The 121,896-nt window shown below is 41.8% G+C and overlaps 2 protein-coding genes and 1 long non-coding RNA gene across 4 annotated transcripts; 2 read left to right on the top strand and 1 right to left on the bottom strand.

The window, feature by feature from the left end:
* The first annotated feature begins 1,039 nt into the window (after positions 1–1,039).
* Positions 1,040–22,871, top strand: RNF20 (ring finger protein 20). 2 transcript variants are annotated; one of them, XM_056324313.1, is made up of 21 exons: positions 1,040–1,164; positions 3,505–3,563; positions 3,802–3,972; positions 4,090–4,257; positions 4,380–4,527; positions 4,688–4,870; positions 6,135–6,253; positions 7,029–7,175; positions 7,359–7,436; positions 7,742–7,861; positions 9,767–9,946; positions 10,144–10,279; positions 10,942–11,063; positions 11,396–11,793; positions 12,368–12,485; positions 14,465–14,614; positions 16,621–16,833; positions 17,937–18,062; positions 19,115–19,255; positions 19,613–19,714; positions 19,950–22,871. In XM_056324313.1, exons 3-21 carry the CDS (start codon positions 3,844–3,846, stop codon positions 20,124–20,126), a joined length of 2,955 nt encoding a protein of 984 aa, XP_056180288.1. In that variant the 5' UTR covers positions 1,040–1,164; positions 3,505–3,563; positions 3,802–3,843; the 3' UTR covers positions 20,127–22,871. The 2 variants fall into 2 exon arrangements, with proteins under 2 accessions (XP_056180288.1, XP_056180289.1); XM_056324314.1 differs by lacking the exon at positions 3,505–3,563 and having other exon boundaries at positions 1,046–1,164.
* A 1,542-nt stretch (positions 22,872–24,413) lies between these two features.
* On the bottom strand, positions 24,414–95,101 carry GRIN3A (glutamate ionotropic receptor NMDA type subunit 3A). Its single transcript, XM_056324312.1, has 9 exons — positions 94,391–95,101; positions 65,522–66,126; positions 59,119–60,166; positions 43,833–43,978; positions 42,261–42,376; positions 39,782–39,933; positions 30,106–30,270; positions 29,271–29,344; positions 24,414–25,080 (listed from the first exon to the last, which is right to left on the bottom strand). Exons 1-9 carry the CDS (start codon positions 95,099–95,101, stop codon positions 24,744–24,746), a joined length of 3,354 nt encoding a protein of 1,117 aa, XP_056180287.1. The 3' UTR covers positions 24,414–24,743.
* Positions 39,838–51,227, top strand: LOC130142417 (uncharacterized). Its single transcript, XR_008819388.1, has 3 exons — positions 39,838–39,896; positions 46,734–46,797; positions 51,087–51,227. It is a non-coding gene; the product is annotated as an uncharacterized LOC130142417 (long non-coding RNA).
* Positions 95,102–121,896: the final 26,795 nt, after the last annotated feature.

Here is a 121,896-nt window from a genome sequence, read left to right as displayed (position 1 = left end):
ACCGTCTGAAGGTCAAAGCGCCGAGAACACATTCAATTCCATCAACCACCCGAGATCATCAGTGCTATGTGGATACAGACATCAACCAAGCTGATCAGCTTCCCCCACCTTGCTCACAAACCTGCAGCGCGGTTTGCCTAGCTCGTCCCAGCAGCTGCGGGGCGGTGGGGGGAGGCGGGGTGGGACGGCGCCGCGGAAGCTTTGCTTTTCCCTTCAGGAACTCAGGTGTTAAATCACCCGGAAGCCTTTGGAGCTGTATTACCGGGCTGGTCTGTTGCTCCTAGGCATGGCAGGCCGTTATATTGTGATTTGCAACGTGGGGATTGTAGCTTTTTTGGCATTTCCCAGCAGAGGCAGCTCTGCCGGGGGGGGGGAGGGGTGGAAGCCCAGCACCCGCGCAGGTCTCGCAGCTGCCTCGGGGGGTACAAACCGACTGTAAAGCGATGGGTAAAGCGGGAACCCTGCCAGTCCGGTGGCGTTTGAAAATGTTTTGACGTTTTTCTATAAAGATGGGCTGAGATGAAGGTATTAAACGTAAAATATTAAACTATTAAACTGTTCCTTTAAACGTGCATTATCTAAAATATTACCTCAGTCTCAGGTGGAGCAGGGTCTGCACGGTTTATGTGTTTCTGCACATTTTACGGATGTGTTACGTACGTTACAGAAGTTTGCACAGGCCGTGTTTATACCCACAGAGCACGCCGCGGGATCACGGGCCGGCGGCTGCCGGTGTGGTCCCCCCTTGCGAGGGACAGGACGGCCGCCGCGGCCATTAGCTGAGACCCCTCGCCCGCCGGCAAGCCCCGGCGGGACACCCAACCCGCGGCCCTGTGCGGCCCGTGGCGAGGCGGCATCTTCCCCCGCGGCCGCCGGTAGCCCCCCCTCCGTGCGGCTGAAGGCGCTGGGACAAACCCTCCAGGGCACCATGGCAACGGCGGCCGGGCGGCTGGGGAGCGCCCGTACAGGCTGAGGGCGAAATGGCCGCCGGAAAAGGCGGTGCCGCCTCGGCCGCTGGCGGTTGCAGTTTCCGGTGTCCCGGAGCGCGGCGGCGGCGGCGGCGGCGGCGGCCCCGGCCAAGGCGAAAGCTGGTTGTGGGGCGCCGGTGAGGGTCTGTGGGGCCGCCGCGCAGGGACCGGTGCTTGGGGAAGGCCGCGCCGCGAGGTGAGGGTGCGGGGCGATCGCGGGGGGATCGCGGGGGCGGGGGCGGAGACACTGTACGGCTGTGGAGGAAGGGATGGGTCAGGGGTGCCGCGGGGAGCGGCGACAGCTGCGGGGCTGCCCCGAGCTGGGCGCGAGGCGGCGGCGCGCGCAGGGCTGTCGGTGCCGGGCGCTGGGCTGTCGGTGCCGGCGGGGCAGTGCTGGCGTGCCCGGGGGTGCTGAGGAGGGGTGCCCGCCTGTGGGGACAGGAGGTGTGCAGCGGTGTGGGAGGGCCCCGGCTGTGCGTGGGGTCAGTGCCAGGAACGTGCGGATCCCCGCTGGGCGCGGGAGGCGGGGGCGGGCGTTACGGCACGTCAGTGAGTGTGTGTGGGCAGAGGCGAAGCGGGTCCCTGAGGCGTGCTTGGGGGGGGGGTTTCGCGCTCTGCATGGAGAGGAGTCTCTGGTGGGCGATGTGGAGCTTGATGCAGTGCCGCTGGGGGAGGCCTCTGGGTTCTGAATGAATAGCCACAACAGGTTTTTGCAGAGCCGCAAGGGTCTGTGGATTACACGAACAAAAAATGGAGGTGTGGAGAGTGGCTTTTATGTGTGGGAAGCTGAATGGTGGGCTTTGAAAGCTTCCTGGGCTAGAGGTGCCACGAGTGTGTGAAAGAGCTGGAACGCGGTCAGTAGGCGTGGGCTATACATGAATGGCTAAATACTGGGCTTGGGGGAGTTTGCTTTCCTTATTTAGGTGGTTGAAGGTGATCAGAGTAGATGACTCGTGGGCAGTGCCAGGTGAAGGTGTATTTTGGTCTCGGTGTAAGAGGATTTTAACCATGAGAGAGGGATTAAGATGAAGCTGGGTCGGCGGTAAGGGAGGACAGGTCAGTCTTTGTTAGTGTGATCTGTTTGGGGAATGAAGAACGTGAATAGAATAGCCTAGGACTGAGGGTTAGGCAGAGTTCCTAAAGGAAGGAGAAGGTCTGTGATCATGAAAACTTTGTAGGTCAGGTGCTGGAGTACGGTATGTGAGGAAGCGAGTAATGGGGAGAGGGGAGCTAGAGCAGTGAGGGATGGTGTTGGGAGGCAATGAAAGAAATAGCTGTGGACAAAAAAATGCAAAAGGCAGTAGTCGGTGTTGTCCTGCTGGACTGCCAGGGAGCAGATGTTTTTAGTGACAGCCACCGTGTGTCCATCCCATCCCCCCCGCCAACAGCCTAGTCATTCTAGCTAAAATCAGTGCCTACTGAATTCCATTGCTAAAAGGAGGAAAATGGCTAAGTGGAAGTTGTTTTTATTTAGTTTAGAGATGTATTTAATATTTACATTAAAAGACAGTTTACAGGAACGCTGTATGTGCTGTTGCAGTAACTCATTTAGAAGCACTAAATGTTTCTATTATTTTTGTATTATTTTACATATGGTGAAGGGCAATGCCAAGCTAAAATGCTTGTTAAATTGGAAGATTTGGCAAAGCAGTGTACCAGTTTAATCTGGTCAATTAAAGCAAATACCTAAGAACTGGCAGGTTCAGTTTGTAACCCTTACTTTAACTGTAAATGCTATTGTAGATTTAAACGGAACAATACAAATCTAACTGGTATCATCCATGTTTCATTTACTTGTGGGTATCGTTTAGTTTAGAAGTAGAAAGAGATCTGTATATTGAGTTGGCACAGCATCAGTGAATATGTGAGAAGAATGGTGCTTACACCTAATGAAGATCTAATTGGTTTCATTTTCCATTAATTGCTTGCTGTATTTGTTTTGGAAACCCTTTAAGAAGATACTTGTTATTTTGCTAAATAATAATTTAGGAAACAGCAAGAAATACTGTTTAAACACAAAAATCTGTTTTAATGCTGAAGGTCATCAAGTACTGGGATATGTTGCCCAGGGATACTGGTGTGTTTCTATCTCTGGAGAGACTCAAAAGCTGACTGGGCAAGGTGGTTGACCCTGCTTTAATCAGGGGCACTGAGCAGATGATCTCCAGACATTTTTTCTAGCCTCAACTGTTCTGTGATTCTGTAACTGGTAGTTCAGAGCTTCTCAGATTGAAGATTATTTATCCCCAAGTCAATGCAAACATGTCTGTGGCTCTCCTGATACACAGGAAAACTCTTCAAATGGGTCTTCACAAACTTTGGCTTGGAATTGCTGCTCAGTTCTGTAGCATTTGTAAGATCTCTATGTAAGCTCTTAACAGGGCACATCTTCAGGGTGTTGCTGCCCTTGGCTTTAAGTCACTCTGAATGTTGATATAAAAAGAACGGTTTGGTTGGTATGAAGTGAACTGCTGCTGCATATACCCAGTCTCAGTTGCCCATTAAAGTCTAACATAGGTAATTTTTGTTAATACAGAGAGATGAAAAAAGCAGACTGAACCTTCCTGAAGATTTTTTTCCAAAGAGCCTAATAAGTTACAGTTCTTCCATTTCAGCATCCCATGAATGTGTTGTTTGCAGTGCTAATCCTAGTGGTGTCTTTTTAAAACTTCGTGTTTGACCAGTATTTTCCAAACCCTTTTGAGGTATATGGTCTCTACTGTGTTTGACCTATTGTTACCATGATGGATCAGTATGTTAAAAACTCTAAATTGAGTTGATTGTGTAGGTGTGTGTTTGCTGGTTTTTTTTAATGGTGTTCTTTAATGTTCAGGAAGAACTTAGAAAAGGTGAGAGTCTATATGCTTCAGCCACCATGTCTGGAATTGGCAATAAACGGACTGCTGGAGAGCCTGGCCCTTCTGCACCTCCAGAAAAGAAGGCAGGGGTTGAAGATTCAGGGACCACAGTGGAGACTATTAAGCTTGGTGGTGTTTCTTCAACGGTATGTCTTTCTTGCACACCCCCGCTCAACCTCTTGCTTTTTTTTTTGTCTGGCCTTCTGTGTGAGCCCAGTGATCTGGCTTGTGTGCAATGTGCCCTGACTTGTGCCCCTGCACAGGAGGAGATGGACATCCGGACCCTACAGACCAAGAACCGTAAACTAGCAGAGATGCTGGACCAGCGGCAAGCTATTGAAGATGAGCTACGGGAGCACATTGAGAAGCTGGAGCGTCGGCAGGCCACTGATGATGCCTCTCTGCTGATTATCAATCGATACTGGAATCAGGTTAGTAACACACTTTGTTGTTTTATAGACACTTAGCTCTTTTATCTTCTTCTGTTCCACTGCTCTCCTATTATTTACATCCATTCTTTGCCTTGTCTGGTCTTGCCCGATGCATGATTCAGTTTGATGAAAATATCCGCATCATCCTGAAACGCTTTGACCTGGACCAAGGTCTTGGAGATCTTTTATCGGAAAGAAAAGCGCTTGTGGTACCAGAACCTGAACCAGACTCGGACAGTAATCAGGAGCGCAAAGATGAGAGGGAACGAGGTGAGACACCTGGCTGGGGATGGTGGAGAAGATGCATTTCAGCTGTGGACAATGTTGATGTCCCTTTCTAAAGGGTGACAAAGGCTCTCTGATTGTGAAGAATGGTGATATGTTGTCTGCCAGAGAAAATTCACTTTTTTGCACCTCTTGCTGTTCCCAGGTGAAGGACTGGAGCCAGCATTCTCCTTCCTAGCCACTCTAGCCAGCAGCACTAGTGAGGAGATAGAATCTCAGCTGCAGGAGCGTGTAGAGTCCTCCCGCCGTGCTGTTGCCCAGATTGTGACAATGTATGACAAACTGCAGGAGAAAGTGGATGTGCTATCCCATAAGCTGAATAGCGGAGGTATGACCACGGTGGTTGATCGCTGTCTGATACTCAAGATTCCTCATCTGTCCCCAGCTCAGACAAGATTCTGCATTGGAAGCATTAAGGTGTAGTCTTCCTTGTGCCCATTTATTTTCCAAAATAAATGGGTTTAGCTTTCCAAACTCTTGATAACCAAAACCTCTAATAAAGACTAGTACTGTACACTTAAAGTATATTATAACTGCCTCTAAATTTGAATGCTGAGAACTTGGTCCAATGTGTTGGGCTGAAGAAAGGCTTGTTTCTACAAGGGGTGTGTTCATGCATTTGGGAAGTTACAGATTATAATTGAACCTTATCACCCAGCTGTCCTCAGCCATTGTGTAAAAGGCTTCATGCCTACATGTGGAGAAGTGAAATCAGTATTGCAAACTGATGTTGGGCTCTTTCTCACTTGCAGTCTAGTAAAAGGTGTAGGAATAACCAGCCTCTCAGTTGCCACTGAGTTTCGAGCAAAATAGTAGCCATCTACTGGCTTGGTGTGCCCAATGTAGCTTTCAGTTCTGAACACAAAGCATGGTTCTGCAGAAGAAAGCCAAATGACTAGCTTCTGAAATTTAATGAAGATTCAATTTACAATCAGACGACTTTCTGAAAAACTTTTGTTAGTTTAAGGTTAGAATTTTAATCTTTTCGATGAAAATTTAGATAGAATATCAACTTATGCTTGGTTTGTCTTCTGTTAAGTGTTCTGTGTGCCCTGATCAAGGAGCTCTGACAAGTCTAGCATTAGTGTAGCAAAGAATTACTGTCTTTAGTTGGCTGTAGTTTAAGTTTAAACTTGGCATTGTGTGGCAAGCATTGGCACTGTGCATCATGAGCCGGTATTCAGTTGCTGTAATTGCCATTTGGTATGTTAGCTCAAGCCACCTTTTGTAGCAGGTTTGCGCATGAGTTTGATCTGCATTAGGGTGTCACTGGGTTACAAGGGCATGTTCTGTGTTGCTGATACTGACACAATTGGAATGATTTCTGACATTAGGGGATGGTAACTGACAATCAGAAATGCGTAATATGTTAAACTACAGAGCCTTTTGCTTAGTGAATGCAAGTCAAAGCTCTGTATGGCTGGAGATGAGACCCTTGGGAACCACCTGCTGGAGAAATACAGTAAGCAGAAGTGAAAACCAGAAATTCCCTTTGCTGTGTTCTTTTTTCTTCCTTTGCTGAATTAAACTTGAAGAATTAAAGGCAGTCTTCCTTGATTTCCATTCATTTCCTTTTCTTATGCACTTTTCAGATATTTCATTGATGGAAGAAGCAGTTCTGGAGCTTAATACTTACCTCTCACATGAAAATGGACGGCTGCAGGAGCTGGCTGATGTTCTTCAGGAGAAGCACCGAATCATGTCTCAGGAGGTATAAAGAGGAGAGAGAAAGAAATCTGCTTTGGGGTCCTGCTTAGAATGATTTGCAGTTGCTGTAGTTTGGAAAGCAAGTTATTGCCTTGCAGAGGGACAGGAACAATGTGGATTGAATGTTATGGAAAGGGTTGTTGTAGAGAACTATGTAGATTTTTTGTGTGATTCAGATGGATTTGCTTGTTATATCACTGAATGAAAAGGTATAACTAAACGAGTGATTCAAATGTAATTTTAAGAGGAAACAGAGCAGAGGAAGTGGTAAGGTGATGCTAAGGTGGCTTTGTAAACATTTGAGACACTTGATGTGACTTCCCTGACATTTCAGATTCTTTACTTTTTTGCATCATGTATGAAAGTGTAATGACACTAATTACAAATTGATTCCTCTTATTAAGGGATTCATCTAATTTGCAGTATTTGTTTCAGGGGTTTCAGTTCCTCTGAAAACTCTGTTAATGCTGGCCTTGCCTAGTGTTAGGTCGCCAAGCATTTCAGTGGTCTGTAAAGTAGATAAGGAGTGAAAAGCCTTTGAAGAAGCTGAAGTGGCTGCCTCTGTACTCAGCCAGATTTCAGTTTTGTCTTATTTTCATTACTGAGCTGGGATTTAGACTGTAAAATTCAGGACAGTTCAATGAGTGGTCTGTTGACACAGCAAAAGATGGGAGTAAAGCACATGAATCCAGGGTATTAATCAAATAAGATTTATACTGAGCAGTCTCAGAAAATGTTGATTCTGTTCAATATGCTGGCTGAAACACTCTTGATTGCAGTTCTCCAAGCTGCAAGAGAGAGTGGAGACAGCAGAATCTCGGGTGTCTGTTCTGGAGACTATGATTGATGACCTTCAGTGGGATATTGACAAGATACGCAAGAGGGAGCAGAGGCTCAACCGGCACTTAGCAGATATTCTGGAACGAGTAAGCACCATCTTTTTTGCTGGGAAACCAGAGGAATTGATGTAGTTTTGAGATATGTGACATCATCTAATGGTACTTTGCTGTGAGATCTGAGAATCTGTAGTGTACCTTCTTTGGTCTTGAACATGCAGCAGTCTTGGCGTATAATTAAGTATTGATGAAATCTGTTACCTTTTTTTACAGGTAAATTCCAAAGGGTACAAGGTGTATGGAGCTGGGAGCAGCCTCTATGGTGGCACTATCACCATTAATGCCCGCAAGGTAATGACACTGGAATGGTTGTAGCCACAGGGAAGAATAAGGTCAAGGAGACCTTTATGCATAGGGCCATAGATTGGAACAAAATTTAGATACCTCCTCTGCCACAAATCTGTGTGACTCTGGGCAAACCATTTTGTCTGTGTATAGGTTTCCTACTTATGAAATGGACATGATAGAAGTAGACTGTCTCACTTGGTAATGCTAGTTGAAGTATGTAATTTCTCTTACTGTATAAACAGTGACTTAATGTATCTACTGAGGGTGCTAATTAACAATAGGATTTACAAGCAGTTTATCCCCAACAGTTTGAGGAGATGAATGCAGAGCTGGAAGAGAATAAAGAGCTTGCCGGGAATCGCCTCAGTGAGTTGGAGGAACTACGCCAGGATCTTGAGGAAGTAACAACACAGAATGAAAAACTCAAGGTGAGACATCTGTCCCTATTTGAGGATGAAGGTGTTCTGTGTGGTTGATTACCCTCAGTCTTGCTGTACTGTTCTCTCTGGAAAACTGCATTAATGCTATTCTGTTCTACACTTGCTCTTTAGCTGGGTTCCATTTTGTACAAGGTACTGTAAGTGATGTGACTCACACTTGCAGTTCAGTGCATTGGTGACACCACGTGGTCATCAATGGAAATTGTAACGGTTTATTTCGTGTTTTCCATTCTGATCTATTAAGTACATTTTAATGATGTCTAGTAAAAACTAATTTCACCTCTTTGGAAATATTGACTGTTCTCCACTTTCCCCCCGTCCTGTGCAAGTGGAACTAGAGAACTGAAAAATTTGTGGAACTTGTGTAGGAGAGCTAGACTTAAATCTTTCCCAGTGTGGTAGAATTGATAGATAGGAAACAGCATATGAGTTTCTTATGACTTAAAAGTGGTAACACAAAAAGTTGTGACTCTATAGTAGATAAGTATATGATCTAGAGAATAATCTAAATTTTATCTTAGTGATCAATAGATCTGTTAGCCTGTTATAAGAAATGTCTGAGCTGATAACCTAAGTTACAGAGGTGAGGTTCCAGAAACAGTCTTGAGGTACCTCTAAATTATCTTTATCCATATAAGTTTGTTTAGAGAGAAACACCATGTGGCTTACAACTTTCTTTATCTCTTACAGTTAAGCTGTATGTGCGTTTATATGTGTCTGTTTCACTGCTAGTAGTCACAATCATTTGCTAACTTTTTCTTGTTGGGAAAATTCAGATTCTGTACTTCCACTTTCTCTTATTTATCTTCCTTTCAGTTGTTATGTCTCTTACTGGTAGAAAGCTAACATAATGCCTACTTACATATGTATGTGAGGAAGTGAGTAATGGGGAGAGGGGAGCTAGAGCGGTGAGGGATGGTGTTGGGAGGCAATGAAAGAAATAGCTGTGGACAAAAAAATGCAAAAGGCAGTAGTCGGTGTTGTCCTGCTGGACTGCCAGGGAGCAGATGTTTTTAGTGACAGCCACCGTGTGTCCATCCCATCCCCCCCCGCCAACAGCCTAGTCATTCTAGCTAAAATCAGTGCCTACTGAATTCCATTGCTAAAAGGAGGAAAATGGCTAAGTGGAAGTTGTTTTTATTTAGTTTAGAGATGTATTTAATATTTACAGCGTTCCTGTAAACTGTCTTTTAATGTATGTGCTGTTGCAGTAACTCATTTAGAAGCACTAAATGTTTCTATTATTTTTGTATTATTTTACATATGGTGAAGGGCAATGCCAAGCTAAAATGCTTGTTAAATTGGAAGATTTGGCAAAGCAGTGTACCAGTTTAATCTTAAAAATAAGTAGCCTTATTACTTTCAGCAGAACTGACAAGTAAAGCAAATACCTAAGGGTTACAAACTGAACCTGCCAGTTCTTATTTTCTTCTTTCTATTATTTATCTTCCTTTTGATTGTTATGTCTGTTTCTGATAGAAAGCTAACATAATGCCTACTTGCACATGCATTTTCTCTAGCTTTCGTCATACTTCTCTGTATGTCCATCTATCGATTTAAGTGATCATGGTTTTACAGTAAATCAATTTAAAAGGTATGTCATGTTTTCCAAGCTCATACCTTTGAGAGAAGATATTGCTGAGCCTGAGAATCAAAACCTTTCGTTATGTGACTATGGAAGAGAAACAGCCTAGTGCATGTAGAGAAAGCACAGGCTTTTAAAATTGGATACTGAAGCATATCACTTGCGTCTACTTCACAGCAGTGCTATTAAAGTTCTGCTTTCGCTTTGATTGTGACAGCTTGATTCACTGTGCTTCTACCTTGGAAAACAGATCCTGAAAACAAGGAGCTGATTTTTCTTTCTGTGGCATTTTCTTGTGTCCTGCCTAGGTTGAGCTGCGACGAGCAGTAGAAGAGGCTGTGAAGGAGACCCCAGAATATCGCTGCATGCAGTCCCAATTTTCTGTTTTGTATAATGAGAGTCTCCAGCTGAAAGCACATCTTGATGAGGCCCGCACTCTGCTTCATGGCACCCGCACCACACACCAGCGCCAGGTGGAACTAATTGAGGTAGCACCTCTGCTTCATCAGACTAGAGAACATTGTCATCCCATTGGGTATCACTGCTGGGTCTGGGTAGCTCTGGGATTGGTCAGGAAATCTATCTTCCTGGCAATAATTCATCTGTTCTGGTACCTCATGTTGATGAGGTGAGAGAGATACTCCAGGGTCACAGCACCAAGTTCTGTCTCCTTCTTACTCCGCAGAGAGATGAGGTCAGTCTTCACAAGAAGCTACGCACAGAGGTGATACAGCTAGAGGACACCCTGGCACAAGTCCGCAAAGAATATGAGATGCTGAGGATAGAGTTTGAACAGACGCTTGCTGCAAATGAACAAGCAGGTACAGAGTTTTTCTGCTGTGCTTAAAAACGAACACCCCTGACCCCCCACACCCCACCATTGCCTGGTAGAGGCTGCATTGCAGTAAAACACCTAGTTTGATTCTTTGATATTGTTAAATACTTGTTCTGGCAGGTGTCTGTCTCAAAACCCAAAGCTTTTCAAGTGTTTTATGGTAGGGCAGTTCCTTGTGATCTGACTTCATTTTAGACACTGCAAAATACATACATTTTGCTAATAATTTGGTTTATGACAGACTGTTTTGCATTGCTAAAAATTACTTTTGGGTGGATTAATTTACATGTCTGGAATGACAGCCTGGATAGGAAACCAATAATTTTCAAATTTAATCAGAGGAAATAAAGAAGTTATTTTTAAAGTAGCATTCAGATCATAGAGATTTTTTGTAGCATGACATGCTTCCCTTGGGAATATGGGAAAAAAAGTCATGTTAAGGGGAAATAAGGAATGGGAATTTGCAATAACTGAATGGTTGCATGTAAAACTGGCATGTGTTTTATTTCTCTGTTGTGTGGCAGAATGATAACAGTCTTATTTTGGTTCTTTGTCAATGTCACTTACCTTGTTCTCCATCTCCGTGAAAGTCCTCACAGATGGTTGGCAGAAGTATGGTTTGTTACAGTTGTGTTTCTGGTTTTGTAGGCCCAATTAATCGGGAGATGCGTCATCTCATCAGCAGCCTCCAAAATCACAACCACCAGCTGAAGGGAGAGGTGTTAAGATACAAGCGCAAACTGAGAGAGGCCCAATCTGACTTGAGCAAGGTACCAGAGCAGGAAATGCTGGAAAATAGCAGAAAGTGCTTAAGAGAAGGAGGAATGCTGTCATCTGTGCCTACAATATCAGCCTTTCTGATATGGCAGGCAGGATGCAATGTAATTTTCAATGGAGCTCTACAGTCAACAGCTTCCACTTACCAAATGAATGGTCTTCCTTTGTAGCTGTATAGTGCTGCATGAAAAGCAACAGCAATTATGGAAGGGGCATGCAAGCATATTACTGGAAGGTGAGGGAAGCAGGGGATAAGGTAGATTTCTGGCTAAGAACTTAATGGTTTGTTTTCTTCTGTGTCGTCTTCCTCTGTATTCCACAACAGATCCGCTCTCGCAGTGGTAGTGCTCTCTTACAGTCCCAGTCCAGCACTGAAGACACAAAGGAGGAACCTCCAGAGATCAAGCAAGAACCTGATGATCCTTCTGCCCAAATCTCTGTCCCAAAGGCTGCTTCTGAAGATGTTAATGAAATTAAGGCCAGGCGAGATGAAGAGGAACGGGAGCGAGAGAGGCGCGAGAGGGAGAGGGAACGAGAGAAGGAAAAAGAGAAGGAGAGAGAGCGAGAGAAAGAGAAGGAAAAGGAAAAGGAACGAGAGCGGGAGAAGCAGAAACAGAAGGAATCTGAGAAGGAGAGAGAGTCCAAAGAGAAGGAGAAAGGGAAGCATGAAGATGGAAGAAAGAAGGAGGCTGAAGTGATCAAGCAGCTGAAGGCTGAGCTCAAGTAAGAGTTACTGTGCCTCCCTTTCCTGCTTAAGTAGTGCCCAGACCGGTGTGTTTGCGTGAGATGACTTAGAGCTCAGTCTTAGCAGATTACCTTTGCTGAAGTGAAGCGAGAGATTTCTGGCACCCTGTGTATCTTAATTGTGGTTTGGACAGTGTAGTAACATTTCTCCTACAACAGCCTAAAGCATGAATTACCGAACCAGATACTCCATGGTGTGGGTCAAGCAATCTTTATTTCTTGCTGTTGTAACAATTGGGTAAAGCGTTACAGCAGCAGGGCATGGTAGTCTTCCCTGTCCTGGATCAGTACCAAAGCAATAGCGGATAGTTTGTTGCTTACTATTAGAGTAAGTTTCCTCCCCACCCCAGTTCTGTTAGCTTTTCAACCCATGTCAACTTGTTTCTCTTCAGCCTCCAGCTTGTACTCCTTGGCTATTTTATACTACTGGAGTAAGATGAGCCAAGGATGACTCCATATGCATATCACGTCGGAGACATGGCTCTCGTGCTAGGTATGTGACAGCATAGCTTTCCTGTTGTGTTCTCACAGTTGTCTACCTCCCTGTCTTCAGGAAGGCCCAGGAGAGCCAGAAGGAGATGAAGCTGTTGCTAGATATGTACCGCTCTGCCCCCAAAGAGCAGAGAGACAAAGTGCAGCTGATGGCAGCTGAGAAGAAGGCAAAAGCTGAGGTAAATCCTATTTCTCTTCCCTTTTTCTCTTTAGCCTGTTACTTAAAACTTCTTTTTGGATACACTGCACCTGAACCGTGTTGTTTTTGTCTTTTGAACTCAAGATTGTCCCTTTTCTCATCTTTGTCACTTAGAAGAGAGATTGGAACGGTCTGGAGATGAACAGGGAGGTTTTGGGATGCCCTGGTTTGAGAAGGGATGATCCCTTTGCCCAGGCTGAGGGACATGGCTCCAGCTTTCTCAGCTGCAGGTTTAACCCGTAGTGAAGCTGAGCACATGTCATGGAGACATACACACAGAGAGGACACTGACATGGCCAGCCAGGCTGCCACAGGCAAGGTGCTGCCTTCAACAGCATGTGCATATAGGACTCATAAAATGCAAGCATAGACAGACAAGTCCTCTTCCTCTTATTCATCTGGCAGAGATAGAATGTCAGTAGCACAGGCACAACAGTCTAGGTGCACAAGTACACACACATTTGCAGATCCCTCCAGTACCAGCACGGCCCCTCTGCCTGGTACCCCTGTGATCGCGGGTCTCTTACCTTCTTTTCATATACGTCTCATCTGTAGCTAGCACTTAATGCACCACACATACACATGGTGTAGAGAGTTGGATTACACAGAAATAGTTAAAATACTTGATAAGAAGATACCAGAAGATGGAACAGGCTGTGGTGATCATGCTCAGGGCTGAGTCAGACAAGTGTGTAGTGACAGCATACGTTTCACACATGACTGGCTCCTTTTATACCCTCCTCTGTGTAGCCTGAATTTGTTCATCCTTGCTCTCCCCCTGCATGTCCCTCCCTGGTTTGTACAGCTCTGTCAATCAGCCCTTCTAGTCCAGGGTCCACCCCTGGTTTACAGTCTTATCAGTTGCAAAGTCCAGACTGATCTTGCTGGAAGTGGTGCCTGTAGTTTTTTGATAGCCTGTCAGCTGTTGTGACTGGGAAGGTTTGTTTCTTGTCTTTGCTCCCTGTTTGTTTTGTCAGGTCTGTGTCTCTCTATCCTTCCCCACATCGCCCCGTTTGCGGTTGATAGGGCCCACTGATTTGAAGAATCAGCCACCAATATTTGAGTGAGCGGAGGTTATCTTTATTCGGCAGCACTGGCTGCATGGGGGATTGCTCCATCAAAGTCATGCACCCCAAGGGAACCTTTCAGCCCCCTCTTTATACAAGTCACTCATGTCTTTTCATTAACTTTCCGGGAAATCATTTACATACTCATTACAATTCTGGGAACTCATTTACATATCTCGTTAAACTAGTGACAGTGATTTAAGTCCTTGTCTTTGCCACATTATATAAACAACAGGAACTTAGGAGCAGATAGCCTTTTTAAAGATGACAAATCCAAGGACTTAGCAATTAGTACATCCGTCGTGTTAGCAATAAGGGTCCTTGGATGTTTCCCAACTTTTAGATAAACATAAGTACATCATCCTATAGATAATTGGTACATCATTCATCATTCACCACAGTCAGATAAGTGTGCTGGAATAAACATTCTAACACCCTCCCATGCTCTCATCAATTAGTGTTACTTGACCAGGCTTGGTTCTCATTACTGCCTTCCGTATCATTTGTCTGTCAGGTTTGTGTCTCTGTATTTTGTTTATGGCTTCCTCCTTTTCTTGTTATCCCTTTTTGTATTGAAAAAGGTCCTTGAGCAAATGCTCTTAAAGGAGCACATAATCTCTCTGTCCGCATACACATACAACTGCAAGAGACTGCTCTTGATAAAAGATGCTATAGAATTTTCAAAGGGTCTGAAATCAAGATCTTGGGCTTACAACGCATTGTAGTGGTCCGTCTCCATTAATACACTGTTCTGTCAAAATGAGGTGCGTTTTTTTTTCCCATGGTTTGAAGGTGGTTTCTGCAGATTTTAGAGATTGTGGGGAAAACAGGTTCTTAACAATGTTCAGGCCACATCAGGTTTAGTGTCATTTTTGTTTTGTCCTTGCTGTAGCTGGAAGAACTGAGGCAGAGGGTGAAAGAACTGGAAGACAAGGAGAAAAAGGAGAGTAAAAAGATGGCTGATGAGGATGCCCTCCGCAAGATCCGAGCAGTGGAAGAACAAATCGAGTATTTACAGAAGAAACTAGCCATGGCTAAGCAGGTGAGAAGTTTCTGACAAGTTCTGTCTTGGTTGGAGCACCTGAGAAGGAGCTGCCTTTAGGTTACAGCCAGGAAGATAACCTGAGAGGGGGAATTTCTGTCTCTCTGTGTGCTGGAGATGCAAGTTTTGTCCCTTTTTATCAAAGGGGGAAAAAACCTAACCAGCAAAAAACCTAGCAACAATCAAAAGAATGCCACAACATCAGGGTGTCAAACCTTATGGTGCGGGGTGGTGAGGAATGTTTAATCATTTGTGGCCCAGGTGAAGAGTGCAGAGGAGAGATGGCTGGATCAGTTGTCATGGTTTAACCCTGGCTGAATGCCAAATGCACACCAAAGCCAGTTTATCACTCTCCTCCTCAACTGGACAGGGGAGGGAAAATATAACAAAGGGCTTGTGGGTTGAGATAAGGATAGGGAAATCATTTAGCAGTTACTGTCATAGGCAAAACAGACACAGCCTGGGAAAAATTAGTTTAATTTATTACCATTCAAATCAGAAAAATGCCTTCCCCCCACTCCTCCCTTCTTCCACCTGTGCTTATTTTAATTCCCGATTTCTCTACCTCCTCCCCCTGAGTGGCACAGGAGAACGGGGAGTGGGAGTTATGGTCAGTGCATCACATATCGTTTCTGCTGGTCCTTCTTCCTCACACTCTTCCCCTGCTCCAGCATAGTGTACCTCCCATGGGATACAGTTCTCCACGAACTTCTCCAACCTGAGTCCTTCTCATGGGCTGCAGTTCTTCGCAAACTGCTCGAGCGTGGGTCCCTTCCACAGGGGTGCAGTCCCTCAGAAACAGGCTTCTCCAGCCCACAGGGTCACAAGTCCTGCCAGCAAATCTGCATCAGTGTGGGCTTCCCACAGGATCACAGCCTCCTTTGGGCATACCCCTGCTCCAGTGTGGGGACCTCCCATGGGCTGGAGGTGGTTATGTGCTCCACCACTAACCTCCATAGGCTGTAGGGGGACAGCCTGCCTCACCATGGTCTTCAGCCATGGGTTGTAGGGCAATCTCAGCTCCAGCACTTGGAGCACCTTCTCCTCCTTCAATTACCTTTGTGTTTGCAGAGTTCTTTCTCACATGTTTTTCAGTCCTTCTCTCTGGCTGTCACTGCACAGCAGTTGGTTCCCCTTTATTACATATGTTATGCCAGAGTTGCTATCACCCTTGCTGCTGGACTCACGGCCAGCAGCAGTTTTTTCTTGGGGCTGGCTGGCATTGGCTCCATTGGACATGGGGGAAGCTTCTGGCATCTTCTTACAGAAGCCACGCCTGTAGCCTCCCCCCTGCCCCGTTACCAAAACCTTGCCATGCAAACCCACTACATTGGCTTTTAGAGGAGGAGGCTACAATTTCTTTTTAGAAGTATTACCTGCACAGTTCATGTAGTTCATACATGTGCATGGTACTGTGACATATGTTATTCCATAAAAAGGGCTTGATCTAATAATAAGAGAGCAGGACTACAGCAGGGGAGGGCAAGCCAGTGACTTAACATATACCTGTTTAGAATTCAGATTATTTTCCTTATAGTACAGAACCATTCTGTCTTGTTGCTTACTCCTTTAATGTTGAAGTGGCTGAAGTGAGTTTAAGGGGCTTGGCAATCTGTTAGTTGGAAGCTGTCAAGTTGTCCACATGTAGAATTCTTAATCTAGTGTATGTTAACAGCTATTTAGCTAGCTGCCTGAAGTTGGGAGTTGGTTTCTGCCCAGTTCTGGCAGCAACTGTGTCACAGCTGATTTTGCCAGCAGACAAGCTACAGTCTGTGAATGCTTGTGGAGATCACCATTTCTTTTCTTCACCCTCTAATTCAGGGCATTTCTGCTGTGGTGTAGACTTCTGGGGAGCACCTTTTTCTGCTTGCTGGGAAGATACTGTTCTCCGATACTGAGACATCTTCCTTCATCTGATCTAGATTTGGTGTCTCTGAGTAAAATGTTCAGGGTTGTTGTAGGGGATGCAGGATACAGTTTTTCTAGAGCCTATGATTCTTTTCCAGGAGGAGGAGGCCCTGCTGTCGGAAATGGATGTCACAGGGCAAGCCTTTGAAGACATGCAGGAACAGAACATCCGCTTGATGCAGCAGCTACGGGAGAAGGATGATGCCAACTTCAAGCTGATGTCAGAACGCATCAAATCCAACCAGATCCACAAGCTGCTGAAAGAGGAGAAGGAGGAGCTGGCAGACCAAGTTTTGACGCTGAAGACACAGGTAACCTGGGAGGAGAGAGGACAACAGAACTGATGGGGGAAGGTGGAGATGTGGGTTAATTCTTGATAGGCTGCTAAGCTCCACACAGCTTAGCACTCACTCCCCCAGAGCAGGATGGGGGTGAGAATCAGAAGGACAAAAGTGAGGAAACTGGTGGGTTGGAGTGAAGATGGTTCAGTAGTTAAAGGAATGCTCTGTGCGCAAGCAAAGCAAAACGAGGAATTCATTCGCTACTTCCCATGGCACGCAGGTATTCGGCCATCTCTAGGAAAACACATAATTGTTACTTGGGAAGACAAATGCTGTAACTCTGAACATCCCCCCACTTCCTTCTTTCCACCAGTTTTTATTGCTGAGCAAAGCGTCATATGGTACAGAATATCCCTTTGGTCGGTTTGGGTCAGCTGTCCTGGCTGTGTCCCCTCCCAGCTTCTTGTGCACCCACAGTCTAGCTGCTGGCAGGCAGCATGAGGTGTGGAAGGTCTTGATGCTGTGCAAGTACTGTTCAGCAATAGCTAAAACAGTAGTGTGTTATTGACACCGCTTTGATCCCAAATCCAAAGTACAGCACCATATAAGCTGCTATGAAGAGAACTAACTGTATCCCTGCCAAAATCATTACAGGAGGAAATGCTCCCTTAATCCCCTATGCTGCATCAGACTTCAAAGGGACCTGTTTTAGTAAGAAACAGACTGCTGTATAACATGACCTACAGGTTTATTGCTATGGAAAGCAGGAGGGGGAGGGAAAGTGAGAAGTCATTTTCCTGTTGTAATGGTGTTCTACATATATATCCCGCCATCCTTGGAACCAAGGTGGAACTGTGCACACTGCCTTGCAGAAATCCTCTAAGCCACCTTCCAAAAAAACCCACCTCTTTGTTGCAAGTATTTGACCGCTAGGTTTTGAAGTGTTCACTGAGAGGTCTGGACACAGCTCTTAAACTGCTAATCTGTCTTTTCAGGGAGAAAAAGGCAAGTGGAGACGTAACCTTGGTAATGGGGAGGTGGGGATAGTTTTAGCATGCAGCTTTAATGACACCTTTGAAGACCTGCAGAGCATGCATTTCAGTCCTTTTTCACCTTCTTTCTCCCTTTCCAAGGTGGATGCCCAGCTGCAGGTTGTACGTAAGCTAGAGGAGAAGGAACACTTACTGCAAAGCAGCATTGGAACAGGCGAGAAAGAGCTAGGTCTCCGAACACAGGCCCTGGAAATGAATAAACGCAAGGTGAGAGATTGCTTGATTTCCTCTTGGATTGTAAGATGGAATTCTTGTCTCGTGGGAAGCATAGAAGGTATTCACTGGTATTATGGAACCTGATATTCCCTGGTGTTGGACTACTGTACCAGAAGGCTTAGGGAGTCCTGAAGAGAGTTCTTACTAAAGTATTGTAGACTGATATTTCCTTTGGTAAGGAGGAGGAGGAGGTCATAGGCATTTCTGTGAAAAGTCTGGTTAGGGAGCTCAAGTAAGGTGCCTTCAAAAGGAAAGTTGTTATGAAAGAAGAGGCAGCAGCCAGATGAAGTTAACTGGAGTCAAAGCTTTTATAGGAAGGATGGGGCAAGTAAAAGGAAAATATGTCTGGGGAGCGTTCAGACCTTTAACAAGTATCTAAGATCAATCGGCTGGTTATAAGTAAAATAAGACTAAGTCTCATGGTTGATACTGCCTTTGTTATTAAATCTTCAGTAGAAATGGAGGTGTGTCATTAAAATGGAAAGGAAGGCATAAGTACCACTATGAAGAGGAGATGATGGGAATTCAGCGCAATCAATTGTGCTTAATATCACAAACTGTGGTATTGATGGAACTAACAGATTCATTGATACAGGGACAGTTAGAAAGTGGTAGGAGAACTGGTGAACAGAGAAAATGATTAAGGAATACTTTCACTTCTTCTAGTTCACCTGTAGAACTGTCTCTGAATGATGTAGTAGAGAAAATTTAGAAGGTGGAAGGCTGAAAATAGTTGAACAAGAGAATTGTGTGGTTAGGGTTTTTCTAGGTGACGTGCATTGTAGTGTGACAGAGGTTGGCTCTACGGAAGAGGAACGTTGAGTCTAAATGGTGAGAACTTTAAAAAGATATTTTGCTGCTGAAATAACGTTTGGGGAGTAATTCCAGTTACTCTGTTTGAAAGTACTATCATTAGACTGAAAAAATCTCTAGCTGCTTGAGAATTATTTTGTGAGCAGTCTTGGATTGCCAGGCAGAGGAACTAGAAATCACGAGAGCTCTTTTTCCATGTTTTATACTTCTGTACTGGTTTTCTTTTTCAGGCCATGGATGCAGCCCAGCTTGCAGATGATCTGAAAGCCCAGCTAGAGCTGGCTCAGAAGAAGTTACATGATTTCCAAGATGAGATTGTAGAAAACAGAGTAACTAGAGAGAAAGAGATGTTCAACTTCAAAAGGGCTGAGGTATATACTTCATGCACAGTGCTTCTGTATCTTACCTGCTTCGGTGTCTGTCTCATTGTAGATTGAGCTTGGAGTGGGTTTCAACTACGCTACTTTTTTTGGGGTCCAGTTTCGCTTTGATTTTAGCTTCCTCAGGTCTTGGCTCTTTCAGATTTTGTCCACTGATGACTGACAATACATGTAGCACCAGAGGATAATGTCATCTGTTGTGAATCTGTTGGACTATCAGGGTTGAAAGTGTGGGTGGAGTGACTTAGCCAGGTTCACTGTTGGCCAGGTGCTAGTTCTCTTTGGTCCCTGAAGAAGCTGTGACAGAGAATACACTGCTCATGTACTTGGTCTCTTGTTTTTATGCAGGAAGATATATCTAGGTTGCGCAGGAAGCTGGAGACAACCAAGAAGCCTGACATGGTTCCCAACTGTGATGAGATACTGATGGAAGAAATCAAGGATTACAAAGTGAGTAGCTGTCTCAATCAACTTGTCTCTTTAACTTTGCTTTAGTCAAAAGGCTGTGTAGTCATGTTGTCAGTATTTGACATCTTTTTGTCTGTACTCTGGCACTGTAGCCCTATCTTGCATTGAAGAAAACACTTTCTTTTTACCAGGAATGGAAGGACTTTCAGCTTCAGTCATCTTTTAACATACCCAGTGCAATGTAGTGAGCCCTCACTGTAATGTTTCTGTCTTGCAGGCCCGGCTGACCTGCCCGTGCTGTAACATGCGCAAAAAGGATGCTGTGCTCACAAAGTGCTTTCATGTCTTCTGTTTTGAGTGCGTGAAAACACGCTATGACACCCGGCAGCGTAAGTGCCCCAAATGCAATGCTGCTTTTGGTGCCAATGATTTTCATAGGATCTACATTGGTTGATTCTTTCCACTGGAGTGATGGAAAGTTGCCACTTAGGCTGGCCACCCAGCCCCCCTCACTTTCTGTGACTGTCACCTTTGGGACAGTCAGTGCTTCTTTCTGTTGATCTGCAGTCTCTTCTGGGAAGTATGGTTAGGGTATGGAAAGAAACGGATTTTGGGTCTGGTTCCTTTCTTCTCCCTTTTATTTTTGCCCTCAGTTTTTGTGGATTCTTTATGTCTGAGAGGAGACTTCCCATCCATCACTTTAACACTGCCAAGTTGGAAACATCTAACTGAAGTCCTGCCTTCATGGGCTAAAAGCTGTCTGTGGTGCAGCAGAGATGAGACCTTGGGGCTTGCTTTGGATGTTAATTATTAAATCCAGTCAAGATATGGTAGTATTTCTGAGAATAAAGTTTCCTAGTTAACAGGCCAAATAATGAACGAACGGGTAAACTTCAGCAGACTTCAGTGCAGTGACTCCTTAGACATATATCTTCCAGAGTCAGGGCAGGAAACCGTGAAGGCTGATGCATTAGAAAAACATTGTCCCTACCCCCAAAAGCAAGCACACATCTTAGTATCCAGGGGAGGAGAAAGGGAAGATGTTGGAGAATCTTTGAAAATAGCATTCCACTGATGAACCCTGGTTGATGTGGTTATCTTCCACTAGGCTGAGGCATTGCTGTCATTATCCTTAGTTTCCAGAAGAGAGTTTTTAGAGGTTACTTAGTTGCAAGTTTTCATTTTTCAATGCACAAAATCTAATGAAAGCTGTTGTCTGGGTTATTTTTCTGTTGCCTTTTTTCTCCTGATAGTAGTATCTGTCTGTGCCCCTGTCTTTTGTCTAGTTATTGGAAACATTTTTCACAAGCTTTAAGCTTCTAAAATTGGTTAATTTCTTCCTTCCTTTGCTTTCAAAAAATGGTTAATTAAAACAACCTTTATCCTTTTGGCTGTATCTTCACCACCTTACTCCTGACACAACAGAAGGGCCAAGATGCTCAATTATTTGCAGTCATTTTGTCATGGCTGCTGGGAATTTTGTGAAAGAATGTGGTACAGGTTATAGTCTCTATGATTCCTTTAGTGCAAAGCTATATTTGAAGTCTGCTCCTAAAAATCAAAATGTGAACTCATTTATTTACAACATGCCTTCACAGGGCATAGTGGGTTTTTTCTGTAAACTTAATTTTCTTGGAAGGTGCAACAGTCAGAGGTTTGTCTCATCTGTGTCCCTTCCTTGAATCACAGAATCTGTATCACCTTCCTGTATTCAGTGTAGGAAATAACAAACAATAGCAAAGTGAAAGTGATTAATCACACACTGTTTTATAGTATGCATTATTATTTTTATCTTTCTGAAAACATTCAGAACATATAAATGAAAACTTACAAATTATAAATCCTGAAAAGTGAGAAGGAACACATGGTGCTATCTTTGTAAGGGGAAGCTGGGATGCTGAGGATCTGTGGTGTGGCTTTAGGTTTGTTACAACATGTGTAGAAGAAATGAAAGCAGAGCTGCCTCAGCTTTCCCTGGAAATTGCTCCCTGGATTACAGTTTCTGACGTCAAGTTGGAGAAAAAAGTGTAATAGGAATACTTGTGCTGATGGTAGACTTTGTGGCACAAATGCTTGTTCATCAAAACTAGGACCTGGATCACCAGCAAAAATTGTCTCCACCTTCAAACAGCTTTGCTGTAACAGCAGACTTTTACAGCTGTGAGCAACAATCTGAATTAAACAACCCTTTAGAGAGGTGCAAAGCCCCTTTACCCTTTCCTAGTCATTAGGTTGCATCACCTTTCTGCTGAAAATCAAGCCTGAAGCTTTTGTGTTTGTAATGGCAGTGCTGGGTTCACTCTGGTCGTGGTAGGAAACAAACACTTGAAATACTCTGGATTTTTTTTACAGATGAGGTTTGGAAACTGCTGTTTTCCGTCACCAAGAAAAATTTATTTTCTTATTTTAAAATAATCTATTTTAAGCTCAGGAAGTCCTTGAAGGTCATTTTGGAAGTGACTGAATTTTTGTCTGTGTTTGTCATTTGTACACTGAGAAACAGTGAAAAATTTTAGATGGTCTGTTTTGACTAGCCAGAATGAGTGGAAATAGTTAAATGTTTACCAAGACTAGAAGTATTTTGGGGTAAAAGAAGGGGTGACCTGTTCTTTATAAAAAATCTGTCTAAATTCAATGTCTGAGCCAGAGTAATGAAGTGTAAACAAAGAAAAAGCCTCATCTACAGTCTCCAGGGCATCTCCTTGTCATAGAAAATCCTTCCTTGTGCTTATGCCATGTGCAGGCATTGACATACATGTGATACTCCCCATCCCATAAAAAGCTACAACAGTCTTTTTTTTCTGTCTCCTATGGGATCTGGCTGGTGCAGTAGTTGAGTAAAAAATAACATGCCAAAATATGTCTCTTTTGGGGCAACAGTAACTTGGACCGTCTTTGTAAAGGCTTCCAGTTGGTGCTGCAGTAATTTGGAGCAATCTCTGTTCTGCACTTGATCTGGGAGTAGACCCCAAGGCACCCACCGGAGATAGAGATTTTTGCTTAACATTACTAGGTGGCTGACATTTTTTCATTTTTTTTTTTTTTAAATGAAGATTGATTTGTTGAAAGATTGTGTGTTTGGGTTGGAACATTGAAGTAAACCATACGCTTTTGTTTTAAAAAAATAATCTTTTTCTGGGCTTATGCATGTGGAGATAAGAATGTAACAAACTGTTAATAAATACACTGATAAAACTGGGCTGAAATATTTCTTTCATAGTCTTTGCTCTTTTCATTATTATGAGACAGTGTTTCAGATGTTCTAACCAAATGATAGTGGAGGTTGTAAGGTAATGGATGCTATACAAATAAAAAGCTCTTCCTAAAAAGCTGATCATCTATATGAGGGAGGGAGGGTGGGTAAGGGAAGGCAACAAAAACAACTTGGGTGACTTGCCTGTAGTCATCTAGCTTGGTAGCAGCAAGGGAAGAAGGAACATCCTAGGTCTTTCAAACCTATCTGATGTGCAGGGCTCTGGATCCCACTTTCCTGTTTCATGTCCCCATTATGTCTTTCCTATGTTACTGACATGAAAGAAGCAGATATGCTTGCTGCCCAAAAGCAGAGGCCAAGGGCTGAGCAGGGAACAAAGTATGAACTCCTCCTGTTAAGGCTAATTAGTCTGGGTATCATTTCTGTCAGCTTTTAGTGGTCCATGCAGAGCTTTATTTGCAAGTGTTTTTCAAAGGCCTTCTGTGCACCTGTAAACTTTTCCAAACCCCAAAATACACCTTCAGATATGCCTGTAGCCTTTAAACCATGCCTGGTGAGAGCATCACCCTGGCAATATTCATGCAGGTGGCTGGAGATACAGGGAGTGTAAAAACTTTAATGACTTATCTGGGAGATCAGGGTTAATTCTGGTAGTGTTACAAATGTTCTTTTCCTCTCTAATAAAGGATGTGTTGGGGAATGTTGTTTAAAAATTCATAGAAATCCTGTTTAAATAACACAGTCAGTTGGGTTGATGCAGTATTTATTCAGATGCTGAACAGCTTACCCTTCCTTCCCCTCGACTCATCATCCAGGTGGGAGGGAGCTCCGCTCAGTACATTGCTTCTGAAACCACAACTCTCATTCTCCTTCACAGTGAGCCCTGGTCCACAGGGAGGCTTTAAGTGACTCCCGTTGACTTTAGTGAGAACTTTGTGTCAGAATAAATCATGGACCAGAGCCACTTTATGTCACTTCAGCTGCGAGAAAGAACCTTATTGTCAGCTTAAGACTGAGAATATTAAGGGAGTAGTTTCACATTGGTAAATACTGATTTACAGTACTGCCATCCCTCCCTTTCCCTCATCCTTGCTCTGTGCCCCTGTGAACCCATCTTCTACATCTGCCAGTGCAGCTGTTTGCTTGGCTTCTCTCTGGGTGGGAGTGGAAGCCGAACCTGGGCTCAGAAGCAGAGGTGGTGGTTTGGTTTTTGCCAAGTTATTTTTAAGGTGGGTGAGTTCCTTTATCACAGTCATAGAGCAGCCACATCTGCATTTGTGCTGACAGAGCTGAGGTTAATGGTGTGTACTGGGATTGCCAGCAAGAATTTGTCTTGTGAAACCACAGCCTTGTGCCAGGAGGGAAGGGAATGCCAACACAGAACCAGCACCTGGCATAATGAGCCTTAGTGTGAACAGAAACTAGACCCGTAGATACCACAACAAAAACACACCAACAACAGACATGCCTCCAATGAGCAGTTTAAATTTCCTTCCTTTTTTTTTTTCTTTTCTTTTCCTTTTCTTGAATTAATGCACAGAAAGAGCTAAAAAAAGTGGGAACCTCGCTGTACTGTCAAGTGGAGGAACCAGGAGCTCTCACTGTTTGGATGCTCCTTGTTTCTCCAGTACCTTGGGAATGGCTGATGTTTGCCAGGACAATGAGAAACTTGTTATGAAAGGAGGAGGTCTCGGGGGGGGGTGGCAGTGGCTGTGGGCTGCTGCTATTCTGCTCTCAGGAGGAGCACATTGCCTGCTTTATTTCTGCACCCCTTTCTGGCATTACAAAAGTGTGTTACAAATTTTACAGAGGAAGGGGAGAAAGGAAGAAAAAGGGAAGGGGCCCAGGTATGCTGGCCTAGGGCTCTGCAGTCCTGTTTGTCCTCTGATACTCTTCCAGCTCCGATTTCCTGTCCATGGCAAGTTGCAGCTCCTGCTTGATGATTTCAATCTGCTTCTCCAGCTCTGTAAGCTCTTGCATCACTGAGGTCCTAGCAATATTGAGGGACTCTGCTTTCCCGTTGGTTGTTAAAGAAGCCGGAGACTCTCTCCTCACCTGTGCCAGGGGGATGTCTTGGTGCTGCCGGACTGTCACCTCATTTTGCCCTTCATCAGTGCAGATGTATTTTTTCCGGTGACAGTTGCCCAGATTGGCTGTGTTCCACACAGCATGCTGGCTGTTCCCTATGTGGGACCTGAACAGAGATGTGAGAGTTAATACGAAATCAGGTGTGTGTATGCAACCCTCCTCTGGAGTCATCCTACTCGAAAAACATGCTGTGCTGTTACAAACTACATAGAAATCTTATTCCTTTATCCTTGGAATTATTTTTCTTGAGAACATAAATGGTCAATTTTTTGTGATTAAACCATAGCAGAGACTACAACAGAATCCTAAAATTCATCTTCCCCCATAACATTTTTTTGATTAGTTACAAACTTACAGTCCTCTCAACTCCAGCTCAGGAAAATGTGAGTCCTCCACCAAAGCTTTCTGAAAGCTTTTGTGGTTGCAATGTCCTAAGTTTATTACAGTGTTAGTCCTTTCTGTGTTAGTACTCTCTACTAGCTTGGGCATTTGCTTCTGTGGAGCGGGAAAGAGGCTGCCTTGAGTTGGTATGGAGAGCTGAAGGGGAAAGTGTGCCATTTGGTCATGTAAGTCGTGTTGACTTGCTTGCACTTTGGGGGACGGACGTGATGATATGGTGTATCCAAACCTTGCAGGTACGGACAGGAACCTCCTGAGAAAACATATTTGGAGTTTTTGTGTTGTGGGATAAGTTCCCATTTGGGAACTTCTTCAAATGCTTCTGTGTTTTCCTGTGGAAAAATCAGTTTAAAATATTTTGATTCCTAAGAATATTTTCTGTCTTATGAACTTCACTCTGCAGCCCTCCAAAATCAAGGTGTTTCCCAGGGTTTCTTCCCAAATACAGAAGCACCTGTGGACTCTGTTCTCAAACTGGAACGTAGGGAAGCGGAGTTTGTTGTAGGAGAGGAGCCTGGCTTTCCTACCTGCTTTACCTTTTGGCTAGGTCTGTGTACTTTCACGATAATTATAAATAATCTGAGGTTGAAACTCTGAAGTAGTTGCTCTTAAAACTGCTCCATCATAGAGGTCTTCTGTGGGTATCCTTGGACAAAATGCCTATTAGCGTGACCTACTAACTGGCAGGCTAAGGAAGATAATTAACATTTCAGGATTGGGATAGCTGAAAACAGTTGGTTTCAGGAGGAGTCTGGAGATGGGAGTAGATACTTTTCTCACCTTCCTGCAGAGAGGGAAGTTGGAAAGTGGAAATATCTTTAGAGAAGGTGGTGATCAGGAGTGTTCTCAAAAAAATGAGATGGCAGAGAGGGAGAAAGGGAGGCTTTAGACAGGAATGCCAGCTCCAGCCTGGGTCATGCTGCAGAGGGCACAGGGAACCCCAGTGGGGAGGTGTGTGTACTGTTTTTAATTTTTGTGTAGATCAGCCAATTTCTCATATTTCAAAATAAAAGACAGGAAGACTCTCAAGTCTTGTGCTAAACTGGATGTGTGTTTTGTGATACAATTATGTTAATCCCTGGAAGAGATGAAAACACGCACCTCTTAACCACGTTGCAGACAGGGAATAGAATTAGCTTGGGCAAGTGGCACCTGGCAAAGCATTCCCAGGGCCAAGAGCAGGTGGCCACCACAGTGCATTTCCACACAGACAGCAGTCTAGAGAAAGAAAGGCCACCTAGCAAAGAGCAGACCTACAGGCAAAGGGCTGTGGTACCTGAAGATGTCTCCCTGCTGTGTAGTTCTCCGGAGCCCATGGTCCCCATGGTCCTGGGCAGCCAGTGTTACCAACTTGTTTTGGAGCAGAAGTGCATGTCTCAGAGAAGCTGCAGCCCTTTGTTTTGTAAATATTTCTGAATTTCATATAATTAATCCATAATTTTCGATACATTTTTCCTTCCTCTCGCAAATCAAAACACAGTTTTTTGATAAAGTGTTAGTAACTGACATAGCTGCTGCTGGCAGTAGTGCTTTTGTGTGGGGATTTGGGCAGGTGGTTTTAACAAAGGCCAGAGTCCACAATTAACAGTTCAGTTTCATCAAATAAATAAAACCTTTTACAATTTGGCTACTGGTGCTGAGCAGCTCCAAGTTTTTGGAAAGTCATGGCCTGAAAAAACATGGATTTTCTTCTGTGAGGAAAGTAGCAGTAGCATAATACAAATTCTTTCCACCTCTTTTATATATCTTAGTGCTTTTAATAATTCCACAGTCCCCAGCAGGAGTAAAAGAAAGTGTAGTAGTACAATTGATTTTAGAGCCATGGGTTGTACCTTGCCACATCAGTGTTCATGACAAGCTGGGCACCATGCTGCTAGGTGTCTTGAGTTAAATTCAATATAATTCTGTCCAAACAGCAGCTCAGACCAGGAGAAGAGCAAGTATGGTGGGTGGCTGTGCGTGCACACACACATGGGCTGGATGCTGTGTAGGCAGAAGTTTTTGGGCAGTAGCACATCTTCACTCTCAATGTTAAAAGAATATTTGTGTGATTCTTTTCCTAAGCCATTCTCTGTGGGGCTTATGGTCATCTCCTTGTGTTACAGAAGTTTTGCACTGCTCAGTATCTGGCACATAATACAGCTGGTGCTTTTTGTATCACCAAAGATACAGAGTGCCCCCTCTTCTGGAAGACTCTTCCTGCAGCTACGTTACTGTCTCAGGTTGTGGGAGCGTAAATGCTACCACCTAGTGAGGAGGGTGTAGGAGGAGGAAATGTTTTGCACCGGTCAGCTCCTGGTGCTCCTGTTCAAAGATCGTAAGTGAGGAGCTGCTGTGTGCAAGCCGGTGCCGCAGTATGGGTTTTCTGGGGGCAAGAAGGTGAAAGAATGACCAGAGGAAAGCAACTGCATGCACTTTTATATACCTCTTTGTATATATGCATTCTAGAAGCTGATGTAGTGTGAACTAACTTTAGAATAGAATTAAAGAATAACCATTATAATGTTTGTTAACCACTGTAACAATTGTAGATATCATGTACCGCCATATGTTACTCTTCTAGCTTTGGTGTCTGTTCTGTTATCCTTTGTTTAGGCATCTGCCTATCTGCTGACCTATGTTAAAACTTTAGCACAACACTCCAGTAGGAGAGGACAGATAAGGGTAAAAGGAACAATTAAGCAAGAAAAGCAGAAAGCCCGCAAGGGCATAAATTACCTCAGACTGATAAGAACACTGCAAATGTGTAAGACCATCACATAATGAGCAAGAGGTGAAAAGTACACCATGAGGGAGACCTACGGCCTTCCTCTTAGAGACCACTGCCCACATCTCGGAGACCCCTGCCCACAATTCTTGGAAGAATTTGCGCAAGCGTGAAGGACTGATAAGCTAATTAACATACGAAGCGAGGGTAGGTGGGATTAGATAATGAATATGGATATTAGTTGAATAATCATTATTTCATTGTATAAATATGGAATGATTAGCAACCTTAAACATGCACGTTAGGCGGAAGGATCCCACGTGCATTCAGGGCTGCCAATAAAGGATACTTAGTCACTAAGAAATTTTGGCTTCGTTCTTTAAATCAAAGCTTATGGGTGCTTACTTCTTACATTTGCTGTCATTAGTGCAGGAATAACAAACTAAACACAACATACATTTACACCTGTGGGTTTCAGTCATGCCACATATTTAGCAACAGCCTGGAAGACTCAGACACACATAGTCTGTGGCTGAAATGTATGTGTAGAAAAGCAATACTGCTGCCTGTGTCCTTAAAAAGTGCACTAATAATTTTGAGCTACTGAGCAAATACAGAGTTTTAATAAAATGCCTTGTGTTCCTGGTAGCTCTAGATAAGATGGTCTTCAGAAGACAGGCTGTGAAAGCAAGGCAAGGTTACCTACTTTTTTTCTCCAACAGGAGTTGTTTGAGACAGAGGTTTCTGAAAGGACTGCATTTTCCTCTTCTCAGCGTTCTTATTTCTCATTCTGAAAAATAAGAAAGCTGAAAAAGTTTCTAACATACATACTTCCTGATCTCTCATTGACTCTGAAGCTGTCTCACAGGGCCCTAGTTATCTGCCAGTGCTTTAGTATGTGAGTAATTAATTACCTGAAAACAAGGACAGTGGACTTAACTGCAAAGCCATTATTTAGAATGGGGGTGCTTTTATTAGCTGTATGCAAAATCATGAAATAAAAAGATATAAAATTTAATACTTTCTATTGGAAACAATGAATTAATTTCTGCCTCCCTCCCATGTCTATTCTGTCTTGTTTCCTATTATTTTTGGGGTGCAATAGAACTCATAAGTAGATATCCAGACAGAACATTTAATTTCAAAGTAATTTTTGTAGTTTGTGCTTTAAGGCATGCAAAACTTCCTACCTCTTTTCTACTCGTTTTGTCTTAGACTGGTGTTTGTCTTCAATAAATGAACTGTTAAGAGCACGATGTAATCTCTGGATGGAAAAGGAGAAAATAAATTAGTAAAAGGAAGATTAAGAATAGCTTCATAAATAGGTAAACGATTTGGGTTTTGTGTGATGGACTTGAGCATAAATTATTTTGCACACTGAAGGATATAAGGAATGTCTGTGCTTTGTCATTACAACAGATTTATTTTCGTGTGTTTTCCTAAGGAAGGGCAATCTGAAAGGTTGATGAATAGCTTGCAAACAATCCTTGGTGTTGAAATTCCTCAGAAAAAAAGTGGATCTTGGTAAACTTCCTTACTTTCTAAAAGATCTCTTTTGTTGTGTTGCTTTAAAGCCTAGAACCCTTTTTGTGTCTTTTGCTGCAAAGTAACCTCTTTCTTTACAGCAAACACAGCAATTTTCTTCCATTATTTTCCCTAGAATAATGAAGGAGGTTACCCAGCACTTCCTGCATGCATCAAAAGCTTGGGGACCTGTGCAGTGACATAAAGCGTTCTGGTTAGCTGGTTCAGGGCAACAATATTGTTGCTTCTGGTGTCCAAAAGAGTTGTAAGGTTCAAGTGCAAATGGAAAGGTCCCTTCTGTAGGTTTTGCAGTTGTGAATATTTGAACCGCTTCCTCTGTGCTTCTCATTCCACCATTAAGTAAGCCTCTTCAAATTCCAGAAGCTGCTGTCACACCTCAAATGCCAATCATCAGTGCTCTTACAACCTTTATACCTTATTCTTGTCCAGGCTTTCATAATCAGCCACATGACTTTCACAGGGTTCTTTCAGAATACGTACCTGACTTGTATGGAGCCAGTACTTCATCTTGGATTTCTTCTTGATTCGTGGTAGGACCAGTCTGTACACAATGTGTTCCCCAATGGTAGTGAGAATGGACAAACCGAACCCAATGCACAACATCACAAAGAGCCCAGAAAAATGCTTGATGCCCATTTGCAGTGTCTGTGAAAAAAATCAAAAGGGGAAGTTGACGAAGTAGGCTGTTAGTGTTATTTTAACAGATGCTTCTGTTTTCTCATTTGGAATGTGGTGAAATACTGTGGAATAGTCTGGATATGGTTTATGACAAAGCCTTTCTGTGCTGCAGAAAGCTCAGCGTTCAGTCAGACAAAGGACCTGTGTTGGGAATGAGAATCAGACAACGATCAGGGATTTTTTTTCCTTGTGTTGTTTCTCTAATGAGATTAAGTGTTGAACATGTACAAGAATCCAGTATTTGTGGTGTCTTTGCATTTGTAAAAGCAAATACTGCTGGACAGAATACAGTCAATGAACTGTTGAGCAAGTCCTTCATCAGCAGTGAGCTAAGACCACTTTTTCTGGGTCTTTTTTGTATTTTCTGGGATTTGATCATTAACTTCCCCTTTTTGTGCTTTACCCTTGTTGAAGGGTCATGGAGAAAATGTTTTGAAGTAGCAGCACAAACATGGCACCTCTCTACTCCCTACATTAACAGGACTGAAACTGCATTTGTTAGGATCCCGGACTGCAATGACGAAAACCAGGAACACTCTCACCTTGCTCTGCCAACCCACCCTTTTCCTGTAAGGCAGGAAGCCTTTAATTGAGTCTCTTATTGGTACTAATCATGTCTGAAGGCCAAGCCGCCAGGTGCAGCAGCAATCTGTACCACAAACACCTGCACTTCAATGGGTGGGTCCAGTTTGCACGTTATGTATAACCTTAGTACCTTTATTCTCATGCCTCCATAACTCGGTTATGAGTTATCAATAACTAAAATCTTTTGCTAATAGTTACTGCCCACAGACTACTTGGAAGTATTACCAAGAATACAAGTTCTACTTCTGCCTATTAAAGAATGCTATTCCCCAAGTCAGAAAAAAAAGAAGAAAATTTCTTGGCTAGGTTGTGCATCAGGAGATGATACCTGATATGCTATCAGCCTGGATAATGGACCTGTGTGTTCCTTCACTGTGTTGTTTGTTGGGTGCGTGGTGGTGGGGATTGTGCTTTGTGCGTTGTTATGACTATAGCTGTGTTGGATTTAGTTGAAAGATAAATCACAGAATGTTTGAAAAATCTTGTTATGAAGTCATTTTAAGCCAAAGAGTTGATTAGTGATGAGTCCATTGAAGCTGGAGGCTTGAAAGTCCCTTTGTGTACTTTGGTTGGGCGATGGTGAGCAGTATTTCTCTCTTCAAGTTTTCGTATTTGGTTTCCATTCTTTAAAACACAATATGAGCTAGCATATCACAGATTTTTAACAAGAACAGAGCTTCAGACATCTAGCAGAGTGAGAACTTTTGCATGTGGCACTGACAATGAACTCTTATTTTGGGGGTTCTCTGCTGAGATCAACCTGCTTGCCCTGAAGCACACTGAGCAGAATTTTTGGGAAAAGAATTTTAAAACCAGTGAATAAACACTTCAAGTGAGGGTGTTGAAGGGTATAATGGGGGTGTAAAAGTAATTTCTAAAGAAACTTACTGCAGCCTGGAAAGGAAAGTGGGAAACCACCATAGAGTGATTCTGGGTAGCAGGGTGTCAAAAGTCTTGGCACGAGGGTTTTCTGATGCTGAGAGTGCATCAGTTCAACCTAAAAGCAAAATTTTCCTCTCAGCATTTGAATTTCTTTTTGGCAAGAACCTATTGTCCCATACTTTGTCGTTCCAGTTAGGGGAAAGGAGGGTGACACAAAAATCACAGGTGATAATGCTTTAAACTGCTCAAAAAATGAAGTGTTTTGATTGGAGCTCTGTGTTACTTGGTCTGTTTCTTTTAATTAGCAGTGAAGCCCTACTTCTAGCCCAGGTTGCATAAAAGCAGAATGACGCCCCATGTCTGACCTTATTCTCAGAGGTCTTTAGAGCCAAGACCTCGGTATGGCCCATCACTGAATTCAGCACATATAAGTACCTGTAAGAAGCAGAAAGACTGCTGTCCATACTAGCTGAACATACTAGTTAAATATGCTTTTGCTAATTCTCCAAGAAGCATTAATACAAATCGCTTGCTTCCCAAAAAGGTTGTCCAAAGGCAAGTATGCAAAAACTTCCTTAGAGATTTAGAGTTAACAGTAAATATAAGAATAAATTGACTAAGAAATAGAATAATAATTAAAAAGGAATAGATTTGCTGAGTCATCTGAAGAACACACCTATCTATATATGCTACCATGCTACTCCTGTTTGGCATCACACAAGTAACAAGTCTATGGGTGGGCATTGCCATGAGCTCCCTTAGCAGCAGGAACCTGTGAATCAGCTGGGTGGAGGTCCTTTTGCTTAGCGGCTACTTAGGAATTAATGCAGAAGTCCCCAAAGGCAGGGAAGATCAGTAAGGAGGCCTGATATGCTAGTGTTAGGTTGCTGTATGGTAGGGAACATACATATGGCTCTGAGAATAGGAACTAGGTTTTCGAGTACAATAAAACTCGAGCCATTCAAAATAATAATTAAAAAACGACACAGTGGCAATTGCAGTGGGGATTCCTGCATGTGTGAGATTTCTCCTCCAGGCTGAGGTCAGTGTTTGATGCCACTCCAGTACTGCTGCGGAGAGAACACTTAGCCAGCTCCTTACATGAAAAATAACTCCCTTGTCTTCAGAAAAGCTGCTCTGATTTATGCTGATGATGGTCTGGCTCACGGTCCTGTCAGCTCTGCAGAATCATTTTCTACCTTCCCTAGAAACAGATGAAAGAAATTCCAGCACTGGCATCTCAGAACTGTTTTTCACTTGTAATGGATAGCTTTTGAAATTGTCCCAAACAAGACATCTTTACCTAGGAAAGGAAATGCCAAAACAAAGCATCAATAATATTTCATCTAGCAATAAAGAAGATAAGGCCTCAAAAGAGCTGCCTGATAAAGACTGCACAGTGGAGGGAAATTTTCAATACTAAATCAAGTGGGGAAACAAAGTAGGGGAGAAATAATTAGCACAGTGTATCTTACAGTGTATAGAGTGATCATTTGTAGCAATATCAGCACATTTACATACCATTGTAAAAAGGCAGTTTATCAGCTGTTCATAATTACTGGAGACAAATGTTAAATAGCAAAGGGAACCATCTAAGAAGCATCTGTCGTTTCATAGCTTCATGCTGATCAGTATCAGAGCAGCAAGCTCGACTACTTATTTTGTAGTTTGTGTATGTATTTGTAGGTGCATATATAGGATATATTTGGAAGGAACAGCAATAAACTGGATTCTCTGTATCACTGCTTTCCTCTTCTCTGAAGCAGTTGGGGTCAGGTGTGTGTGTTATGTCTTTGCTGGTAATGGAAAACCAATCCATAACTTTCTCTGTTATAACTGCAGTATCTTCTTTTCTTCCCTGCACACACAGCTCCCCTCCCCACCCCCACCCCCACGCCCCCACCCCCGCTTTCTTTTTTTAAGGCATAAAAGCCCATAGTGTGGTGTATTCTCTATTAACCCAGGACAAAAATACAGTCCTTGCTTCATCTTTGTAATCCTAAATTCAGGAGGTAATTTAGGGGGAAGGAACTCAATTCTGCCCATGTTGTGATTCCGAAACAATAAGCAACCACAGACAATCCTGTGATGATTACAGCTAATGGGTGCTAAGCACTACACTGGCAACAGCCTCTAAGTTATTTGCCACTTGCAAATTGGGAAATCGGCATTTTCTGAAAACCAAAAATACAAGAACAGAAGTGCTTTTCAGATATCCTTGGAGAGACTTTCCTGATTTATCAACCCATTTCTGCAATTGCTACCTATACACTTCTTGTTGTCTCCTCTCATTATATGATTTTTTGGGGGCTCTGAATAGAAGGAAGGGGATGCAGACAACAGAGTGCGATATTTGCATTCTTTCTGAAGGGGGAAGTAGAGACAAAACCCAACACTCTGATTTCATTATTGGATTTCATGCTTTACTTTCTGCTATAAGAGACTGTAAATGCTTTACTCTCCCTGGTTGTACTAACAGTGAATAAGCCATCAAATACACCTATGGTCCAGCTTTGACTAATTTGAAGGCTCTGAAGATTTTTGTGGATACTTTGCAGGTTGGCAGCACAGCACAGGTATTGCTGCTACACACTGCTGAACTCAAACACTAAATAGGGATATCATGTGTGTATTAAGCTATAATAATAAGCTATCCTTTTTGATAACATTTTTCCCACAAGGATTTAAAAAAGCTTTGCTGAGATCAAAAAGTTAAATTTTGCAGCACCTCTGTGAAGAAGGAATTTCTTCCAGCTATACCAGGGATAAATGGATATGAAGGGCTGGGTTTGAAACTCATTTGGGCTTCTCAGTAGGTTTGCAAAATCCTATTCATGCTGATGCTTGTATTTAGGTAACTAAGTAGTATTAAAACCTGTGCCTCTTTCCAGATTATGGCATTTCTTGTAGCTGCAGAGACACTGTTATTTATTTATTATATGTTTGTATGACTTTCTGTGCTATCAAAGAAGTAGCACTGAAGTAATATAAGTTTAGCCTTTTCAGGGAGATTATCCTTAGCAAAGACTGGTGACTGTAGCTTTAATGTTTCAAATGCCAGATTTTAAGATACTGTAAATCATTGTCTTACATTAGCAAAACAAGTTCCTTTCTCCTCTTGCTGTGAGGACTTTTGCACGGATCTGGAAAAAGTAAGTCTTTTTCTTTCAACTTAGCCATTTTCCAAGCCCTGTCTTTAGTAGGAGGAAAAAACAATACTTGTCATCTGAATTAGGTGCTGAGGAAATGTCTGCTTCTTGATACCACAGACTGGTGAATTGGGAATAACAACTTTGTCTCCTCAAATAGTGAACTCCCCTCCCCCCCCCCCCGCCCTCATTTTGACAGGTGAATCTAAATCTGTTACTTCTTTCCAGGACACTCAAAACATGCTTCCCCTGGCTCTGTTGTCCAGGATGGACCTTTCTCTTTCATACCATCTTCAGAAACCATGGTGTGCCAGCTAATCTCCGAAACACCCTGCCCTGATCATTACTGCCTGGTCTGAACGGTCAAAACCACGGCTAACTGACAGGCAACTTGGCTGTTCAGGCTATCCACTCTGCCTGCTGTCATAGTGCCTTAGTTCCTTCCATAGCTGTTTTGCTATCATGAGCAGAAAGTTGCAAAGCTGCCATTTCACTGTATTTTGGTTCCCAAAAATGCCACAGAAAGAATTTGCAGTCTCTCCCGAGCTTGGGTGGAGCTAACGTGCTGGAGGGGAAAGGCCTCGGAGTCTGGCTCCTGCTGAACTGGCCTTAGTAAGAATATCAGTAGTGTAGAGGAAGGGCTAATTGTTTTGTGTGCAAATTGAAAATGAATGACACTGATTGTGTACACTGCGCAAATATAACTCTGCCAGCCCCGCTCCCCTCCTGCACCATGCCCTGCTCTAAGTAGGGACTTAGCAAATTTACCACAAAGAAATTCCTTTGAAACTAAAGTATGATAATTTTAAATGAAAAGTGCTCAAGTGATATCACTAGCGACTAGCAATCAGCGTGAACAGCCACTGCTACCAGCAATTACTTGTGATAGAGAAGGTAAAATGCAATTCACTGCAGCCATTCATCCCAAGTTTCAGTTAGCTGCATCCCCTGTGAACGATCCCATGGGTGCTGGCCAGAGTAAGATGCCTGGGCAAGTGCTTTTGCTGAGGAGGTTCATACAAAACAATGGAGTGAAGCCCTACTGACCTCTGCACTTTCAAACTCATCTTTGTTTGGTTTCTTAGCTTGAGGAGTCACTGCAAATTTTCCAGCCCGAGTGTGAATCATGCCTTTCCAAGACAACTGTTTTGAAATACAATTTAGAATGAGCAAAGTGCTGCCAGATAGAGAGATGGAAAGAGCTAGCAGTGAGTTCTGCCACAGGAAGTATGATTTCCCAGTGTAAGATTAGAAAAAAATGATGACTAGGAAGATGAATCCCAAAACAAATATAAAGAAAAAATTAACCTTGGTGGGCAGCAATGGCAGGTGGATAAGAATCAGGTACAGCCTAAAGAGGTAATGACAATAGATATTTCACCCATTTAAGGACTATACCAATCGATATTTCACCTACATATATTCCCATTCTTGGGTCATTAATCTTGGTAACCAGGTGCAGAGTGTCACAGACCAAATTTATCAAAAAGACATAGAAAAATACAAAGCCTTACTCTAGGTATCAAAAGTGTCTAGTTTAGTATATAATCCATGTGAATAACTACCCACTTAGAAATTAAATTATCTTGTTTCTGTGTTGAACATTGCCCACACTTCAGTGAAGCTGTTCAATGTTACTGTGACTGACTGCAGGGAGTCAAGTAACAGGTTTCTGGGCTGTACAGGAGTAAAGGCTACAAACTGACATAAAGATAAGACCAAGAATTCCCGTGCTTCTTTATGTAACAAAGAAAGGGGAAAGCTATGCTTTAGAGAGTATCCACTGCTTGGCCCCCTCAGTTTAGTAAATTTGTCCCAGCTGTGATACTGCAAGTTCCAAAATCTGCAAGTTCTTGGCTGCGAGGAGGGGATGAAGAGGAAGGGATGCTCATGGGAGATGCAGTAGAAGTACAAGGATTCCAGAAAAGGAAGATCTGGAATTGCCAGTGCTTACCCCACAACAGCACAGAATTAAAAGTGGTCTTTTATTTCTGCTCACTCATTCTGATTGCATAAAGCCTTTGAGTACATGAGGATCTGTTCAAAGACAAAGTCTTTTCAGTGACTGGTTTAAGAGTCCTTCAGTTCAGTCACCTGAACCAGCTTATTGGACCTTGGCCTCTGGAGAAAAACTCGACTATGCATGTTGGCTTAGCACAACTGAAGATCAAACAAAGACTGCAGTCAGATAGCCAGTCCCAGAGCAGCTAGACCTGCCTTTCTTTCTGGCCATCACATGGAGGTTACACTTGAAAGACTGAATTACTTGAAAGTATAGCATGTATTCTAGCTGTGATCTCATGCTTAAACCCCTGTGCTTAAAACCTATTCAACATTGAGAAAAAAGGAATTCCATGGGACTATTCATGTGACAAAATTTAATTTTCTTTTCAGACTGGAGCAGCTTTTTTCCCTCCCCCTCTCCCTTTATTGGTAGGTCTTGAGGAATCTTTGAGAATTTAAGCCACGTGTTATTTTTTCATGCCATGAACACAGGGAAGTTTAAAGCTTACCTGGAAACCAATGACTCCCAGTACTGCCTCACTGAACATTGAGGGGTGAATGAAAATCTAGGGAAGCCAAAGAACTAGGTTTGCCTCAGAGATAATGTACTAGCAATAGCTGTGCAGGAAAATAGTATGGTCTTCCCCATACTTTTAAATTGCAAAGGGTTTTCAGAAGAGTAACTGTAAAAATGACATGCTGCTTATCAGATTTTTTTTCTCTCCAGTTTGAATGCAAGTTTTATTTTATCTTTGCTCATGTTTGCTTTTCTCCACAAAAAGACAAATCCAATTGGTTTTATACTGTGCCTTCTGCAGTTTGCCCAGCCAAGGGTTTTTTTCTCTGACAGTATTTGCTATGGCAGAAAAAGACAGTCTTGAGATCCCAAGGCTAAAAGTGGTGGTTTCCAAACCTTTTTTGATAACATACCTCTACTAGTAACTATTAGACGTGCACCCACACCCCCATACATGTATATTTCTTTATAATTTTTTAATATATATTTGTATTACTAGACTTCTAATATTTTCTTCCTGCAACCCAGTGGATTGTCTCATGCACCTGACTCTAGAGACCACTGGCTTAAAGGAGCAATTATATATTCTAGGAGAAACCCAATATTAAATAAAGCCTTTTTTTTTTTTTTTTTAACTGTAAGATGTTTAGAATTGATTCTGTGTCTTAACTATTTCTCTAGGAATACAGAGAATACAGCCCTGGATACAGCTACTGGAGTAAGACCTCATGATCAGAAGAAGCTCCTTACATCTCATCACTGGGAAATTGCTAAGAAGATAAGTTTGTCTCTAAGTTTTAAGAAAGTTGTGGTAATTAATACCATTACCACCTGACAATTTTCTCAGGAAATAGTTCAAAAGATTGTGTTAAAATGTAGAGTAAAAGAGGTCATTGAATGAAGTGCTTGTCAGGAACAGATGTGTCAGCTACAGTAAAAAAGAAAATTCCCCAGATACATGTCTTGTTAGATGGTAATATAATCTTCAGATAAGCTAGATCAGAAAGAGCAGTGAACACATACTTCTGTGTAAACATGCTTTCTTGTGTTGAATTAATCACACACACACAAAAATATAATTGATAAGTTGAATAAATTGAATTTTCTTCTATGAGTGTCTGATGTTAAAATATAATCTCTTTTATACTCATACAGTCTTAATGAAAAAGTAAAAAGTGTAGTAAGACATGCAGAAATACCCCAACAATCTATGTATTAAAGTAATCAAGTAAAGATTTTCTTGGTCTTGTATGTAAAAAATGCTAGTTTTTTAGTGATTTAGTCAGCAGTCAAAAGGTTGCAGCCAAGATGCTCAAGTGACCATTCAAGAGTGGGAGTCAGAGCCCTAGGACACTGGCCTTCTCTTTTAAGGAAAATGGTCATGCCCCACTTCCCTGGGGAACACAGAATTGGTTTGATATTTGGCTGAGCACTCTGAGGAGACGGCATACTGCTAGCTGCGTGTTTTCTACCAGTGAGAATATGTAACCTACGTCTTTTGGAAGACCTTGAGCTAAAAGTGTATGCTCTACACTTCAGGCATTGCTGGATCTTTTGATTCCTCAGTACTTTATCTCTTTATATTTGACAGTCTAGGGAATTTGATGAAAACCTGCTATTCTAATAAGAGGAGTCTTTTTCTCATAAATAATGGCCTACACCTTCAGCTTCCACAAGCTGGCATAACTCCTCTGATTTGATACCAGGACTTAAATCCATGGAGATTTACTTCTGTCTTCTGCAGATCTACTTAGATATGAGACCTGCTTCTCTTCTGTTCTTAGCATGGTATCTTAGTGGACCATTTCTAGACTGAAATCCTGTCTTTGGTACAAGTAGCTGCCACCCATGTTAGGAAGTGGTCAGGGTTATATTTGAAATGTGGGCTGTACTAAGTACCTACTCTTTCTGTTTCTTTTGCTCTTGGCCTCTGTGTTAGATATTTTAGCTATCATTCCAGTGTAAGATGGACCAGGACCACTGGCAGATCCTCTAGATGGCGATACACACAATTGAGTGTAACCAGATAGGTTTGTTGTGCAGTGTGCCAGATCTCTTTTTTCAGTGCTACATTACATGCCCTGTTTGTCTCCAGAAGTGCTCTCTGATGCATGCTCTGCATGCCTAACTTGGCAGCATAGCCTTTTTGATGTTTTTCTTGTGCTCTGATCTGAACACTGCTGGGCTTAGCATCTCTGGCTTTTGAAGCCTAATGTCTCCCTTCAGCTGCAGACCATCTCTGTCATGGATGTACATCTACGGCTGCACATTGTGAATGAGGGGAAATAATTAGCAACTTAAGAGCAAATCCTCATTTATGTGACCCAGGTTCATCACTTACCTCCGTGACCGCAAAGCTTCTTTTCCCACATGGAACAACCTTGTACCATTTGTCGTGCAGAACATCCATGAAACCATGGGACTTGTACTGGCTTATCAGTTCAGAGATGTTTGAGGTGAGTGGAGAATTGGGAGGCAGACCAATACCATATCCTAGAAGGACAAACAGTACAATCATCTTTCTCTTGTTTGCTTTTTGCTAAAGTATGTTCATTTTATTCAGCTATCAACTGATCAAGACATCACAGATCAAGTTGGTGATCAGCAAGCCAGTTCAAATCTGGATGCTGGCTTACCATGAACTGAGAATGGCGAGATGAGACTTGCTGTGTAAAGTAGCCTAATACAAACAGAATATGCAAATTCAAAATTATGAAGGCCAGAAAAATAGTATGTAAAATCTGAGGTTCAAAACCTTACGACGGCAGTACAGAGAGATGAATAAATCTGTCTCATCCCTACAAACAGTCTTTTACATGTCCGTGCCATGGGTTCTTCTTTTTTACCTTGTTTTAGCAATGTGAAAAGGCCTGAATGGCAAGTTAACCATTCTGTGATCCCTTTACACTTTTAGAGCAGTGGATGCTGCTCTAAAGTACATTTTAGTGACTGTGGTGTCAGGTGTGACTTTTTCTTTTCTTCCTATGTATTTTCTGATGAGGAGCTGTGTGCATGTAAATGTATATTGGAGCAGCCTGTACTGTTGTCACACAGCAATTTAAAGCCCAGGGGCTATGCTTTCCGTTCATGCAGTTTTGCTCTGGCAGTGACACAGACCTTCAGATGGCCATAAATACAGTTTTTAGCCTCTGTTGTCTTTTACCACATTAAAGTTCTGTTAAAGGGCTTAGCATAAGTGAAAATGGATTCAGTAACTCTAAATATGGTCTTTTAGTTTGCAGTATCTGGGTTTTGACTTTAGAAAAACAAATACAATTCATGCTTGGAAGACATGCAACTGCATGCAGAGATGCCCTGCCAACTGCCCGCAGAGATTCCTTTCTAGCCCACTGTGGATTTTTGTTTTTCAGTTCAGAATTCAGAATTTCAGTTTCCTTTAAAAAAACAACAACAAGGAAGAAACAAAAAAAACCCCACAAATGTACATAAGTGATAAATTTGCTGAGTGGCTTGCTTTTTAATCATGCAGAGTGATGTGGTGATATGCATACGTACAATGCCAATAGTCTCCCTTGCTGCTGATTTTTGTACATTGTATCTATATTTGCATCTGGATGTATTTGCTAATACTAAAGGACTAGTGTCATAGAAGGCATAGCTAGGGTTCATGAATACCACATTTTCAGCATATCTAAGTGTTTTGTAATAGGGTGATGTGAAGTCCAGTTATGTAAAGACATATAGATTGGGGTTTATTTGTTTTTTCTGTATTGAAATCTCATTTACTTGATACTTGATTCAAAGTTGTGGAAGCTGATGGTTTACTTCAGTAAAGCTGACCTTTCTGAAATGGAAGATTTATCAGGTTGCACGCGCATGGTGAAACACACAGCTGCACACACACAAATCCTGCTACAGCCTGAACAGCTCTCCAAGCACCTATCCCCCCTGGTAACATAAAGAAAAGAAGAAAATGGATTGCTTTCAGGTCTCTGTTATGAATTCCAATGGGAGACACACTGATGATGTATAGCAAAAAGGAGTGTTCTACAAAATGCCTGGTGCTGGTGACTTGTAGCTGAAATGATTAAAATGCTCAGCTTTCTCTGGCCTTCATTTAGTGTATTGCCTTCCTCAATCAGGTTTGAACATTTCTGAAGGAGATTGTTTTAATGTGTGATGGGAATGGTCAGAGTGATTGCCTTTGGAAGCAAGGAAAGAAGGAGCTTCAATCATTTTCATTGGCCATCTATCACAAAAAGCTGCTAATGTGCTCACCTGTGCTGGAAGCAGCTTCAGACAGCCCTGCTTCCAGGCTGCCTTCCGATCTGTCCTTGCTAATACACCAGGGCTGCAGGAGGCTGCATGCCATGGTAGGCTCCCTTCTTCAGCTGCAATTAGCTACGGATTCAGTGGGAGCCTTAAGCTGACGTTTAAAATGGGAACAGTACTCATCTGCTTCAGATGAGAGTAAAACTGTAGAACAGCATTTTGAACATACTTCACTGAGTTTTGAACATCTGTAATGGAAGTGAGCCTACAAAAAGAAAGCCTGACTTCAGGAGCGACTTTTATTTCATTGTGAGCAGTGAAACGGACTGTACCTCCTACTTGTTTTGAGATGTACTGTCTGGAATCATTCCTATATGGAGCATGGCAACAGATGGTTCAAGGGATCTGGAAGCTCAAAAACCACAAAAAGGGTGAAACCGTCGTTCTGCTTAATCACCGAGAATTTTACCATAATCTTCAGGGGGTCCACACTTTCACCTGTATACTTTCACTGAGAATACAAAATCACAATAAAGCAAATTCAACCCATAAGAAATAGAGCAGCATGTTATAAAACTGATTATTACCTTCAATGGCAAAGGGTTTTCCCACAGTTAGAAGCTTGCAGTCAGCATCTATTGATACTTCATAATCTAAGAGTGCTTTATCCATGATGAAGGCATCAAGTTTCTCTGGATCATGCCTGTGTTCAACATCAGAGTCAGCAACAGAATCACTCTGCAGTCTCAAACTCAAATCATACTCACTAAACGTTTATCTATGTGGTTTTCTGGAAGATTACTGAATGAAAACAGAGACCGGGGACTGCTATTTGCACATCTGCATTTAAAATGCAAAAACTGATTTATATTTTGAGGAGGCGAATTGTACACAAAATACAAACTTTGTGCATCTAGAGCAGGACAATGGGCATAAGACTTACTTTGCTCCCATGAAATACTACTGAAAGATGGAAAATACTACAATATGTTAGACTTCAACTCAGTTGAAAGGTAGCACAAAGCTTTATTGGAAAAGATTAACAATTGCTAAAATACTAGTGCTGTCCTGGTTTCTTTGTGATGTTTAAGCTATGGTCATTACAGCAAAAATGCAGGAGATAACTCATTCAAGTGTTTCTCCTCCTTTCTCCTTAAATATGAAGTAAATTAATTTCCTTCACCCAGATAAGCTTCTCCTCTATGTTCAGTCTTCATGAACACAGAGGACTGAATTTTACCAACATAATAATTTCTGAATAGCACATTTGCATTAAATGATGATATAAATGAACAGTTGTGGTGCCTGTTCTCATCTGATCCAGGGACTGCACCCTCCATTCTTGTCACTTTAAAGGTCTGGGTGGTTTCCCAATGTGAAGTTACATTACTTCATTGATTTCTATGGATTGATTCCAGTTTTACCCAAAGGAACTGCCACATGTCTTAATTATCATTAGGGTGGGTCTGGGAAAAATACATAAATAGGAAACAACTTCTGGTGAAAAATTCTTAGGCCATCTGTTATGCAACTTCTGTGTGTAAAATAATGAATTATTTCAAGCTTGTTATCACCTCTCCTGTTTCCTGGCAGGCTGAATCAACTGTGTGACCCCAGGTCATTAGGCACAAATGTTTCTGAAACACAGTGATACCATGATTCCCTAAAGCAAGATGACTTGGTGTTTATTACTTTTTACCAGTCTAATGCTTCTTCTACTCACTTTAATGATAAATGCTTTACAGTTTCTCTCTGAAAACCTTCTCTCCTCCCAGCCTGCTGAAGATGGCGAGGAACCTCATCGCAGATTTTGTTTGGACTGTGATGGGTTTTTTTCTGAATGTTTCTTACTACCTGATGAAGGGCTCCCAAGCACAGAAACCTACCAGGACTTGTATGTTGCCCATACTTGATTGCACCCTAGCAGTTAGTGTGAAGCACTGCTTTCACCTGGAAACACTCCAGCTGGTGCTACACTACCTTGCTGTCCAAGTCTCCCTCCCTCCAGGTGACTATGTGCCTTGCCTATCTATCTGCCACACTCCCTTCAATGACTGTTTCGTGGGATAAGTGACACTGAAAGCGGGGAACCCATCACCATCTTACTACTGTGCATTCTGGTCAAGGGACCAGATCTGCTGTTGCATGCAGAGGCTCACTTTAGATAAGCCACTCCATCCGTGGTTGCAGGGACATTGTACCGTCGCATGTACTCATGCATCTCTGGGAAGCTTTGCCTCACATAGTCTTCTGCGCTGCTTTCTCGCACGGTTCCAAACCGAAACCCTTGGGATGGGTGGTGGAGCTGAGGAGATGAAATTACAGATTAGCAGAGTCACTTGCCTCCTTCATGTCTGGTATCTTGGTTTTATGCGTGAACAGTCTGTCAGAAATTCTCAGCATTCATAGACCTCCCTCTGGTGTTTTCCTGCAGTCAGCTTTCCACATCACAGAAAAAGTTTGAAAAGACTTACCAGGTGACTGATCAACCTCTTTGTATACTCTCAGGATTTTCTTCAACTGTCATAACATTTGCCTTAAGACAGACACCCTGAACCCCCCAATCCAGGTGTTTACATGGATTATTTGTCTTTAAACCACTCAATGTTTCAGGAAGTGTTATAAGAAGCCTCCAGGATCCACTTTGTGGGGCTTCAGGTACCCAGCAAAGGACCCACAGTTTGGGTTTGTTTTGACAGAGTGTCTTTTATTGAATCCTTAAGGATGAGATTCAGTCTTCTGCAGAAGGGTAGCACCACCATTTCATTTCTAGAAGCCCAGACACCATACCACAGACCGCTGCTGTCTTTGCTGCCATTCTCCACAGAGATACTAAGGACTGAAGTGTTGTGGACACCAAGAAGTCTCCCCTGGCACTGAGAAAGAGGAAGAATACTCCTCAGCACAGCCCAGGCTGTAAGCTTGACTACTAGGCTATACACACACAGACGATTTTTGCAGTTCTGTGTCTCTTCCATTTCACAACCGGCTCCACCTTCTGTATTAAAACCCTGAGTAGTTTGCATGTTTACAAGTTTCACAGACCTCTGTTTCTAAAGTAGCCTGTTTGTCTTTTGAGCATTTAGTGACTCGTGGGAAATTCCCAAATTGCAGTGGAGGTGTCAGGCAGCGTCCTCTGCTACACCAAGCACTTCCTTGAGATGGCTGAGTGTTGCCAAGACCATACTAATTGTAAAGCCTTCAGCAACGTGCAGGCCTCTAAAAGGTCAAACTTTCAGAGCACAGGAAGCCAAATAAAGCTAAGGCTGAAGTAGTCATGCATTGTTTGATTCCCAGGAAGCTCATGGTCTTCACAGCAGCTTGCAAAGGTGATCTCACCATGGCCATGCTCTGCTTTGCAATGATCAAGCAAAGAGGTGTTCTGCCAGTCCATCTGGTTCTCTGCATTATCATCTATGTAAAACAGAGTGCAGGGCAACATAAAGCCATACAAAAGACCTTTCCCACTCTTCTCTTCAATGACTCCATGGATAATTTTAAGAATAACAGAGGTAGGACATAAATGCACTGTCATCCAGTTCAGTCTGAAAAAGAAATCAATGTTTGCTCTGAAACGCGTCACCTAGTTCACTCTGGAAAAGTTCTTTTGGATGGTATTTGATGTCCTGGAAGGTATGAATATACTGTATTTCTGGTAATTTTTATCTATAAAATGGGCAGGTGCTTTCCACATTGTGCTCTGCTGATCTGGTCCACGTTGCAACCCAGGAATGAGACCTGTGCATAAACACAAGATTGTGGGTGTGGAGGGAGTCTTGACATGTTTTCTGATCTATTTTGGTCTGGATGACTACAAGACAAGAAAGGCAGGCTGTGCTTCCATCTGGAGATGGCCGTAGTGGATGCTGTGCTATAAGGATTGTGGGTGCAGAGGGAAATGTTCTTGCCTGTAAGTGTGGAAGCAGCATTCAAGTGCCAGAAAACACATAACAGAGAGTTGTGCTGTGGCAATACATTATGAAGACTTCCAGCATAATGCTTTCAACCCAAATCTAGGTCTAGTCTCGAGATGTTGACAATGACCTGCTTAAAGAATGACCTTGGAATGGGCTCCATGCACTCTATGTCCCAAGAAGCTTGTTGCCACAGTCAGTACTATTTTTCTTAGGTTTTATTTCTTGGCAATTTCAGTGAGGAGACTGAAAAACCCACTGAGTCTCAACACTGAATCATACTCCCACCTTCCAAGTCAACTTAAGTGTTGTGATATTTGTGGCCCACCTGGTGATGCCAACTGCAGTGCAGCATCGAATCTGCAGATAAAGACTGCTGATGCCTCACTTCACTGGAAAGTATCCCTCACTCCAGACTGTCACCGATGTCTACATCTAGCTACACATTTAAGACTCTATGAGAAATGCTAGTACAAAAGACTAGAGTAAACTAGATGAGTTTACTAAACTGCACTTCTGTGTAATTTTCTGTCCCAAATGCTTTATTGAGGACTGTCCATGCTTTGCTTAGTGTCAGGCACATCGACAAATTTCATCACAAATGATGACAACATTGGAAAATGTATTAGATCAAAAGTCCACCTGGCTTTATATCCTGTCTCTAGCAACACCATATGTCTGGTGGGAAGTACTGGAAAGTCCATGAAAGGAAGTTATGTAGTGATCCTTCGTATCCTACACTCTACCCGCTTATGCTAATCTATGCTTTTTCTTGAGTGTAATTATGTGTCTGTGGTTTTGGCTGGGCCAGTTAAATTTCTTCATAGTAGATGGTACTGTGCTGTAGGACCCTTGACTCCTTTTATGAAGGATAAATCTTAGTAGTGTTCTAATCCTCTATGTCTTTTGGAACTTATACTTTCTTCTTACTGATGCTTATCCACATAGGGAAAAGGTTTGCTTGCACCTATATGAATAGCATATTAACAACATAAAATGCTGCCAAAAGCAGATAACAGACTACCTCCATTACCTTCACTGCTAATCTACTAAAACTTCTAAGGCTTACTTGCTTCAACAGAAGATAAAAATTCAGGATGGAAACAAAACTCATCAGTTGTCGCTGCGCTTTCTTACTTTCTGTAGTCCTCTCCACAGAAGATTCTGTGAAAAGATGGAAACCAGAAATACCTGTGTCCCACCAGGACAGGTAAATACCAGTGTCTTCCTGTGAGTCTTGCCTTATTAGTTGTCTTTTTTTAAAATTTATCTTTTCTGTTTCTTATGCTTTGTTTCTTTTGTTTCTTATATTTTAAAAGTCCTATGTTGAAAGAGTCTTTCTGTTTTCTTTACTCCAATAACAAAACCCTAATGCCTAGGGCTGCAGAGAAATCATGAACTCTGAAAAATCAGCATTTGAAGAATCACAGTTTGAAGAGTCAGGGAAAGATTTTTTTTGGCAATTTGGAGGAGACTTGCTTTATTACCAGTAATAGCAAATATAAAAGCTATCTTATTAAGAAGAAATAGTTGTCAAAATTACAAGCTTTTCTACAATGTAGAGACTGCACTTCTATCTATACACTACTGTGTTTTTTCATTCAAAGCTCAGTCAGTGTGAAAGGTGAATAACCATTTTAAAGCTGGTAATGGTCACAGGAACTGCTGACACTTTTTGTATCTGTAGAGTACCTGGAGATTTGCTGGTAATTCAAGTATGTTTAAAAGTGAATGAATGCAACAGCTGCAGATCAATGTCCAGACATGAGTTTCTTGGCACTCAGCTTCAACAACCTTACAGGGTCCCTCCAAAATCACACGTCTATGGCTGCAACAAATCAAAAGAACACGGTTTAACCTAGAGAAAGGCTTTCAGGGGACACTAAGTCCTGGCTTGGCAGTTCATTGAACGAGATGTAAATAGAGCTATGGGTACAGATAATATACCCCTCTTTATTAATTTCTTTAACTAACAGACCTCCCTTTTGAAGACCTGGAAGCAAAGGAAATAACTTGTTCTTTTTAAAAGGGACATTGCTCCTAAAAGTAATTGCTCCTCACCCAGTAGGCTAACTGCAGTCCCAAGTGGTGCACTTTCCTCTGCAGTGCATGGGAGCTAAGTGTTGCTGCTGCACGTGGCAAGTAACCAACCCTGTGAACGCTAGCTAGCAAGGCCACCACAGCACCACAGCAAACTGCAACCTATGCTAGCTGAGTTGGTGAGTGGGAGAAGTAGGGGAATGACAATGGCCTGGGCAATGTAACAGTCTTTATATAAATATCTCAATGGAATACTCAAAAGCCCATGTTTTTTTAGGGGTTAAAGAGCTATTTAGTGTTGCTTGTGAAGGCTCTAGCAGCTAACAATATCACTTCTGCAGCTGAAATACTGGAGATGAGGGATTTCATGTTAGTAAACTGAGTTTTGTATCTGAAACATTAGTGTATACCATGAACGGCCATTCTACTTACATGCATCTCAAATTCTTAGAACTATGTCCCCAAGTCTACTGTGAGAAAGCTGTTGTGTATGAAGTTGTGAGACACATGGTCACCTCCCATTTGGATCTGGGTTAGTATGTGGGGCAAAGTCAAGAGCTGGTCATGAGAGCCCTCAGAGCAGAGGGATGCAGTGCCAGAGGGGGTTAAGCACTTGTCTTGAATCAGTACTCTGACTTCCCAGGTTCAAGGCCGTGGAATGTTAACACCAGATGATCTTACGATCTTGCTGCATAGGTCTGGGATGTACGTTTTGGGAAGATGACCCACCTTCTGTGAAGTCAGAGCATTTGGGTGGGAGGACTAGGAAATGCTGCTGGGAAGTTCAGGATACAGGTGCAGAAGAAAGGCTAAATTGCTTTGGAAGTGAGTATGCTTTCTGGAATTGGGGCACCAATGCTGTCCTTGTGACCTCTGAGGACCATATATACTGTGGGATGCATGGGATATGCTGGTATTTCCAAGAACAAGTCTCACTGTTCAAGAAAACATACCATGGGTAAGAAAACAAACAAGGGCTAATGTTTTCTTACTGTCTAAGAAAACAAAGGATAACATGAATGCCTCCGAGTGCTGAGGAGGTGAAATGGTTGTTGGGTCACTTCAGCACTGAGTCAGGGAGGTTACAATAGTGTTTAAGGATACTCAAGAGCTTTTCAGAACATCCAGCTTCTCTGGCGGTGCCAAGAAAGGCTTTGGGACTTCTCAGAGTCTTATGTACCTTGTATAGCATTGTGCTACCAGATGAATGATGTTTGTGCTGTTTACTGCCAAAATCAAATACTGCAGCTACCAGTTGCCTTGGATTGTCACCCTACTTCTAGACCTTCTTGGTTTCTATCTTCTGTTGTTAAAACATCTGCTGAGTGGGAAGGGAGAACTTGTTTTACTTGGGAAGATGTTGAGAAGAATTGGGCATCTGCATACATCTACAGCTTGGAGTGCCAATTATGCATGAAAATACCAATGTGATAAAACCACAGGAACAGAAACAGGAAAACAGTCCTGAATTCAGGGATTTTGCATTACTTGTCACAATCCAGTTTATGTAATGTATGTATCTATGTATGTATGATAAAGTCCATTGCATTCAGTGCCATCAGCTAGGCTGAGAACACCTAGACTCAGGTTTGAAGACAGTCAGGCATAGAAATCTGCTATGCAAGTTGGAATTTAAAACTGAAAATGCATGAGATGCTGCCAGCAGTTAACCTTGACATACTCTGAAGTTGGGCTGTTGTGTTTTGAGGCCTTTCTAGGAGGTTCTGGTTTCTGTATGACCTTCCAGTGCTGCAAAGCTAGATCTGGCTTGAAGACTTTTCACCCCTTAGTGCCCTGGTTGTTATAATTTTGAAGTTTGCATCACACTTGATTGTCATGTATTTATGCAGTATGTAAGACCTCCAAGTGTTCAAAATACAAATACAGTGAAAAGATGGTCTCAGCTCCAAAAAAGCAGGCAATATGGTATTGGCTTCTCATCCCAGGGAGTTTGAGCTTAATGGGAGCTGTGAAGAGACAATGAAGGTCTAAAGACAGCAACTGTTAGGAAGTGAAATTACAGTTATTTTCTACAAGCAATGAAGTGACTGAAATCTAGGAAATGCTTTCCCAGTATTTGATACTCTAACTGCCTCACTGAATCTGATTCAGAACTATTCTGTGCATCTTGATAGCTGGCTGGAGGAAAAATGCTTCAGGAGCTCAATTTCTAATGAGCATCTCAAATCATTAAAATGATTTCATCATTCATTCAGTTAACCTCTTCTTTCCAAAATTCAATGCCATGGATTATTCTTTGAGGAAAATGAGGAAAGGGCAACTCAATATGCAGTGGAGTGCATTGCCAGAGACTGGATTCAGCTTCCACCACCACCTACACTACTGCTTTTCAATTTTAATAGGGTACAGAAAGGGGAAACATAGCTAAAAACACTTTCCTAACTTTTACAACAACTTCTGAAGAAAAATTATTATAAAAAGGTTTCAGTAGCTCTGCCCTGTGACACCGTGCTGGTTACCTGGTGTAACACCAAGCGTGGTGTTTAATGAACATCTCGTATATCAGCAGAATTGCTGTTAGTGCCAGCATGATCTCTGCCAGGGAAACTTGTGCAGAATCTTTCACTGGCTAATCACTGGAGAGGGGCAGCATTAAGTGGTCTGCTCTGCTGTGAAGAACTGGCTTGCTTTTAGAGATCTACTGTTTTGCAGTGAGTCTTCTGTCTTCAGCATATGAAGCAATACCATTTTATCTTGCCTTATGTAACAATACATTTAAGTGGTCATCTAGCTGCTAATAGATTTCTCATGACCCAAATGCAATTGGTAGTGCTAAGTAAAGTTTCAGGGGAGAAAAGAAAAAAATAAATGAAATTTCAAAAAATCCAAACAATTTTCATGGGCTTTTCCCTACTTGTCTGCAAGAATTTTGGAAAACCAACCAGTGAATATTTATGGGGTGCAGAGGGAGATGAAAGGAAAGAAAAATATTCACAGTGAAGCACATGAATTTCAAATGTTAGCAGATGAAAATGCACAGCTGAACTTCAGGAGGTGGAGGCTTTGTTCAGAAACTGTCCTATGTGTTCAGGCTTGGGAGTGGAGACATTCCCAGGGCCTCCAGGAGATGGTGTATGCAGAATACATTTGAAAACTCACTTTCTCTTCTCTGTTGCGAAAAGTGTCAGTGGAGCCGATTGTTGGTTTACCAGGATAATGTCAGGTTTTGATAAAATCCTGTCTTTTTGAATCCAACTCAGCTAGGTCATTACTAGACATAAATCCTTACAGCTGCATTGAAGTCAATAAGTTTCAATCTAGAAACAAATGCATGGTCCAGTACTGACAGTTTATTCTTCTGCATTACAACAAGAGCATACATGAAAAAAATTGTCACCTAGGTCTCTGTCTAAAAGTATAAAGCCTCTGTACTGACGGTCCCTGCGTGAGTGCTAATAATTACTGATAAGACCTGCTCTGCTCCTCTGTGTGTTGCAGAAGCTGTACAGCTAAGGATGAGACTGGGGACTCCAGCCTGTGGTAGGCAGGTTAATTTCTGAAGATTGCCCTGCTGACTGAGTTGCTGGGCAGTGTTCTAGTGCAAAAAGCTCTGCAAGAACAGAACTCTGGTGATGAATTTAAAGGTGTGTTTATCTCTGTTTCTTAATAGTACTTCAAGGGTTTTCGGGATTTATTTCAGCTGGGATTTATTTCAGGAGAGCTGACAACTGTAAGATAGCAAATTATTGTAGGAAAAATGGATCAACTGAGGAAAAATCAAAGGCATGTAATTCTCAACAGGTAATACATCACTGTTTCCAGTTGTACTTCAGCAGCACAAAACAGCTGTAAATGCCCCAGACTGAGTCACTTCTCTGACCATGTTCTTCCACTTCCTACCTGTAACACAGGACTAATGCTGCTCTGAAGGCAGCTGAATTCCTTTTCAAATTAGAAGCAAGGGAAGGAGAGCTGTTTGGCTGAATACATGCTCAAACTATCAAAGAGACATGGGAGATTTCTGGTTAAATAATCCCCCTTATCTCCCCACCCCGAGTCTCAGGTCTGCGATGAAAAGCTATCACAGTTCTCTACAAGCAACTGAAGGCTCGAGGGGGAAGCCTAACGTGACAGTTGCTTAAAGTGCAGGTAACTCTCATCTTCAAAACAATAATTTTTCAAACAATTTTTCTTAAAAATTTCTCCTTTTTCAGCTGTTGCTGGTTGTTTAGAGCACTTGTCAGTCCTCCTGCCCCCTGGCCATATGGCAATTGTCCCCCAGGTACCAGGAGTGAAGACAATCCTCTGTGGTGACGCTGTCTAAACTTGCAAGGCAAGGCTAGTGCTCTGTGGTTTCCAGGAAAGGAACACAAAACCATTTCATGTTGCAGATGGGTTACCAGTTACTAGGATGAAGAGGTTTCCAAGTGCAGAACTGTGTCTGGGAATTGTGGAACTGCCTACCAGCACTGTCCTAATTTCTTAAATATGTTATTTGCTATTGGCTTTCAGTTCAACAGCATCAAATGAAGGTAAATCAGAAGGAGTCCTTTGTTACTAACAGATCCAACTTAGAAATTAAATGTTATTTTTTTTCCTTCTTGGAATCAGTTTGGAACAGTGAGGCATGTGTCAAGCACAAAGTGTAAAAGAAAAATGATGGGCTCATTCGGATGCCTTGACCTCTGGCACTGTGAAATATGGATGACAGTGTTTGACTTTACCTGGTGATCAGTCAAATCTTACTGTACTCAATAAAAACGACTTTTTCTTTAGAGGGCTAGACCCTTGGCATCCCTGAAATCCAGGGGATCACTGTGGGAGCTGACTGAGCACTTTTATTACTAGGAAGGTGAGCCAGGCTGGTATCCAGTTCTATGTTTATAGATCACAGTGGCTGTGACTTTTGTGAACAACAATAAATATCCTCAATGAGGCTAGGTCAGCTGTACAATGATCTTCCAGCTGTCAGGCAGTAAGAACAACTTTACACATCTTCACTGTTCTCTGCTACTCTTTGCCCGTTAACTTCATTAATGTCTTCTCTTCATATTTCCCTGCTTGCACCTATTTCTTGCAAAGGTCTGAGCCCTATTTATAATGCAGTTGCTATTTCTGGTAGTGGGCTTGCTTTGCTTTTTTTTAAAACGACATGACATACAGGTGTACTGCAGCTTAAGCTGGCAAGAAGTCATAAAAAAGCAGGTCTTGATGGGAAAGGAAACTTGATTTGGAGAACACTGGATTATCTGATAAACTGGATATGAGAATGATAAAAATCCAAACTAGACAGATTCTGAGTCTCCAAAGCTGTAACTTTACAAGAAAGCTTCAATAAGGTAATGGGGAAGCTAAACAATTCAGGTGTTCAGCACCGTAAATTACATGGGGAAAATAGAGAAGCCAAGATTTCACCTCCATCGATTGCAGGTGTCTTTCATTCCTGTATGAGATGGCTCTGCAATGCCTGCTCTTTAATCTGACCAGAGTTTGATACTTAATTTCTCCTTTGTCTGAGATTTTTTCACTTTGGCCTCTGTGACACAGTTCTCTTGAGTTCAAATCCGTCGCTGACTTATTAATACTCAGAAAAGCACCACGTATTAATTAGCAGGATGCAATGCTGTGAGTCACGACCTTCCTGAATCCAATGACTTCCTGCACAGAAACATATGCTCTATAGATTTTGCAGCCAACATCTTTTAATTGTAAAAAGAAAAGAATCCTGCAGTCCTGTACATATACTAACCTCCACGGGAGCAATAAGACTTCTGTTAACACCACTGAGTTTGTTGGTTGTTTTTTTGCTATACAATTTAATGCATTAATGCATATTTAAATACATGCTATTTCATTACATATTTAAGACATAGCAGTGCAAGTGGTGCTCCTTATAATGATTCATCTTAGGCTGCTGCAGTGAAAGACCATAGCAGTCTTTGAGAGCATTTTCTTCACTATAATTCTTACATGACTTTCTTTTTTTCAGGAAGAAAATGTATCGATAAACACACAACAGTTACGGCCTCACTCTAAAACTTGCTGAACTTTGAGGTAAAACATCATTAAGTGCAGGGCTATTTGAATCATGCCTCTAATGATGAAAAAAAGCCTATGAAGTGGCTGGACCTTTCCTCTTCTATGGTTTGGTATTGCTAAAGCTCAACTGCAGTTACTTGCCAGTTGGTATTTCTGGACTGTTTTATTACACAGAACAGGGAGGTTTTAAATTATTTAATAATGGCCATAAGGCCTCTAAATTTACTGAGATTTTCGTAAATCAGAAATGAGAGATTGCACCCTCACATTTGATATTGTAAACCCAGAAAAAATAATCTGAGTGATTGTACATAGTGAATTCCTGAGTAACAAAATCTCAGAAATACATTATCTGGATTACTCAGAGTGCTTAGGTTTTTAATAAAAAGATGGGACAGCTCCTAAGAGCAAGTGTTCAGACTATGGACTGGAAGAGAAGCAGAGATTTCTGAGGACTAATCCCAACGCACACCAAGGTGTTGAAAGGACTCGCTGATGTGGCTTGGCAGAGTGACTGCAGGTGTCTGCAGTGTACTCCTTGGGGCATCTACAGTTTTTGTGAGACATCAGTGCTGGCCATGCTAGTACACCATCATGCCTGATGGAGAGAAGTAGACACTTCCGGGGAACGGTTTAGGCGATCTCCTAAGTTAAGTGTCTTCAACAGCAGCCCCATCTGCCTACCTCTCCCAACTAACTGTAAAAGCATGTTAGACTGAGTAAACTACACATAATGTCTCCAATGCAGACAGGTAAAGTTAGGTGAGATAACACAATGAAATTTCTGATAGTGGGATTCACAAGTGTAGCTCTTTTTGTTAAATGAATCTGAACAGGTTCAGTATTTTCTGTCAAAATACAATGTGAAAAGGAACTTTGTCATTGTCAGAGGGTGTGTTGAAGGTGAAGTGATCCACAGAAGCAAAAATACAGCCACAGTAAATTAACAGATATAGGTTCTTAAGTGTATCCTAAAGATGGCAAAGAAAAGCTAACAGCCGTCACAGAAGTGACAATGGTCGGACAGCACCTGAAAAGCTCATCGTATTGTTGAAAGAATGACACTTTTAGGAGAAAGAAAGGCCAAGCATTGGACTACCTTATGGAAAATCTGTCCAGCTCCTTGACTTCTGCGTTGTATGCTTTATTGTTGGCATGTTTGAAATGTTTCTTCTGTCCTCTGGGCTTCCACAATTATTTTGCCTCAGTCTGAACTACTCAACATGCTCCTGACTTTATGGTACATCTCCGACATGTGCTCTTGCATTAGAAGCCTGAAAGCAAACTCCCTGTTTCAAGTCCCCTTGCCACTATAAAAACCCACTCCCTGGGGAGATCCTGTAATATATAAGGCCCTATTTTTGGATTTGATAATGAAGAGTTTTACTGGATCTGAGCCTTAGCTGCAGGCTTGTTGGGCAAAGGCAGGCACTGACACTGCTATGTACTCACAATAATTTTTTCTTTTCCCTGTCTGTGGCAGACCTACTCACATGCAGATAGTACTGCTTTTTGGAAACCATACTGGAAACTGAAACACAGAATATCTGGATTTGTCATAAGACTGGCTAAGAGAGTCAACAGCCATAAAGATACATGCTTCTGAAGCAGAATGGTAACAAATTCTCCTTTTTGTACCCAGAGCCTCCTGTTTATTATTGTGTCCCTTCTCTGCTCAGCCCATGCCTGCAAGGCTGCATACTCAGCTTGGTACTGTAGATCTGTAATGAAATCACCTCCTGTCCATCAGGAAAAAGATGACAGCTGCCATCTGTCCACGAATAACCTGTCCTTGACTGTGTACCTGCATGCTCCTCTAGCACCAGCTCTGTTTTAAGGAGTTCCTTTGCCACTGTGAAAATGTGTGCTGGCCCCAGTGAAGGATAAAAACTTTGGGTGGTGGCTTTCTCAACTATAGATGAATATAATGTCATCACCAAGGGGCTAAGGAGTTATACAATAAACAAGGTGACAAACGAGGTTGGGAGATGTCAGGAACAAAGCCAGCTGTCTCCAGCCATTACAGGTAGGTAGGACAAATGATCAGACCAGCCCAAAGGCAGGCTGCTGGTTTACATGCCTGTAGGCTGAATAACTGACCTTGTAAAGAAGTCAACTCATACAACAGCATACCTGGTCTGCCGAGCACTCTGGCAAAGAGGAGTGTTGGAATATTTTGTCCGTCCAAAGATGTGACATTAGGAGGAAAACTGAAACAAGCCTCTGTGATTCAGATAAGAGAAGGGGTAAAAGCAGTATAAAATGGTCCAAATACAATGTGTTTCCTCTGTCTTTATCTCCTCTATCTGCAAACAAACTTTTAAACCTCTTTGCCATGTACTGTAGAGAGCTTCCTAAGAGGGAATTAGGACACTGCTGCAACTTTCATCCAGGTAACTAACTGCTCATCCTGTAGCTATCCTCTTGCACCCAGACTGAAGATATTCAGGTGAGTTTCTTCTCCAAAAGCTGTGTTTTACAGTTTCCCCTGACAAGAGATGATGGTCTAAAATGTATAAGATTTGAAAATTGGGGGAGAGAGGGCAGCTGTGGCCCAAATTGACTATTCTTTTAGAAGATTAAGTTTTTAAGGTGGCAGGACATTAATACTTGTGCAACTTACTGGCTATGATGTAGCTCCTACCATAAAAAGTCACCTGAAATGTGACCTGGTAAAGGGAGTAGACAGATCTGATGGATACACCAGATGTTTGGTTTTAGTGACCGACCCTTGTTAAGATTCTTACACAGAAAACACATACTAAGTTCTTTAAATTCAAGACACATTTCAGGAACTTAATTATCCTGCCTCCCGCTGCTTGCCTTCTACTCTGGTTTGTCTTGCCTCACTGGCCACTTCACCTTCAGCAGTGTGATGTTATTTATAGATTTCCTTACTTCTACATCATTAGTGCATTTAAAGGTCCAACAGAAGTATCTCTAATTCTGTGTTCCACTTTACTTTGTAATTAGTGATTGTACTGCAATGCATTTTCTTTTGATTTCTGATGAAAATGTTGTACCTTCAAGGCTTCAGCAATATGGGAAGACCATGCTTCCTTTGGCGAGCTGCAATGAGCAACTGCTAAAACACTGTACTGCTCGGTCAATTAAACATCACTGTTCTAACACGGATTTTTGTAGAAAGGCAGATGCTCTTTATTCAGGCAATATCTAACCTTGTCTTTTTTTAACAAGAAGAGAGAGCATAGATATTCCTAGCAATACTGACTTTAGATACCAGGTTTCTATTCTTGGAAAAAAAACCTTTTAATTTTTCCCCACTTGTCTTTCTTCCTGACTGTTTGCAATCTCAGATTCTATCTGTTGTTGGTGGCTGACAGCCTGAAGAAATTATATATCTTACCTCAAGAAGGTTGCTGCTCTATTTTGGGCTTTGTTTTTTAAATACATTTCAAAAGCACAGTATAAGGACATACGTACCATGAGAGCAGCAGGAGAATGTTTAAAAATATATCAAAATTAAAAAGATTATTTCTGCATCCTGCTGCCTTCTTTTGGAAATTAGTCTCCACCACTGAAAAGAAAGAGTAAGCAGATCTGGAAAAAAACCCACAAATTCTTTAAATCACATAAAAAATGCTTAAGTAACTAACTAAAAAGTGGCGTATGTACCTCTGCAACTGTTGGACCCCAAACATTTCCTAGATCTAAGCTTGAAGTCTTAGAGAGAACTCTGAATGGGCATAACTCAGGCTTCGTGTGAGAAAAGGTTAAACCAATACATTTTCTATTATAACTACTCTTACAGGCTAAGACTTTGGAGGAAAATGCATGAATGAAATATACAAAACTATTTTGCAGTTCATGTAATGGCAGGCAATCCTTTTCCACAAAACCTACCTTGTGTTATTCCCACACTGGAAAGTGGTAACTACTCAGAAGCTTAGATCTAGTCCATGAAGCAGAGAAGTGCCTGTCTAGGAGAGGCCAGTAATGCCACTGATTTAGTAGGATCACTGAGGTTACTGAGCATGTTATCAGTGTTTCTGTTCAGGACTATGACCTGTGTTTGTAACACCTAATATGCTTCAATACTCTGCACCCAATTTTGCAATTCAAGCTTTACAGTGCAGCTTTAGAAAAATTTCATTTTCTTGCAATTGCAGAGATTTCAATACCTGTCTTGGGAACTCCACGTAAGGTCACAATAGTGATGCAGAAAACCAGGATGTAATCTGATGAGATTTGATTTGATGGATTAGGTGATGTCCATGCAAAAAAGCAGAGGACTAACCTCATTTTCAAGCCAATATTACAGGTCACACAATGACTGCAATAGAGATACGCCTGGAGCTGGTGAAATTCAGCTGACAGCTCTCACTTGCTTATTCAGAATACTTTGGATAAAACAAATGCATGATTGCTGGACTTTTGCAGCTTACATTGGTGAAGTTGTTGATGTAGTATTTATGGTATTTTTGCTGGGAGGGGAAGGGCAGATTATTAGTAGCAATTTGCTTTAAACCATGAATAAATTTTCACACCTTCCCTGCAGAAACTGCCAACCAAACAAGGGAAATTTGCCGTTGCCACACTGTCCCCTAGAGTGACTGTCAGGTGAAGAGGATGGCTGCTTGTGTCACCTGCAGCCATGTATTCTCTCTACAAACCATTCTGCATGGTTTTGTGTTTTCACTATCATTGCTTAGTGACAAAAAAAATCAGAATAGCCTTATAAAATGACTGGACTTAAATCCCAACTGAATATCCCTTCACCCCCCCTTGGGAGTAGCAGAGAGAGGGCATGGAAGCAGTTCCACTTCTAGATTTTTCCTTGCCTTACCAAAAAGCACTAGGAAGTCTGAGGTATTTGCAGATGGGTTGTCTACAACATCACCTCCTCCCACGACAGTTCCCCAGCAGAAATAACATTGCAAATCAAATGTCTGACGACTTGTAAAGTGAATTCCACTGTTTTGATGCAGAAGGTAGGATTTTTCAAAAGATTTCAGTTCTTCTCCATTTGATTTAGCATTCATGGGGAATTTTGCCAGTAACGGCTCTGTAAGTGTCATTATGGCCTGTGAAATACTTGCAAATTCCCACCTAGAACATCAGTGGTTTGTATTTGTGCTATGTGGTTGTTTTGTTTGAGCAGATCTCAGGATGACCCAAATCATCCAATCGATCAAAACAACTGCAGGCAAAGGGACTCGGAACTGAAATCAAACCCCTTACCCTCCACATAGCAACAGGTTTTCTTCCCTGCAGTGGGCAACACCAAAATTCTTCACCTTCCTCCTCACCCTCAATCTTTGAGATCCGCCCCCTACACTTCTACAGTTGTTAAAGATCCTGTCGCTGAACTGTTCTGCTGCAGTGCCATCAAGTGGTAACCATTTGTAGTGCAGCTGCTGTTCTGCACACAGGTTGCTTTCTGATTCCATTAGAAACCGTAAATTACGCAGCAGTGAATTCTGACAGGGAAGAAGAAAAGGCTGAGTTAATAACAACAGACATGATTTACCTTTGGGTCATGTATTCCAGAAAGTTCTTCATAGATTTTCTCTCCTACCATGACAGCAGCTAGGTTGGCTGTATACGTGGACAAACAAAACAGACAGAAAATAGCCCACAGATTCATTAAAAACCTTCCAGTCCAGCACTTGGGGGGTTTGATGGCAGCTGTTCTTCCAAACAAGATCGCGTAGCAGACGTTCAGAGCAGAGGAGAAAGAGAAGACTTTGTTCCTGTTCCTTCCCTTGGGGGTCATCCCAAAAGGACTTTTCCATTCATATAAAGTGAGGAATATAGCTGTGATGTGGAGAGCGACAAATATCCCCAGCCACATAGTCCAGTGAAGTGGCCACATAAAGGCTCCAATAGGAGCTGCTGTGTCTCTGGTCCTTACCAAGATGCCCAAGCTGGTTGAAAAAAAAGGGCTGGTAAAATCAATCACCTGGCTTCGGGCAGTGTTAATGCTAAATGACGTCACTGCCATATGAGCTGTGCCAGCAAGAAGATCTCCCACCAGCCCTGTCCAGTGGCCATTCTTCCAGGCTCCGTATTTTCCATCACCAACAATGTACAAGTCAAAATCAAAATTCATATCCTCAGCTAGCTTCTCCAGCAGGTCAATGCAGTAGCCATAGCAGCACTTCTTCAGCTCAATGGGAACAGTGTCATTCCCTCCTTGAAGGGTTTCAAACAGGTTATCCAGCACGGCTGAATCATTGGTCAGAGGATCCAGGCACAGCTGCCCTGCTGGGCAAAGACCTTCATCATCTACATCTCTTGTAAAGACAAATGGATGCTCAATGAGAGTTACTACTCTGAGGTGCAGCCGGGTGGGGTGCTGCATATGATTTTTATGTCTCTGGGCCTGTTCTGGCCATATCCCATAGTCCATGATTATCTTCCCTTCTTGCCAGCTCCCCAGACGAGTCCACATCGGGTTCCCGACAGGGTCGTGCTGCAGATTCCAGATGAAGAAATTGTTTTCTGAGCTGACGATGGAGGAGCCTTTCACCTTAATGTGGCCACTGAGACCATCAAAAGTTGTGTTGGCTAAGAACCTGTTCGAGGGAGAAAGCAGAGTAATCAGAAGCAGACAGCTTAAGTCATCATACTGAAGTATATGCAGACACCACAAATTTATGTTTAAGAGAATAGATTGGGGATGATGTTGAACACCTGGATCGTTGATAGCTTTCCTATGGCACAACGAACAAGCAACTTATTTATGACTAAAGCACTTGGGAACGCTTTCCTACATTTCTTACCTAATGTAGATTAAAACTCTTCAGGAAAAAAATTGTTTTACTTACTAGAAAAAAATGCATGAGAGAACACCAATTTTTTTCAGTTCTCTTTGCTTTGTACATTAACAAAACATAGGTTAGTTCTCAGGTGAAGTCACCAGATTTATAGTCATTTTCCTAGATGAAAATATGTATGAAAATGGAAGAATGCGAATTATGTTTGAAATGTCCTTTCAAGAAAAATCCTATAATCTCAGAAAGATTTAGCTTACAGATGAGAGGCTACTGAAGTGCTGTCAACACCTTTCAAGCACTCTGAAGTAAACCTATCTAGATTCAAAAATGTAAATTTGGCATTGGTAAATCACTGTTAGCCACTTCAGAATGAAGAAAGGGACTCAATGCAAAATGTTGCCCTAGGACAGTCAAATTTAATTCTTACAAAAAAAAAAAAAAAAAAGAAAAAAGAAAAAAAAGTTTGTTAAAAATATGTGCAGAAATAATGTTTTTAAAAGTGCAACTTTGATATTGTAGCAGATCTCATGAAGTGTGCCAGTTTTGCGCTGAACACTTTGCATTGAGATTTCCGGGCTTTTACTATTCCTTTGTACTGAGTGGCAATGTTTGCTAGTAGTTGTCCTCCCTGTATATTGAATTTAGCTTCTGGTAAGTCACTATCAAAGAGGCTAAAATGACATGGATAAAGGAGCAGGCAACTGAGCAGGAAATAAGTGTTATAAGGAGAAAATCTTTTTTGTAAACTCCATGACAAGCTGAACTGCACTCTGTTAATATTAAAGCTGCTATGCATTTTGCAGGGGCTGTAGAAATCTTAGCATGGTGGTTCCATTAAAAAAAACACTGAGTTAAATTGCTGCTAATATGGTGTAAGTCAGGCACGTATTTTTCACTAAGAGGCATTCCGAAGACAGACTGTTTAGCTGTCATAGTAGAATATAACACCTCACATTAGTTCTGAAATTGGATGAAAGCAAGTATTGAAGGAAGTATAAAGGCTATAGCTGTCATTCCAGCCTCAATAAGCAAGACATAAACTTTAAGGAGTGTTAATTGTTTATCAATATTTAGAGTCGATAAAAAAGAACCTCAAATTGATTTGAAAAGGATAAGTCCACAGCAAGTGTGTGTGCATGCATACTCATGCCCAGCCTCTACCCTTAGTTTTGACACTTCTGGTGATTTTTGATGGAGTTTCAGCAGTTAGAACTCTGGACTGTGAATGTCTCAAGATAGTACCAGGTTTTGTTCTCAACAAAGGTTAATTTATGGAATTAAATAATATAGTTTTCAGTGCGGTAATGTGTGTGGCAGCATTCTCTGAGATGGCTTCAAAATTCTTCTTATGCAGTCTATTTTGAGCAGGTTGAGTTTGGAGAAAGATGACATAGCTAATGCTGTCAAAACCAATTGATCTACACATGTGTTAACTTGGGGCAGAAAATTATGCCTGAAAACACACATATAGGTGTTCATAAATGGGACAGATGCATGAAGGTGGTTCTCTTTTTTGAAATCCTTTACCATTTAGTCTAGTCCTGGCTAAATGATACCATAACTTCATTAACCAGTGGTGTCTGCCACTGTTGACTAGTTCTTTCCTCCTACCCTGTGTTTCATATTTGACAGTGTTATTTGCCTATTTGTGTATGGAAACACTATCAAGGCAAAATTTATAGGGAAGGCAATCTTAAGCACTAAAGAAAGGTTTATGTGCTGATAAACTTATCTGATTTTTATCTCTCCTCCTCAGCCTTTGTTAAAAAGTGTGCACTTTCTTCCTTACAAGCCTTGTTGGGCTTATATGCTGAAGCCATCACTACAACGGTAACAGTAAAACCACTCCATGTGTGGATGGATCTGTATGTAAAATTTTGAAATAATTGTTCAAGTGTAGAAAATAGCATTAACAGTTCACAAAATGCCAAAACTGAGGAAGACGAGTTCTCAGATGGAATTAGCTAGTGAAGTTCTGATGAATTTGGCCCCACATTGCTACTACAGTACAACTTGGATATCAGAATGCTGCAGACCAGGTGCTTCGGGAGGAGAGGAAGCTATGGAATAATGCATTAGATTTATTTTCTGCAGGTGGAATGAGAACAGTGGAATTTATGCACGGTGTTCTCTGACCATGTGCATGTGCAAGTGTGCCCGTGAGGGTGAATAGAGCCCTCTGTACCTGTCCTGTGCTGAATTGTGTTAGAAGCGGTGACCTGAGAGATTTGGTAGCATTTAAATGTATGGCTTCGCTACCGTATCAAGCTAGTGGCTTACTTTTGCAGCTGATTTGCATGTTGTATATTTTTCATACTCACAGGACATGAATCAAAATAAATGAGGGAAACCATGTGGGAGACACATTCTAACAATACTTTGTTTTTATACATGAGTGGCTATGGCTGCTAATCATTTGCATATGCTGTACGCAGCACTAGTGAAATTCACGCCCTGGACTTCAAGTAAAAATTCCCTTCTCTCAGTAACTTTAGGAAAGAGGTAAAACAATCTGGCTACATTATTTAAGCCAGCAATCTCTAGTGCGAATATCTGGGAATTGCAAGTGCTAAGTATTGCACAGACACATTGGCAATATCTGAGCAATACCTTTTCAGCACAGCAACTGACAGATTTGTGTGGAAAGACGGTGTGTACAAATTTCAGAACGTGAAAGGCCAGGCCCTCCAGTCTGACGGCTGAATGGATTTCCTTAATGCTATGCCAATGTGTGTGAGCTGATGATCACACCAACAGGGTGTGATAGCTGCATCAAAGCTTCACTCGTGTCACTTCAGTTTGACCAATGAGTCCAAAGTGTGTCATTTGCTCAGTTCAGCTTTTTGTGTTTTTCGTGTGCTTTGTTGTATGAACTACTCATTAGAGCTCTAGCAGTACTACCATACTACCATAGCACTGGTATCTTTTTAGTACTATTAAGAATGATCTAATTAAATGATTTCATTTTCTTCCAGGCTTGATGGCTTGGTCATTCCACATCTTTCTTGGAAAGTTTACTGGAGGCAAGAACTGGAATAGGCAAGCAAATAGCAGGCTGCTGAAATTACCCAAGAAGCAGAGTTAAAGCTTTAAGACTAGTAAAGCTGTAAGACTACTTAAAACTATAAGACAAAGATGAGGCTTTGAAATTCTAACCTTGTTCTGTCGACAAGGATGCTCCCATGAGCAGGCAGGAACAGATCAGGGAATCAATTTCATCACAAGAGGAATGAAGGACTGAGACTTACAACAGTATAATCTTCAGGGGTTTGTACATCTATATCCATACCCATATAAATAAAAGCATGCTTTGCCCAGATCTCAGTCTTGTTCATAATCATTATTCTGCTCCTGGGTGGCATGTAAATGTCTGCACAGACAACGTGAGTGGAGTGTTGTCAATGAAAGCTCAGGTGTCCATGGTCGCAGCTTGTGGGACTGCTGTTTAACTACACACTGCAGTGAAGGGAGGTGAGGTTCTATGCCAGTGTGCCTTCTATATCCCCATTCGTAAAACGGATGAGGCTGGTCCCAGTTAAGCTACTCATCAGTGCTTCACACCTGAGAAATTACTAGTACCACTCAGAGTTAATAGTTATGTTGCTAACTCAAACACCTCAGTACTGGCCATCAGGTATGTCTCACTGGTGCACTACAAAACCAGCTGCAGTGATTCAGGACAAGGGTTTATCTGGTGTGTTATTTTGTCTTTAACAGGGTCCACAAGCAGGTGCCTAGAGAAAAAAATGCTAAGCATATGATCCTTTTTTCTTTTCCACAATACCTTTACTGAGATGAAGGGACAAGAAATTTCATAGATGTGAAATTGCATATTGTCTCCCAAAATACAAGTTATAGCAGCCACTGTTCATGACAGAGCTAATAGTAGAAAGCAATGATAAAGAAATATTTTGCAAGAATACTTTTAAGAGCTTTAATTTTGCCTTCCTTTTTATTTGTCCCTTCCTTAACCCTCATGAAGTCTGTTCATAAAACTACTGTCCTCAAATATTTGTTACTTTAAGAAGGCCCTTGCTGAGTTTTACTTTTCAGGAACTTGGGCCTGATATAGTTAAAATACCCAGAATAATGAGACAAAATTCATATCACAAGTCAGTGGGGATACTGCAAGCCAGTGCAGTATTTATTCCCAAGCCTTGTTTCACTCTTCGGAAACAGGGGGGTTTTGACCCCTGAGCTATGAACAAGTGCTGGCTAAGGAACTCTTAGGTTCTCAGATGGCTGTGCTTTGAGCAATGCCATTACCATACTATTGTGAAGTCACAGTTCAGATAAAATTAAAAAAAACCTTGAAAAGATACTTCACGAACTTTTATCCTAACTCCATTCAACAAAATCAGACGTAACGGGGGGAAAACATGGAACAGTCACTGGATGTAAACCAGCTGATGAATTCACACTTAGCAAAGACCTTCTTGTTCATTTTCAAAGAGAACCATGCAATTTTTCCTCTCCATGTTAAAACTCGGAATATTTCTAGATGCAAATCCCCAAGCATTTTTTGGAAATAACTTCAGTACAGTGACATGCAGTGGCCTACAGCAACAGTTTTAGCAGAAGCTGGAAGAGGACGCTCCCACACCAAGCAACAGAGGAGCACTTCCTGGTTTTTGACTGCTCTCACCAGCAGCAGTGGCCTATGAGGTGGTCAGAGGTGCATCTTTTTTGTTTCTTTTCCATGGAAGCGCACTAGCACAGGCTACACGTCTGCTTTTATACTCCCTGATTGCTTGGGTAGTGCAAATATTCTTACTGTGTTTTGCATTCTCCCAAGTATCTCAAAACCTCAGAGAACATGACATTAGCCCTGACCTTTCAATCTAACATGCATAAACACAAATACAAGATACTTCCAGAGCACAGTCCGTAACCTTGCCTGTGTTTACTATCTGATCTCTACTTCTGTGGAACAGTGCCTCCTACAGCTGTCTTAATCTCCTTCTGTGGCTAAAAGGCTAAGTTCATTACTTGCCCAGAAGTAGTAAGGCAGGAGGAAATATTGAAACAAATTTGTGTATGAGGGATGGTTAGCATGGTAGCTAAGCCAATGGGAATGGCGGTGGTGATGGTGAAATTGTTTTTCTTGTATACCACAAATATTAGCCACAAAAAGAAAAAAAAGGAAACACTTACTTCGATAAATACTGCCCTGAAGTGATATTCCTTTCATCCGTGTCCATGCAATTCATTGTACTTGGAATAAGAGCTAGTTCAGGTTGAATCATGGTGGCTGCTGCTACAGCTCTTGCCACCAGCTCCATTGCATCCTGTACATAATGCTCAAAGACTGACTGTGTTGTCTTGCCATGTGCGATGAGACCGAGTGGCAAACCTTCTGTCCTCAGTTCTTCCACATTCTGTGAATCCCCAATAATCCAGTGAAGTTCTGGAGGCATCACACCAAACTGGGTAGTTATTTCAAAAATCCTCCGTGTTTTTTCCATGTCACATCCAAACATCACCATGGTAGATGTTGTGTCTTTGATGCTGTCCAGGTAGAACTGTAAGTAGTTCAGAAGGTCACTGGCTGAAGTGAGGTTTGCTGTGATGTTTATAATGGATCCCAGGTGGAACTTGGAGCTGTGTTCTGTGAGGAAGAGAAAATCTGTGATGTTCCACTCCTCCTGGCATAGCATCAGGCTGAAATTATACCAGTTGTTCATTGCAAGGATCGAGAAAGTGACATCAGCATCAGAACTCAGCGAGTTTTCTAAACTCATCTGCAGGTGAAGGGGATTCTGTAGTTAAAAATATGAAAGACAACTGATCAGAAATATACTGGACCCAAAGTTAATGACTTTGCGTATTTTTTATTCACTCATTAAGTTCAAAGTAATCACCTATCAACCAAGAGAACTGTGTGAGAAAAAGGGAAACTTACACCCACACAGCTTGAACGGACTGTGATTCATGGGCTTCTTTGGCCAGAATTTGAGTAAACTTTAGTAGGCACTAACGAGTCTCTTTCCAAGAATTTGTATTTCTGTCAATCCATTTGTACTGTTGGGACTTTTTGCCATTCTACAGCAAAGATTATCGTGCTTCCTAACAAAGGTATGACAAGGCATGCCCTTACTGTTCAGGTTCAGTCCTTGTGTTAATGTTCAAATTCAATGGATGCTGACAAGTTCTCTAGTAAACAATAAGAAAAATAAAGAAGAGCTTTCAGTTCTTTTTATTACCTTTTATTTTGGTAGTTAAGGGCTTTCTTTACACAGACACATGAGTAACCTAATTAAACAGATCACAGTCTACAATCAATGTACACCATGTACTGCCAATAAAACATGAGAAGACTGATTCTTTGGTAAAGGACAAGTTACTGAAAGCACAAGAGACTAAGATACGCAGACTCTGGTTTCTGAGCTGGAAAGTATTCCATAAATATGCATTCCATACTAATTTATTCCACGTTGTTGATGATGTAACAGAAATTAACCCATTACATTTCCCAACACTACTGCCCTTAGATTTATCTTTTCCAGAAAAGGAGAAAGGATGTGAGGCTAATTTATCAGTTCTCTTAAGGTAAAAAATTTTTCCTTCCTTATTATCTGATTCATAAATACTTTTCCCTTACTTTTATTTCTCTCCCTTCCCTGTGGTCCCAAAAATAAAGTTAAATTTTATCTGCAGATTTTATAAGGAAAATTAAAGACTCCAAGCAATTGCTAGCATTTTGCTACAAAATAACTCTCCACTCTACCAAAATGTTTCTATCGGGCCTTCAGCTAGCTTATATATTGTTCCAACTTTTGGTTTCACCCAAGAACTTGACAGTCTTCAGTGTGGCTTTGCTAAAATGTTACTTTACTTTACATTGGCATTTGATTCCAGCCATGAGGCTGTTCAAAAAATGTGAATTACAATGCCTGTTTCAGTGTAACTTTTGCTTTGAGATCTTTGTTGTGACCTTATGTTAACATCTGTCTGTATTCATGCCCCCTCAAATTTTATCTTACCCTATACAAGTACCTGAATTTTATCTTTCTATCCAATAAGTTACTAAACACTTAAGGTCTGTTCTTCATTCTCTTATGTTTTCAGTAGTTAACATGTATAATATAAAAGAGGAATCACACCTTTACTGTGTTTGAAGTTGGTATAAAATGCTGTCATTTTGATTCTGATAGTATTTTACTGTTCATTATAGTCTCCAGTTTGTCTGGATCTTAAAAATGTCATTTGAGATTTGCAATAATATGATAATGCTCAATTTACACTAGTTTTACTAAAATAAAACCCTGGGCTCTCCAATACAGATATAAGGGGTGGAATGGAAAAAACCCACACACCTGAAGAGCTAAACCCTGTTCATAAGCAGCAAGGTTTTATTGTGTTAATTTGCAGTTACATGAACTCGTCATCTGTTTTCCAGAGCAGATAATTTACACTCAGAGCTTGATAAAGAGAATACTGTAATTGAAGATGCTCTTAGCTCTTTTTGTTATCTCTTGCATTTGGCATCTGTGGCCTTTTTTTACACATCCACATGAATAAGCTAATTAAAGAAAGCACTGTCAACAATTGATACACATCATGTACTGCCAACAAGACACACTCTTTGGTAAAGGACAAGTTACTGAATGCAGAAGCTAAGCTGTGCAGACTTTTCAGTTCTAAGCTGGAAAACATTGCTTACTAATTAAAATACATGATTAGTTCCAAAAAAAGAAAAAAAAAAAGAGCATTGTTTATAGTATGTGGGTTTAGAAAGCTGATTTTAATAAATTAATCTCTGCAAACGGAATCACAACAAACTTTTTTTCTGAGGTTATGAGACCATCAGGTAAATTAATAACTCTAGTTTGTCTCTCACTGCAAATAGAAGAGAGAAAGGATTTTCCTTGTGTCCTCTCTGTCCCAGATCAAGTAAAAGTATGAATATTTTACATGATGATCTGCCCCCAATCAGCGAAAATTTACAAGTCTGCTGGCTTAGTTAATTTGAGTGTTATAGAAGAAATTAGTTATTCAGTATATGTAGAATATTTTGCATGTATTAACGACACCACACAACCTGATCATAGCTGTATAAGGAAAAGCAAATGTCTTCAGTATATTCAGAAGTATAACAGCCCAAACATAGTACTATAGCTATTATCATACAGACACAAGTATACGGAAAAAACATCTACCAGATGCAGAAAAACAACCATGCACTGATGAGTGACCAAAGTCTGCCATAACAGCGGTGTCCACTGTTGAATAAAACAGCCCCAGCAACCAAACTTCAGCATTTGTACTGCTTAGTTTGTCCCTGGTCTGGTCTTGGCACATGTCAGTTGGCTTTCTCACACCATGCACTGGCAGTTTGGATCCTGGCACATTTTGGGAATCACCCCCAGTAGGCAGTATGGATAAGACTGCATGACAACTGGCTTTCTGTCTTATGCAGCGGGTTTAGATCTTTGAAGACTTCTACATCCTCATGCTAAACACACAGTGCATATGCACAGTTCCACATATGCAAGACCACTTCTTCTTGTCTACAGCACAGTTCTCCCTGAATTAAAACATTTTGAACTGATAAAAGAGACAGAAACCACAAAAAATTATACCTTAGGGCCACTGGGCATTACACCAGTCCCAGAGCAAACAGCACCAAACACACACAGTCTAGATAAAGTGAAACTCTGCCTGTGGGTCAGAAAACTGGACATAATTTTCTTTAGCAGTGCAGGCGAAGGCATTTTGCATCTGACCTGGTATTCTCAGGTGCAAGGCTGGACTCTCCCATAGCACTGCAGCTGCAGGCTTAGACTTCAGAAGCTCTAGTGTCAGTCCCTGTATTATGTGCAACATACCTGGATGTGTCAGTGTGGTCCAACAGACTGTTCTTGTATTGAGGCACTGCTCCTCACTGAACAGAGATGGATTTGGGATAACCTGGCTTAGACTGAGCCTGTGTTGAAAAGTGCTTCTTGGTGCAAAACCATCGGCGCTTCAGCTATCACTTTCAAAACTCCACAGGCGCATCTACGTAAGCACTTCACCACCACTGCAATTTATCAGTTGCTAAATTCCCTGCTAATGTGCTTGAAAGGTAAATGTTCAGCCCTAAAAATGTAGCAAAATTGGTCTCTTTTTATCAATTGTATTGGGACTGCAAACCTTGTCTTCAAAATTTTTCTGATACAAGACTATACCTAAAATTCTGTCACTAGGCATTTATCTTCTGCTTAACTTTAAGATAATTCTTATCCCACTATGCTTTAGACGTTGGGGAGGAACAGCCATTAATGTCTGCTTCGTACTGCAACTCAGGGAAGGCACTCTGATGAGCCTCATTGTTACACATCTCAACCAAAAGAGCTCTCTGTGGTCTCATCTAGAGAGTGGTTGGTTGACTTCACTGGTTTTATATGCAAAACAAGATCCTTTTAAGAAAGGATGTGGAGATGTTTGGATTTAATACCTTCTTAATTTTATTTTGAAAGGTTTATTTGTCATTTGTAGGATGCAGTTGAACATATAAGCTCTGACAAATTTACACCAAAGTCACATCTCAGTATACAACCTTTGATATTACCGTGTTCTTAATGCTTTTACAGATTTTTGATTTGTCTTAATTTAAAATAAACTACTGCTTTTTAAATGAGGAACTTCTGAAAATTGTTTAATTGGTCATTCAGTAGCAATCACTGAGACAGCACAATTTCATAGCAAAGCTTTTTGACAACTGCAGCGATAGTTTAGGTGTGTCTAACTTTCTACTTATCATGGAACATAAGATCTATAAGATAATATCAGTGTGTTGAACTATGCCCATCCATCCTTATTTAAGTTCTTAGGCAAACTCCTTCATTACCTCACTCTGGAAATTTGTAAAGTTTGACTATTTCAGTTAAACTGTCAATTAGAACTGATACAGAAATTCACTTGCTTTGTTTACATTTGAATTTAAGCTGTCATTAAAGATTATATGACTTACATTAGTTTTTTTGTCAAAATACACACATTTAAACCTAATTTGAATAATGTTAATTGTGATCTATTTTTAATAATGTGTTTGTATTTACAAAGTGTATTGCATTTACATTACATACATTATGTAAATGCACACTAGCAAGAACATTTCCTATGTCTAGGAGAGCTTAATTTTTTATTGTACGTCATTGGCTCCCGTTTTAAAACCAGCCATGATCAACTGACTTCAGTGTTTACTGGGTAAAGAACAGGCCTAGAATCCTTAATTTCTGATAAATCACCTTCAGATCAGATGTCAACAGTCTTTCCACTGACTTTCAGTGGACTTTGGACCAAGCCATTCATGGAATATTAAGCTCTACGTGGTCTGATGTGTTTCACTCCTGTACATCAGCAGAGTGTAACAACTTACTTGCATTTTGCATCCCAACCAGAGCAGTTTTACAGTTTCATTGCCTGAGACACCTGAGATAGCAGGCTCATTTAACAACTGAAACACGATTAGCATTTCATTAATGCAATATTTTTCAAGCTTCCATTTCAGTAGTCTGTAGACCCATCCTTAGCCCTTGTAAATCTTGCAAGCACGAATGCCTGGAGCTGGGCTGGAAGGATCTGGCCATTTACCCCTTCAAGCAAATTTGTAATGCTAATTAGGTATGCCCACCATGACATTTTATTTGACATTATGATAGCTTCATTAGCAGAATTAAAAGAATACATGTGAATGTTCTTTTGCTAACTGTGTAAAAGTACGTAATACACAGAAAATTTATTCCTTTGATTCTTGGGGGCAAAGGCAGTGCTCAAATATGTATTTATGATAAGAAACACAAAAAAGAAGACAGGCTATATAATTACATCAGCGAAAGCTCCACTGAAGGAAAAAAAAGTGCCTTCTGGCTTACAGTGCAACTGTGGGTACTCACAGCTTTACAAACAGAGCTAAATGGCAGCTGTGAGCAAGCTGATGTCACAGCTTCAAAAACTGGGAAGCTCTTTCTTCCATGGTTGAAATTAGAAAATTGAGGCTTAAAACCAAGTTCCTTAAAGTCTACAGGCACACCTATTGTTTCTTCATTTCATGCCATGAAAAAAGGTGATATAAAATGTTACTGTATTTTTTTTAATATTCAAGGCGGATGTTGTGTTGGCAGCTGACAGACCATAGGAAGTACATCGGATGGAGAGGTCCTGCCAGCCTTCCCAACCAGCTGCTGAGCTGCCCATCATACTGCATCCCAGTTGCTGTGAGGCCCACCTAGCAGCAACAGAGGGAAGGTGTGCTTCAGCGTGTCCACCTCCAGACTGCAGCGAGAAACCTGCTCTGACCTCAGTGGAGACTGCAGCCCAGAGGCTATGGACCCACAGGTTCCCACAGTGGAGGGTGAAGCATCCTGGTTTTCTTCTCAAAATCCATTCTGCAGCTCCTGCAGAGATTCAAGCGCCACGCAGGGCAGGCATGCATCCCTCCGCTCCCCTGTGAAGAGCACTGGGAGCTGGACCTGGGCGTTGCACTGCTCCTGGGCTCTTGCCTGGTTCCACTTAAACCCACTAAGCCTTGTCATGGACGTCAGTAAGCATTAGATTTGGCTCCTAAGCCTTTATCCAGCAAAATACTTAAGCATCTGTTTAAGCTGCAGCATGATTAAAAATAGGAGTAGTACTTTTCTTCTGCTATTTAGCAGACTCTTGGTTCTCTAGGGGAGAAAATCCCAGACCTGCTTTGGCCTAAAAAGAGGAGGACAACTTCATGAATTTCTCTTTTTCTTGTCTTGTGCACCTGTATCCACATAAACACCTGTTTGACCAAGACCATAATTTGAAACAGCCTAGGTCCACACACTAAAGGGTATTTTTGCAGATGGTTTAAAAGCTTCTGAGACAGCAAAGCAATCTTAGGCTAGCCAGAGTTACTCTGAGTCCTGTAGCAAAAGAAGCCTGGAATCCATCCAAGCAACACTTACAAGCAGATCTTAAAAAGGCACTGACTGTTGATTCTAAAAACCACAAAACCACAAGAGTTAGATTAACTTAAGTCTTGGCTTAGTCTGTCCTGAAAATTATTTGCCTTGTTAAACCAGAGAGTCATGGCTTGAGGTTGCTTAGCATCTCTAATGCCTACATACAAATACTCCAAACTAATCTGAATATGCACAGCTCTCTACAAGGTCAAAGAGGCAACATGAAATACGAACTTTCAGCTGTTCTTGGAAAGTAAGACCCATTATTTATCTTCATAGCCACTTAAAATTATCATAAGTAATACTACTTCAAAAACTTCAAGGTGTTCTTTGCTCCAGGAGAAAAAAAATAAAATCCAACAAACATCTAAAGTTTGTCAAAGAGTATTTCATACAGATGCCAAGAGCCAAAGTAGTTTCCTTCCCTAAAATTTATCATTATAGTTAAAAAAAGACAGGTGATTGCTAATACAAATAGATCAGGGGGAGCTGCATTAATTCTCCTTGACAGGCTTTCCTCCATCATTAAAATGCCAATGCAAAACTCTAGAGCACAATCTCTGCTCCATGGTACACTCAAAAAGGGAGAAAGAGGTGGGGCAGGTCCATGTCTGTGACTCTTGCCCCCAAGTGCTACAGTTTTGTAACTGGTAACAAAGCCCCTGCAAATGTTTGGGTAAGATTCCAAGAGATACTGAGTGTGACTGTTACCCACAATGGAAAATTTGTTACAGCACAGTATTATTTTCTAGAAGCTCAACACTGTTACGGGAATAAGGTTGTCACAAGTCAGTGAGTACTTGCTAGCAAAAGCAAGGAGATCTTGGCTACCTCTACCCCAGGTTTTCTTTCTAATGCCATTTCCCAGTAACACATTTTCTTAGGCTGGCCTCATCCAGACTGTCAAATTTGTGAGCAGGATTTCTCACCTGGTGGTGTGCTGCAGCTATCCCTTTACAAGTCTTCCCACACTTGCCGTTCCACAGGGGTGTATCTTTTTGGGGTTCTTCTGAATGCCACTATAAGCCTGAACAGTTGGCAAATAACATTTACCAGAATCTAATTCTTCTCTTAAGGAGACATGGCACTCAACTAACTCAAAGCTCTTCAGCAGACTGTCTAGGGGTGTTTGTGTGCTTTTCTGTTGAGAAACACCCCACAAACAGTGGTGCTTTTTCCATCCTGGCCATCAGTCAGAAGGGCTCTGTTTTAAAGTGACTCCAAAGCAGGCAGTTCAAGATTTCTCACAGGTATTATTTGGGCAATGCACAAGGAAAGGGCTTTTTTCCCCACTTTTGGTTCATGAGGACAGGTAGCAATCCAGCTTTTGACAGCAGCAGAGCCAAAGCTGTGCCAGTACCTGTGAGCAGACAATGCATGCATTTTGGGCTTCCTGAGATCTGCTTCCTTGATCCTGGCACTCCTGATGTCTGAGGTGTGATGAAGGAAGACCCTGTTGTAAAGAAATTCTGATGACACACCAGTGGTGAGTTAGGTAGCTACCAGAGCACTCTCTGTGTGTGTCTGCTAATAGAAGAACTCTTATTAGTCTTTCAGAGTACTATTCGAGTACTAATGACCCTACGTGAATGACATAGGTGGGATCAGGCTGAAGTAATAAAATGTTACTTGGATGGTCAAGAAATCACAATTCAAAGGCTGTTGAAAAAACAAATGAACGGGGTTGTATCAAGGATCCCCAGAAACACTACCACAAGATGACAGCAGAAGCCTTAACACTGCAAGCACAGGATGGCAGCAGAGGTGCCAGGGCTAAAAGTCACAACTCACCAATTGTCAGCTACTGGTCACTAGGAGATTGCAGCCTTGGGAGCTGTGTAAAACTGGGTTTAGGGAGAGCAAAGAACACATATCCAATATATAATATGTACCAGATACTACAAATGTGGATATAAGGTGGAACTGCAAATGAATGAGGAATAGGCAAGGAAATACAGCAAACATGCAGATAGCATTAACACACATAAAAAAGTAACCGAAAGCAAACCCAGAGGAGGAAGAATCTCCCACCATCAGCATAACAGTCTTCCCTTTAGAGATCTTGGGACACAGACAACTTGCCACTAACAACCCCAGCCCCCTGAAAACACACACACTTGCTCTGTCTCCCTCAAGATTTATGATGCTGAACTTGGGACCCAGAGGTCCACAGAAGGGTGAGCCTAACATCTGAAAAAAGAGATGAAGGAACTGCATGTATGACAATTTAAACCGTATCATTATTGAGAATGAGCTGTAGTACTTGGATAATTTGCCTGTGTTAGCATCATTGGGACCAATTATACTACTTTGGTAAGACTGCTGGGACTTTAATTACACAATAAATTCTTGGCTTCACATATAGAAAGGGTTTCTAAAGCTCATGTTAATTTCATGTGGTGTTTGCTCTGATGCCTCGCTCTTGAGGACTACCATTAACACAGTACAAGAGTTGACAGAGAATTTGGCAACAGAGGCTGTAATTACAGTGCACATTGCCAAGCATTGCTCCACACCAGGCTCCTTGACATGTCACCCTTACCAGGCTCCTCAGCATAAAGGGCTCTTGCAACAGCATTCCCATCCTTGCCCTGTTACAGCAGCTTCTACCTTCCCATCAGCAAGATGGACATGTTAAAGTATATCACTAGAAAATGCTACTTTTTCACAAGTTTAACAGGCTGTGAGTGCACTTTCTGTACTACCTAGCTTTCTAGACATGAGCAAAATTCTGGCCGAACAAAAAGAAATTAATTCTGGAAGAAAATGCAGACTATAAGGAGAGGGGGTATGAGGATGAGTGATTCACATTATGCAGGTAAAAGAAGTATGATTCCATTTTACAAAAGCAGCTATTGTCCTTTCTGATATGCACCTGGTATACCCATGAAGCATGTAATCCAATTACATTTTATTCACCATTAACACCTGCAGCAAGGAATAAAATCTGGAATGCCATTTTCACTCACCAGTCCAATTCCAGCATGGCTTGAAAGTGTTTTCAACCCTCCCTGATCATTTGCATTCCCAACACCCTCAGTAGCTGTGCCCCTGATGTCTCATTTTTACAAATGATTATGTGCCCACCAACAGGCTGTGCAACCCTATCTGGTGTTTGCAGCTCAGCAGAGTGAAACTAGGTCGTTTGATCTTGTAGACAAATGGGGAACGAGGCAGCAATTTAACAAAGAAACCTCCATTTATCCTGAGCCAGTGCCATAACACAACATTCAGGATGCAGAGTGCCAGGCTGTCCTGCTGCAGGCAGCACCTCCAGGCACAGGACAGCCCTGGCTGCTGTGGGACTCCTGGTTCTCCTTGCAGGGCACCAGGTCCTGCTCCTCCAGGGTGATGACCAGGGACCAAGTCAGCTTCCCCATCTCTGTGAGTCCCTGCAGAAATACCCATGGGTTGTGCTGCATGAAGTTATGCATGAAGCAGTCACTGAAATGACAGCTCTATATGGCAATATACAGTGGGGGGAATTAATGCTGACCTGTGTCCTGTTCCTCAGAAAGCCAGCAACAGCTCATCATCACATCCTCTCCTCCTGGGCCTTGCTCTGGGCATGTTTCACAGGATAAATTTTATGTATAGGTGCATTTTGCTCTATATTGATTCTTTGTATGAAAGCAAGCCAAGAATTAAGCTTGCAAAGACTGATCTCTTAACTCTATTAAATAAGGCCAGGTAGATTAAGTTAGTAGTTCATCCTTCTGTGGCTAGACATTTAAATCATGGCTCTAAGGTGAATTCTTGTGTGTACTTACTTGGCTTAAAATCAGAAACATAATTTAAGCATCTTCACTTGAGGTTTCTTATTTCATACACCAAGGATTTAATTAGAAAGACAGGAAATTAGAAAGAAGAGTTCTAACTGGTTCTCAGGGCAGGGGCTGAGCAGATGGGGGGCGGGGGGAAAGTCAACACACTCTGCATGCAGTGGGGCATGGAAGTGACAGAGGGGACCATCCACTGGGACATGCCATCCCGAGTGGCCATGAAACGCCACTTGATGCCTGCTCAAAGTTTGATGTTGCCCTGCCAGCCGAGTAGGAGGATCTTGTCCTGTATGAGCATCCCCACCTCGCTGGGGCACCTTTCACCAATTGCACCAAGTGCTGAAGCTACTTTCCTCAGCAGGAGCCAGTTTGTTTGCATAAGAAATAGTTCAAGGATAAGTGCCACTCAACACCAGCAGTTGCTGCAGAAGGAAAAAATAAATAAACTGGGAGGTGTGATGTTTGTTAGCTCCTTGGCTGCAGATTTACTATCTTTCAACAGAAGACAAGAATCTGACTTTTGAAAATGCAGCAACATCTAGTGCTTATATTCACTGCACATTTCTTAATCACTGCTCCCCATTTTTCCTTCCCAATCTGAATGAATACATTGTCATTCAAATAATCCCCAACAAAAACCAACAACCAACCAACCAAAAAAACCCCCAAAAACCCAACACCCCCCCCAAACCCTGTACAACTTAGAAGTTTTGTGGCAGCATTTGCAAATTGCTTTTCTGGGCATGCAAAACAGAAAATAAGGCATGATCCTGTAATCAGGAGGCACCTATTCCCTGCCCCCAAATGCAGAAACATTCGAGTTTCCAATAAAGTGTATAGCAACTACCCACAAAAGTGTGTGACTGCGCAGAGCCCGTTACCAAGGCACACAGGGAGAGGAGGCAGAGGAGGCGGAGGAGGAGGAAGGGGCCCTGGCTGGCTGTCAAATATAGAAACTGAGAGATCCCATTTGAAATCTCTGCCTTGTCTTCTGCTCCCTTTGTGAGCAAACCCCTCTCTATAGATGGGGATAACCCCCTCCGCAGTGTGCTGGGGGGCACAATCACCCCTGCAGCAGGGCCAGGCTTCTTGCTTCTTCCTGAAATGGCTCCCTGCCCATCTTAAGGCTTACAGCAAGATAAATACTTCACACCCTCTTACAGAGGGAGTGATCAGAAGGAAAAAAGGGGGGTGGCGGGGTGGAAAGAGGTTAAATCACACCTCCTGGAGAAAATACCAAGATTCTGCCAGAAGCAGAATCTAGTGCTCAAAGCTCCTGTTCCTTCCCGTGCTAGACACAGCTGCCTCAACAGATAGATAATGTGGAAAGGAACAGCCAGTCATTTATTTTATGGGTTATTGCTAAATAATTTGGGCATTTGTACCATTACACTGCTCACAGTGCACTGATCTGTCCTTCCAGACTAGTGTTACCCATACCACTGATACTTGCCACAGCAGGACCCCACGCCTGCAAGCACCTGGATGCTGTGATTTCCTCATGCTTTAAGTGGATAAGCAACTTACTAATTATCCACTGTATTACCAAAGACTCCTGGGTAGAAAGTCATGAAATGAACCCTAACTGTAGCAGGTACTTCACAGAGCAGAAAGTGGTTTACAGCAAGTATTGTGGTAAGGCTTGGGAAAATGTATCAAAAATCACCACCCATGCCTGTTTCATCCTTTGATTTATATGTGCAAGATCATCAGGCGAACATCTACAGCTCCTAGTTGTGACTAAATCTTCTGCTCTCAACTAAATGCTTGACAGAAAATGCACAATACCATCACCTGTCCACTATGCATAAACATTTGCATGGATTCTTGCTACGAGTTTTCTTTTACTCTGTACCTCGCACAGACATTTAGACCAACAACGAAGTGACTGAACAGAGCTTGAAATCACCATAAAATACGAATGATACTTACTAATCCCTCCTTTGTACTGAGTTTGGACTCAGTGGACCAGTGGTAACTGATACTTCATAGGCTTTAATCAACATGTCCATCCATGTTGTAGTAGTGATACTATAGTATGTGATACTGGTCACAGGCTGAAGCTAAATGTCACTGTGCAGCCTGGGAAAAACAGCATGCTGTACTGAAGATTCATATTGCTGACAACCATCACTCGCCAGAAGTTAGCACTAATCACAGAGCTTTTTAAAGCTTTACAGCCTTCCCCTCCTTTTTCTTGTGCTGCTAGTGCTCAATCCGCAGCCTGGGGACAAGTTCTGCATAACAGCCCAGCACCCCAGCGCTGCCTGAGAACTGCCTAGAGTTGAAAAAAAATTTGGAAATCCATACTGCATCAAAGAAATACACGACCTTCCCTTGTTAATGAGAAACTCAACAGCATATGGACAAAAATAACTCAGCATACTGCTTTTACTAGCAAAACCTTCAGTGGTGGGAAAGTTTAATATACTTTAAAAAGCAGGAAAAAGTAGTGAAGAGTAGCTGGACAAACTGTTGTGATGGAATTAAATACCAAATTTATTTAATTGAAAAGAAAGTTCTTCATCCTATCTACTTATGTGAAAACTGATTTGTACTGCTACCTTGTGTTTCTTGAGGGGGAAAGGGAAAAAACTGTTGTGGCAGGTTAATACAGGTTGACTTATTTTATGAGAAAGTAATGAAAGTAACAGCAACAATTTCACAAGCTGGATATTATTAATGGGAAGAATACTTCACTGCATAGAAATGAGGGGAAAGGTCTTTACAAATTGAATTTTCTTTTCAATACTGGCTCTACCTTCTTTGCTGCAATTTCTCCAAATTTCCACTGCCTCTGTAACCCCTTCTTATAAAATAATTTATCTCCTCCTTAAAGTTATGTAGGGTTTGCACAACTCTGATAGCTGAAAACCATACACTCATTGCAAAGCACCAACTACCCAAGTATGTTGCTATTTAGTTTATTTTTTAAGAGCTATGTGCTTTAGGATCTGCTAGGGCTGCACATTTCTGAGTCAAAAGGCTCTCAAATGCTCTGAACCAAAATCAATAAACTCTTGTCTGTGCTTGAGCTTCCTAGAGACATCCAAGGCATTTTCTTTCTCACAGCTCAGTTCTTCCTGCCCTGGCCCATGTGATGACACTATGGATGCTATGCTCTCTAGGTCAGCTCTTTAACCCTGACATCAGCAGAAGGCTGACGAGTGATCACAGCTGACAAAGAGGCCCTCAGCTCCTGATAATGAACCCTGTGAGCATTTTGATGCATTTGGGCAGCTAGACCAAGCTCTCTGCAGGTAGGCTGTGTGCAGCTGGGGCAAACAGCATCTTTCTTTGCACAGCTGCAAATCCAAAAGCATCAGATGTATTAATGGATCTGCCTGCATATGACTGCCCTCCTCTGCACTTAGTGGCTTATAAACTCTTACAAGCACAGCAGCTGTTTTGAACAGCACCTTCCCACTGCCTTCACCAGTCCAGTTGCAGATTAATACCACAGTTGAGTCTAGCACTACCAGTTCTATGGCCCAGAAGAAATAATGACATTTATGAATTTAACAAACAAGAAAGACAGAAGTTATGAATTTAATGATCTGTGAGCCAGTCTTGAGTTACGCAAAATACATTGAGTTAGGTATTCACAAAATTGCTTCAGCATAATTGTTGGCACGTGGATTGTTTGCAAACAGCTAGCACAAAATACTTAGTGTTAATCATTTGTTCCGTGACATAGTTAGTCATGCACTATTTCTGCTTCTTGAGTGGGTGATTGTATCCTCCTAAAGGAGAGGGTAAGAACCAGTGAACATGAAGCGTGCCCTTAGGAGTTTAATTAACATGGATAAGTGCTTGTGATAAAATACGAAAGCATCATGTCTCACTAATCTCAGCAAGACATTTGCGTCTATCCATCCCCATGCAAATAATCTGCAATGACTCCGCAGAGTCTGGTGAACCAAGCCCGAGGACGAAGAATTCACATAAACTATTTTTGGCGCCATGATTCTTTTTAACTCTCTGAACAAGGGGAAGTGTTGCGGAGGAGTATCTAATTCCCCCAGACAACCTGAAAGGAAGGGATGACAGACCACCATTCCTATGAGTCTGGCAAGAACATATGATCAAAGCTGCTGTCTCTCTTTGCAAGAAACGGTACTGCTTCAGGGAGAGAGAATCTATAATAGAAGAATCACAAAAAATGTATATTCCCTGAAGAAATATGAATGTGTATTTTTTTCTTTCCCCATTTCAGTTTTCTCTGTTTACATGATGCTAGCACTTGGAAGCGCATCTTGGTGAGTCTTCCAAAGGATAAATTATAGTTCTGCATATTTCAGGGACCTGGGATGGAACTAAGGGAAGTGAAAAACCGTGAGCTCTGAATTTCATTGTAATACTGTTTTGGTATTTTGCACTGACACAGAGGCTGCACTCTGCCTCCTGAGCAAGGGAACTGAAATAGTCTGTAAAACTCCCTGCTTACCAGGCACCACACAGAACACTAGGATGTATTATTAATAAATTGGAGTGAAACAGCCAGCCAGCTGTGGGAATAAAAGGGAGAGACAGACACTCAGAGAAAGCAGGATCTTCTGTGAAAGGTTTGCTTTTCTTTTCAGAAGGGTAAGCAACGGTTGGAGACCACTCTCAGAATGATACATACTTGACCATATTGACTGACACACACGTGGACTGTTAAACTGGGCATCAGGGGGGCAGGGAGTGAGGCAAAGAGGTACGAAGGCTGCTGAAACAACACACTTCAAGCTCACAGTGAAGGCAAGGGGAATTGCTCCAGCAGCTGGGCAGTGTTGGTCTCCTGTCCCAACCTGCACAACTGGAAGCATCGCTCAGGTCAAATAAAGTTCTCCGCAAAAAAAGATTTTGTGCACAGCAGGGGCCTTGCTGTCTGGGTTGGCTGTTATTTCCTCTCACCACTAATACTCTTGCAAAGGATGGATGCCACAACACCATACAACAGTTCCAATGGTGACCACACCATTGTTATGTTGAACTGGTCAAACACAAGTACAGACTCAGCATGTTGTTTACAGACAGGCAATGGGATGCTGCTGATTCTTACAGCCTTGCACAACTTTTAACCTTCCAGAGGAAACTTCTGACAAAGGAAGGAAATTCAGCTGGACTTCCCCATGCCTGGACTGGTAGACCAGCAACTATTCCAGTACTCAGCCCAGCGTATTTTCTCATACTTTTTAACTGTGTTGGAGAAAAGTGAATTTCCCTTTTGAGTCCCCTGTTCAATAGTCAGACTGCACACTCATTTCTCTACCTCTTACTGACAATAATAAGCCATTTTGCTGCTTATTAGTCTCTAATAAGATTGTAACAGAAGTGTATGACTCTCAGAAGACATGCATTTGCTCTTGTAGTGCTGGCATAATATGGATCCACAAAAAGAGGTATTCTCTGAATTGTTCTTGGTCTTAGTGAATCGCTTTCTATAGATTTTTAAGTGACGAGAACTCTTTGGTGAAAATAAGGCAAAATCAGGTAAAATTAAAGGTTAAAGTTGATAGAAGTATTAAGTTCTCTTATGAATATAGTTTTAATATTGCAGCAACAAGCCACAGATGCTGTTGGACTAGTTCCTCATCCTAAGCAAAGCCATGCCACACTTAAATGAAGAGCAAGTCCAAATATATTAGTTTGTTTTTTTAAATGATGGCAATTGCATCAGAAACAACACATAGATACTCAAATGAATGAAATGATTGGCTTCAGCTCTTCTTGTTCTCCTCAACATTTACTTTTCATGAACATTCCAGTAATCAAATTATACTAGGACAAATGCTTATAGAAAATCAATAGCAAAACCAAACATGTGCAGTATTTGCAAGTTCCAGCTTCCACGTAAACCCCCAATTCCTGTGTTTATAAAATCGTAAGATTAAAAAAAATAATATTCATGCAGCTTAGCCAAACAACCAAAACTGGACTCAAGCCGCTCCCTACTCAAAGGCAGTGAATTAAAAGGAAGCACTTTTATACATTTTTTGGAAGGCTCTGGGATGCAGGTATTCCTAATGTTTGTATTGTTCATGCGTGTTTCAGAAATTTCAGGTGGTTTTCAGGCAGAAAAAATCGTCTGTGATTAGATGCATTATTCACTGTGAATTCTCACTTTGTTCTCCTCTTAAAGTACTTCTGGGGAGGAATACAAGAGCAGTATGATTTGGGCAACAAGCTCCCATTCTCTGTCACACAAAGCATCTTTCTTATGCTAATAATGTGGTATGCTGCATCCCACTACAGGTCTCAATTTGCATTTTATTCTTTTGCTGTAAACCTGTAAGGGTTGTGAATGCCCAAGGAGGACATCGCAGTACTGCTAACTTTCACATAACTACATGTTACATATTTATATGCACTGTCAAAATGGTGGGAAGATATGAAATTGAGTTTCACTGGAATCTAGCAGGCTGTGCTATTTATAAATAAGTGTCTTATTTTTGGTGCTCTTCAGAGAATGTGACGAACAGTGAGTGATGAGCAATTTATGTTGCTGATCATTTGTATCACAATGGAGCCTTGCAGTCTTCTTCTGGAGTCAAGGCTCTGTTAATTTAGTATCTGTGTTATCCTATAGTGGAACACAGGACCTCAGAACAAAGACTAATGGGTAAGATTAAGAAAGGGTGAAATGAGCATGCCACTCTGAAAATGGAAGAGCAGGTGCATAATGGTGTAGCTGAAAGAAAATTCGAGGGTTCCTGGGGATTCTGGGCATCAATATTCAAAACAAACTGATTATCTATCTCTCTCCCTCTCAAAAGAAATTCTCAGTGTGAAGGAATCCTTTCACACAAGTATTCTACACTGAAGGATCTTCTATTTATGCAGTGAAAGATAACACTAAACAAAATATGAATGTGAAATAAATGCCGTTAGAAGGACTACATGGTCTGAAGAGATCTTACCTGTATAACAATGAAAAGAGCAGATTTTAATTAACAAGTGTGTAAGTACCCTGTACTATGTAAATAATTCATGTGTATAAAAAGATGATCATAAGGGTGACTGAATAATCATCATTTTGGCTTCCCTGTGTCGATTGCTGATGCAAGATTCCTAATCAGAGGCCACAAGAGTACTGTTAACCATACCAGCCTACCCAGCCTATTTCATACACATGTTGGTATGAACTTTTAAAGAGGTGATTAATAGGTGGGGGTTTTTCCTCCTCTGAATCTCTGAAGAACAAACACAGTTTGCCACGTTTTATCACTTCCCCTGAATTTGCTCTGTAGTAGACAATTTTATAGATGCCAATGGGAGTTTGGCATGAGCTGCCCCTCTGGGTGGTCAGAAGGTAGCTGCTAACAGCAGCAGACTGTTTGCCAGCCACACCAGGCAGTGCAGTCGGTTTTGCAGAACTGGCAACGAAGTGGGGATCATACACCACCACATCACCTCCTTCTGCAGTGCTGGAGCAAGGAAACATCACTAAATGTTACTGGTGCAGGTTGTGTGCTTGCTGGATGACTGGGGAAGCAGAGACAGCAGAAGAGCAGAGCCCTCCTTCAAAGCGCTGCTTGATTTTGTACTCTGGAAATAAGAACATGCTCCTGCAAACTCCTGTTTGGCAAATGCAGTATGGTACAATGACATCTGAATTTTTCATGTCTGAAAGCTTAAACCAAAATGATCAATGCTTTTTGCTTTAGCTTTTCACCTATGTTTGCCTCAAGGCTGTTATTGGGTATATATTTGTCCCTTTGGAGCTCTGCAGTTTATTGCCTATCACATACAATTTAAACAGAAGGAACCAGCTACATAACTCTTTCACCTTGTTGCCTTTCCAATGTAGGAGTAAAAAAAACCCTCCGTGGTATTAGTGTACTAGGAAAATGTAAATCACAGCTAAAACAGTTCCAGTACACTCTCAAAAGAGGGCAGCTATCAGCTCCAAGTAAAGGTCAGATCTGTTTTTCCCATGTTCTAATGCTTGTGTTGAGTACAGTAAATTATTTAAAAAAACTGTTCTCCTACAGAGAGCGGTTATATACGAGTGAGACTTACATGCTGAGAAAGTCATAAATAATTATGCTTTCATCTAAAATAACATCAGAAAATTATCAGACTGTGAACTCATAATACTGACTTTTCATTTGATTTTAAAAAGGTCTTTTTAAGCCAGTTTGAGTGAGTACGCTATTAAGATGAGTGTAATGTAACTGCTTTATCAGTAGCATCACTGAGAGAGCCTGGTACATAATACAGCTGCTCTTTCTGGCTATTAATTGCTATGTATAGTAGTTCTTTCTTGCAACAAATGCAAAACTTCATTTTTAAGATCTCAGTTTAAGCTTGAAGATCTATCTTGTCTTTTAACTCTGTCTTAACTTAGAAAGCGTTGTAAAATGTCTTATGATCAGCATGGGCACTAATTTCCTTCACAGTCTTAAAAAAGCTGGAAGTGGAATAGCACGCCTTTAGGCGTAAGTTTAAAATATGCCTGTGCAGCATATTCATAGATTTTTATAATGCATTTCAAATACTTTCCACATTGTAAAATGGGCTTTGGAAACTATCATCACAGATGAAAGCTAGTGAGGAAAAAGTAATACACTGTAGGAAGAAAAGGAAAAAATGGTGCCTGCTTCTGAATTCCCTAATGTTCGATTTCTCCTACATAATAACAATCAAATGATCACAGTAATTTCCCCATTTACTCTGCTTTTGTGGCAGCTGAGGGTGCACCTGTGTTCACCTTCACTCTTCTCTGCCTCCTCCACTTCCCCACATTGCTGCCTGCAGCCATGCAAATTCAGGTGACTGAAACATTTCAGGTACAACTGAATTAGCCAGCAGGCTGCACTCCAGATCTTTTCAAACCAGTGTGAAGTGGAAGATTTCCAGTCAGCTCCTGAGGACTCTCCCAGCTTACCTCTCCTGCAAGGGTGCAGTCCATTGCAAGGGAGACTCCATGCAGCAGGGCACATCCAAGAGGTTCAGCATCATCTCTCGACTTGCTGATAACGCACTCACATACCTTGCAGAGACAGGGATGGTGCCTAGCATGGCACCGGTAGACACATGCTCTCTGCTTATACCAACAGGGTATATACCCACTACAGGGATGCCAGACCCTTGTGAACAGCTGTATATTGTACTGTGTTGCGGGGAAATGATACAGCTCAGGACTGAGAGGTGAACATCAAGCCTGAACAGCGGTATGTTTTGAAACCCTGTCTACAGCCAAAACCTAGTCCCAAGGCCAGATGCACAAAAACATTTGGTTGCAATGCCCTGCAAAAGTGGCACATAACAATTACTGTGCTTTATTGTGGTTTGTGGTATGCCATGCTGTCAAGTTCCTTCTCAGTTCTTCATGTAGTTGTCCATTATTACCAAGAATAATGTTAGTAGCTTGATGTGACAGCTGCGAAGCACTTGGGACCAGATTGTGAACTTCTTAGTCACACTGACAAGAAGTCCCTTGCACAAATGGCTTTGCTCAAGTGTGACTCCCCTAATAAATGAATCATCTGTCATTGCTGCCTACTCAAGCTTAAATCTTTCTCCCAGTTCTGCTGTTACTTCCACCATCTGCACATCCTCTCCCCATGGTGGCGAGAACCAATCTGGCTGATTGACAGGGTGTTTGGGAAAATGTGGAGACCTTCAGGGCCTGACCAGAAGTAAAGAACAGTCCCTGATGTCCAAAGCTTCAATCCTAAAGCCACTGTGCCTGAACCTGCGCCCATTTATTAGGAAATCCCTTTTGGGTATTATTGGTATGATGCTGTGTGTATCCAAGTGACTTTGGCCTGTCTCCTGGCGCTCTGAAATGCTGACCAGAAGATGTCTGACCCCATGTGCCAGAGCATCAGGTGGGACTGTGTCCCGAGACGCTCAGGTGCATCTCTTCCTATAATTCTCAGCACCAAGGAAGTAAAAGGCTTCCAGTAACTATATCCACCCACATCAAGGCATCACATCGTTGCAAGAAGGTATATTGCTCCACCAGCAGCAATAAACTACTATCTACCTTTAACTTAATCCCTATTCCTTTCACTGCTTCCTAGATGTTGGCTTAGCAGTTCTCTGGGAGGTCTGCACTAATTTTTGGGGAAGCGTTACTCACTGGAAGTAACTCTCCTTAGCCAGGCATCAAGACATCCCTGCTAATTCAACCCTGACTTGTGCAAGCTGTTTCACTCTGTGCTTGGTGATCCCAGCTCTTTGTACAGTGCTTTCATGTAAAATTCAGTTCCTTTTTTTTTATGCTTCTAGAATCACAAAAAGTAGAGAGACAGAGAAGGGCACCTCTTCCTTTTTTTCTCAGTTCAGTTTATTTTCTCCTTCTGTCTACCTGTGTTACTGACAATTATGGTTTTAGTTTTCTTCCTTCCTTTTCTTGTTTGCTTCCCTCTCTTTGGCTGCTTTCAGCTATTCAGAATAAACTCAGCAACGCATAGCTACTGGTAGTGCAGTGAGGTTTGATGTACTCTCTTGTTCAATCAAACTGAAAAGGTGGTCCTTCCCCTTTTTAAAAGCCCTTCAGTAAGATCTACAGAAACACGGATTTAAAGCTCAAATGTTCTTTGAAAGAGAAATCTAGATTTTTAAAAGAAGCTGTGCTTTTTCCAGTTTTCTAATTAAAATAGATATATAAAGTCTAGCCATGCTATGCCTGGATTTCTTTCACATTAAAAAATCACACGGGAAATCCACAGGGAAAAGAATAGAACACAAGATAAACATTTTATTTAATGGCTTAAAACTGTAACTAAATCCAACAGAGCCTAAAGTTCTAATACTCTGAGGCTTCAGTATTTCATGGGTTTAAATAATAAATAAATCATTAAATATACCCTAGATGAAAACATTTGCAAGTAGTCTTTGAATTTAATTGTGAGCACTGAACTGAATAACATATTGCATGACAGGATCCTTGGCTGTTTTCTGATTTTCATAGCTCTGCTTCCATTTTAGTGGAAAGATGGGGTGCTTTCTCTGACTTTTGTGTACACATTCTTGGGGGAAGTTATACTGAACACCTCAACTTACATTTCTAGACAGTGTTTTCTTTGTTAATCTGTTTGGTACCATAACTTTTGTATTCATATATTATCTGATAGTGAATTGTCATTAAATTTGTCTTTTTTGGGGCCAAATTTTATTTTTTACTTTGTGAATAAAGCTAAGTATTCTTTGGTGTTTCTTCTAATAATGCATGTCATTTGATAAAGTAATAATCAATAATTTAACTCTGTCATAGTTTAATCACTCATTATGAACATGAGTTTGTGCAGTTTATTATGAAAGACCTCTTCTAGGCTATGCCATGAGGAAGACATTGTTTTGTGAACACCCAGAATAGCAAAAAACACAAAAGAAAACATCACATATGGTACTGAATTTGATGTTAACTCAGCTTTTTCTGCATCAAGGAAGCAGCTCAGGATGAGGAATGAGAAAATCTTGTTACTAGCCAGCTCAAATATTTTCTCCAGAATCTAGTATAGTAAACGTAAGTACAGCACGGAAGGAGACTGATAAGCAAGTGCACATCTAACTACAGGGCAGGTATCTTTGCTTTTGAGTTTTCCTATCAATTCAGTATAGATATCTCTTTTCCATTTACACAGGAAGTATCTACTAGTCTAATATTTAGCTACAAGAATCACCTTCCCTCCACCCCTTTCCCAAATCTTAACTCTTCACCACCCTTTTCACATGGAATGGATGTAACTGAAAATAAAACAGAATTTATAAAGTTGACCAAGCGATTTGCTAAAACTTCACAGTTTGTACACAGGATGTACTTCAAGAACAAAGAGAACATTGGCACAATTTTATCTAAGGATTCCCAGAGTCACAGACCATAAATAATTGTAGACTCAGTGCACGTTCTAAATCTGGGTAACATCCCTTTGCTGTATTTGAGATATACTGCTCACTGTTGACTTGAAGGCACTCAAATGAAGACTCCCTGGTGCTATGTATTCCAAATAATGCTGCACTATCCAGACTCAAAGTGTGTAGTACTTATATCCCTCTAACTTTGAAATAAGCATTCAAACTATGGCATGTCAAGCTTTTCCTCATATATTAATTGCCAGGACAATAGAAATATACAGAAAATTATGCATGGTGAATACAGTTGTGAATGGTGGTTGTGCAAACCAAGCCTCACAAATTACATTACAAATTACAAATACTATAAAACAGGAAGACCTTTATGCTATCTAAAATAAGTGTTGAAGAAACTTAGAAAAGTTGAAGAAGCCTGCTGTAGGATTCCACTGAGACTTAGGTGGTAAAGAATACCAAGTAACTTTTTAGTATTACAAACAGCTTCCAAGTCTTGAACTAATATGCTTGAAAACACTTTTGCACCTCAAAAATTTTGATCCTCCATAAGCAACAAAACACCAGGGAAAATAATACATTCTCATACCTCGAAGTGTCGTATACATTTAGGACATACCATGCTAAAACATTCTAAGCTGCAAAAGCTTTTAATTGCAAAAGCCCAATAGCAGGATACCAAATTCAATGAGCTTCTGAGGGGATTTCTTCCAAAGCAAAGGAGTTGGAAGATAGCACGGAAAGTTGCTACTTGGAAAAGTTAACTATGTTAGAGTTCTGGCTCTGTCCGTCTCAATGAGACATAAAAATTAAGGATCCAGAGGAAGGAACTGAAAGTAAAAATACTCTCACCACTTCCCAGCATTCTGAAAAGTGACCTTTTGCAGTCACAATGAACTGTATCCTCCTTAAACACTGTTAACTGGAATTAACTGGAATAAAAGAGACTAGTTCTTTTTTTTCTTTTCATTGCCCCATGCTTCTGAGTATGCAAAGCTTGTTGACAGAGGAACTACCCTTAATTCCCCATAGGCAGGCAAGCTGCAATGTTCTGTTTTACATGACTGGATGCCTTTAGTGGTGTTTTAAACAGTGTTTATTGTGACTCTGACAATTTAGGGGACAAAGACAAAAACCAAGTGACTTCTTGTATTATCAAGTGTGCAACACACACAGAAAACAGACCCTGAGCATTACACAAGGTGAAAAACGGCAAAATAGAAGAAGGTGCCAATACAACTCCCAAACATTATGACAATATTTCACAAAAGTTGAGGGCTTTCTGACCATGCAAAGAATATAAATGAGGACTCCTTTCCCTTCAATGCACATTGTTTATCAGTTTAGATATATTGGATTGGCTTCAGCTGACAACACAAGTGAACTATGAAAACCGTGGTGCTCTCGTGGCTGACAATGTCCAACACAGCACAGGAGCACAAGTAAAACAACTCACAGTTACAACCTGAGGACAATGTATGATACTGGGGAAAAGCATATGAAAGGCAGGAGATTGGATGGGTTAGTAAACCTTGTGTGTAATTGCTCTTTAACGGAGGACTGCTACAATTCAGGAGACTTCTCATATGAGGCTAGAACCAAAAACTGCCAGCAAAATGCAGTTATGGTGCTGAAATCTGTGTTTAAAAGAATTAATGAATCTACAGGATAGCTGGCTATGGAGCAAAACTGTTAGTTACCCAAAGCTTTTTTTTACATTAGCTGGCAATGTAAAAGGACTGTCCCTTTACAACAGATCAGTGGCCTAAATTGTGCAAGTTTCAAAAGCTCACCATGAGCAAAACTGCTCAGAGACCTTGGCTGAAAGAAGCAGCTGAACAATTGTTTTCATGTCCTTTCAATTTCCACCCTTTTTTCACTCAAGGCACCTCCCACAAACCCTCTTGAAGTGTACAAAAGGTACGTGCCATACTATTTATGCAGTATGAGGTGAGGAGGGTTGGTGATCACAGGGAAAGACTGAATAAATATTCCTCATCTACAGAGTAACTACTACAAACTTCAAGATTTGTACTAAGTCAGATTAATAATGATAGTCTGATTTACCAGAGCCTGCAGCTAACCACATTTTGTGGCCTCTCCTGAAAAATGAAATTTTAAATTTTTTTTTTTGGCTGATTAAAAAGAATTTTTTTTTTTTTGCAAAAATGCAATTCTGGCTTGAAGGGGAGGAAAAAAGTTCCTTTGAGTATTTAGTTGGACAGAATCTTTTCCCTCACCTCCACCCCCTTGCTGTAATTTCTGCCTCCCCTCATTGGTGCTCTGTGTCGCCTGTGTCTTGCAGGTCACTATGACTTCTGGGGATACTGTACACACAATGGTATTCCTGGCTATTTCCAAAAGGGAAGGATGTATAATTCCCCACCCAGAATGATTTGACATACATAAAACTGTAAAGGTGTTTTCAAAAGAAACCTTAACTCCTGTAAAAACAAACAAACAAATGTTAATGGTCAGTTTCTTTTCAGAGCATCTGTCCCGCGGCTGAGCTTGCTACTTCACCAGCAAATTAACTGTTTAGCCTAAAACTCTGACTTGATTTATTTATTCTTTTGACCCTCTCTGAAGTCATAGCCATAATCAGCAATGCTGCAATTCCAGTTCCTCAGGAAACCAGATAAAGCATGGACTGGCAATGAAGGGACTGATGATTCAGATTTACTTTATTCTGTTTTGTGGCTCTGAGAAGATTCCTTTTCCTGTTAAAAGGCATCAGAGGTACTGATTTATCTGAAACACACTGAAAATACTCCCTAAGTTCTTAAGTTCAGAGAACACTGCTGCAAACATTATCTCCCCTGTATTTCTGATAGTATCACCTAGAAAATGGTTATTATGGCCTATTCTTCCCAGACTCTCGTCTCTGAACTGTAGTAGTAGAAGTGATATCACTGTATTTATTTATGGTTCAAGTTCGCTGGATCTCTTCTGTGTTCTGTCCCTGGGAAAATTATTAGTGATGCTGGCAGTCTTAGAATGAAAAAATAGTGTGCTTCTTCATACAAAGATACGTGACGTGACAAGCCTTGCCTCAATGGCATCAGTGCTTGTGAACTGCTGTCTCAAATTAATGAGCTGTCAAAGGTTCAGTGCAATTTGCATTTGTGTTAGTAGTAAAGAAATCCAGTGGTTTTTTGATTGCTGAATGATAGTGTTAAATTGTTACTTTTGCTTACAAAGACTGTGAAAATTTACTGAAGTGACAGTGAACTCAAAAAAGGAAACAGCTTTTTTCAGGTCACAACAGTGTCTGGATTTACTATCAGCGTATGTCAGTCATTAAATCACATACACAAATGAAAATGAAAAAAAGTACATCACATTTTACTCTGTGTAGCATTCCTTGAAGCCATGTGTGCATTTTTCCACACACAATCCTGAACTTGCAGCAAAAGCTGTTGCTTGTGAGAAAACGAATGCTGTACCATGCTTTGTGATGGCTGTTGGGGCTTTTTTTTTGTTAACTTCAGGAGAGTAGAATTTAATGAGAAACAAACTTTTAAAGATGCTTGAACAATCACAAAACTTTTGAAAACACCCTAGGTATCCACCTGACTGTAGTTGCCCAGCTGTGACGCTGTGGATTTCTTCTCGATGTTACAAGTTTTAAGTATAGCATCAAATGTCACAGAGGCAACAGCCAGTATTAATGAAATGTATTTCCATTCTAGATCCTTATCTTCTTCCTCTTAAATAATTGCTTTTTGCCATATTAGGGAAGATTTGCTCAAAGATCAACCTGCTTTTCAGTTACAAAATCAGTATCTACTAAATAAATTTCTGGATGAACTAATGTTAACATCCAGTTGCAGTACAAACACTGTTATGTGTACTCCTGTCCTGGCGTAATGTGGAAAATGAGACCTTGTTAGATATTACTACTTAAAAGCATCCTAACAAAGATTCTGAATGCTGAAGAGAAGCAGCTTCAGACAGCATGTAGTGAATGTTGAGTTTGTTAGCATGTTTGCTGTGCTCCTCATATGGCAGACAGTGGGGAATGCTCTTCAAGGGCAAAGAAGTTTTGGGTCTGCTTCTGCTCCTGCCTGGAAGGAAACTAACTGCAGGTAGCCCCCCAAGGTGTGCGCGGTGGTGTTCTGGAGGAAGGGAGCACTGCTTTGCTAAAGTATCAGTGGGAAAGATGACCCCAGGGAGGCCGATGCTTCACATTTCAGAAGCAAGGCTAGATCTCAAGTCTTTTCTTCCTGACTTTTCTTCTCTAAAGAACTGCATGCTGGGCCTGTCAGCAAAATCTGTTTCACCTACAAAGATGTCACTTACAGTCATCTCCTCTAAGATTGCCAGTCAGTAGAAGTGGCCAGTCTGCAGCTCCAGGCCCATTAAGCTGGGAAGGTGGGAGGTCCATGGTATGTTCATGTCATGCCAGTGCTAGCATGGGATTGTGACAGTAGTAATGTACCAGAGGCTGCTGAGGCAAGTATCTCTGGGGTCCCCTGGGTCCAAGATGCTGTTGCAAATCCTTTATCTATGGGAAGTATGCGAGGTAAGGCTGCTGGCACACTGCCTCCAGAGTCAGCCTTAAAATGGTATTCATCATGTGAAGGTATGAAAATAGAGTGTTCAGAAAGACGTCTGGCCATCCAAGCCAATCTTGAGAGACTAATATACTTCTATTAGCTGCTGGCCTTTGAGTAAGGCTGCGATTGCTTTTAAATCCACAGAGCCTTGAAGAGTAATTTTTTTTAGCTCAGCTGAAAAAATAATGGACTCTATTCAGCACAAGTTCGATGTCAAGCATTGGTTTCACTCACTGAAAACTGTCTGCTTAAGAACAAAGTCCTGATTTGGATAGATTGATCCAGTTGGTTTCCCACTGAGAAGAATTTGAAAATTAAGCAGGAGCTTTAAAGTCTATGGAAAGGAGCAATGACTCTAACCCTGTGCTATATGCATAGAACACACCTTGTGTCCTCAGGCAGCTTTGGATGAACTAGACACACTTCTAAGATGGAAATTAAAGTAATTCTGATTTTAATAGACAGAGAAAGGAGGTGCTGGGTGCAAGATCTGGTCTCCAGGGAGCTTTGGCTATTGACTCCAGCACAACTAGAAGTGTACCTGCAAAGCTGGTAGATACAACTGACCAAACCTGGACGCTATTGGCACTAAACACACACCAATAGTGGCATTCAGTGGCACTGATTATCCTCGAGTTTCTGTACAAATCTACAGAAACCTGGGTTACATGGTTTTTGCTGAGGTGAAAACTGAGTTCAGATCAGCACAGAGCAGTCACACCTTCAGTTGCAGGCTAGGTGCTGCCCAGCACGGTCTTTCTTTTCCTGCATTTTTTGTCACAATTTAACACAAAAAAATAGGCAAGTCTAACAGTGATCCAGGCTGGGTTTTATATTTGCTTTTGCTAAGCAAATTCAGTTGGTAATCTTTTTTTCTGATTACATTTTGAGAGCAAAATTAACATCTGTGTTTTTACATAAAACAACTATTTCTCCTGGCTACTTAAATGGCAGCTTCTGCCATTTTACTCATGACTTCCCTTGCTTGCATGGGCCACACAGAACAGTGCATTTTCTTCTATCTCTTTTGCTTGATGATGATCACTGGCATCAAACACACATTTGCAAAATATTGAACTATCACCTTTTCCAGAGTGTGTAACATTAAGTTGCCATCTCTGTATAATAAAAAGTTTAGCTCACCTTGGATACTAATGCTATTTGCACCTAAGACTGTCAAACACAATGAATTTAGTTTCTACTATTTTAGCTACACAATCAAACGCAGACATGGCCAGACTTCAGTCTAGCAATTAGATTTAGCAAAAATCTGATCTAGCAGTGATGCATGAACTATGAGTGAATAAAATCCTGATGTTTTAGATAGCTCGATGCAAATTCAAGTTACAGTGAACAACTTCCCTGAGAAGTGACATCTGGTGAACAACCTACACAAACGGAGCACAGCATTTAGACCACCAATAAACAAACAACCTGGGTGCTGGTTTTATTTGGTTTGGTTTTTTTTTTTTTTTTGCTAGCAACCTTCTTTCCGTCTGTGAAACATGTCCTTCTCCAAAAGCCAAGCCAAGGACCTCCAGCACTCATCAGTCCACGTCCTGGACCTGGACGCCCTTTCTCCTCTCAACTCTACAACTTAACACAGCCTAAGGCTTCGGGTTCACAACTTTGCTTTTGCCACCGAGCTCTGCCTTTTCACAGGGAGGATGCTCGTCCCCCTCCACACCTGGGCTGCGAGCAAGGGTCAACACGGGGGAGATGCAAGAGGAGGGGATGACCAGAAAACCGATTCCGGCGGCCCCAGAGTCAGTCTCCCCGGGCAGGGGTCGGGCCCCGTCCCCCCCCACCCGGAGCGCCGCCCGGCTCCCGCGCCCAGGCGCCGGGCAGCCGGACCCCGGCCCTTCGCAGGGAGCCCGGGGCCGCGGGACGGGCGCCAGGCGGGCCCCGCGCTGCCCTGCCCCTGCGCGGAGGGAGCCCTGCCGCCGCCCCGCGCCGCCTTACCGGGCTCCGCCGGGGGAACTCGCCCAGCACGATGCTGACCACGGGGATGCGCAGCGCCGCCGAGATGAAGTCCAGCTCCAGCATCTCCCCGCGGCTCTGCGGAAAGGCGAGGATGGCGGAGACCCCCTGCACCACCACGGTGTGGCAGAGGCTCTGCAGGAAGGAGACGGGGTCGTTGCTCCAGGAGGCGCTGGGGGAAGAGAAGGGGAAGAGGGGCAGGTCGCCCAGTCCCGCCTCGATCGCCATCACCACCTCCAGGGACAGGTTGTAGGGCAGCAGCCCGGCCACGCTGTTGAGGTTCGCCACGGCCAGCAGCAGCGCGTCCCGCGGCGAGGGGGACGGGCGCCGCTCCCCGCCTCCCCCCGGCCGCCGGCTCCGCGGCCCCGCGGCGCTCCCCACCTCGGGGCTGCCGCCCGCCCGCCGCCCGCCCGCCGCCTCCCCGGGCCAGGCGGCGGCGCGGGGCTGCAGGTGGGTGGCCCCCACCCTGACGGTGTGCCCGATGCGCCGCAGGATCTGGCAGGGCTGCGGGTGGGACGCGGAGCCGGGCAGCGCCGCCAGCACCAGGGCGCAGGGTGGCAGCAGCAGCAGGCACGCCCGGCCCAGGAGCCCGCGCACCCCCGGCCGCCACATGGCCGGGAGCCGCCCGCCGCCTCCCGCGGCCCCGGCCCCGCCACCCGCCTCAGCCGCCCCGCGGCCGGCCGGCAGCGGCATCAGCCGCGGCGGGCGGCCCCCGCGCAGAGCCGCCCCCGCCGCCGCCCATGGGGCCGCCGCGCCCACGCCGCGGGGCTGCGGGGGGGGTCGGCCCCCGGCACGCCCCCCGCGGACCCGCGGGGCTGGAGCTGCCCGGCCCCGGGGCGGCACCCCGCGCCGCCCCTCGCCGCGGCCGGCAAGGCTGCCCTGCCCAGCGCCGGCGCCCGGGCGCTCGCTCTGCCCGCCTGCCCCGCCAGGAGCGGGGGGTTCCCCCGCGCGGCTGCCCGGCCCGGCTCCCCTTTCCCGAGCCCGCCCTGCGCTCCCCTGCCCGGCTCCCGTCCGCAGCCGCCGCCGCGCCGCACTCCCGTCCCCGGCTCCCTCGCCGGGCCACCCCCCGCAGCCCCTGCCCGGCTCCCTCTCTGCAGCCCCCCGGCCCGGCTCCCCTGCGCAGCCCTCGGTGCACTCCCCTGCCCGGCTCCGGAGGCGAGAAAAGTTGCCGGGCGGGCGCTGCCGGCGGGGCTGCGGGCGGTCGCTGGGCTGCGCTGCGCTCCCACCGGGAGGGACGGCGAGCGGCAGCCCCGCGCCGGCTCCTCCCCGGGCAGCCGGGACTTGTAGTCGCCGCCGCCCCCGCGGGCTGCCCCGGGGAAAAAGGGGGCTTTTCGGGGGATCGCCCGCTCCCTCCGCGCTGCCGGCTTCCTCCCGCGGCGAAGCGTCCCTGGGCAGCCCCGACGGAATCCTCTGCCCGGCTGTTGTCGCGGGGCTCTCCCCGCGTCACGGCACCGGAGCAGTGAAACAGCGTTCAGGCGCCGGGGGGAGACCTCGGGATGCACCGTCCCCGCAGTCGCTGCGGTCCGAGGCGGGGGGCTCCCCTCGCCCCTCCGGCAGGCCGGGGGGAACCGCGTCCCTCACCGCCGCGGCGTGCTCGGCGGCAGCGGCAGCGCTGCCTGCGCTCCGTGTCTTTCTCAGGCGCTGCCGCTTCAAAGCGAGTCGTTTTTCGGCATGTGGGACTTAAGATCCCGGCTCAGCAAGCCATGGACACTTTTCTAAAATTGCTTTCATGATAGAACACCTTTATCCTAACAGAAAATAGAGCAAAGCAGAGATGGGCGTCTGTATGCCTGTCTGCGAGGCGCTGGGGCTTATCTCGTCCTTATCTCGGTTCTGGCAACGGGACTTAATCCTGGGCATTCGGGACCCGCGGGAACCCGAAGTTTGAGGCTTTAACACTCCGATGGGGTCACCGACACGCTCAGCCTGATGTCTCTGCTCCGCAATCGATCTCCAGGATCTTAGAGGAGGCCCGCTCCCACAGCCACGCTGTCCATCAGAGGGGAAGTCATTCCACGGCTCTCCCCGGCACCCAGGTTTGGGCTGCCTACAGACACAGGGGACACCCAAAGACCTGCACATATTTTCTGCCCTTGGGACTCTGGTCATCTTTCCCTGCCTGATTCAATCCTGTTTGAATGCTGTCTGCTGTCCCGTGTGGAAAGATGGTTTGAGACCTTCAGTTCTGGACTGGTTAGAAATGTCTTGGTCACTTCTTCATGAGTACTTTACCTTGACCTAGTGCTAGCCTTATGCTTTAACTTAAAGAGCACTTCTCCTCTGAATGCTAACCTTCTTTCCATTTCTTTGAGATTTATCTTCAGAGTCATTTATGAAGAAACATGGTCCCTTTTTTTGCCCTCATTTGGTATGCACAAAATCTGTGTAGAAGGAAACACTTTTCTATGTATAAAAGGGGTGGTCACTACCGTCCAGCAGGTCTGAACTGCATGTTTTCTGATTTAGATTCATCTTTCCTGAGGGGATGTCACCAGAGGTGTACACGCAAAGTGAGGTCTTACCAAGGTCTTCTGCGCCTGTGCTGGCATTTCTTTGTCTCCTATGCCCTTATCTCTATCATGTTTGCACCTCGTCATACACGCCTACTGTTACCATCTTCCAAATGACCTACAAAGCTAGGGTTTCTCTCTGAAAATTGATATGTTGTTGCAAAATTGGTTGCTAGGTGGAAAACTACCAGTGGCAGAGAGGTGGTCTGTAGGCCAAAACTGACTGTACCAGCTGCTACATGTAAAGGTGAGCTAAGACTATGTTTATGAGTTAATAACAATTCCCTATTTTCCTATTTCCCCTTTTCTTCCTTCTTTTTTTGCCTAGTCTTATAATCATATTTTTATTTCTTGATATCTTCTTCTCTGATCAACCCAGGTTCTTCCTGTCCCATTTCCTCATTTTGTTTTGAAGGAATGTATCATATTAACACAGGTATTCAGAATCTCCTCTGTTAGCAAGAAGAAGTATCAGCTGGGAGAACTGCCTTTGAATATGGTCAATTTCAAACAGTGCAGAAGAAAATGATTTTTTTTCATTGGTTTGTTTTTGTTTGTTTGGGTTTTTTTGTTTTGTTTTGGGTTTTTTTTGGTTTGGTTTTGGGTTTTTTTTCCCAAACCACAGGAGTTAGCTTTCAGGTTGTGAGAATTAGCTCATTCGAGATCTGTACAACTCTGAGGCATTGTCTGTATTTGCATATTTGCATCCTTTATGTCAGGTTGGGAAGAAACCTGGTAAGCACATAACTTCTTTGCTGTGCAGTTACATAATTACTAGTTTTCATGTGGGAATTATTTTTACAAGGAATGGTTACTCTACTGTGTCTTAACAGACAGCTCTAATTTGTCATTCATTTGAAGCTTCATTATAGAAGCAATTTTTTCTCTGGCTTTAGGCACAGGTGACACTGGTTTAAAAAAGCATTTCAAAAAATGTAATCAAACATTATTGAAACAGCTCTGAAAATTACACAAGAAATCAATTAATAAAGGGAGGGAAAGCGTTCAGTATCTCCATCTTTTGGTTTTTTTGTTTGTGGATAATATATGACCAGATCACAGTCCACTTTTTTGGTGATCATACAGTGGCACTCTTGGGATTATTGCTTTAAATAATACTAGTATGAAGCTTATTTTTCAGCAAGTCATAGCAAGTCTTGCTGAACTTGAACTGTAGAGACCTGAACTGTACAGAGTGGGCAGACTCTGCAGGCGATATAATAATTTTGACTCAAATGGCTCTAGCTCCTGAAGCTGTCTTTTCAGCTTGATTTTTTGTAACAGAGAATTTTGAATGTCTTCTTTGCAATTTGTGTTAATGTTTACTCTTTGATCAAATATTTCTGTTAATAAAATTCACTACCCCGATACACCAAAGTGCTTAAACACAGGCTTTTTTAAGAAGACATTTAAATCCTTAAGTGCTGCTCTGTAACAGGCCAGAATATTTTCAGAAAATGATCTGAAAAAAGATATAAATCCCACCAAAGTGTATACGTGTAACATTTGAGAAGTTGTGTCATTAATTTTTCTGCTTTATTTACATAAATATGCATGTGGAAAAGAGCAGAATTGATTTAGTTTTATAAAAGAATCAGAAATTGCTACGTGTCAATTGCACCCTGCTTTTTAGCAGCACTGCAGTCCCTCTCCCAAGGCTGCTGGCAGAATAGACTTATTGACAGATTCTTGACTCTTCATCTTCAAGCAAAGGACTAGCTGCCTTCTACTCTCTTCTGCCCTTTTTCCTTTCTCGTGGTTGCTGCAGCAGGAACATCCACCCTGCTCTTCTGCTGTGTTAAATGCTCAACTAGAATAAGACCAGGCAGGTCCAGGCAAGTGGATGGACCTCCTCTGAATTGGTTGTCACCTTGGGTAACCATGAGTACAGAAATGCTGGTGGCATTGATTGCTGGGGAAGGGTGACCACAGAAACTATTAATCCATGATCAGTGGCTGAGCCTCACAGTTAAAGCCAGTGAAAACCCTTCAGCAATGAGAAATGCAGTAGGGAAATGTGATTAAAATCACTGCTTGTATTTCTCTTGCTGCTCTTTCTGCTTGCTTGGCTCACTGTAATCTCTTTGAAGGAGAGTTGGTTTATTTGCTTTCTGGGCAGCAGAACAATTGTCCTGTGTGCACCACAGCGACCTTCTGCAAGGCTTGTTCCCTCTGAGCAGCTTGATTTATTTGGAAGTAGGTTATCACTGTCCTTTGTTGCTCTGCTCCTTTCGCTCTGAGGGAGGAGCTCCTTGGGCTTACCAAAGCATGATAGCCATGCTTAAACTCATGTTCATCTGCCCCTTTTTTAGCTGCTCACATTTTCAAAATGCCTGTGACTAGCTGAGATGCAGGGTACCATACACTATCTCTTTAGGTTTGGAGAGGGTAAGGGTTTTATCTTGGGCCAGCCTGGAATGATTTTTTTTTTCTCCTTTTGTAGCTGTAATTGGTAAGTGAGAATTAGGGAAAAATAAACCATTCAGGTAAAATTAATGTTTTCATTGACTAGGAATAAACTATTTTGTTTCTGGTTAGATGTCCCAATTTATCTAAATGCAGTTTAAAACATTTCAAAATGTTATGTTTTTCATCTGAATTGCCCTTTCAAGAAACAAAAAAAAAGTTGTCTGGCTGTTCCTTCATGTTTTTTTTCCACCTAGAAGAAATTTGAAAATACTTTCAGATATCTAAAACTGCATTAGGAATGTTAAGTAGGGTATTATGTTTGAAAAATTTTATGTCACTCTAGCACTTGCCTGGTGTGAATCAACAGCACACTGGCTACTCCAGACTTACGCCTGCAAATATCCTCCTGTGGGCAGGCCTGGTGTTGAATCCAAATGACTGCTTTGAGGTCAAACTGATTTTCAGCAGAGGGCTGCGTGCTATCTTCCTGCCTCAGAGAAATGGCTAAGACAGTTCTTGCTCCCTAAACAAAACTTCCATTTTGTTTCTCCTGGCAATATAAATCCAGACAAACTTCGATACTGTCAGAGGATGCTCTGAGAGTCAGTGAGGAAAACTTGCAGAGAACCACTTTACATCTTTGGTCCATTTTGGATTGAAGATCAGTCAGGAGATATCGTAACATTATAAGATAGTGGCACACAGCCCACCAGCCCCTCTTTGGTAGTCTCCTCTCTGAAACTGGTGCTACCATGGGAAGATTTCAAGTGTTGCGGTTTAACCCCAGCCAGTAACTAAGAACCACACAGCTGCTGGCTCACTCCCTGCCCCCACAGGGATGGGGAGGAGAATTGGGAAGGAATGTGAAACACAAGGGTTGAGAGAAGAACAATTTAAAATAAAATAAAAATATTAATATATTATATTATTATTATTAATAATAACAACAAAAATTATAATGAAAAGGAGGGTAAAGGGGAGAGGAACAAAATCCAAAGGGAAGGGGAAAAGAACTCAAGTGGTGCACAGCACAGTTGCTCACCACCCACTGACCAATGCTCAGCCAGTCCCCCAGCAGTGATCAGCTGACTCTGGCCAACCCCTACCCATTTTATGTACTGGGCATGATGTTCAGTGGTATGGAATATCCCTTTGCCTAGTTCAGGTCACCTGCCCTGGCTGTGTCCCCTCCCAGTTTCCCGTGCCCCTCTAGCCCTCCCTGGCAGGGCCTGAGAAACTGAAAAGTCCTTGACTGAGTATAAACATGATTCAGCAACAACCAAAAACATGTTATAAATATTGTTCTCACACCAAATCCAAAACACAGCACTGCACCAGCTACTAAGAAGAAAATTAACTCTATCCCAGCTGAAACCAGGACATCAAGACATTCAGGCAGCTATAAATGGACAAAAGTGACTACTATTCAGTCACAGTTTCTTTCCACCACTGGGACTGTATAAAGGTGCCTAAAGTAGGCATGAATACACTCCCACTGTGAGACTTGTTTCCATTGCCAAAACGTGGAAGGAAGAGTTTAGTTGCAGGTGAAAGCGCTGCTCTTTGTTGATGTAAGCCATCCAGTCGTTTGGTTTTATTGCTTCCTGTTTAAGGTGGCAGTGTGTATCTTCCCAAACTAGTAGCTGTAAAGCACTTTTGTGAGATCCCCACTTGCCACATATCTTGGTCATGCCATCTATTTTGAGTTGGATACATAGGCGTGTTTTTCTCATTGCTGGTCCACTTAAAGAGCTCCGCATTGTTCTCAGCTTTGAGATTCGTTAATCCTGGGCAGAACTACAACTAGTAGAGAAGCACCATAATGACTCGGTTGAGTACTAAGCCTCTGGCTATAATTACCTGAAGTTTCTGCTGCTGCCTGTAGTTGTTTTTACTTTTTAAGTCTTTTCCATTCTGTTGTCACATCTCCTGTGTTGTTCCTTCATAGTTAATACGACAGTGATGAAAATTACTCTGTTAGATAGGAATGGTCCCAGCAGTGCTTGCAGCATCATGATAGGTGGCACAGAGAGCCTTTAGAAGACCCTCAGTTTAGGTAGATGGTTATTTGGGAATCCAGGGGTTTGTTGAATGTAAAGTCTCTCTCTTGAGTCTTGGACTCAAACTCTGGTAGAGCCAACTGCACAGGAAAAAGCTGTCTGGCTACTCCACACCTGAAGATACAGGAGAGAGCTGGGCAGGGGCCTTTAATCTCTACCAAAAAACGCACCAGCTACGTGCCAGAAATGTGTTATCACAGTATCCACAGGGAGTTATTGAGCAAAAAAAGTCATCACCACTGCAGGCCAGCATGCCCTAAGCAGAGAGAGTGGAACTGGGTCCTAGGTTGATGTGTACATGTGTTTGTATGTCATTGAGTATATTGATACTTTTCCTGCTTTTTTGTCAGCAGGCAGGCAGGTATTCCCTTTGCCATTTTTCTTCCAAGTAGTTGTAGACCCTTTATCATGGCCCTGCTCAGGACATCCCCCATGAAAACAGGATGAAAAAAGTCCATGGACTTTTGTAGGACCAGGCCGGCTTAAACGCAACTTTCCCTGCAGGTATTTTCTTCTTTATTCCAGGATGACAGCTGAGCACTTGTGAAAATTTTGGGAGGCAGGAAGAGAAAAAAGACCAAAACCTGTTTGAAGTCAGTGTCAAAATTATTACCAACATCAATGTCATTTTAGTAGTGAGGTCAGACAAGCACCTTCTCCCAGGGCAAACCCACAGTTTTAAAAAATATTGGTACTGCTTTGCTGGCATCATAGTGCCCTCTGCATTGTACCATTTCCGCTACACTTCTATGGCAAATGTAAAACTATTACAGGCTGTGTGCAACCTTTGCACTGTTCTGGTTGCCTTCAAAAGGCCACTGTGGTGTAACTGCTCAGTAAAGATGAATAAAGACTGCTTAACTTTCAGGCAAAGTCTTCAATTTCCACAAGGTTAGGAGGACACCACTGCATCACCCTGACAAGATCCCATGCTTTTTACTGTTTGTTCCCTCCTCCTGCTTCCCTTGACTTAAAGATGGGGGTAAAAGGGGAGGGGGAAGAGTGTAAAATCATGGGTGCTTATCAAAGTTAAATTATAAGGATGGTGTAAAAAAAAAAACAAACAGGGAAAGACTAAATAAGTAAACTAAGGAAAGACTACAACAGCATCTGGTTAAGAGATAATTTACCCAATTTGTCCAGCTAAACAATTCTGTCAAGTTTACTGAGGGCTGCAAAATTGGCAAACTGCCTAATCTCCTCTCAGAAGCACGGAGGCAGTGTTAGTTTAACCCTTCTGTTTGCTGTTTAAAGAACTGATTTTGCAAACCCTTATTCAGTGCAGCTGGGATGACCTTACTCAAATTACTGGCTTTAATAAGGATTTCTGGTACAAGCAGAACTGAGTTGGGCAGGAGTTGGCTTGTCAGCCACAGTTCTGACAGCTGCATTCCTGAAAGTCCACGGACTCATTTGTGCCTTTGGGCACTGCCTGAAGCTGCACAGCTGAAGATGCAGCTTGTCAGGGACACATCTGAAGGATGACACCCTGAAAGATATGTGAGTCCCTCTGAGGATCCCTGTGCAGAGCTCCCTCCCTAGCTTTCATCAGAAGGAAAAACCTTCTTGTGGTCTGTGTTTGCACAGCATGCTGTCTAGCTCACAGGCAGGTGTGGTGCCCACACCTGTTGATTGAGCCCTACGTGGTTGTAATATGGAGCAGCAGGCTGCTGATCTCTGCAATAACTTGCTTTTTCTGCACAGTATTAGCTCACTGGCATGCACGTGTGTGCGTGTGTGTGGTGTGCACATATAATGAATAATAGATTCCTTTAAAGATGCTGCTTGTTGAAATGTCCCTTAAGACGTGCCACACATAAAAATAATAATAAAAAACCCCAAACCAAAATCCACTCTATTATGCCTACACATAGTGCTGATCTAAAGACTCAGGGAAGCTCTGGGAGAGATTGCACACCTCACTCACTCTTTACTTCAGTGAGAGATATCCTAGGTGTCAGCTGTGATATTCAAGCTATCTTTCTGAGTCAAATACTCTGATAAGGGCATGTTCGTGAAAGGAGATAAGACTTGTCTGCATCAAAGAGGTATTCAGCAGTTTGTTCCTATGCTTCTGAACTCAAGAACAGGCTACCCAGCAGAGGTATAAGCTGCAATATAGTCTAAATTACAGCTAAGCCCCCTTCAAAATGATGTCAGAAAAAAAATATGCGATACAGGTAAATGTCTTAGAAGGGTAAATAATGCCAAAATTTGGCAGGATTAGGCTCACATAGGAGATTACGTTGGCAGAAGGGAAATGTCTGTAAAATGCTGACATGTGAGATAAAGTACAAGTGAGAATGGCATTAACCCAAGGTTGTGGTTTTAGAAGGAGATAGATGAACTGGATGTGTGGCTTTTGTTCCAAGAAGCCTTCAAATAATGCGATGCTGGATGCTCTCCTGGTATGCTCTTTTCTGGGTGCTCTCTTCTTGTACAGAAGAACCAATAGTTAAATCAGACACATACATATGACAAATGTTTTTTGTCATGCTCCAAAAGCAACCTAAGAACTGAAGAACTTACACATCTACCCAATGGAAATGAAATCTGATACTTTTAAAAGCTGTTTTTAAAAACACAGGTTCCCTTTAACAACACACTCATGAAATTCCCAAGCACAAATGCCAGTGTCACATTATTCCCATTGTACAAATGGGCTGTCTTGGAGCAAGGTCAAGTATTTTTAATGTGGTTCTAGATAGCTGTGAATAGGTATTTCCTATGAAAAGAAAGCGTAAAGATAGCTCAGGGTTTACGATGTAACACTGGGCTTCAAAATAGTAATGTGCTTTCCAGCTCTGTTATACACTCCATGAGTCCTTGCTGAATTTCAATCTTTTATGGTCGAATACTGACCATACAGATACTCTAGCCCATCACAGGAAGGCAGAAAGGTGTTATTGGGAAGGATACATCTCTGAGTAAACAGAGCACCACCTTTGCGTCACCAGAGATTCTTGAAGCAGCATTTTGTCAAGCTGCTATAGGCAGGGAAAGGATATATACATAGGGAATCTGCTATAGACAACACAGACCTCCAGGAATAAAGAAGAAATTGCAGAGTGTACTTGCTTCTAGAGAAGCAGAATTATGCTCTGTGCTTTACTCAGTTTTCATAATAAGATTCAGACCCACCACTGAAGGTCAAATGCTGCCACTGCTGAATTTGTGTGCAGCTTGCTCCCGGTAAATTGACCTCAGTAGGCGTCCGGGTGGAGTTAGGCACTGCACAATGGGAGCAAGCAGGGCATTTCTTATAATATGTCAGTGACATTAACAGCTCGCAACCTGGGCGTTGGCTGCTCCTAACTTTAATGGCAGAAGTATTTTTACGGTTGACAAAGGCTGATGAGAAATGAAAAATTTGGAGGCTCTTTGGAATGCAGATAACATCTGAAGTGCTCTGTGTCTCCTACCTCAGAATTTTTCTGCAGACAGCAGGAAACTCCTTGGGAACATCACTTGGGAAGATGATATTTTAGCTAATGAATTTCAATATCATAAGCTGATGAATTTCAATATAAATGGCAAAGATATTTTAGATACTCAGAGTTATTTTTGCCATGGAATGGTTGTCTACAATAGCAGACTGAATTTTTTGTCAAATACACACAAAATGTTCATGAAATAAACCTGAATAAATATGTAGGGAGGAAAGCAGAACTGTGGCTTAGCTGCATGCATAACTTAAATGTCCCAAAGCATTACCCAGCCACTGGGAATATCTCATGTGGAACTGTAAGTTGGGAGTACATAACTACTTCGTTCGGCTAGGAGTGGAACAAAAGGAGAAGACAAACCCAGAAATGCAGCCACTGATGAAAAAAAGAAAAAGTATCTGGTGTGTCTTAGAGAAAATTTCTTTGTAATAAGGGATTATAAATATTTTGGAATGGAGAAAAGTGAGTGAAGGAAATCCAATATTGAACAGTCTTATGACAAATTGGTATGAATTGAATCTATCAAAAATAGTAGGTGGTTTCTGCAGATAGTATTTTGAAGAAACCTTTCTGGTTTGATCAAGCCACTGGTTTGTTTACAGGAGTGCATTCAGTTTTATGTAAGAGAAGAGTTCAGCTACTCCAACTGGGTGAATTCTGTGCCTTTTGTCCCCTGAAGTTATTTACACTTATAAATGTAATATTTTTGCCCTGGGTTTGCTTTGTTTCTGCAGATACCCTAACAAATCAGGAAAAGGAAGTTCCATAAGGACAATGGACTGCTTTGAGTATATTTGTAAAAAATAAATATTTCATCAGCTCAGGGCTCATAAGGGTCCTAAACTATATTGATTGGTTGGAAGCTGCATGATTGCATCACATGTTGTTAAAGTGGGGAGAAGAAAGAAGGTAAAATCCCCTTAGTCTTCCAAATAAATCCCCAGCTGATTAATTAAATGAATGAGTTCTAACTCAAATCTGTGTCTTACAGTTATAGTTTTGCAATTAATGGAAGAAGAAAGTTGTCTTGAGCCCTGTATTCCTGATGAAAACTACCATGTATTTGAATTCTGTCTATCAATCACTTGCAAGAAGCTGTTTTTGATAAATCTATAGGCTGAGACTGCATTTGACAAATAATATGGGGAGCAATAAATATTCCAGAAAGAAGCACAGGCTGATTGCAGAACAGAAAAATAAATGAGATTCACTAAGGCTGCTGTGAATTATTCACTGGTGACTAATAATAATAAAAAAACCCCTCACAATTATTGGGCTAGATGTGCTATCCCTGCCTTGTTAACAGCCCACAGCTGGTGTGGAGTACTGCAAGTTTGTCAAGGGGCTAAACCTGTCTACAGGAAGAAGTTGAATCTCTTTAGCTTAATATAGCAACTAGTTGAGTTTCAGTGGTGCTAAAGGGAAACAATCTTTATCTAAAATAAGCACTATTCAGACTAAAATATGTGTGCTTTTATGCAGTTCTCCAGACTGGTTTAAATAAGTAATTTTAAAAGAATCACATTTTATTTAAAACAGTGCTATTTGTTCCTTGCTCAATCCTTTCATTTTTCTGTGAAAATTGTAGCAAATTTGGAATAGGAGCTAATCCACATAATTTCAGCTCAAGATGTCTGTGTTATCACTCTTACATTAAACAGTAAAACCATAACAGTTATCTGTGAATGACAGTATTTTAAACAAAGGAAGAGCTACATTTGTAAAACAAGTTGCATGTTCGATTTTCTGTGTTGAGAAAGGTCAAATTCTGGACTAGTCAGAAGCCACAGGGTGTGGTCAATGGCATTACTTGAAGGAAACCAAGAGGATAGTATGATCACACACCTTTCTGACCAGAAATTGAAGACAATGAAGAGTCAAGAAAAGCAAAGAGTGGGATTGACTTGCTCCTCCCAGGTCAACTGGTAAAGCTTATTAAGGTCATGGTGATTTAGAAAGCTCTCTGAAAATATATGCTGGAAGGTTTTCTGGGCAAATGCTTCAGTTAAGTTCATTAACTTGTGTTTGAAGTTAGCTTGGATACAGATGAGTCATATGTTGATATAATGTTAGACCTAAATGAATTTATGAGTCTAAAGCCAATAGGCATTCAGTAGAAATTGGGCCCCCGTTGACTGTTCCAGCAAGAAGTTGTGGGTGGAATAAGCATATGAGTGTAGTAATGGTTTAATAACACTGAACATCATATTATCTCAGGAGAAGGCTTTGTAATCAAACCAACTAACTAGTAATAACAGCAGAGTCCTGGAACAATGATAAGCCATATGAGTCAAATCCATGACGTTACTTGCTTTTGCTTCACTGAGGTCAATGTAGTTGTACAAATTAACAGCACCTGCTGAGGGCTAGGTAATTAAAAAAATTAAAGCCACCCCAAAAGATACTCATATACTGATTTAAACTGCTGGAAAAGCAAACATTGAGTTCTGCTGGTATGATGCCAGGGAAGCAGATCCTGCTAAAAATTCTGCAGAGGACTGCCAGAAAACCAGTGAGCACTTGCAGTTAAAAAGTTGTCAAAATACTCTTGTCAAAATAGACTTACTGTGAATAATGGAAAATACAGGTGAAAAATGTGTTCGGCTAATGAGTGAACAGAAAGCCAAATGAGTTAGAAATGTTTTAAATGCCATTTTTCTTTGTGTTAGATAAAGGGCAGCATTCTAATTAAGTCAACAGTTATATATGAAGTGAGGATATATTTTATGTCCCTGTGAAGTTCTTAAGTTTAGAAAAGATAATAATCTTTTGTTAGGGATTCAGAAGATTCTTCAAAAATTTAGAAGCAAACTGTATTCCTACTGCAGGTTTTCATAAAGCAGACAGTAATATCATGGATAATAGATGGTTATTTGGAAGGAAGGCAGGGCTTTTGCAGATGAGGATGAGCTGGATGTTCACTGTGCCTCACACTGTATAAACCCTACTGACCTTGAGCCAAACCTATCAAGGCAGTTAAAGAAAAATTGCTCTTAGACCAGCAGTTTTCTAATTGGAATGGCTTCCTTAAGGGAGTGCTATGGAGTACCTGGTGTTGACTGCCTGGTGAATGCACATTTATCTGATTGAATCAGTATGGTGTCTTGATCTGTGGTATGTGCTAAAATCTCATAAATATGTCTAAAGCCACTTTTATAATTGTTTAATTTCTATAGAATCTTTTTGGTTTTACCCCTAAATTCCACATGACACTTCCTCAGAAGAAGGCAAGACAAAAACCTGAAAGAATAAAAGTCATCCCCTGATCGATGTGTTTTTGTACACTTGACATAGAAGTACAACAGGTTGGTCTTGCTCTCTGCTGGTGGTTATGCTTTTATCTTCTACTGCTAAGGTCATCTTCTGGGATCACAGAGTTCTTTCCATCTGGATGTCTGAACATGACATGTAGATTTTGGAGTTCAGTGAAGGAAATAGGATCAGTGATATAACCTAGGTAAGTCAGTCAATCAATCAATCAAGCACAGCACACTGTTTTCACAGGCATTTCAGAATATCACCTTGCTTCTACCCCTGGTGAACTCTGCAGCACCTTGGGGGGGGTGGTGATGAAGTATTTTCTCACTTAAGAGAAAGTATGCCTATATGTATTTTCAAAACACAATAGAGACTTGCTGTAGCTGGCTTGTCAACCTATTGTTTCCTTCTCTTCTGTTTCTTTCTCTTTCTGCACTTGTTCTGTTATTGTCTGCATCTCCACAGCCCGAGATCTTTTAGCACTTTGCCTTAAAATCTTCTGCCCCTGCCAAGCACGTCAGTAGTCACCCCTCAGGCAGTAATTCTTTTTCTGTCTTATCTAGAATACATGCATCCACTTCCTGCCACTCTGCAAGGCTTAAGCAAGTTAGTAATTCTACTCCAAGTGACATGAGAGCAAAGTTGTGCAGGCAAGTATGTGCACCTGAATTTTTGCAGCTGTGTGAAGTATGCCTGAAAAGTTCTGGAGTATTTTTGTGTCTGAAATACCATACAAAATATATTTTCAGTCTACTAACACATTGTGTTAGACATAAAAGACACATGAGCAAAATCGATTGCAAACCTATTGACTTACAAAATGGTAAAATAATGAATTCCTGATGTAAATATTATTTATTTCTAGCCTGTTCTGGGATGTGTTCAGGCTTATCTAACCAACTTCCCCATGCTACCTCAGAGTCTTCTCTAAGACCCCAGTTTTCCTTTTTGCTTATTCCCTTGCTGCTTCTCTTTTTATTTAATGGTCTTCACATTGTAGCAGCCTTTTCTGCAATGGAAAAATTGCATGGGTTGAATAAGTTTCTCCCACTCCTTGTTATTTTTTGAGGAGGGACTGCTACAGGGAGTATTCCTTGTGCTTAGTCATTCAAGGGGCTGAAGATCAAATTCCCAAAGGTGCCTGAGGTGCTTATGCAACTCTTACATCCCAAGTGACTATCAGCCATGCATGATTACAAGGACTGAACTGAGATTCTGCATAACAGGTTTCCAGTATCCCCAGCAGACAATTTTTTCCTTCTGTTTCATGACACTGACCAATACCAGATGTGTGTTAGTATTAGCACTGCCAGGATATTCTTTCTTATTGTAGAGAGGCAACAGTGGATGTTGGGTTCTTTAATCTTGGCAGACCTATCTAATAGGCCAATTAATTAGAGGGATGATGACTCTGCAGTAGTATGATTTATAAGGTCAGTGCTTTAGTAGCAACAGAAGAGCTGCAGATGCTAACATTACACTGATCTACACATTACACTTAGTTTTATGAGTTTAGGGTTTGTCATAAGACCAGAAAACCTTGAGCTTGGAGATTGGAATCAAAATTTATGCACCTGGGAGTGTGAAGAGGCAGCACTTTAAATTTACCATTAAGTACTTTAAACCCAGAGAGAACTTTACATCTTTCCACAACAACTTCTGAAATTGATAGAATCCCTTCTAACTGTTAAGGGATTTTTACTTAAAGTCAACTTTCAGACATTCAGATGAAGAATGTTGATATTAACTTCTGGAATTTCATAACTGATGAATATTTTAAAACACCAGAGCTTCTGGGACTCAGTGCTGAAAAGAATGCATGTATTGAGGGCTAGAAAGAGTTTGGGTTTTGTTTGGGTTTTTTTCTTTTTCTTTTACTGAAACGTATCCTATTTATTTTCTGCCACCTTATGGAAGAAGCTACCAGTTATGAAAGCTCTGTAGTGGTCTTATATTAGAGGACTTTTTTTACCTTTTTATTTTCCAAACCTGAACACAACTTTTAAAGCAGACCTGTGGATTCTCTGAGTTACCATCAGTATAGCTGAGGGGTGGCATTCAGCACCTAATCTAAAAATGGAATTCCACACACAAATTCAAGAATCAAGGTGAGATACTGAGAAGACACTGACTTATAATCAAAAAGGAAATGAAATACAGAGAAATGAGAGAAAAAAAAAAAGGGAAGGACATTACCATCCAAGAAAGCTGGAATACTGGTATTTTCCCCCAAGCTTAAAGATAGCAAATACTTGTGGGCAACAGCAAGTTATGAAATATGAAACAAATTGTGCTGGACCACTCTGGCTGCCTTTTTTTGCTGAGGTGTTTGGCTCTAGTGATGAGGAAAGTGCAGTGGATGTTGTATTCTTTGACTTTAGCAAGGCAGGGCAGCCTGGGTCACAATGACCATGAGAAGACCAGGGTTTTTAGCTCCTAAGGAAGGAGAGCAAAACCAAGAGATGAATGACTACCCTGGCCCGTGGGAGCAGAAGGACGCACCCGAAGGCACTGAGGTAAATGGCAGATATCCTTGTACAGTTGCTTTCTGTCAGTTTGGGAAGGCCCTGGTTGGCTGGAGGCAGGTTCCTGGGAAAGGACAGGCAGATGTTACCCATCTGACTGCCTGACAGTGGGTCTGATTCCACTTTCAAGATGAAAAGAGAAAAGCTGCAAACTCCCAAGTCATGGTTTTTACATGAAATGTATGTATTTGTTTAATGTCCTATTTCTGTCCAACCTCTATGAAATTGTTTAATACTTTAGTCCCTTTCTAACCACACACACAGATAGTTCTGGTAGAGTTACCATTTGACAGGTGGATTAGATTTGCTTAGTACTGGAATTAGAAGTCTCCTAAACATAGGTAATGTATAAATTTAGCTTTTTTTGCAAGTTAGGTTCACCTTGGTTTTTTGAGTAAATTTAGCTTTTACAAGACCTGAAATAAACAGGGTTATGTCTGTTCCACAGGCAAGAAATGCCCATCAGAGCTGATTTCGTCATGGCTAGACTGTGAAGTCTTATTTCACTCAGGTGCTTATCTATCATGCATAACTGGGGAAATGAATAGTTGTGGTGACTTCAGTCCAATCATCCTTTTATCCCACCAGTGGGAGGAGATGTTCAGAGGAAGAGTTTTCAAAAGCCTTGAGGCATGGCTATTTTCTGTTCTTCTGTACAGGGCATAGGGGTTTGGCATCTTTTAAAATTGTTTTAGTTATTCAACCATCATGAGTTATAAATGTAATGAGTTATAAAGTGAGATTTCTTTTCCAGTCTGAGAAGAACTTTTGAAGAGCCACTCTGTAGTTTGTTTGTGTTGATTTTTGTTTCCTTTCTGATTTTATGCATGGATTCCTCTATTTTTCTGATCTAAACAATAAAACAAGGGACTTTGGAAATTTATTATAATTTGCATAGAGCCTTGAGTAACTACTTGGCCTTTATTTTATTATCTGAGCTCAGTTCTTTTGGGAACTGTGAATGAACAAGGTATGGATTCTTATTTCCTCCCATTAACAGAGGTGATGGATCCTTCTCAGTAGAAATTACATCAATCTGTAATTACGGAAATGATCATAATGCTCTGTTTGGCTCCTGCTAGTTCAATATGATGAAGGCATCAAGGGATGGAAACAAAAATTGGTTTTATTTATATATATAATAGATACAACAGATTCTGCACACAACTTCCTTCTGCATATAACTTTCCAAATAAGATAAAGTAGTTTATGCTTCTGTGTATACAGTCTTTTTCATTTGTTGAGCCAGATATTTTTGTGGGAAGAACTGAACTTGTTTTATAGATCAAGTTTGATAGTTAGAATATTCATAGTCAAAAAAAGTTCTTGGGATGTTCTATGGCAATTATCTGAACATCTTATTTTGTCAAGGTCTTCTGCTACTAAGATGTAAATAAAATGTTGTAGGGGTCCTTTAATTGTGCTTTACCTGCATCTCATAAATCTGAAGCTCCTTTAGAACATTGTCATGGACATTAATTTTTTGAAGAACTATGTTAATAAAGGTAGCTGAGAGAGACTAGGTCCTTCAAAAAGATTCATGAAGTGTTTTAAGCATATATTATTCACCACGATTTTTGGTCCATAAGCTGTTACAATGTCTTCACAGACAATGACTCATGTTCTTTCTTGCAAATTTTGAAGAAAGTTCATTCCTTCAATCTTCTTGTAACAATTCCAGCTTGCACGACAAAATCCAGATCTCTTCTACTTTCTATTTTCCATTTCCTTCATAGGCCCTTTGCTCTCTGTATCATGCCCTGTTCTGAAAACATCTCATTTGAGTTTTTTCTGGGCACCCTTGTTTCCTCCACTTTGGTGTCCTGTTTTGACAGCTTCAGGTAGGAGTTTGTCTATTAATACTCAGAGTGTTGCTTCAAACACATCTCAGAATCCTACTGATTCTTCTGGGGATGATCTTTCTGCTGGTGATTTCCCTGGTCAGTTTGTTGGGGATGAAATCCTCCTGGATATTGTACAGAATTTTTCTAATATCTGTCTAGAGCACAAGTTGTCTGAGGAGCAGCTGAGGGAGATGGGAATGTTTAGCCTGGAGAATAGGACACTCAGGGAAGACTTTATTGCTTTCTACAGCTACCTAAAAGGAAGTTGTAGTGAGGTGGGTGTTGGTCTTTTCTCCCAAGTAGCAATGACAGGAAGAGAGGAAACATCCTCAAGTTGCACCAGGAGAGGCTTAGACTGGATATTAGCAAAAAAAATTGTTTACTGTAGAGGTTGTCAAGCATTGGAACAGGCTGTCCAGGGAACTGGTTGAGTCATCATCCCTGGAGGAGTTTAAAAGACATGCAGATATGGTGCTTAGGGACATGGTTTGGTGGTGGATTTGGCAGTATTAGGTTTACAGTTGGACTTGATGATCTTAAGGGTTTTTTTTTCCAACATAAATGATTCTATGATTCTGTCTCTCATGACATCTGTTTTCCTCTCTGATATTTTGCCTTGGGGGACATTTGCAAATGGAGGGAAAGGATGGTGATCTTTGATCATCAGCTTTTCCTTGGAGGTTGGACTCAGGCAGAGGCACTTGCTTTTCCTGATGGTTGGTACTCCAGGCTCTCCAGCGTACAGACCCAGACATAAAAATGCTCTGCAGGTTATTTTTAAAAGGGATAGTCTACAGTAGTTTAATTTTCTAAATAATGCAAAATAGATTGTAATTTTAAAAGATCTTAGATGAAAAAGGTACATCTTAGAGTACTAATGAGCTTTTGTCAAGAACAGTTCAGTTCCTTTCATTAATTCAAAACAAGAGAAAGTAAGATCATCTTGCAAATACACAGACAAACTTGATTTATTAGAACCCGATGACTCACCAACTTCCTCCTCCTTCTCAAACCTGAATTTTGGATTGAAATCCTTTTAGAAAAATTCCTGTGGGCAATAGTGAGGGTGTTCTTCATTAGTCTCTGCTGGATTAGATTTAGTAAAGCCCCAATTCTAGACAGTCATTCCTTGCAGGCTTAGTATAAGTCTGACTCATGGTTCATTGCTGCTACTTGGTTTTTTCTCCTGTATCTTCATTCACCTTCTTTTTCTTTGATAAAGAAATGAATATGTCATTAAATAAACAAATCCAGTATCTCTCTCTCTCTCTCTCTCTCTCTCTCTCTCTCTCTCTCTCTCTCTCTCTCTCTCTCTCTCTCTCTGAGATTCGTGACTTAGGAGCTAGGGAAGATTAGTGACTGGTTATTCTGAAGATCCAGTTTTCCAGGACTGAATACTGAGCTCTTTCAGAAAATGAGGTAGTATTGTTGTATCTGATGTGGGAAACACTAAAATGGAGAGTCCAAAATTACTAATTGACTTTTCAGAACTGGACTTCTGCTGAAAAGGCCAACATCTTAGTAGCAAAAAAAGAAAAAGAAAGATCAAAAGATGAACACTTTCAAGGTATATGGCACACTGGGAAAATCTAGATTTTTACTGACAGACAAACAGCAAAATGACTGCAGTTGAAAATTCAGAATAATCATACTGATTTTTTTGTAGCCAGAGATGGGGTTTATGGATACCCTGGGGTAACAGTACAGAAGAGGGAAAAGTGAGGGATATGAGAGGAATGGCATGCTCTGCAATTACATAAGGAGGAAGAACACTTACACATTTTGTCTAAAAGCCTGTGCACTAAGAATTGTGTTTTCTGCTGTAATTAACTGAGTGGAATAAGTGATTCTGTGGCAAAGAGGAAGCCCTCTGGGCAGTGCTGTAGTTTGCCCTGTGTCATAGGTGATCTTGAATGTGAGATGGCAAGATGAAATATGTCTCTCAGATAATATAGGTGATAATGTGTTGCATTCACCATGCTAAAAACTGCATGTGAACCAAATTGCACCTACAGTGGACTTAATGGCTGCCATGTACCAAAGGAATGAAATAAGCAGTGGGGATGGAGAACTGGATCTGATCCTGGGTCTCTGCTGTTGACAGGCCATGTCTTTCCATGCTTAGCAAGGGGATCATGAACTCTGACTAGGCTTTGTTATTTCAGCTTCCACCAAGGTTGGTAGATGTCTGGGCAAGGTGTGTGTGTCACATGTTTGTCTCCTTCACACCTGCCTGCATTACTGCTCCAACTGAAAGCTCTGCAGGTACTTTGCTGAATATCTCTGCATGTGAAAGGTTTTATGAAAGTCAGTTGGGTCTGGCATCCTCATCTCCATTCCCAGTTATTTATCCTTCACTGTGTTGCCAAAATTCGAACAAATATGAGCATATTTGTGAGAAAGGCTTTGCAGACATCAAGTGTTACGCAAACAATTATTTCTTATATGAGAAATATGTTGCATTGCCTGACTTAAGTCTCTAGAAATGATACTGTCTGAGTGTGCTAAGTACAAGCCTGGTGGTAAAAAGATGGAAAAGCACTATAAATCTGTAACTTTCCACCATGAATTATTCATCGATGTTACTGAAGTCACAAACAGGAAACCTGTACGTATGAAGTTAGCTAAACACAGTCGTTCATTTATGAAGAGAACTCAGACACGTGAAGGCTTACCATATAGCCCCCACTAGTAGAAGCAGAGATCCAGAGCCATATTTTCTGCCAGTGTACACAGGCATAGATCCATTGATTTTAATGAAGCTGCAGTTTACATTAGCTGAGGATTTGGTCCCTTTCCTTTGAGAGGTTCTGTTGTTTCTCTACTGACCCGTTTATTTTTCATTTTGCTGGTTAGAATGTGGTTATAAATTCAGGTTTATAATCTCTCCTCTACAGTGGTTTAGATTTTTATCTCTTCTAACCCATAACACAAATATTTCATGGGGGAAACTGGGTATTTGTGCTTTGCTTGAGATTCAAGAAAGTTCAAATATTTAAACAAAGGTAAGAAAAGGGGCTTGAAAACATTACTAATATAATGGTAATAATGGCTACTATAACACATTCAAATTAGCAGGTACTCAGAGCAGCTTCTTTCAGAGGACTAAACATCTTTTAAGATTAGCATCTGCTATATTAAAAGTGAACAGTAAGTTACTACAATGGGTTTTGTCTCCCTCCTAATCTTCCAGCACTGCCTGGTGCCATATAATTATTTTTGGGGACATGGGTCACGTCTGTAATTTATGTCAAACAACACATGTTTCTTGGCCCATATTGCTTGAGAGCACTGTGAAAACAGGATGGCTTTATGGGCTAACTGGAAGCTTTCTATCATGACTTCCTGAAGGTGCCAAATAAGCAGTGGTCTGGTCTGCATGTTGGAAGCTATGGCTACAGCAGTCCTCTGTGTTCAGTGCTGCCTGGACCTAGGTTATGCCTCCAAATGCCAGGGTATTCAAAAAGTATGATTAATGAATCATAGTATTTTATGCAAGGTTGCATAGTAGACTGTGGGAAGGGATGCAATTAATAATAATTAAACCTGTTTTGGAAAGTGGTGGATAATTCCAAATATTTTTATGGCAAAAGTCTAAAATTCATTAGGTTGTGCTTAGTAAACATGCAAGGACATTACAGAATAAGTTTACATCTGAATGCATTGAGTTAAGTGATGATTCACTACATTTTTTCCTGAGCTGATGGTTGAGCAAGGCAGCCAATAGCCAGCCAAATGTATTTTAAGGCACCCCAGATACTTCAGGCTTGGTGAAATTGCTACTAAATATTCCTCCAATAGCCAGCCAAATGTATTTTAAACCACCCCACATACTCCAGGCTTAGTAAAATTGCTACTAAATATTCCTGTCCTTGCCTAGGAACAATTGCCCAGGATGCTAATTTGCAAAGCAGACAAATATTAGCACATCTGAGAGAAATCTCTGCTGTCTTCAAGTATGCTCATTTTAATGCCAAACTTTTGCATCTGGTCAGCTCTTAACAAGCAGCGGGCTTGCTAACAAGGTTTAAGAGCACCAAGAAAAGCTCTCAGTTGCAAGATACTTTCTCTGCAGCACACTGAGCACATAAGGATTTTTGAGATGAGGAAGGTATAACCACATGCAAATGTGAGTCCTGTTTAGTGCTGCAGCCTTGCACCCTGCTGAGTATAGGACTAGGCTGCAGGTCAGAAGATCATAGAGCTGAGCTGCATAAAACCCACCTTGGATGCTGGCACCTGAAGAATGTAGCACCAAATTGAATGGAGTCCTGGGGAGTCTGTGGTCTGAATGACACCTACCATGCAAGCACCTGTCATGGGGCAAAGACATCTTTCTCTGTCCCATCTTCTCCAAAGTCAACAAGGGTGCTGCAACTGGGTGCTGTTCTTCACTGCAGCATGGAAGAACAAAAAGGCTGTATGTTGGAGAGAAAATTTGCACTGGGGATAGAGCTTCCCCAAGTCCTGGAGCATCAGTGGAACTGGACAATCCAAGTAAGGGAATTCAGAAAAAAAAGGGGACAAAACTGACATTATTGAGGATGTATCAAAGACTATTCCCAGGAGCTCCAAGCAGATGCCTAGATGGGAAAGTAAGGGGACAGTTCAGATTTTGTAATTGTGTCAACACCGGTAGCATGGTAAAGAAAACATGGAATAACAGACCATTATGTAACTGCCATGCCACTCTGTTTTAACTGATATATCATACATCTGGTACACCATTCATGCCAGGAAAACCCTGAATTCCTAAGTTAATGACATTCTGCAGTACTAAAATAACAGTTACTTTGAAAATTTTCTTATACTTCCAGTTTTCCTTTTCCTTTTTAATTCTTGAATAATGAAGCTAATCTAGTAATTTCATTTTCTCTCCAAGAAGTGTATGTTTGGACCCCCAGTAATTCTGTATTGTTTGCATCTTGCACAGATCAAGGGACAAACCAGCTTTATGATTAAAATAAAACAGATGTCTTTCCTCCTGTCCAAATTATGGCTCTTGCTTGAATAGCATATGGTTATGCTGGCTAGATTTTGTAAAATCTAAACAAGAGGGGCCTGAAATTACCTGTTACATATTTATTTCTGATATACCTAGTGGATGAGAACTTCATGATTAGTAAGTGAATTCTTCACAGTTACACAGCAAATCTACCCGAGAGCCAAGCACTCAGTGCAAAATCCAGTTCCTATCCAATACTTTAACCACATAGGTCTGTTTTTTCTCCTGAACATAAAAAAGATGGCTGTTAGGTGACTGAAAAAAGATGGCCACAGTTTGGTTTTAGAAACAACAAGTGAAAGTGTGGCTTTGGGAATTCTCATTTATCACAAATACAGCTTTACTGTTGGGAAGAGGAAAGAGAAGAGAGGAAGAATAAGGAGGCAGTAACTCATGGCTGCTTGTAGCAGTGCTGAGCACTTGTGCCTTCCCTTAGACTCTTGATCCTCACATGTGCAGCTGTAAGGATTTGGAGATGAGACGTATGTGTTTCTGTGAGGTGCTGGGGAACCTTATATGTGTCCACATCTAGAGGTTCCTGCTCCATCGTCTGACCAAGGGCTGCTACCAGCCTACAAAAGGGGGCTCTGCCACTCTGCTTGCCTTGGACTGTGCCACTGCAAATCAAACATATCCCTTTGTGGAGGCAGGTGAATCCAGGTTGTACACAGAAAATATGTTCAAACGTAAATGAAATACAGTCTGTTCAAAGTTCCACTGCAGCCTCTAAACTGGAGGATTTGCTGTGCATGATGCATATGTGGGTAATTCTGAGCCCAGCTTAGGATACACAGTTGGAAGCATATGATGACAGCGCTTGTGACAGAGTTTTACTTGGAAATCAGAAATCAAAGCAAAACTTGACTGGGAATGAACCTCAACTTACATCCAGATTTGGACTTAAATTTTTTGTATAGTTTTTTTCCCTTTTCTCTTTATGGTGAGCCCAGTAAGCCAAAACAAAACAAAAAGTCCTGGTTCTCTGGGACATCTGTTCTTAGAATCAAATACTCCTCTACAAAATATTTTCCTGCGCCCAGTCTATCCATGTGGACTGGGACTGAAGAATACTTTTCTATGTTCATTACAAATCTAATGGGAAAACAGAAACTCAGTATACTGTCATGACCAGGTGAAACAAAATGTGATGGCAATACATGAAAGAATACAACAGAAAATGTGAAATTCTGCTGTTCAAAAAGAAAATAGCAAAAGCAATGTGTTACATTTTCCGTGTTGTGAAAGGTCAGATTCTGGACTGGTCATGAGCCAGAGACTGCAGTCAATGGTGTTACTTGAAGGAAACCGAAAGGAGAGTGTGACCACACACTTTTGTGACCAGCAAATTAAAGACACTTAAGAGTCAAGAAAAGCAGAGTGTGATAGGCCTGCTCTCCCCAGGTCAGCTGGCAAAGCTTATTAAGACCATGGTGACTTAGGAAGTGTTCTGGCAATATCTGCTGGAAGTTTTTCAGGGTGGATGCTTTGGTTAAGTTTACTAACTTCTGACCAGGGATGTGCCAGTTCACTCAGATTTCAGTGCTGAGGCAAAGAAAGAACAGAAGAAGCTCAGGTTTTGGAGCTTACTTTAAATAAACGCCCCACACAGCTGACTCAAGTGGAAAAGGTGTACTGTGAATTTACAACACATCTTTTCAGTTTTGTGTACTCTTCCAATTGGTTTTTAAACCAGGAATTTCAGACAAAACAAGAATTAAAAAATATGGTAGTTTGTTTCCCTTGTTTTTGACCCCTTGAATCTTAAAAGAAACTATAAGTTAGTACATTGGTTTATCCCATCTCTTTTCTTACTCTTCTGGCTATAGACACAAAAAAAGGCAGAATGTTTATTTCAGTTGTGTTTTTGTAAATCTTGGCTAGTTTTGCTTTTCTTTGGGCTTGTCCTGGATTAAAGTAGGAGGGTTTAAATATGCTTTATGAGAAAAACCTTCCATCTGTAACTCATGTGATGTTCATGAAGATACCAATTGAGATGTGAGATTGTTGACCAAAAGAGTCAGGCAGAGATGTGTTTCTAGAAATGCACTAGGAATGGGAGCATATATTTTCCTGTGGCTAATATGTTAAAAGCTGAGATAGCCAGAGGCCACTAGCCTGAGCAAATTAGCAATAACTCATGGATGTTCACTGACATTTGTTATAATGTGAACAGACTTCTTAGAGATCCTTATGGTAAAAAATCATCCAGTTTTAAAAAAATGAAGATGAAACTAACACCTGATATAGTTCATGCCATTGGCTGAAAGCAGTCCTATAAAGACATGTTGCAGTGCTATGACAGGGATCCAAAAAACCACACTCCTAGGAAAGATGAAGTATGTCTCTCTGTCTTACTGTTCATGTCAATGCAGGAAACAAAGATAACTTCAGAAATCATAACAGAAAAGGAATTTCTCATCACTTCTACTTCACTTGTATTTTTTCAGTCTCATAATACTTGCATGTCATAGTATTAGCATGTTGTAATGATTGATCAGTTAAGATTAATAAATACTCAGATCTCAGGATGGAAAGTGTCCTTACAGAATAACAATCCTGAAACCCAGCAAACTCACAGCCAGAACCAGGGTCCAATTATTCTGGTTTTTTGTCTCTCTGATCCCTAGCAGATATTTATGTCATAAACATCCTTTTAATAACACAAGTTGCGTCTTGCTTTTGTGCATGTACCAGGTTGTGAAAGCCACATGTTTGGGCTCAGCAAACAGCCAAAGCTTTGCTAGAGCCTTTGATTTAGATAAAGTGACTGACATTTTAAGTGCTCTGAAGAAGAACTGCAGGAGTTACTTATTCCCTGAGATTTTTTTTATATTCGGGCTCCTTCATTTTGGAGAAGAGATTGAGAACTCTGAAAATCAAGAATTTTCTGAATTTTATTTACATTTTTTCATTAATCAGAAAAGCATATGAAAATAGCCTATCTTGTGAGCTTTCTAGTGTTGGCTCTTTTTGCTTATCGAGAAAAACTTTTATTTGTGGGTTTCAAGAGGTTTTTTTGTTTTCCTTTTTTTGGAGAGGGTTCTTTTTTTTACAGTTCGTGAAACCTGAAAATTCAGACCATGAGAAAGATTCTCTTTTTCCACCCTTATATTTCACTAAACCTAAAACTACTATGTATTTGGTTTGAATTTCAGCTATGGCTAACATGGGAAAAGTGTTCTTTTAGTTTCTGATTTTCAGAAACCCAGTTTTCAGAAATAACTCCATCTTGAACTGGCAGGCCCAGAAACCCACAGATAACTTGAAGTAGGACAGCTAACACGAAGTCATGAACTTTTCTTTCATTTACAGCCCTTCATTGTGCAACCAAGGATGTTACCTCCATTTTCCATATGGTGATGAACTGATTAAAACAGACATGAAGCTTGGCTTTTTGTAAAGATAAAATCTTTCATGACTGAAGATGGCTGGCAGGAGACATGGCATTATTCTACTCACCTTGCACTGCTCTCTCCTTTCTCGTGGTTATTATGGGTGTTATATTGAACAACTTAACAGTCTGCAGAGTGGCAGGCTGAGGGGCTGCGTTGAGCAAGTTCGTGTATGCCTCCCTCTGTCCTCTCAAAGCTCCCTTTCCTGTTGTTTTCCTTGCATTTAGACTGTGTGAGCTCTTTTGAAAGTCCTGTTCTGTTGTCCTGTGCAGTGCCTTGGAATAGCGAATCGCTGCCACGTGACCCAGGTCCATAGGAAGGAGGTGCTGATACTATGTGCCATCACACAGACTGTCTGAATAGGCAGGTAACTGCAAGAGGAGACGGTTAATATGTTCACTTCTGGAAGTTTTTTTCTGAATGTCAGCAATTAAGGAGTGGCATATCCAGCACCTCCTTGTGCAGACTGCTGTAATATTGTTGCTCTAATCACCTCTGGCATTGTTTTTAGATTTCTGGAGTTTGAAAACATGTATATATTTTCTCACTGCTTTAGGATATGACCTTTTTGGTTGATGTGGTCCCTGATAATGCCATTAATCCTGCCGTCTTCAAAACAGCTGTTTTGATGAACATAAATAAAATCTTGTTTCTTAGAATTCTTGATTTTTTTCTATATGCATGTTTTGTTAAAAGGAGAAAAAAAATATCTGAGCATACAATATCTGAATGTCTTGTACAGTAATTATATGACTAAAATTATCTCAGAATATCTGTCTGCATTTTTGACTTGCACAATGCAACCTTAATGGCTGGTAAGTGCTGAATTTTGTCACAGATGAAAAGAACACAAAAAGTGCAAAGCTTGTTAACATGAGCCAGGCCTGCCATTTATCTGATATTTTCAGCACACTGAATGTATTTAAGCAGTTTTGCTGCCATTATGGAACTTATTTTAGACATATCAAGTGCCAATTTTCTTTCAGATCATAAAGAAAGATGTGAGAACAGGAATTTAGTTGTTTTGTTGATAAAGCTT

The sequence above is a fragment of the Falco biarmicus genome, chromosome Z (genome assembly GCF_023638135.1).
Source record: "Falco biarmicus isolate bFalBia1 chromosome Z, bFalBia1.pri, whole genome shotgun sequence".
In the NCBI taxonomy this organism is placed as follows: Eukaryota; Metazoa; Chordata; class Aves; order Falconiformes; family Falconidae; genus Falco; species Falco biarmicus.
Note: the sequence above shows the minus strand (reverse complement) of the source record. Positions and strands in the feature narration are given on the sequence as shown.

Excerpts from the sequence above, each read along its gene's own strand:
- RNF20 (XM_056324313.1), top strand. The coding sequence starts at position 3,844 with ATGTCTGGAATTGGCAATAAACGGACTGCTGGAGAGCCTGGCCCTTCT. Across the intron at positions 16,834-17,936 it reads TTTTGACGCTGAAGACACAG|GTGGATGCCCAGCTGCAGGT; the intron begins GTAACCTGGGAG and ends TCCCTTTCCAAG. Across the intron at positions 18,063-19,114 it reads TGGAAATGAATAAACGCAAG|GCCATGGATGCAGCCCAGCT; the intron begins GTGAGAGATTGC and ends TTTCTTTTTCAG.
- GRIN3A (XM_056324312.1), bottom strand. The coding sequence starts at position 95,101 with ATGCCGCTGCCGGCCGGCCGCGGGGCGGCTGAGGCGGGTGGCGGGGCC. Across the intron at positions 30,271-39,781 it reads GAAGCTTTGCGGTCACGGAG|ACACTGCAAATGGGCATCAA; the intron begins GTAAGTGATGAA and ends TTTTTTTCACAG. Across the intron at positions 29,345-30,105 it reads ACTGGCTCCATACAAGTCAG|AGATTACATCGTGCTCTTAA; the intron begins GTACGTATTCTG and ends TTTTCCATCCAG.